General features: G+C 40.8%; 3 protein-coding genes across 6 annotated transcripts in view; 2 read left to right on the top strand and 1 right to left on the bottom strand.

Annotated features, from left to right (window-relative positions):
* Positions 1 to 2,987, top strand: part of LOC108708713 (cyclin-dependent kinase 8) — a 57,124-nt gene extending 54,137 nt beyond the window's left edge. For 2 of the 3 annotated variants that reach the window (XM_018247717.2, XM_041582661.1), the window contains one exon: positions 1,516 to 2,987. In XM_018247717.2, the coding sequence (XP_018103206.1) occupies positions 1,516 to 1,641 (126 nt within the window). In that variant the 3' untranslated portion in view covers positions 1,642 to 2,987. Of the gene's footprint in view, positions 733 to 1,515 lie in introns of those variants that run through there. The other variant, XM_018247718.2, reaches the window with a different exon arrangement.
* A 44,402-nt stretch (positions 2,988 to 47,389) lies between these two features.
* wasf3.L (WAS protein family member 3 L homeolog) lies at positions 47,390 to 95,666 on the top strand. The gene is made up of 9 exons (XM_018247716.2): positions 47,390 to 47,609; positions 75,336 to 75,478; positions 78,488 to 78,622; positions 83,584 to 83,737; positions 85,807 to 85,924; positions 89,017 to 89,192; positions 91,377 to 91,640; positions 93,056 to 93,408; positions 95,100 to 95,666. The coding sequence occupies exons 2-9, from the start codon at positions 75,346 to 75,348 to the stop codon at positions 95,255 to 95,257; spliced, it is 1,491 nt and encodes a 496-aa protein (XP_018103205.1). The 5' UTR covers positions 47,390 to 47,609; positions 75,336 to 75,345; the 3' UTR covers positions 95,258 to 95,666.
* A 35,187-nt stretch (positions 95,667 to 130,853) lies between these two features.
* Positions 130,854 to 133,002, bottom strand: gpr185a.L (G protein-coupled receptor 185 a L homeolog). 2 transcript variants are annotated; one of them, XM_018247715.2, is made up of 2 exons: positions 132,471 to 133,002; positions 130,854 to 132,120 (listed from the first exon to the last, which is right to left on the bottom strand). In XM_018247715.2, the coding sequence occupies exon 2, from the start codon at positions 132,109 to 132,111 to the stop codon at positions 131,131 to 131,133; it is 981 nt and encodes a 326-aa protein (XP_018103204.1). In that variant the 5' UTR covers positions 132,112 to 132,120; positions 132,471 to 133,002; the 3' UTR covers positions 130,854 to 131,130. The 2 variants fall into 2 exon arrangements, with proteins under 2 accessions (XP_018103204.1, XP_041438594.1); XM_041582660.1 differs by having other exon boundaries at positions 130,854 to 132,117.
* Positions 133,003 to 144,179: the final 11,177 nt, after the last annotated feature.

Below are 144,179 nucleotides of genomic sequence, written 5' to 3'. Positions count from 1 at the left end.
GAGACGGCAGCAAGATGACCTGTATAGAAAGAGAAGTAGTAATAAAACAAAAATGGTAGCCAAATTGTTTTTGGCTGCTGGGGTCAGAGACCCCCCCCCCCCCATTTGTAAGATGGAAAGAGGCAAAAGAGGAACAGCAGAAAATTCCAAAACTAGAAAAAAACAAAGAATAGATTTTTTTAACATACTAAATATTAGTGTAAAGGTGAACTACCCCTTTTACATGCGTTCAAGACACACTGGAGTAAAAGCACTCTTGGGAGGAAGGTAGTAGAAAAAAATATCCCCAGCTCACCTCCAAATAGGGATGCACTGAATCCACTATTTTAGGATTCGACCAAACCCCGAATCCTTTGAAAAAGATTTGTGCAAATACCCAACTGAATCCGAAACCTACTCTGCATATGGCCTAATTTGCATTTGGCACTTGAATTTGTCCGAATTACAAACTGAAAACTGGATTAGGTGTTTCTCTAACTCCAAATACTGAGCTAACTCCGGGGGCAGGGGTTACCATGTATTTGTGGGCAGAGCATGTGCAATGCAGCAGAATGGTCTGTGAATGCACCAGTTAATGCAGAGTGTGGGGTCTGAGGTCCAGTGCTAAATGCAGCCCCTCTTATCAGTGGCCAACACTTGAACCAAAGAACTTTACCCAAAAAAAAAAAGAACAGATTTATCATTCATATGGTTACACTGACTGTTGTCTGTGCTATGATTGGCATTTAAATACCCAAATCATTTTAGTGTCAGTTGTAGGAATGTAATGCTTACATGTAGAAGTGTATGCTGTATTATCATCCATTAATGGAGAACCAAACCCTAAAAATGAATAGGGCTAAAAATGCCATATTTTATATACTGAACTTATTGCACCAGCCTAAAGTTTCAGCTTGTCAATAGCAGCAATGATCCAGGACTTCAAACTTGTCACAGGGGGTCACCATCTTGGAAAGTGTCTGTGACACTCACATGCTCAGTGGGCTCTGAGCAGCTGTTGAGAAGCTAAGCTTAGGGCTCGTCACTAATTATCTAGAAGAAAATGAGGTTGGTCTGTAATAAAATCTGATGCTATTGGGCAGAATATTAAATTCTGATGCTAATTGCACTGTTTTCTGTGCTGCCATGTAGTAATTATCTGTATTAATTAGCCTTATATTGTGACATTTCTATTCTATGTGTACTGTATATTGTGAGTGGGTCCCTAAGCTCAGTAAGTGACAGCAGCACAGAGCATGTGCAGTGAATCAGCAGAAAAGAAGATGGGGAGCTACTGGGGCATCTTTGGAGACACAGATCTTTACTGCTAAAGGGCTGTGGTTGCCTTGGGCTGGTACAGAAGCCCAAAACATCATGTACAACATTTCTAGCTACTTCTTTAGTTTAATTTTCCTTGTCCATTAATGCTTATCAACCATATAGTGTCCCTTCCACAAAGAGGTTTGTTTATACTAAATCCTTTCCAAATGTTTGTATTAAATCCTTTTTTTCTGTCATCTTACTCTTCCCCTGAAGCGTTCCAATCCACATGCTGCTTATCAAAACCCTGGACCAAGCACATCACAACCTCAGAGCAGCATGGGGTATTCATCTACCTCCCAGCAGCCTCCACAGTACTCACATCAGACCCACCGGTACTGAGCTGTACCAGAGGGAAACAAACAAAAGTCAATGCACTGTTGCTTTGGCTGCAGGACTGAGCATGTAGCTGTCTGCCTGAAGCCTGGCTTTGGAATGTACTGTACAACCACACCTTCAAAATGTCCAGCAGCCAAGTTATACAACATTTCAGAGAATGTAGACCCCCCCCCCCCCCATGTGAAGGTTACGAGGAAACTTCGGGCGACTAAGGAAAACGAAGCGCCTCGAGTCCCACTGGCTATTTCTCATTATAGCCGGCGGGAAGGTAGAGGAAGGCAGATCGGGGAGATTGTCGCCCAGAAGAAGAGGCGATTAGTCGCCAGGCAACTAAATCTCCCCGAATCTCCCCATGTGCCCTTACCCTAAGAGCGCTAGCACAGTTGGCGTTGCGGATTTGCTACTTCCATAGTTTACTTGAAAATGGTTCAAACTGACCAATGCATAATCTTTTCAGTGATGGTAGCAGTTGAAGCTGTGAAGTATGTTAGGAGCAAACACTTCATTATTATTTTTTTTTTTCATGGTGACAACATGATCCAACCAATTAAAAAACAGTCTTCACTGGTATAGACATTACCAGAGCACAAAAGCTAAATCTTACTGCTATTCAGTTCAATACACATTTCTTTACGCATCATTTTCGGGTGATGAACGATTATCACCTCGATCAGTGTTTTTTTTTTTTTTTTCCAGCAAATCTTTTTCCTTCAACGCTTTACTCCCTCATCAAAAAGCAACAAAAACCATAGTTGTTTTCTGTATGATCCTCCCAAAGATTCTATTTCAGCGTAGGTTTTTAAAGACTCTACAACTTGACTAGTATTAAAGCTGCTATCTGATATTAAATATGTTTGTTTTGAAATTGATACAAACCTTTGTTTGCACAGTCAAACGAGTGCACCCTACCGTCAACAATATTTCTATTTTTTTTTCTTCAATTCCTGTTGGTGTTGCTGAATTGTGAGCATGCTATGGAGTTCCAACAAAATAAAAAGCAAAAAAAAAATAGTGAAAACCGAAAAAAAGGCAAAAAAATTGGGAATTCATTATCTGCCTCATGCGGGTGAGGCACCTGTTCAGATCCTTAAAGCTGGCTTGGTGTAGTGTATTTCAATTCAATTTTGATTTTCTCTTTCATTTCGTGTCCCTTCCCCCCCCCCACCCGTTTCATAGGGTCGCCTCTTTTACATTGGAGAATAAAAGGTAGAAAGGCCTTAGAATTTACAAAGAAACAAAACTGTAACATACAATGTACTGTATCAGACTATTTTACATTGACAAGTATTCGGATTAAAAAAAAAATTCAACATTGTTAACGCAAGGTGTTAAGTAATAAATTTATTTTTCATAAAAACTGTTTTTTGTATTTTTTTTTGTGCTTTGTTTTAATCACTGATGCCATGTAAATTTGAGGTGTTAAAATGGGAAAAAGGGATACTTATTCTTTTCTGGGTTAACAAACATTTTTTGAACCCTCTTTAAATAAGTCCTATATCCCCCCCCCCCCCCCCCCCCACATTGTGCCCAAGTGTCTTCTATCCCACAGATATTTAAGGATTCTCAAGAAAAGAGGACAGAATATAAAGTGTGATGGTGACAGGCTGAAACCCTAGAATGAAATATGATGGAACGTGGAATGGAATTTTGGCGAGAAGATCCAGTTCTAATTTTGGTGATCTACATGGAAGACGTCACGAAGGAGTAGAATGTCATGGTCACGGAGTAAAGGGATTGAAAGATAATCCAGGCAAGTTGAACCTTAATGATTGTGATAACAAGTGTTGGGAACTAGTTCTATAAGAGATAGTTACATAGTTTGAAAAAAAGACCAAAGTCCATAAAGTTCAACCCCTCTGAATGAAACCTAGTGGCCATATTTACACAAATCACACCTACCCCTCCATACCCTCACATAAACTATATATACCAATATCTATACTAATTATAGATTTTAATATCACTATAGCCTTGGATATTATGTCTGTCCAAGAAATCCTCCAAACCTCTTTAAAGCATTAACAGAATCGGCCATCGCAAGATCACTGTGAAGCACCACCTACACTGCTTAAATGAAAGTTCTTTTCCTCTAGTCTAATAGGGTGGCCTCTGGGGCGATGATCCCTTTTAATGAAAAAAATCTCCCGCGATCTGTCTATAATGCCCTCCAATGTACTTATAAAGATAGTGGGGCAGATTCACTAAAGGGAAATGTGGCCAACTGGGGACAATTTGCCAGAAATCTCATCCGCAGGGATATCACCGATTCACTAACAGGCGTAGAGGACTATTCACTAGCGAATGAGACTGTTGCTAGTGTTCATTTTGCACCCTATCGCCAGGCGACTTTTTGCTCTGGCGAACGTTTGTTACTCAAATTCACAAATTTTACTAAGTTTACTTTACCACCTCAGACCAGGCGAATCGATAAAACAAAGCTACATCCTCCTCAATCTTATGTCAGTGACATCATATCTGGTATGCCGGAAATGAATTAAAGCTGCAAAAAAAGTTGGCGTTTTTTCTTTTTCTAAATTGGGATTGCCTTCAATAATCCAAACTATTAAAGATTTATGTCTGAGGAATTTTTTAAAACTAATTAATTAGTGGCATGCCACATCTGTTTAAAGGAGAGGGAAAGTCCTCTTCCACTTCCACTCCTTTAAGGGAGGCTCATGTCTAGGGCTCTGTCTTTATTATGGCTTATTGGACATGTGTTTGAAAAAGTGGGCACTTTTGCACCAACATTACTATTAAAGCCGTCCATACGACTTTTAGGTACCCACCCAATTAAAATTGACCTAAGTGCAAGCTTCGCTAGGAAATTAACGCTAGCGAAAATTCTATAGGAAATGCTCGCCCAGCCGAAGTAACGCTAGCGAAAATTCGCCAGTGTTCGACTGCTGAGATGCAACTTTGCATATAAGTGAATTAGTGTAGTGGTAACGAATTTGCGCCCAGCGAAGTGGCGCGGAGTGTGGCAAAGCTGTCGCTGCCAAAAATTCACCCTTTAGTGAATTTGCCCCACTGTATTTTAGAGATCATTTAGATAAAATTGTGTCATGATCTATTCAGTGCCTAGAAAAATAATAAGCAGAAAGGAGCAATGACTCCACAATAATCCCAAGGCAAGTGCACAGAATAGGGGTGTCATGGATAGGTGCCAAACTTGCATTACAATTTTTTTGACTCATTCATTAAGGCAATGTAAAGAAAATAGATGTAAAGTTTATAGACCCCTGAAACCCTATGTAAATGTAGTCAAGTTTGCATGTTTTGACTGATAATCCATTGAGGGCTGGATGAAGAACGGGTTGAGAGCCACTGATCTATAGTGGTGTATTCACTCGGTTGTTTTGCTGTAGAGCTAATTCTAGAGGCTTGGGGTATCGTTTCTTTGATGAAAGTTGAAATATTTATACTTTCAAAAGATATCTGGATTCCAAAAATAAGATTTCTTACCCCAGTTAAGATTGTGTCTGCAATCAAATCTCTGTCAAATACACATGCATTTCTTCCTGCTAAATATTCACACGCACAGATCTAGACATACTTGTGATCTCCGATGTTACAGGGTGTGCAGCTGCTGCACAAGTGTAAATGAGCCCCTGGTGTTCATATTTTGGCACTAGTTTAGAACTTGTCACAGCATTCTGACACATGGAGGTTCTTTTATGGTGTCCTCTGGTATTGTACAAAATAACTTAATGTGTCTGCAAAGATTGCAATCTCTGCAGGGAAAGTATTTCGCTTGCCATCACTCTTTACTATACCTGCTATCCCACAGTCACAGTCCCTTCCCAGAGACTATTATCCACTGTTACTATAGGCACCATCTCTCCCTACTATACCTGCTATCCCACAGTCACACTCCCTTCCCAGAGACTATTATCCCACTGTTACTATAGACACCATCTCTCCCTACTATACCTGCTATCCCACAGTCACACTCCCTTCCCAGAGACTATTATCCCACTGTTACTATAGACACCATCTCTCCCTACTATACCTGCTATCCCACAGTCACACTCCCTTCCCAGAGACTATTATCCCACTGTTACTATAGACACCATCTCTCCCTACTATACCTGCTATCCCACAGCCTCACTCCCTTCCCAGAGACTATTATCCACTGTTACTATAGGCACCATCTCTCCCTACTATACCTGCTATCCCACAGTCACACTCCCTTCCCAGAGACTATTATCCCACTGTTACTATAGACACCATCTCTCCCTAATATACCTGCTATCCCACAGCCTCACTCCCTTCCCAGAGACTATTATCCACTGTTACTATAGGCACCATCTCTCCCTACTATACCTGCTATCCCACAGTCACACTCCCTTCCCAGAGACTATTATCCCACTGTTACTATAGACACCATCTCTCCCTACTATACCTGCTATCCCACAGCCTCACTCCCTTCCCAGAGACTATTATCCCACTGTTACTATAGACACCATCTCTCCCTACTATACCTGCTATCCCACAGTCACACTCCCTTCCCAGAGACTATTATCCACTGTTACTATAGGCACCATCTCTCCCTACTATACCTGCTATCCCACAGTCACAGTCCCTTCCCAGAGACTATTATCCCACTGTTACTATAGACACCATCTCTCCCTACTATACCTGCTATCCCACAGCCTCACTCCCTTCCCAGAGACTATTATCCACTGTTACTATAGGCACCATCTCTCCCTACTATACCTGCTATCCCACAGTCACACTCCCTTCCCAGAGACTATTATCCCACTGTTACTATAGACACCATCTCTCCCTAATATACCTGCTATCCCACAGCCTCACTCCCTTCCCAGAGACTATTATCCACTGTTACTATAGGCACCATCTCTCCCTACTATACCTGCTATCCCACAGTCACACTCCCTTCCCAGAGACTATTATCCCACTGTTACTATAGACACCATCTCTCCCTACTATACCTGCTATCCCACAGCCTCACTCCCTTCCCAGAGACTATTATCCCACTGTTACTATAGACACCATCTCTCCCTACTATACCTGCTATCCCACAGTCACACTCCCTTCCCAGAGACTATTATCCACTGTTACTATAGGCACCATCTCTCCCTACTATACCTGCTATCCCACAGTCACAGTCCCTTCCCAGAGACTATTATCCCACTGTTACTATAGACACCATCTCTCCCTACTATACCTGCTATTCCACAGTCCCTTCACAGAGACTATTATCCCACTGTTACTATAGGCACCATCTCTCCCTACTATACCTGTTATCCCACAGTCACACTCCCTTCCCAGAGACTATTATCCCACTGTTACTATAGGCACCATCTCTCCCTACTATACCTGTTATCCCACAGTCACACTCCCTTCCCAGAGACTATTATCCCACTGTTACTATAGGCACCATCTCTCCCTACTATACCTGTTATCCCACAGTCACACTCCCTTCCCAGAGACTATTATCCCACTGTTACTATAGACACCATCTCTCCCTACTATACCTGCTATCCCATAGTCACACTCCCTTCCCAGAGACTATTATCCCACAGTTACTATAGGCACCATCTCTCCCTACTATACCTGCTATCCCATAGTCACACTCCCTTCCCAGAGACTATTAACCCACTGTTACTATAGGCACCATCTCTCCCTACTATACCTGTTATCCCACAGTCACACTCCCTTCCCAGAGACTATTATCCCACTGTTACTATAGGCACCATCTCTCCCTACTATACCTGCTATCCCACAGTCACACTCCCTTCCCAGAGACTATTATCCACTGTTACTATAGACACCATCTCTCCCTACTATACCTGCTATCCCACAGTCACACTCCCTCCCCAGAGACTATTATCCCACTGTTACTATAGGCACCATCTCTCCCTACTATACCTGCTATCCCACAGTCACACTCCCTTCCCAGAGACTATTATCCACTGTTACTATAGGCACCATCTCTCCCTACTATACCTGCTATCCCACAGTCACACTCCCTCCCCAGAGACTATTATCCCCACTGTTACTATAGGCACCATCTCTCCCTACTATACCTGCTATCCCATAGTCACACTCCCTTCCCAGAGACTATTATCCCACTGTTACTATAGGCACCATCTCTCCCTACTATACCTGCTATCCCATAGTCACACTCCCTTCCCAGAGACTATTATCCCACTGTTACTATAGGCACCATCTTTCCCTACTATACCTGTTATCCCACAGCCACACTACCTTCCCAGAGACTATTATCCCACTGTTACTATAGGCACCATCTCTCCCTACTATACCTGCTATCCCACAGTCACACTCCCTTCCCAGAGGCTATTTTCCCACAATATTACTGTGCTTCTGTGCTCATTACTATAAGCACAGAAATAAACACAAAATTTATAAAATACCAAGATTATTAAAAGGAAAGTGTGATCATAATAACTCTTAAACTAAATATAAACTAAATGGGGAATGAACAGGACACATAGACTGAATTAGAAGTTGTTAAAGACATTGGCAATAATGTTAGATAATGAGATTTGCTAATTGCAGATGAACATTATAATTCTTGTCTTTCTGCTTCTTTCCCATGAGTCTTGAGTTATCAAATACTTTGGATTTGCTCCCATTTCCTGTTTAGTGATTGTATCTAGACCAGTGACTTGGGCCAAAGAATTTGCTTTTTGTTTAATTGCACAGAGCGCTGTTATTTTTGTGCATAGGATAACTCCTGATTATTAGGGCCGTAGGAAAAGAAATATGCATTTTACACTTGACTGTATACAGTGGTGTGAAAAACTATTTGCCCCCTTCCTGATTTCTTATTCTTTTGCATGTTTGTCACACAAAATGTTTCTGATCATCAAACACATTTAACTATTAGTCAAAGATAACACAAGTAAACACAAAATGCAGTTTTTAAATGAGGGTTTTTATTTAGGGAGAAAAGAAATCCAAACCTGTGTGAAAAAGTTATTGCCCCCTGAACCTAATAACTGGTTGGGCCACCCTTAGTAGCAATAACTGCAATCAAGCGTTTGCAATAACTTGCAACGAGTCTTTTACAGCGCTCTGGAGGAATTTTGGCCCACTCATCTTTGCAGAATTGTTGTAATTCAGCTTTATTTGAGGGTTTTCTAGCATGAACCGCCTTTTTAAGGTCATGCCACAACATCTCAATAGGATTCAGGTCAGGACTTTGACTAGGCCACTCCAAAGTCTTCATTTTGTTTTTCTTCAGCCATTCAGAGGTGGATTTGCTGGTGTGTTTTGGGTCATTGTCCTGCTGCAGCACCCAAGATCGCTTCAGCTTGAGTTGACGAACAGATGGCCGGACATTCTCCTTCAGGATTTTTTGGTAGAGAGTAGAATTCATGGTTCCGTCTATCACAGCAAGTCTTCCAGGTCCTGAAGCAGCAAAACAACCCAGACCATCACACTACCACCACCATATTTTACTGTTGGTATGATGTTCTTTTTCTGAAATGCTGTGTTACTTTTACGCCAGATGTAACGGGACACGCACCTTCCAAAAAGTTCAACTTTTGTCTCGTCGGTCCACAAGGTATTTTCCCAAAAGTCTTGGCAATCATTGAGATGTTTTTTAGCAAAATTGAGACGAGCCTTAATGTTCTTTTTGCTTAAAAGTGGTTTGCGCCTTGGAAATCTGCCATGCAGGCTGTTTTTGCCCAGTCTCTTTCTTATGGTGGAGTCGTGAACACTGACCTTAATTGAGGCAAGTGAGGCCTGCAGTTCTTTAGATGTTGTCCTGGGGTCTTTTGTGGCCTCTCGGATGAGTTGTCTCTGCGCTCTTGGGGTAATTTTGGTCGGCCGGCCACTCCTGGGAAGGTTCACCACTGTTCCATGTTTTTGCCATTTGTGGATAATGGCTCTCACTGTGGTTCGCTGGAGTCCCAAAGCTTTAGAAATGGCTTTATAACCTTTGAAATTGAACTCAGGTGTGATAAACCACAGTTAAGTTATTTTTTAACAAGGGGGGCAATCACTTTTTCACACAGGCCCATGTAGATTTGGAGTTTTTTTTCTCCCTTAATAACGTAAACCTTCATTTAAAAACTGCATTTTGTGTTCAATTATGTTATCTTTGACTAATAGTTAACGGTTTTTGATGAGCAGAAACATTTAAGTGTGACAAACATGCAAAAGAATAAGAAATCAGGAAGGGGGCAAATAGTTTTTCACACCACTGTATGTAGGAGAAATAATAAATGAAGATGAAGCTGGCTTTTTATTTTTAAGGCCAAGGCCACAATGACAACTAATTTGATAAACATGGATTTTGTAGCAGCCAACAACACGGTCAGACTTCACACACTGATCAGACCTGATACACGTGAAATCATTATAATGAGCCGGATGACTTTGAGAATTTCCTGTTCTTGTTCGAGAGTGGAAAATAACACAATCACAATCAATATCCTTTTACTAGCATTAAACACTGCGCCTCTTGTAAAAAGATATTATTTAATAGGCCCCTTAGCTCTTATATTCTGCAGCTGCGAACTCTATAAAGCAGTTAATCTGTCTAAATGAAGCTAAAGATAAATCACGGATACTTCTGGATGTTGCTGGGCAGCCCCTCTGGGAGTTCCTAACACAGACAGGTAAGATTTCTGTTATGTGCCCTGCTCAGAGAGACCTTCCAAATACTCTCATTACAATTAAATACCTTTCCACAGGACAGCCTTCCTATTGAAAGTGAGTTCCAACAAGCAAACTGGACTACTGGAATAGATTGCCTGTTCCTTCCGGAACACTATAGCTTCCGGGCCAGACAGCAAAATTCTTTAAGCAGAGAAACCATGCTCTGTTGAGTAACGTCTCCCTTGCAGCGTTCATCTCCTATTGGGGAGAAATTAAAGGCAAACTCGCCTTTTTACACATTTCTTTGATCATTCTACTACAAACCCCAAATGACTACAGCCCCCATTATGCTTTATTCCTTGATAACGTGGTAGAATATGCTGTCCATTATATGTAAATACAAATGGCATCTTCAATCAGAAGTAAACCCTACAAATGAATATGGCTAAAAATGCCTTATTTTATGAACTTCTAGCACCAGCCTAATGTTTCAGCTTGTCAATAGCAGCAATGATCCAGGACTTCAAAATTGTCATTGGGGGTCACCATCTTGTAAAGTGTCTGTGACACTCACATGCTCAGTGGGTTCTGAGCAGCTGTTGAGAAGCTAAGCTTAGGGGTCGTCACTAATTATCCAGCAGAAAATTAGGTTTGTCTGTAATATAAACTACAGGGCTAATTATTAAATGCTCGTGCTGCGTGTTTTATATCCCCCCCAAATCTGGTTACTTTTTCATCCCACCAGGTAGAAAAAAATTCCTGAATGAGAAGATTGTCCATGTAAAATAACAGGGCAATTTGTATTTTATCTTTTTCCTAGTGGCCTCAATGCAGGTTAATTTACATTTGAATGCAGCTCAAGGGTGAAAAAGGGAACCCCCCCTCCCCAGGAACTAACTTCCCTCTAGCTAATCTAACCGATCCATGGCCTACACACGCCTAAGCCTGGCTGCTCATAGCCACACTCAGGAGTGCCCCAGCACCTATCACATTCACCTGTGGGCACCAGGGAGACCCTATTCCCTATGTCCCTATCCTTCCCAGTGGTCTCTCCACACACCTAAGCCTGGCTGCCCTCAGCCACACTCAGGAGTTCCCCAGCACCTATCACATCACCTGTGAGTACTGGGCAGACCCCCTACCTAGCGCCTCTGCCCACCTCCCATATGTTTTTGGAATGTGGGAGGAAACCGAAGTACTCGGAGGAAACCCACACAGACACGGGGAGAACATACAAACTCCTTACAGAAAGGGCCCAGGTTGGAATTGAACCCAGGACTCCCAGCTGCAAGACACAGTGCTACCCACTGAGCCGCCGTGCTGCCCGACCTGTATATACTGCTACTCATATATATCCTTTCCACTTTCCTATGACATCATCATGATAAGGTCACATGACTCCTTCAGTGCTGCTTTACTGTTGCCTCAACAGCTCAAACAGCTTTACTGTTGCATGAACAGCTCTGGGCTGAGACAATCCCAAAATGTGTCTTGAAGGAGACATGGGGAGACCTATTTATCACAATTGTGAATTTTATAGAGACACGGGGCAGGACTAAATTAGACTGGGAGCAGAGACACAGTGTGGGATTGAATTAGACTGGCTGATTTTAGTAACCAACCCTGAGTTGTTTTTTTTTGTTTTTTATAAATAAACTTGAAATTGCACCCAACTTCATTATATACTGTGTAATACAGTATATAAAATTTAGTAATTTAGAATTATTAATAGTTTGAATCCAAAAAACACAATTGAATAAAATCCATGGGAAAAAAACTCAAATAGCAGAGAGACATGGAGGCAGGTGTAAATTAGGCTGGGCCAGAGAGATGTGGGGAAGGGTCTTAATTAGGGTGGGGCAGAGAGATGTGAGGGAGGGTCTTAATTAGGGTGGGGCAGAGAGGTGTGGGGGAGGGGCTTGGGCTGCTATTTCATAGCTCTGCTTGTCTCACGCTGACATCACCATGTTATGCTACTGAGGAAGTAAAGTTGCCAATACTGAAGCTGCTCACAGACTGCAGATAAAGCCTAAAGCTGGCAACTTTCACCTGCAACTTACTAGCTGCTTTCAAAGTAAAAGTTGTGCTCACCACTAATTTTTAAAACCATTAGGCGGGGGTGCAATGAGGCTGTGACCACAAAATACACATAGACAAATACAAGAGTCCTCTGCACTCAACCCATTATCAATATATTTAAGACAGAGACATTTTGTGCATACTGCTACTGAAAAATGCCTTACCCTTTAAACAAAACAGGGATTGTTTGTCCATATATTGCAATATATTTAAGCTGGCCAACTACGTCAAAGTCATCCCATATCTGGCCAGTCCTACGCTCAATTTTATCTGGTTCATTAAGAAATCTTGCTCCATTATACATTTTCCCCAAGAGACCCATTTATCTTAAATTGTTATTAAAGTATCCAAGTGCACCTGGTGACTGTTCTGAGAAAGTCTAAATAGGGACTGTCCCGCTCAAAACGGGACAGTAGGGAGGTATGTATATATATATATATATATATATATATATATATATATATATATATAATATCAAAACAGGGGGGTTGTGGGAGCACTCTAAAGGCTTTAAAGTATATATAAGTATAATAAATGCTATTGCATATGTACCCAAAACAGGGGTTATTTTGTTACAAAGTTATGATCATAAAATTGATAAGCCACCATACCACGTCAAGGTAAACCCCGAATGGCGGTCCCTAACTTGTTTTATATTTTATGTGCATTTTAGCATTACCTGTAATCAATGTCCGTTGAACGCTGTTTTTTCACTAAGGGACATTGATTACAGGTAATGCTAAAATGCACATAAAATATAAAACAAGTTAGGGACCGCCATTCGGGGTTTACCTTGACGTGGTATGGTGGCTTATCAATTTTATGATCATAACTTTGTAACAAAATAACCCCTGTTTTGGGTACATATGCAATAGCATTTATTATACTTATATATACTTTAAAGCCTTTAGAGTGCTCCCACAACCCCCCTGTTTTGATATTGTATATTTAGCCAGGAGCTGTGGCATAGCTTCAGTGGTTGTAGCACCCCATACCCCCCTTTAAACTAGTGGTGATCCTATGCTTTTAAAATTGGGCGTTTGTTTTGGGAATATCTCTCCTTTAAAAGCCTGATTGCTGGCTGGGGAGGATTTAGCCCTTAGTGAAAAAACAGCGTTCAACGGACATTGATTACAGGTAATGCTAAAATGCACATAAAATATAAAACAAGTTAGGGACCGCCATTCGGGGTTTACCTTGACGTGGTATGGTGGCTTATCAATTTTATGATCATAACTTTGTAACAAAATAACCCCTGTTTTGGGTACATATGCAATAGCATTTATTATACTTATATATACTTTAAAGCCTTTAGAGTGCTCCCACAACCCCCCTGTTTTGATATTGTATATTTAGCCAGGAGCTGTGGCATAGCTTCAGTGGTTGTAGCACCCCATACCCCCCCTTTAAACTAGTGGTGATCCTATGCTTTTAAAATTGGGCGTTTGTTTTGGGAATATCTCTCCTTTAAAAGCCTGATTGCTGGCTGGGGAGGATTTAGCCCTTAGTGAAAAAACAGCGTTCAACGGACATTGATTACAGGTAATGCTAAAATGCACATAAAATATAAAACAAGTTAGGGACCGCCATTCGGGGTTTACCTTGACGTGGTATGGTGGCTTATCAATTTTATGATCATAACTTTGTAACAAAATAACCCCTGTTTTGGGTACATATGCAATAGCATTTATTATACTTATATATACTTTAAAGCCTTTAGAGTGCTCCCACAACCCCCCTGTTTTGATATTGTATATTTAGCCAGGAGCTGTGGCATAGCTTCAGTGGTTGTAGCACCCCATACCCCCCTTTAAACTAGTGGTGATCCTATGCTTTTAAAATTGGGCGTTTGTTTTGGGAATATCTCTCCTTTAAAAGCCTGATTGCTGGCTGGGGAGGATTTAGCCCTTAGTGAAAAAACAGCGTTCAACGGACATTGATTACAGGTAATGCTAAAATGCACATAAAATATAAAACAAGTTAGGGACCGCCATTCGGGGTTTACCTTGACGTGGTATGGTGGCTTATCAATTTTATGATCATAACTTTGTAACAAAATAACCCCTGTTTTGGGTACATATGCAATAGCATTTATTATACTTATATATACTTTAAAGCCTTTAGAGTGCTCCCACAACCCCCCTGTTTTGATATTATATATATATATATATATATATATATATATATATATATATATATGTATATGTGTGTGTGTGTATATGTGGTTATGCTCTGTGCTGCTGTCACTTACGGAGCTTAGCGACTGACTCACAATATACAGAACACATAGAATAGAAATGTCACAATATAAGGCTGATTAGGAATTAATACAGATAATTACTACATGGCAGCACAGAAACCAGTGCAATTAGCATCAGAATTTAATAATCAGCCCTGTTGCATCAGTTTATATTACAGACCAACCTCATTTTCTGCTGGATAATTAGTGACGAGCCCTAAGCTTAGCTTCTCAACAGCTGCTCAGAGCCCACTGAGCATGTGAGTGTCACAGACACTTTCCAAGATGGTGACCCCCTGTGACAAGTTTGAAGTCCTGGATCATTGCTGCTATTGACAAGCTGAAACTTTAGGCTGGTGCAATAAGATCAGTATATAAAATAAGGCATTTTTAGCCATATTCATTGTTAGGGTTTAGTTCTCCTTTAACAGGGGATGGGGTCTACTTCTCAGCATTTACTAGGAGAACCAAACCTGTAGCTAGGAATAGAGATGGGAGCCGAGCCAAGTGGCACAATCAATATGAGCAGAATTGTGCTGCACTGCTGGGCAGAATTTAATTAAAATAGTGTAGAGCAAGTAAACTAGGCCTGCTTCATCTCTTCTTGCTTTTAAAGCATCAGCAAGTGTCACTCTGGAACACATGATGTGCTTCAACCTTTGCCTGTTTATACTGCACCGCAAAGACACAGGGACGTTTTTCCTTCAACAAAACCTTTTGTATGATGGTTTTTCGTGCCCCGTGGAAGCCATATGTAATCAGAGAACTCTCGCCGCCATCATGGTCTGAATGTGCCAGGAATCTAAGCCGCCTGTTTGAATCTGGGTGATATGCGGTTGAAAGAGAGGGAAATTCCATTAAAGGCAGGCTCTGCAGATGAAGCTTTTGTTGCTATTATCTGTAATAACAAACTGATACTTCCAGCTATGAAAAAAACAGCACACCCATTTCCTTTGATGCCAGAGCTGTGATGGAAGAAAATGAAAGGCTCTATTTAAGCGAAAAACAAAACTTTATTGTATCTCGCTGAGCAGCAAAGAAACGCAGTCCAGCAAAGCTCTTGTCTTTTAACCCATTTAAGGGCCACATTCCCGTTCCTGACTTGGTTCAGCCACAGGATTCTGAAATCCAAGGAATTTATACTGTATTGCCATGGTGTGAAACGGCTCAATTCTGTGGCATAAGGATACTTTTATAGTTCGTTTATAAAGGGCTGGATTTTTTTTCTCTTTAATAATTGCAGTTGGATCTTTACGTGGTGGAAAAGCAAGAAAGGCTTACTGTGTAGTGACAACATTTCTACTTTAATAAGATTAGGCTTAAATATGAAGTTAATGGTCCCGTTTTGCATGAGGTTAAGAAGATAAAGGGAAACATGCAGTTGGAAAAGCCCTACAAGGGCCACATACAGAGGTACGCTACATGGCTAGTATGTGGTCACCAACTTTTTATTATTAGCCTTGGCCATCCATGCTGCCCCAGGTGCCATTATATCATGTATATATTATATCCTACAATGACACCCATTCCTGTTTCATGCACAAAGTAAAGTCCATACAGAATGGGTTTGCTGAGATCTGGGTAGAAGAACTTGACTGGACTGCACCCAGCCCTGACCTCAACCCAACCGAAAACATGTAGGATAACTTGGAACTGCAACATCCATTTCCAGCCTCACTTATGGCTGAATGGAAGCAAATAATACCGATAATGTTCCAACACCTGGTGGAAACCTTCCCAGAAAAGTAAATATCAGCAAAGGGAGGCCCAAATTCATAATCATTCCCTTTGTTTGGGATGTTGATGATGCAAGTATCCAAAGTTGGTTTGTTGAACTGGCCCAACATGTTACCAGCCCACTGCTAGCCCACTACCTGACTGTAGTCCTTTCATCCCACCATGCAGATAGAATGTTAGTGATGGAGGGGCAAAGTGGTGAACCCCAAGTATCCTTGTTAAACACTTCACATGTCCATATGCATGCTTTCAGCCATGTTGTGTGCTTCCACAGGAGGTGCATCATTTAGCCACTGGATGGAGGAATGGCGAAAGGCAATGGGGTGAGTATAGCACAGTGAAGAGAAAATCCAGATGATCTACTTAGTCATTCCCATTTATTTTAGTCATAGTTTGAATATGACCGTGTTAACCAACTTCTTGTTTTGTGACCATTATTTATATCCCTGGGGATATGACGTGGATCAGATCCGATTGAGGTGACCATGCATATTTAATAGTCTGTGAAACCCTTGGAGATATCCAGGGTATCCAAAACCATTTTTAGTGTTATCTCAGGCCTGTGGAACGTTAGCCGGACAGTTAGGCAAGATGATATCCTTGTTTTTCAGTGTCTGGGGATAACTCGTTTAGTTGCAGTTAGGTCAAACTCGTTTCTCAGTTAAGGCCCCTCTGTATGGGAGTACAGTGCAGCTAGGTCTTGACCCTGGGGCTCCACATTTTTAAGTAGTCCACTCCAGGTACTAGAATGTTTTATGGATGAGAGTGGGACAGCAGGGCCATATTAACTAAATGGTTTAATGTGGCCTGCAAGTGATGGGGGGGGGCCGCCTGAGGTGGCTGCCCCCCCCCCCCCCCTCGCTGGCTTACCTTTCGGGAGGGGAGGCAGGAACACTAATGCGGAGAGCACAATTGCGTTCTCTCGCATTCGTAAAGCTGAATTTCCGGTTTAGAAACCGGAAATCCGGCTCTTAAGGTACCAGGAGCGGCTTTTTGCTGCCCCTGGAAACCTCTCCGGCGTTGCTCGCCTCATTGGTGTTGCGCCACTGCATTTAGGGCAAGGCCAGATGTTGCACTTTAAAAAAAAAAAAGCTTAGTCGGGTGAAAATATACCACTGAAACGACACGCGATCATGAACATGCGTTTTTCAGCACATAGGTTTCTTTTCGCAACATGCACTTCTCATTGTTCTCGTTCTCCATAATTCCACTGGCTAGAAATAGAAAAGCTATTTACATGCAAAATGGAGCAGGAATGATCGTCAATATTGAACGTAATTACGTCACCAGCCTAATATGCCATAAAAACGTATATGCGTCATTTATCTGGACACCATATTTAAAATACGCTGCGTATTTACGTAAAGTGTGGTTGCAAGCGTGCAGATCCCATAGAGTCTAATGATTTTGTAGTTTCTTGACGTATTTCTGCTGAAAAACACCAATACTGGCGTCCCGTGGCGGATTTTGGCTTGCAAGCGCTCTGTGAGAATTGCCATAGTGCATTTTCCATTAGTTTCAGTGGTAGTGCAGTTTGTGTATTTACTCCCGACTGAGCTTTTTTTAAAAATGCAACGTTAAAACGTCACGTCTGGCCTTGCCCTAAAAGGGGTTGTTCACCTTCCAAATATATCAACTATTGTATCAATTCTAACAGCTGCCTGTAATGAAACCCAGAGATTCTGCTCAGCAGGGACAAAGATAAGAAATGTATCAACTACATGTATCAATTTAGAGCCAGGCGACAAAATCTCCCCGAATCTCCTCGTGTGAACTAACCCCTGTGAGTCGGCGACCCCCCTGTGAGTCGGCGACCCCCCCTCCGCCGAGCAGCTTTAGAAAGGTGAAAATAAGACTTGCACTTCAATATAAGAAAAACGTTCACACATAGAAAAAAGTAATTGGAAATTGTCTGTTTCTGGTGAACTATCTGAAACCAACTAAACTGAAAAAAAGTGTTGGAAGATGACCGGCCCCTTTAAGCAACTACGCTCATGATTTATACAAGTGCTGCATAAAGAAATGCATATTAAACTTTACAACAAATGTAGCTCATTATACAGTATAATTAAATCTCTTCCATATTTTCACTTTTTTTTTTTTTAAATCTGCTACATCTTTTCCTTATAAACCTCCAAAATATTCCCTCTGCTGAACGAACTGATTATTTTTTCTTCTAATCGGTATCTTGGCACGAGTTAGCGGTTATCTGCTCTATCACAAAATATTCAGCCTCTTATCATAGCTCTAATAATCAGATTGCCTGCGCTTAGTTAAGCCTTCTGCAATTAGGCTCTCGCTGTTCCGCACGCTCTTTATTTGCTTGCTTTCTTTTTCCTAAAGAATAAATGAGCCTGGCAGCATTGATAACGATCAGGAGGATAAGAATTCCGCAGAGAAGCCAAGAGCAGACTGAAAGAGAATTGTGCAACTCGCTTTGTAAACCGGTTTGAAAGCTCGTTCTTATTTTGATAAACTCAGACATTTTTATTCCCCAGCTTCATTTGTGAAATGGAAAAAACAAAGGATGGAGATATTAGAACTGCCTTTGCAAGGGGTGCAGTGTGATCTGAGGTTAATCCTTTACATATCACAAACAGGCACGTCCGACATTGGTCCCCGGGACCTGAAACAGAGTATTCTAGGAGTTGTACATATACTACAGCTAAGGGTAAGGCCACACAGGGAGATTTTGTCGCCTGGCGACTAATCGCCTCGTCTTTTGAGCGACTATCTCCCCGAACTGCCTCTGCGTTTTTCCCCATAGGTTACAATGGAAAGTTGCCTGCGCTAATGCACATGCGGCGATGCGTTTTCTATAGTCGCCGGGCAGGCAACTTTGGGCGACTATTGAAAATGCATCGGCGCGTGTGCATTAGTGCAGGCGACTTTGCATCTCCTCGTGTGGACTAGCCCTAAAGAGGCACATGTTGTAAATACCTGATATAGAAGTTTCCTTTCCTTGGGACATATACACTCATATACTCAGGGCTATGATGTTAACTAGACTTAAGGTGGCCATACATGGAGAGATCCGCTCGTTTGGCGACCCTCCGATATGCCCACCTTGAGGTGGGCAATATCGGGCTGATCCGATCGTGGGCCCTAGGGCCCAACGATCGGATCCTAACGATGCCTAATGGGCGGTTGGATCGCGGGACCGCATCAACGAATAGATGCGGCCGCGATCCAACGCGATTTATTGTCCCATCCGATCGAGATCTGGCCGACTTTCGGCCAGATCTCGATCGGTGAAGCCCGTCGGGGGGGCCCCATACACGGGCCAATAAGCTGTTAAACTGTGTCAGATGCATCTCCCCTTGGTGACCACAATAATGCTGGAATTCTGGGGGAAAATACTGCATTGTAAGGTAAAAAAAAAACACAGCAATTGTACTCTATTGTATATAAACATATCCATTGAAAAATGAGAATCTGAATGTATTATTAATTAGCATTTTATTATGACTTTTATATCTTATACAGCATACAGTGTATTGTGAGTTGTTCCTAAGCTGTTATCTTATGGAATCTATACTATATTGCTCTCCAGCCAGAGGTGAAAAGACTCTGACGTAGTCCAGTCCTATGCAGGTAGGAGAAGACACAATAGGGACTTGTATATGATTAAGAATGATCTGCAAGTTGATCACTAATTCCCAAGCATACAGGGCTGTTAAAAGAGTGTAAGTGGTGATACATTTATAGAGTGATGTTCCTCATTTGGAAACTTCCTTGCATGCTCATGATGCTGCTGCTCTGTTACCTCTCAACATGACAGGCTCTTTCCTTGCTGGGAATAAACAGATCTATTGGCAAGTTTTGGCACAGTAGAAGCAGAGAGCTGGATGTCTGCCGCCATTGATCTGGTCTGCTGCCATCACGTTTCCCCTGGCTGGTTCTTGTATAAACTTTATGTAAGCGCTTCACCTATCTCTTTATTTTAAATGATATGAAACCCTCAAAACCAATGTAATATTGCTCCAAGCACTCTTTCAAGCAATGTTACCCTTTATATTCATTTTTATTCTAGTTTGCAAGATATTAGCAGTCTTTTAGTAAATAATTTGAAACAACAGTGCCATCTGCTGTTCATTTGGCTTTTCAGTCTGCTGAAAATCAATTTCATAAGAATAAGGAATCCTGTATTTACAGTGAGTGCAATTGCTTTGCTGCCGGCTCACCAAAAACAAACAAAAATCCATTGTGTCCAAAGCCACACTTTCCACTCCTATATAGTTGCATTCGGCACTGCTGCCTTCATTCTGTCTGCTGAGATGAGAACATGTAAGTGGAGCTACCACCAACCCCAAAGGTAGGGTATCTCCAGGGTTCCCGCAGTGGCCTGCATAAACTGATACAGGGATTTGGGACAGAAGCACTTGCACTGAGCACAGCAATAAGGAAGTCCAAAGATCATCATTGGGTGCATAAACCTTTAATTTAATCACCAGTCTAAATACTCTCACTCTTGGGAGTAATTGAAGAAAATACTTCTTGTTTATTCTGCTGAAACCATCGGTGATATATAATACATACAATACCATACATACATAACTGCAGTAGATAACATGGTGGAGCAGATTGATTAAGGGTCGAATGTACAAGTTAATGGCAGAGGCCCGTTGAGCCATATGGAGGGGTTAACAGCCTTCCTGACATTCAAAAAGAGAAAAACTCGATTCATGGGAATTATACACAAATCGAATGTGATTCTAATTTTCAGGTCAGACCCATTCGATCAAATATTAGACATTTGAATTTTTTTCTTAACCTTCCAGTCAAATTGTGAGTGCAGGTATGGGATCCGTTATCTGGAAACTCATTATCCAGAATGCTCCGACTTACAGAAAGGCCATCTCCTATAGACTCCATTATAATAAAATAATCCAAATTTTAAAAAAAATAAAATTTCCTTTTTCTCTGTAATAATAAAACAGTACCTTGTACTTGATCCCAACTAAGATATAATTAATCCTTATTGGAAGCAAAACCAGCCTATTGGGATTATTTAATGTTTAAAGGATTTTCTAGTAGACTTAAGGTATGAAGATCCAAATTATGGAAAGATCCGTTATCCGGAAGATCCCAGGGATAACAGGTCTCATACCTGTAAATTCGAATTAAAAAAAATCGACCTTTAATAAATGGGCCTCCCCATGTCATATGCTGATTGTATCAAGCTTACTGGATCAATTAAGCCTGCTCCATCTGTCTTTATATACTGCAAAAACAGCACATAAAAAATATAGAGATGGAGCTTGGGGTGTTGCAGAGTAAAGGTGGCCATAGACGCACAGATAATATTGTACAAAACAAATTTTCATACAATATTTGGTGTGTGTACGGTGGGAAAAGAGCCAACCAATATCGGCAGAAGACTTGAATATCTGTTGGCTTGCTTGGTTGGACGGAAAATTTGGATCGGGTGCCTTTGAAGTTACCCAAAAATCAGCCATTGTTAGTGCTGAATCATCAGATACAGGTAGAATTTTTTGTTTCTACCTGTATATCTAACGATTCAGCTCTACACGTGTGTATTTAAACGAACGATCTTTCTTGGAAAGATCTTTTCCAAGAAATATCCTAATTGTTACATCTATGGGCGCCTTAAGAAAGCATAATGTTCCCTTCACTGAAGTGAAATATTTAGCAATATACTGTAACACCATTGCAGGTGCAGTGTTTGTGCTCCATGAATAGATGTAACATCTTCCAAACATAAAAGAAAACTGAGACCTACTCCTACAGTCTGCAAAGCTCTGGGTATTGAGGCATCTTCTGGTATCGGCATTAAGTTCCTTTGCAATCGGATTCCTTCGCTATTTGATTTTGCCGCATTATCCGAGTTGTGCAGGGAGGGTGCCGGCTTCTCTCACACTATTCATTAATGCTTCAAGGAAAACCATCTTCAAAGTTAAGTCTTTCTAGTTAGTAATGGCCGGGAAATGTAGGTCACAGATCCCCCAGAGCTGATCCACAGTCGCTGCAGTTCTTTGAAATCTCACTGAGCCAAGTCCCACACGTACAACTAAGCAATGTCTGGCAAGAGAAGGTCAGCGTGGCCGGTCACTTCAAACACTGAATACATTCTAAAACTGGTTTACAAAGAAAATATAGAATTGTTTAAAAAGAATAATAATGTGCTGTGACCGCTAGTTTTAATACAGTAAATTAGTGATTAAGGGGCATTACTGTAAAGAAAACCTTTAATCTGTCATACTTAGTACAGTAAGACTAGAAAGCAATTTATTGTGAAAGTTACTGTCATGGTCGGCACCCAACACCAGAACAAATGCCAAGCACCCTGGTCTCGGCTCGTGCTTCTCCTGTAGTGTGACCGCCGTTGGCCTCGGGAGGAGCCCTAAGCTACTTGGATGCCACCAGAACTTAAACGAGAGGTGCAAGGCGAGAGGTTCTGGATAAGCAGAGGGGGCACGACTGTTAGCAAAGTCTTTGGGCAGAAGGTCGTGGTACAAGGTGTTAAACGGGATCGTAGTCGGAACTGGCCGGGTCGAGGCAGGCAGAAAGTGAGCATAAACAAATCAGGCCGGGTCTGGGCAGGCAGAGTTCAAAGCGAGTTTAGGCAGGCAAGGGTCAAAACCGAGAGATCAATTAGAGGGATACGGCAGAAGAGGTAGTCGAAATTCAGGCAATGGATCAGGATACAGAGGTCAGAATCGTCAGGAACAGGCAGGGGTCACAACAGGTAGTCAGAATCAGAATAGCAAACAGCTAAAGGCACCAGGAACAAACCTATAACAGGCAATGAGAAACTGCAGAATGGCCCTTTAAATATTTGAATTTTTTTTTTTTTACATCAGTGCGCGCGCCCTTAGTAGACCGGCGCCTAGGAAGGAAAAAGACGCGGCGGGCGTCCCTGCCGTCCCCCCGCTAGACCACCAGGGTAAGCTCTTACAGTTACATTGTCGCTTTATCACTTGTATAGGGAAGTATAATTAAAGGGGATCTGTCACCCCGAAAAAATTGTTCCAAATCCTATTTTATCATGTTAGTCAAGCAAAATAAACTTTAATAACTTTAATAACTATATAAATTATTTGAATCTTGTTTCCTTCAGTCTGGGAATTCATAATTATAACAAGCAGGCAGGAGCCATTTTGTGGACACTGTTATTAAGACAAGCCTTGTATCATCTCAGAATCTTGTTTGTGCACCAGAATGGGGGACCTGATGTCCATCCCCGTGTCCTGGTTACACAATTAAATGGTGAAGGTAATGTGGGGAGAGCAGTGACATCTAGGAAGTGCTGAATGGAAAGTGAAAGTAATATTTGATTGACAGCTGAGACTTTTAAATGCATTTACAACAGCTATGAATGCTTTTAATGGTGAATAATGTCATCACTACTGACCTGTCTATTATACTCACTTAGCACTCAGCGTGTAGAAGAAAATATATCTTTTGCAGCACAGTAGCAATGATAGGAGATATATTCATATTACACAACACACCAAGCAAATGCCAAAACAGTTGGGATAAAGCCGACCACAGTTCTCCCAAATGAAGGGGAGGACATATTCAAAGGATTAAAGGAGTGGTTCACCTTTAAGTTAACTTTTAGTATTTTATAGAATGGCTTATTCTAAGCAGGTTTTCAATTGGTCTTTATTATTTTTTTAAAAAATGATTTGCCTTCTACTTCTGACTTTCTCCAGCTTTCAAATGGGGGTCACTAACCCCATCTAAAAAAAAACAAATTCTCTATAAGACTTCAAATGTATTGTTATTGTTAGGTTTCATTACATCTTTCAATTCAGGCCTTCTCTTATTCATATTCCAGTCTCTTGTTCAAATCAATGCTTGGTCTCTAGGGTAATCTGTAACCTAGCAACTGGATTGCTGAAATTGCAAACTGGAGAGCTGCTGAATAAAAAGCTAAATAACTCCAAAAAAAAACAAATAATAAAAAACAATTGAAGATTGTCTGAATATCACTCTTTACATCATACTGAAAGTTAAGTCAAAGGTGAACAATCCCTTTAATGTCTCTTATATGTAGGCAAACCCTTTAAATAGTACCATTAGTAATTTAATTTCTAGGGACTTGCCTTAAAACCTCAACTGTATTGAACTTTTGATCGCTGGGGTGAAAACAAACTCCTTTTTGGTTTTTTTAAAGGAAAGATTATTCACAAGAAATTAAATCCGTTTTTATATCTGCCACTAGATGGCAGAATATCACTTTAATAGTATGCATGCATCCAGGGCTTGCATTAAATAGTGGGGAAGAATGCAATAAAAAATCTTTTATTATGGGTGTAAACTCTTTCTTTATGGGTTTTAACTCTTTCGCAGTGAAACTTAATAGAATGTGGGATATTCCTGACCCAATGCACCATGTGCACTCATCCATGAAATCTCCGCTACCAGGGCCCAATCTCTAATGATGGAACCCGTATGACTTGGTGGAATCAAATAGAGATTTTTATTATAAGCATTAACATAATGTTTAATATGACCACAGTTCGGTAGGTGCTTATTGGCCCATGGATGAGGGCCTTTCCTAACAGCCTTCTGACTGATTTCTGGCTGCAAAATCCACCAGATATCAAATGGGCAAGTATTAAAATTCAGTTGACAGGTCTCCTATCATTTGACCATTGGGCAACAACTGGGTCAGCCCAATGTGGCCCAAGGCATGGGTAGTCAAGCTGGGCTGAGATCTGCTTCTTTTTCCCCCACTATAAATTATTCCAAGTAATAGGCGTACCACAGAACTCCATGCCCAATAAAACTTTTAAAAGACAAAAAAAAAAAAGAAAAACAGAACTCCATGTGCCTCCTGTCTCCCACCTTCCTCACGTAAAACACACGTATGGGGGAATGTAATAAAAGTCGGTAACAGAAAAATATTCACAATGCGAAAAATTGTGCCTTTGCGCGAATTTAATATAGTTTTTGCGAACCCGAAAACTGTTTAGCGACCATTTCCAACAGGGGAAGAAGGTTTGTGAATTTTATATTTTGTGCCAATACGCAGTCAATGTAATAAAACTTCTTGATGAAAAGGTTGTTATGTTCGCTCCAAAAGATTAAGAGACCTTCAAGCACTTTTTAATAGTGCGCAATTAAAATTTGCAAAGTAATAACAGTTTAAGGAAGAGTATTACATTATACATTGCGAAATGCAAATTTCCATTCTTATTTGTGCACAGGGTTGGACTGGCCTGGCGGGACACCGGGAAAATACCCGGTGGGCCTTGGCCCTCACATGGGCTCTCGCCGGGCCAGACCCCCTCTCCCGATTTCCTAGCCCTACAAAAAAAAAAAAAACAATTTGCAGCGCTGCGCAGACCAGGGGATCCGGAGGGGGGCCCTGGACAGTAGTCCAGGTGGGCCCTGAATCCAACCCTGTTTGTGCAAATTGTTTTGCTCTTTGCAACTTTTATTACATCCCCCCAGTAGTGACTTAGGGCAACTTTTTGGTTGGGTAAAGATGCAATAAATTTTATGCCCATTCCTTGTACTTTATAACTTTAACTGTTTCAGCCCTATAGCTATTTGGGGTCTTAAAAAGGAAGCACCGATCACTTATTGACAACTGCTGCAACACTGCACTTTAATTCTCAATCTGTGCTCTTGGCTTGTAGGCGCCCTGCCTTTTACATCCTGTTGCCTAGCAACTCCAAATTCAGCCCTTGGTGGGAATATAATGTCACACGGATTAAAAAGAGGGCACATTTGAGATAAAATTGTGGTAATATTCAGATCGAACATTAAGCAATTCTATCGGATGTCAGTATTTGGAGAAAGGATGTCTGGCAATGCAGCATATTCATGTGAAGCCTTAGGGTTAGGGTTTACAAGTAACCCAGCAGCTATTGACCCACAACTCCCAGCATTCCCATGGGTTTGACAGCCTTGTCTATTAGTAACATTGATACAGAGCTATATTTATATTTGTAATAATAATGGGCTAAGAGCAAAGGTCCAATGCTGGAGATGTACTCGTTGCTCAATTTATTGTGGGGTTAAACAAAGCAACATTATTATGAAAGTGGTGCCACTGAATGGCACTGTTTTATTATAGAGACATCATTTTACCTAGCGAGCAGAATACAGCAGTAGAGATGTCGCAAACTGTTCGCCGGCGAACTTGTTTGCGCGAACATCGGGTGTTCGCGCTCGCCGGAAGTTCGCGAACGTCGCGCGACGTTCGCCATTTTGGGTTCGCCATTGTTGGCGCTTTTTTTTGCCCTCTCACCCCAGACCAGCAGGTACATGGCAGCCAATCAGGAAGCTCTCCCCTGGACCACTCCCCTTCCCTATAAAAACCGAAGCCCTGCAGCGTTTTTTCACTCTGCCTGTGTGTGCTGAAGAGATAGTGTAGGGAGAGAGCTGCTGCCTGTTAGTGATTTCAGGGACAGTTGAAAGTTTGCTGGCTAGTAATCGTTTTGATACTGCTCTGTTATTGGAGGGACAGAAGTCTGCAGGGGTTTGAGGGACATTTAAGCTTAGGTAGCTTTGCTGGCTAGTAATCTACCTTCTACTGCAGTGCTCTGTATGTAGCTGCAGTGGGCAGCTGTCCTGCTTCTGATCTCATCTGCTGACTGCTGCAATAACAGTAGTCCTTGTAAGGACTGCTTTTATTTATTTTTTTGTTGTTTTACTACTACTACTACTACTACTACTATAAGAGCCCAGTGCTATTAGTCTAGCAGTGTTGGGGAGTGGGACTGGTGTGCTAATCTGCTGCTCCTAGTAGTTCAGCAGCACCAACTTTAATTTTTTTTTTTAATATTCATTTTTTTTTTATTTTACTTTTTTTTATTTTACTACCGCTGTAGTAGTGTATAAGTTGACCTTTTAGGCATTATTTGCCCTGTAGGCATTATTTGCACACTGTTTTCTTCAACCCGCCATCGAGCTGTGTGACCTTGTTCACATTCTGTCTAAATATCCATAATATTACCGTCTCCAGAAAAAACACCGGAGTGACTTTTTTCAAGCAGCCATAATATATTTTACGTAATCCGTATCCACCGCTGTAGTAGTGTATACGTTGACCTTGTAGGCATTGTTTGCCCAGTTTTTTTGGCCGCAGCCACTGAAGCACAGAGGCCAGAAAAAATATGCCATATAAATGCTGAAAATAGTAATTTTTGCCATACGTTGACTCAACGTATATGGCAAAAAATGACTATTTTCAGCATTTATATGGCATATTTTTTCTGGCAACTGTGCTTCAGTGGCTGCGACCAAAAAACTGGGCAAACAATGCCTACAAGGTCAACGTATGGCAAAAAATGACTATTTTCAGCATTTATATGGCATATTTTTTCTGGCAACTGTGCTTCAGTGGCTGCAACCAAAAAAACTGGGCAAACAATGTCTACAAGGTCAACGTATGGCGAAAAATGACTATTTTCAGCATTTATATGGCATATTTTTCTGGCAACTGTGCTTCAGTGGCTGCGTCCAAAAAAACTGGGCAAACAATGCCTACAAGGTCAACGTATGGCAGTTGTTTAAAGAGAACAGTAGATTACTAGCCAGCAAAGCTACCTAAGCTAAAATGTCCCTCAAATCCCTGCAGACTTCTGTCCCTCCAATACAGAGCAGTATCAAGCAGATTACTAGCCAGCAAACTTACTATCATCTGTCCCTGAAATCACTAACAGCTCTCCCCCTACACTATCTCTTCCAAGCACACACAGGCAGATTTTTCAGATACATTTTTGCCCTTGATCCCCCTCTGGCATGCCACTGTCCAGGTCGTTGCACCCTTTAAACAACTTTAAAATCATTTTTCTGGCCAGAAATGTCTTTTCTAGATGTTAAAGTTCGCCTTCCCATTGAAGTCTATGGGGTTCGCGAACCGTTCGCGAACCGCTCGCGTTTTTGCGCAAGTTCGCGAATATGTTCGCGAACTTTTTTTCCGACGTTCGCTACATCCCTATACAGCAGCTCCCCTTTCAGATTAATACAAAATAATGACTAATAAAGAATTACCATTTAAAAAAAAAAATATAGTGAATATTAAATGCACTTATTCTATAAATCCTCATATAATAATGGGGTAACTAGATTTTACTGGGCCCCACAGCAAATTCATTTTAGTGACCCCAACACATCCAGAGGTTGTCCTTTTTTACCAATATATTCTGAAATTTCTCATTAATTAGGGCCTCATGGGGCCCCTATACCTCCTGGGCACCCTGCAGCCGCAGGGTCTGCTTCCTCTGTAGTTACGTCCCTGTTTGTGTGATCCCAGAAAAAGCTGTCGCTGGAGGGGCCAATTATAGAAGCAGGGCCAAAATGTAGATCTCGCCAGAGCAACTGGAGCCCTAATTCCCTCCAGCAGGACCCTTGCAATGTGATACAAGAATAAACCAATGGAGCCGCTCAAGAAATAGTTCTAGTCTTATATGAACATCAATATGCATGAGATATAACTCTGCCTTGAGTTAGATTTTAATGCGCCCAGTTCTGTTCCATTGTTTGCACCCTGCCCTTCAGCCCCTGGCTATATTTGTCTATCATGCTTCTTGCACTTGTTTCTTTAGTGTTGCTCAACTAGTGGTTTCCTGATAAACTTTGATTTTCTCAACTTCCTTTTTCCAATGTAGTTGAAAAGTTCCCTTTCCCTACATATGTACCTTTAGATTCTGCAATGTCTAGTGATTATTCTGCAGCGTGATGAGGACTTTACCCAGCATGCTCTGTGCAGTGGGCCCCTGAATCAGTGAGAGAGTGGGATAGCAGCTTATTGGGCAGGGCGGCTGTCCATCTGGCCCCCTTGAGGTCAATGTTCTACTTATACATGGGCGTTTTCCCTTTATTCTACTTATCAACCCTTTGAGATCTCTCTGCAGCCTTTGATACAGTCCACTCCTGCTACAAATGTTGTACTCATTAGCATTTGTCACAATACTATCTTCTAATTAAAATTTACTTTTACTATTTACATTTACTAAAGTGTGTATTTTCTCTTCACCATAGTTCGCTTTACTTCGTAAGTAATTTGACAACACATCTCCATATTTACTAAAAATTAAATTTTCACCAGAGGATTTTTGCCATGGAGAAAAGTAGCATGGAAAGTGCTTCTGATTCTGATTTAAAAATGGCTGCTCTGTCTTTATAATGGGAGTTTGCCAGCCTGAACCTGGTGAAGTACACTTTGGCGAAAAGGAGACTGTTTGGACTCCGGATTTTCAATAGAGAATTCTCGCTGGAGAAGTGTCGCAAAAGAAAAAAATTGTCCTCTTCACCTTTTAGTAAATTTGCTGGGAATTGTCATTTTGGCAAATTTTTGCCAAAACCCACAATTCGCCCTTTAGTAGATGTGCCCCAAAGTCTTTCATCCTTCTTATAAAATTGCATTTTCTTGTTCTACCGTCTATTTACTCCCATTCAGTGCTGGTGTTCCTCAAGGTTCCCTCTTGAGACAAACTGATATTTCTGCAACTTTCTCCCTTCTGCAAATGTGGATTTAAGTCAACTGCTCAAAGACTTGTCTAGAACTGTAACTATAATTCGAAGGATTTTAATCCATCGATCTAACGATTTCCCTTCGATCGATTTGTTAGAAAGCCTATGGGGACCTTCCCTAACATTGATGTTCGGTAGGTTTTAGTTGGCGAAGTAGGGGTTTTTTTTTAAAGAGACAGTACTTTGGCTATCGAATGGTCGAATAGTCGAATGATTTTTAGTTCAATCAGAAGTCCAAGTCGTAGGTCGAAGTAGCCAAAAAAAACTTATTTTTTCTTCTATTCCTTCACTCAAGCTAAGTAAATGTGCCCCTAAGTATCTCATCCTTTTTATAAAATTGCATTTACTTGTTCTACCCTCTCCTTACTCTCATTTTCTGCGGCCATTCCTCAAGGCTCCATCTTTGTACCCTGCTTCTCTCATTGTACAACACCAGGAATATTCATTTAGTCTTATTGGTTCCAGTACCATCTTCATGGAGACAACACCCAGATCTACCGAATCAATCCTAATTACTCTCCTGTAGTATCCCGAGTCACATCTTGCTCTGCTATCAGTGGCCTGGCCATTCTGTTTCGTTAATGTAACCATCTTGTTTTCTCTCTCTCTTCACCATCAATAGCCATGAGAAATAAACATCAAGTAAGCTCACATAAATTAAAGGTTTGATGTGACTGAGGATATCTGGGTACTTGTCAGGTGTTTGATTTAGCTGGCTCTCTTGCTTATTTAGTTGTTCATCACTGAGCAGTCATGACAATTATGATAGCATCAGAGCATCTGAGGTTATGGGCAACACCAAAGAGAGCTGAATGCTAAAGAGCAATTAGGAAATAACATGAAGAAGGAAATTAGATGATCAGCCTCCAGTCTCCAGGAAGCAGGGGGATATCGGTTTTGCAGCAAATGTGGTTGAAGCTGTGCTTGTTGGGTTATCTCTAATTTCTCAAGTTCCTTTTTCTCTACACCTTCTAAATGTATTTGCACTAAATAAACTTATACAGATAGATATTCTTATTAACTAAGATGTTATGTCTATAGATAGCCTTCACCATCTTATTTCCAACAAATGTGCACTGGCCTATTTGACTGATGTTCACTGTGTGAAGCTAGCCATACACGGGCAGATTAAGAGCAGAGACACACGAGAAGATTCGGGGAGATTAAGTCGCCGGTGGGATGGCACTCAGAGCGCTTTGTTTTCCGAATTCGCCTGAAGTTTCCTCGTTAAAGGCACGAGGAGGAGTTCTTTGCCGTGTAGGCTGCAAGATCTCACATACTTTAACCAATGTCTGTATGTCCCTTTGTTTACTTTTACAAAAGGAATGTGCAGTGAACGATTGCTTAACGGTGATTATCTGACATCCACTGACCGATTTCGTCATCTCACGATGAAAATTTTTAAAGCTATTAACTGTTGGCACTGCTGTGGGAGTAACTTTTCCCAGTATGTAGTAAAGCTTAGTTGTGCTCTTTTTCTTCAAGTAAATGTTCTGCTGTGGATAAGGACAACTGAGTAGTCTCTTGTATGAGCACACATATATTTGGGATTCTTCAGAACCCTGAATCCAAACCCTAATTTAAATATTTGTGTCATTTTTGTGTCAAAAATTTACTTTAGAGGGATTACTTTATTTACTAAACTCGAATTTACCTGGTCTGACTTTTTGTGTTATAAATTTTTTTTGTGGAAAAATAAAACTCAATGTTTTGTGAGATTTATTATACCCTGATGCTGCAAAAATCCTGAATCCGAAAATCCGCCCCTATCCCCATTTCAATATATCGTGGTTTCGCTGGGTTTTGCCCGATATTCTGATAAATTTAGGGTTTTTAAGCGAATCAGGATAAAGTCCAAAAAAAAAGCACAATTCGAGGTTTCGCTCGATTTTATCAGTTTTTTCCCCAGATTATTTTATTAATAAATAAGGCAAAATCAGGCATGGGAGTTTGGTCGAGCTTTTTTTATTTTAATCATGAGATTTGGATTTTAGTAAATAACCCCCTAGGTGTGCAGTGTGTGCCAAAATTTCCTTTTCTTAAGGTGGCCATAGATGTAGAGAACTACTCATTTGGCAATGTCGCCAAACGAGTGGATCTCTCCCCGATATGCCCACATTGAAGTGGGCGATATCGGGCTGATCTGATCATGGGCCCTACGGCCCAACGATCGGATCATAATGCATCCAATATGGGAGGTCGGATCGAGGGATTTTTTAACCTGCCTGATCGAGATCTGCCCGACTTTCAGCCAGATATCGATCGGAGAAGCCCGTCGGATGGCCCCACACATGGGCCAATAAGCTACCGTCTCGACAGCTTTTATCGGCCCATGTATAGGGGCCTTTAGGGTTTGGATTGGCCAGGAACTTGGACTTGGATCAATCCTCTGGAAAAATCCTAGACCAAATCCTGGATTCAAATCTTGGATTCAGTCCATCCCCACAGTATACATATAATTCTCTATCCTTACATTTAAAGGTCAAAAGTCTAATTGAAGTCAGGGTAAAAGGAAGTGCTGGAGCACCAAGGGGCATAAAACTGCTCAATACAAAACTCTCTAGAGCCTGCACCTAAGCCTTGCACATTGGGAAGTGCACAAACTGGTTATAGAGGTGTGTTTAGCTGGTAATAAATCCATTATTTCAAAATGCCATTAGTGATGATTCCTCTATGCTCAGCATTATGGATTCTAAATCCTCCAAATGCCTGCAAATGTAACTTTTAATCTTTAATGGTTCCTCTTGGACATCTCACATGATTTATTTAGCAGTAACGACTTCTAGTCAATCAGCCTGAAGAGAGAAGATTGACTGCTGTGATAGGGAAACCGTTAGAACATCAAATCACTACAGGAAATGGCCCACACAATGTGCCGTGAGTTCATCAAACTTTAATCGCACAATTGTGCTTGGAGAAACAGCTGTACAAAGTTTAATTCCACCGGCAGCAACACAAGACCCTCAGATTAGGTCCCTGCTTCCAAAAAACCCAACAAGCGAGAAATGATTGGATTTCTTCCTCTCCAATCAAGTTCATATTGTCTGGCATCTCTCAAGCCTCTCCTAGAAGTCTTGTAGCACTTCCAAAATGGAATCAAAACTCCAGATATTATACTTCTTTATAGTCACATTATACACTGTTTCTTGGCATAAGGAATTGGGGCAGATTTTACGATTTCTTAGTTTTGTCAGAAGTAAACTTTCCATACATTAAACCTTGATATTTGGTTCATTGAGTTCTGTCTTGTGATGGAAAATGTTCCCCTTTCGCTTCACTTAAAACCTAATTAGAGGCTTCAGATAATCGTGTTAAAAATATTTCCATTGGGTTAAATCACAGGTATCAGCCTCACGGAGACCCTGGATTCTAGAGAACCTTTTTATGGCATGTTTTATTTTTCATTGAGAAAGCATTTGATATAGACATACAAATCTGTACATTATACATTATCTACTGTTTTTTTTCCAACAAACATAAGTAATGAAGATCCAATTAGAGAACAAGGAGAAACATGGAACAAGGAAAGATGGTTTGTAAACTAGAGTCATTTCAGAAGGAACATTTGCTCTGTAGCTATGGGGGCCCATTGGGGCTGAAATGGAGAAAAGACACAGGTTACACAGCAGGTAAATTCTGTAGCATACAATGGCTTAAAGGGATACTGTGATGGGAATTTTTTTTTTATCAAAATGAATCAGTTAATAGTGCTCCTCCAGCAGAATTCTGCACTGAAATCCATTTCTCAAAAGAGCAAACAGATTTTTTATATTCAATTTTGAAATCTGACATGGGGCTAGACATTTTGTCAATTTCCCAGCTGCCCCAAGTCATGTGACTTGTGCTCTGATAAACTTCAATCACTCTTTACTGCTATACTGCAAGTTGGAGTGATATCACCCCCCCCCCTTTCCCTCCCAGCAGCCAAACAAAAGAACAATGGGAAGGTAAACAGATAGCAGGTCCCTAACAAAAAATAACAGCTGCCTGGTAGATCTAAGAACAACACTCAATAGTAAAATCCCATGTCCCACTGAGACACATTCAGTTACATTGAGAAGGAAAAACAGCAGCCTGCCAGAAAGCATTTTTCTCCTAAAGTGCAGGCACAAGTCACATGACATGGGGCAGCTGGGAAATTGACAAAATGTCTAGCCCCTTGTCAGATTTCAAAATTGAATATAAAAAAATCTGTTTGCTCTTTTGAGAAATGGATTTCAGTGCAGAATTCTGCTGGAGTAACACTATTAACTGATGCGTTTTGAAAAAAACATGTTTTCCGATGACAGGATCCCTTTAAATTCTGACACAGGAAGATACCAAGTTTCAAATGCCATTCATAGCTCTCTACAGGACTACAGACTAAAATCATCTATCATACAAAATAGAACATTTGTTGCCAAGAGATACTTTATTTGTAGGTTCTGGTTTAACAGATTTATTTATATTTTTAAAAAGAAAACAAAACACTTTTTGACATTATTGGTTCTTTAAATAGCATTGTTGAGCTCTTATCTTAAATCTGCTGGGGACCGATTTCAAATGTAATGGATAAACTATCAAAAAGGTGTCTTCTTTGCTATGTGGGCCCAGGCCAAACATATTCCATCCACTCACATTTTTAAAGGGCACCAGTCACCTTAATAGAGGCTGTCCTCCGTTTGGAGGATACAACAGTCTTTTTTCAAAAAAATTGCCCCCCTTGAGGCCATTTTGGGGCCACAACTAGCCAGCCTGTGGCAGCTTTGAACACTACCAGTTACAAGAGATGCATGGTGTATTATAGGGGTCAGATTCACTAACCATTGAAAAGTCGACATCGATGGCTTTGCACCCATCGCTACACTACGCCAGGCGAAAATTCGGTCAGACTATGGCAATTTACTAAAATGCGGAGTTTCCTTGTGGGCGCAAATGCTGGTGACTTTTAACTAGCGTTACTTCGGCAATGCGAGCAATTCAAAGCGAAGATATGCTAGCGTTCATTTCTGCCTATCGCATATTTGCTAGAGGTCTTGCGTTCAGGTTAATTTCAAAATTCAAAGTTGAATCCTTTATGTTCTATGTTGCAGCAAATACATTACATTTCCACTGTTAATTACACAAGTCCAGGGAACCTTAATAAAGATATTAGAGTTATTATAATGCCCTACACATGAGCCCACTGTATAATTAATGTTCCATATGTTAGAAAATATATGGGAGAAACCGGTTACCCAAAAAAAATTTGAAGGACTTTTGCAGCCTATCACTCTGGAAAAGACATCAGCGTTTTTTGAACTTGCTTTTCCCACTAAAGAATATGATGTAAGTAACAGAAGATTGAGGAAGATTGAGGAATATCTATTGCACTTCGCCTGGTCTGAGCTGGGGAAGGCAAGTCTGGTGAAAGAGGAAACGTTCAGTAAAATCCGCATCTTAGTGAATGTGCGGAGTAACGTTCATTTGCCAGAGCGAATTGTGGCCTGGCGATAGAGTACAAATGAGCGATAGCGCCTATCTCTTTCGCTAGCGAATTGGCGCCTGCGCCTGTCAGTAAATCGGCGATGTCCCTGCGGGCAGTAACACTGGTGAATTGTCTCCAGCGTTTGCCGCTTCCCCTTTTAGTAAATCTGCCCCCCTGAGTGTAACTTGATGGTCCCAGGACCCCCTATGAATTGTACAGGATCTCTTGAACCCAGGCATACACTTGGGGGAATGACCAGAGAACCATGGTGCCTAACAAGCTGGACCATGTTCTACAGACCTTTGTCTATCACTTTTCTCTCTGACCTGCAAGTTATTTAAGTTAAACAAAATAAATCAATAAATATCCTGACCGCAGGGAGCTTGAACATTGATTTCTCTTGCAGCTTCTCATTGAATGCCCACGGGATGTCATGACTGTAGCTATCCTAAAGCTCTATGTGCGCTACAAGGACAAATAACCTTCAGATCTCCGGGCTGAAATTCTCAGTTTGCCAATCTCAGCAAAAAAAAAACACAATAGCATTGCCTCGTATCACATATCCCACAAAAGTGATAAAAATAATTATTCCTTGTGGCTCGGAGTCTTTGAAATTGTGCAATTCCGTTTTGCTTGGGATTTATAATAACTTCAAATCAGGCTGAACTCAAGTATATGTATCCTTAGACATGATTTAATATAGATTATTGGACTTGCAGCCTTTATTATCTGTAACTTATGGGCCCCATGGGACTGTAGTTACTATCTGCACGGAACGGCACTGACTGTACAACGGAAGTGAAATTGTTTGCTATTGCCACTGTGTTAATAGTAGCCACCCAGCCTTGGCCCCTGTTCTGGGTTTTGGCAGACTGTGCGTCACAAAATCTTTAACTAAAATTGTGTTTTTGTTCTCAAATTTGCTTCTTTATAGACTAGTATGGTAATTGCTCTGACTCTGCTGACCCACAAATGCAGATGGTTCAACAGAAGTGGAAATTAAACTCAAACACTGCATATAAAATGTAATCCAAAAATGGTGGAGACTTATGAGAAAAGCTAACAACTAGCGTTCAATCCCTGTTGAAGCAGGTAAATAACAATTTTCCTAATGACAAGTTGTCATACCATTGTCCTTCATCATTGAATTATTAAAATAACTACTAAGATATTGGATAAAAACCTGACAATTCAGCTATCTTTTTACTGGTTTTACATCTAAAGGACATGTTACACTCACTTGGCAACCCCCCTGGTGCCAAGGATGTACATTCTTACCATATACAGGTCCTGAGTCCTGGGAATTACCTCTTATGGCAGTGCCTCCACCTAATGGGATCTGGGAATACACCTGCGGGTGGCCCCATTAGGAAACATTCAAACACCAACAATGCTTTATAACAAATATAACTTTATATAATGTTTAAAGGCAAAGTAATACATTGCAGTTAAATATATGCATTCACATAACAATTACCCACTACCCTGGGGAAACTGTTGAGTCGCATCCTGGCACCTCCCTGCTAGGCAAGTCCTGCACTCCTCCTTTGGTGTATAAAGAGTCTCAGTCCTTTTCCCCAAAGAGCATTATTGTCCCTAGGTAGCGCTACCTGCCCAGGCTGGGCAGAGGTAATTTGCTCCCACGTGGCAGGGACAGCAACAAAACCTGTTCACAAACAGGTGACACACTGGATCCTTCTCGGTCTACCCTCCCACAAGCTGACTCAACGGGGGTTCACACAGAGCTGGAACAGGCTCCCACGTGATGAAATCCTCAGATACTCCAAGCTCTCCTAGCCGTGCACATAACTTGCTGGATCTTAAGGACATTGCTCTCAACACTATTCTCAGTGTGAGCACAGCAAAACATATCCGACTGGCATCCATCTCCAGGAATCTCTCTCTCATCCTGGGCAGCATCTCTCATGAATATCAGGGTCCAGTTATCCCTGAGCCCACACAGGCCATAGCAATCATGTGGTGTCTCTCTATAGTCTGGGGTCTGCCCTGCACAGAGTTGCCAGGTCTAAATTTTAAAACCAGCCAAAATCAACTACAAAACCAGCCCATAAATAGCCAAGAGAAACTTTTAAAAGTAGCCCAATATGTGCAGTAAAAAAATCTAAATAAATAAATGAATATATATGAAAATACACCTTTTTAAATTTTTTCCATGAAGAACCAGGGACGTAATTACAGAGGGGGGCCAGGAGGTATAGGGGCCCCATAAGGCCCTAATACATATACAATTTCATTAAATATTGGTAAAAGAGGTCAACCTCTAGACATTTTGGTGGCCAGCAGATTTTTGCCCCAAAATTGTCTGAAACTGAGGAAAGTCAGAATGCTAAATGTGACATGAGTGACAAGTCCCAATGCATGCTGGGTATTGTAGTCTTACATTAAACTTGGCAGTTAACAAAAACTACATTAACCAACATGCATTGGGGGACACAGGCTTGGCACATTAGGGCAAGAAAGAACTTTGGGTGGTGTACAAGTACAAAATACAAAGTACAAACCAGCTAAAGGCCCAAAAAGTAGCCCAAATCCGAACCTTGGCTAGTTTGTATTTTCAAAACCCACCTTGGCTTTAAACTAATAGCCCAATTTGGCTGGAAAATTGCCAACCTGGCAACCCTGGTCCTGCAGCACCTTAGCAGACAGTCACGCCATCCTGCATCAAAAGTAAAACTAGGACTGGCAATGTGAGCACATGGCTCTGTATATATCCAAAGGATGTGCAGCAGCGACACCTTGTGACACCCTCCAGTATCTGCCAGACACACTGCATAGGGACAAGGCTCCAGCCCCTCCAATACTCTAGGTTGAACCTGTAGCTGCATAGCAGGGGATTTCCACCGTGTGGTTTCAGACCATAGGGGAATTCAGATGTGAAAATTAGGGATGCACCGAATCTACTATTTTGGGATTTTGGTAAATCCCGAATCCTTTGAGAAATATTTGACAGAATACCAAACCGAATCCTAATTAGCAAATGCATATGCAAATTATGGGAAGTAAAGGCCAAAGATCTAAATCCATTTACTTATGAAAAGTGGCATGATTTTAAGGATTGGGACTTGGATTCAGATAAATCCTGCTAAAATCATGACAAATCCGGGCCAAATCTGGAATCCTGGATTCGGGGCATACCTAGTGAAAATGAAGACTAAACAGAGGTTTGACATATAATAGCAATACAAAATGCTTACCAGAGCCGGGCCCAGCCAGCCAGCCAGCCGCCCAAGGCAACCTGGCTGGCCGCAGCGACGACTTGGTGCGCGCATGCGCGAACTGACGTGTGCACGTGTGAACGGACCCAGGCGCACATGTGCAGGTCCGGACTGAGAATTAAAATAGGCCCTGGCATTTCAGGTACACAGAGGCCCAAATAGCCCCCACCAGCCCACTAAATAGTGACTTTCTATGGCACCTTATAGCAGCCCCCCTGGCATTTGCCAGAACCCACAGATTGCCAGTCCGGGCCTGCGCATGTGCAAATGGATGCTAGCCATGCGCCAACGGATGCTGGTGTGCATGCGCAAATGGAAGCGCAAGCCGACTCTGCTGAAGGGAGGGGACCGGATTAGGGGTAGGCAGGCAGCATGGAAGGTACGTGCCTGGCGCCCCTCCAGCTTTGCGCCCTAGGCACGTGCCTACTCTGCCTACCCATAGTTCCGGCCCTGATGCTTACATTAGGGCTAGGACACGCTGTTTGAATTTGTGGGATTTTCAGCTTGGTGGGTAAGCATCAATATGCTAAAATGTATTTTTCAGACTATTAATTTAAAGCGATACCGACACATTCCTATAAAAATCACGGAACGTGGCAGTATCAAGTATAGTTGCTGCACCAGAACAGTTCCCCTCAAAGCCGCCCCCCAGCCCCGCGAACCATTGTGCAGCCGACCCACTCACACTACTAACTGATAGCTTCAGTGACACTGGGCTGGGGGCAGAGTGATCCCTCCCTTGGATGAAGTCCTGTTTTCATTCTTAATTAGCATATGGAGTATCGCACCGCCCCTGCCCAGCGTCGTTGAAACTGCACAGAAGATCTGTTAGAAGTGTCGGAGGGTCTGGTTAACGCAGGTTTGCGGGGCTGGGGGCGGATTTGGGGGGGGGCTTTCAGGGGAACTATTCCGGGTGCAGCAACTACTTGATACTTACACGTTCCTATGTTTTTTAGAGGAACGTGTCAGTATCGCTTTAATCACTCTAACCCATGGATCAGGCAATTATCACTTGGAAATTTGTCAAGCTTTCTTGAGCAGGAATCCCTGACCCAGAGATGCAGTACTGCCTGGATATCCCAATGAACAATGTTGGTTCAATAATCAAGAAATGGAAGCTATACCAAACCATCCAAACACTGCCTTAAAGGAGAAGGAAAGGCATCTTCCACTTGGGGCTGCCAAATGTTAGGCACCCCCAAGTGAATGTATTGACTTACCTGAAACCCCGGACCGGTGCTCCTATCAGCAGAAAACTGCAACGGCCCAGGGTTATACCAGTGAGCACCACAGAGCGATCCCCTTCCGGCTTCTTCTTGCTTCAAATTTCGCGCGTCAGACGCATGTTTAGTTGAACGAAATAGCGGACTCTTTCGTTAAAGTTCTGCTTTTCGTTCTACTGTACATGCACAGCAGTGCAAAGAAAGAGGAAGACGGAAGAGGATCGCTCAGTGGTGCTCACTGGTATAACCCCAGTCCTGTGTAGTCCGATAGGAGCACCGGCCCGGGGTTTCAGGTAAGTCAATACAATCACTAAGGGGTACCTAACATTTGGCACCCCCAAGTGCACAAAGATTTTTCTTCTCCTTTAAAACTCTGTGTGCAAACAAAATGACTTGTAAGACAAACCAACAACCACTTTGAAGGAACTACAGAATTTAGTAGCTGAGATTGGAGTAGAAGTACACTTTGGGTTGCCAACTGTCCAGTGGTGAATGTGCTTCTCTGCTCCAAAACTGCCTGTCCAGGTTTCAGAAGTCTGATTGACAGGAAATATGTCCAGTATGATCCTGCCCCCTGATGTCACCAACCTGCCCTTTACCTCCATGACACCTGTCCTGCACCCTGTCCGGACCATCCCCCCATGAAAGGGGGCAATCCCAGTCATCCACATCAAAAGTTCTGAAAAACACTGGCCTGTATTGGAAGGTTGCACAAAAGACACCATGTGAAATGTCATCTGAAGTTTCCCGGAGAGCTTGAGTGTAACTGTGATATGCCAAAAAGATAAGAGGTAAAATTGTATCTTTTATGCCACTATTTTGGATGGTGCAAAACATGGGGAAATATTGTGAGTGTGTCTGTATTGAACAGGAAACAATATCAAGTTTAAAACATTATGTGCTTTGAAATGAAAATATGACAGCGAACAAAGTGTCAGTGCTGAAATTTTGATTCATAAAAAGGAGAGAACTGGTCCAGGGAGAGAATACTTTGTCTAGATACTCTAGATTTGGACCATAATTCTAAAAAGTAGAAGAAATGTTTACTAGTATAACCCATCAGTTACAGTCAGAGCCTGTTTATAAAGCTCTGAAACTATCTGTTCATGTCAAAGTAGGTGTCCATGAAGTAATGGAAAGTTACCCAGAGAAGCCAAGTTCCTTATCCCACCACAGGAAATAATGATACAGAATTACATCAGGTCTGAGCTGGCGAACAAAGTTCACTGATATTTTGGGTAGTGGGGAAGTTGAAGATCTTTCAATCAAGGCAAACCTTTTTAAACAAATATATGTTAAATGTCTATAGTAGTGATGGGCGAATAAATTCGCCAGATACTAATTTGCTGTGAATTTCCCCCAGATATGAATTTCGCTGTGAAGTGGCTTTGGTACATCCCTACGTATTATGCATCACTGCTAGAGATTTGGATATTTGTTTTTACAGGTCTTTTTTTTGACGAATATCTATTACCTAAAGTTCCATTGTAAACAATGACCTGAGACTGAAAAATAAGCACATACATTGTAATCAAATAATAATAGTAAAATACCTGCTTATTCACAAAATGAATTGTTAAAGGAAAACTATACCCCAAAATGAATACTAGAGCAACAGATCGTTTATATCAAATTAAGTGGCCTCAGATACATTCATGTCAATGGCTGTTTACCTGCATATGCAGTTTGCAGACAGAGACGGGACCCCACATACAGAAATGTAATTTCTATAGTTTATTTATAAAGCTGCAACTTATTCTGCTGCACTGTACTGAATATTGAACTTGGAGACACAAACAGTACAAAAACAGAAAGGCTCTTTCCAAATAATGGAGCAAGCAAGACATGAAATCATTGCTATAAGTGCACATTGATGCTTTCAAACCATTTTTTCCAATCACCACCTCTGAGTGTAATGTTGTGAAATGGCCATCGTCAGACTAGGGGGTCTTGGCCCACAGGGGGGGTCGCATCAGTGGCCCCTACATGTACCTCCCCCCAGGGGCCCCTGATGGCTGGATTTGTGGGAAGGCCACAAAGGCCCGGGCCAAGGTCGGCAGGATTTTAGGGGTGGGATGTCACCCAGCTGCACCCACAGGGACCTGATGATGTAAATTTGCACATTTTAAAGGAGAAGGAAAGCTACCAAGCAGTTTATTGCCAATAGATTAGCCATAATAGTGCAAGATAGAACGCTATATTTATTCTGCAGAATGCTTTACCATACCTGAGTAAACAGCTCTAGAAGCTCTGTTTGTTTAGGATAGCAGCTGTAGTATTTGCTTGGTGTGATATCACTTCCTGCTTAAGTCTCTCCCTGATCACTTATAGCTCTGGGCTCAGATTACAGCGGGAGGGGAGGAGGGAAAAGGGAAGGGGGAGAGGAGCAAACTGAGCATGCTCAAGCCCTGGCCCTGGAGGTTTAAGCTGAAAACAGGAAGTCTGATAGAGAAGCCCATGTGTACACAATAGAAGGAAAGAAATGTAGTGTTTTTTTGACAGAGGACTCAGAGCAGCATTACTTTGAGGGTTTACTGGTGTATTTATATAGACCTTTCTGATAAAGCTTACTTAATTTTAGCCTTTCCTTCTCCTTTAAGGGGAGGGGGGAAGGGCAACAAGCAGCGGGGGCCTAGGGGCACCCAACATGTAAATCTGGCCCTGCTGCAACCCCCATCCACCCTGTCAGCATGTACCTTTTATCTCTTTATTGGCCTGACCCTGCCTGCATAAAGAGATATGACATAGGATTGAATGAGGTCAGGGAGTAGCTCACCATCTCAGGCAGCCATGGAGGGGAACGTCTAGACTGGTGGGGCCCACCGTTTCCTGCCAGCCCACTCGGACCCTGTTATTAGCACTGTTAATAGCTTCTACATTTTTGTATCATAATGCAACTCTACTAACAAGGATTTGCTGATTCCAATTCTCTTCAATGCAAAGTTATTTTGGGGGTGTTTTGTGCCTACCTGAAATTTGTGTGGGCAGCAAAGTGCCCCATTTACTCATTTATTTAGAACATATTCACAGAGATTAGAATAAGATGCATGAACGATAGCAGAATGTGGTAAAGTAAATATGTACATATTTTTATACAAATACATACCATATTTTTCTTATTATGTTCACTAAAAGAAGCAAAGTTTATTCTGCACAAGGAGCTGTATTTATCTTTATATTCAGTGTTCTGGAGTAGCCATGGTTTCTTTACTGAAAAACTTTCATCCATTAACTCTAATGGAAAAATACCCTCTGGTGGTCAAATTATTATGAGAAATGGTAGAATACTTCCTTGCCTTGATAGAACTTAAAGGAGTTGCAAAGGAGTCCTGCAGTCAAAGATATTTATTGTTCAATTTAAAGCGATCACATTAGAGCACTGACATGCCAAAATGTTTAATGGCTTGAAACACTGACTCTCCATGAATAAATGATGCTCAGGCACATCAGCGCAATAATCATAAAGTTTCAGTGCTGCCGGAGAAGCTTTCTTATGTGCAGTGAATTATGCGAAGCTGTAGCTAGCTGCCCGCACCAAGCAATCCAATGGGGAGGTCGGAAAAACATTGGAGGTGTCCAGGGCCGCCATCAGGGGGGGACAGGGGGGACAAGCGTACCGGGCCCGGGCATGAAGGGGGGCCCGGCAGCGCTGCATTTTTTTGAAGATCCGGGCCCCCCTTACGAGCGCCCGAGCCGTACGTCTTGCCTCTTCAGTGCCGAATGCGGAAGTGCCGAAAAGCCGAAGCCGATGCGACTAAAAGACCCGAAGTCACGGAAAAAGCCGAAGTCCCGAAGTCACGAAGCGCCGAAAAGACCCGAAGTCACGAAAACAGCCGAAGCCGAAGTCCTGAAGCGGTGAAAAGACCCGAAGTCACGAAAGGAGGCGAAGTTGAAGTACTGAAGCCATGAGTTCAATTCTACTGAACACCAGTTTGTGTTTTTTTTTTTTTAATCCCCTGGCCACCAATGTATTATTTTAATATTCTATAGGCCCCTGCCACCAATCTTTTTTTTAAAACTTTTGTTTTTGGGGCCCCAATTTTTTTTTAACTCGTAAGGGGCCCCTTGCCACCATTGTTTTTTTTTGGGTTTTTTTTTTAAAAAAAAAATTAATTTTCTTTTTGGTGGCCCCAAATTTTTTTAACTTGTAAGGGGGCCCCTGCCACCAGTTTTTTTTTTTTTCAAAAAAAATTATTATTTTTTTAAATTTTTTTTGGGGCCCCAATTTGTTTTTAACTTGTAAGGGGGCCCCTGCCACCATTTTTTTTTTTTCAAAAAAATTTTTTTTTCTCCAAATTTTTTTTCAAAAAAAAATTAATTTTTTTTCAAATTTTTTTTTGGGGCCCCAATTTGTTTTTAACTTATAAGGGGGCCCCTGCCGCCAATGTTTTTTTTTTTTTTCAAAAAAAAATTAATTTTTTTTCAAATTTTTTTTTGGGGCCCCAATTTGTTTTTAACTTAGAAGGGGGCCCCTGCCACCAATGTTTGTTTATTTTTTAGTTTTTTTTACATTTTTTTTTGTTGGGGCCCCAAGTTTTTTTTAACAGGGGGCCCCTGCCACCAATGTTTTTAAAAAAAAAAAAAATGTAAATTTTTTTTTTTTTGGGGCCCCAATTTTTTTTATAAGGGGGCCCTGACCATCAATAGCTTTTTACAACTTGTGTGTGGGGGGGTTACTTTTTTAGCGCTGATGTCTGTGTGGTCTTTTAACTGCGATGTGGGCGGGATATGGGGCGGAGCTTGGTCGTCAGTGTGGGCGGGGCCCAGGGGGCCCCAAAAATTTTGTTGTACGGGGCCCCGTGATTTCTAATGGCGGCCCTGGAGGTGTCTGTGCTACTACAGAAGAGTAGATTTATGAACGTAGGTGCTATATTGTAACTATGCAGTTTACCCATAGCAACCAATCAGTGTGACCCCCAGACATCCGACTCCCTGCAGCTCATGTAGATTACCAAGATTAACTCCTGTATTTGCTTTATTGTTCCATACATTTCCACTCCCTTCATCAGGAGGTGGTGGGGTGTTGGTCTGCCCAACTAGACCACACAAGTCTTTAACCCATAGCAACCAGATATGCACTTCCATCATCCTAAAACCATGCTACCATTATAGCTATCGGTTGCTATGGGTTACAAGACCTGGGCAAATGTTGGTCTGATACTACATGTTACCATCCCTTGCTTGCAATAATGGACTATTCTGTTTATTGCTTCTTAAATATATTGCTAAATGGAATTCATTTTATATAAAGCTGCCTTACCATGGAAACCAGAGTAATATATTACGCTTTTAAATATTTCAAAGGAGAGCAGGTCAATGTGTATAAATCTTTTCAGGATCTCGCTGCTCAGTGAAGCTGATGTAGTGTGATCACTCCCTAGAGAGCTACATGCAGAGAGTGTCGGAGGTGTTAAGTTCTATTGGGAACGATCTCTGCATGATGGCACCTGACCTTGCTAAAGAGCACCATGCTGACTGTCACATTACAAATGTCATCACAGACCCTGTATTAATCACAACGTTTCTTTTTATAAACAAAACAACTAGGAAGAGCCTAGTAACATTACAATACTTATTAATAAATTATAATAATGATACTGGCCCTGTGTAAATAAGGAGCAGCTGACAGTAAAGGTCTGCCCTAAGCCTGGGTCTTTTGTGGCCTCACTGTAAATCTTGGTCTGGATATGGGTAGTTGCAACCGATCATCTTGCTGCCATCAGATCACAATCTATCAGTATACCCAGGTCTACCATCAGTCTTGAAGAGCTACATGCATGATAGACATGAGAAATAGGTGGGGAGGAACATTTTTAGGGTAAGAGACAGGGGAGTTAGGGCGATAATTATTATTATGTATTTATAAAGCTTCAACATAAGCTGCAGTGCTGTACAATAAATGGGCACATACACTGAACATACAGAATTACATACAAAGCAACCAATAACTGATACAAGCTGTAAAGAGAGCCCTTCCAAAGGAGCTTACAATTTAAAAGTTGAAGACACACACTCATTAGGATGGCAGCTGGGGCGTAACTACAGAGGAAGCAGACCCAACGGCTGCAGGGGGGCCCAGGAGGCCCTAAATAATGAGAAATTATGTATTGGTAAAAAAGGACAACCTCTGGATATGTTGGGGCCCTAAAATTAATTTGCTGTGGGGCCCTTTAACATCTACTTAGGCCACTGGATAGTAGGTATATCTCAGGCTTACAGAGAGTGGAGTCAGTAAAGTAAGTGTATTCCAGGGGTACAGGCTAGGGAGTTAGTGGGACAGATACATTTCTGGGACAGAGACACAAAAATTACAAGGGAAGGAACAGTTCAAGCACATGTGAGTGCTGGGAGGGAAGGCACATTATCAGGCACACAGAGAGTCGATTTAGGCCCTATGGATTACTATTTGGGCCATCTGGGCAAGGGACAGTATCAATGAGCTGATTGGGTCCTCAATGAGGTATTCCCACTGGAGGCAGAAAAGTTGCTGAATTGGTCTGAAAGGCTCAAATCGGATCCTTAAGATCACTTTAAGGGCAGGTATATTTAGGAGCAGACAAGGTTGTTAGGGATTAGTTAGCTAGAAAGTTGATTTTTTGTCTGGCCTGGGGCATAAATTTGTTCTTAGATAGAGAAATGGCTGATAGATTACAAAGAGGGATATTATAATTCAGGATTCGGCTGACTGATCAAACCGAATCCTTATTTACATATGCAAATTAGGTGCGGGGAGGGAAATTTGCGTGACTTTTTGTCACAAAACAAGAAAGTAAAAAATGCTTTCCCCTTCCTGTCCCTAATTTGCATTTGCAAAGGATTCAGGGTTTCGGCAGAATCCAAAATAGTGGATTCGGTTCATCCCTAATTATAAAACACAGTACAGTTTCATGACCATAAGGCAGATGTGACAGAAATGACATCACTAAGCTACGATTATAACCGATGACATCACTAAGCACTGTTTATATAGTGAATAAAGAACCCCCTCTTGTAAATTATAAGGATATTATAAGTCACGGAGGAGTTTCATGACCATACTGACATGGAACTCCGAGGTAAGTTCTAATAACCTAATATTTTACTACTGGGGGTACATTATTTATTATAATACACAAGTTTCAGTGAGTCATGTGACAGAAATGACATCAGAACTCACCGTTTATAACTGATGACATCAGAACTCACCGTTTATAAGGATATAATTTACAAGATATTCATGGCTCTTGTGTGTTACATCCTTATAAAGTGCAAAATTATGTCGTCAGCTATAACTGGTGCTTCATGATGTCATTTGACTCACTGAAACTTGTGAATTTACTAAAAAAAACCTGGTGCCCTTTGTTGTAAACCATGAGGATATTACACGAGAGACACAGGGCAGCTCTCACATCGGTCAATACCACAAAGAGTTTCTCTAAGACTCGAAGCTTATTTACTTTATCCTCTGTCTTGTCACTGCTGCTAACTAGCAGACTTTTTATTCCTCGTCCCAAACTCCCATGTGTGCGCACTCTATCGCACCCCACTGTGAATAAATGGACCCAAACCGCTAATCCGCCTATAAACACGTACACGCGCTCTCACACAGTACAACTAAGCGCTTCAGCGCCACATCGCGCTTCCAATTGGCCAATAACCTACATTTGCTTTTCTTTTATTGGCTACTTTAAACATCCATCGAGGGTAGTAGGCGGACTTGCGTTGTGGACACACTGGACATTCTGTTGGCGATGATTTCATTGGCCGATCGGGGAGTTACGTCACGGTATGCCTGCGACCCTCCCCCTCGTGTATTCTGCTGTGAGGGGCTAGTCAGCCCCGTGGCGGAGGGTGATGAAGACTGAGAGTGTTTGTTGTGAGGGGTGAACGGCGAAAAGCGGACCGGAGAGGGACAGTGAGGAGGAGCGAGTAGCGGCCGGAGCTGTGAGCGGAGTGTTTTGCTTTATCTACTTTACTGTGTAAGTAGCCACGGCGGGTCCCTTGCCATCTTTGCCCTGGCTGAGAGGTCGGCTCTCTATTAATCCCTATGGAAAGGCTGCTGCCTGGGGGATGTGCTGCTACTGGTCCATTCAGGCCTGAGCCCATCAGCCATTCTGTGTATTATCCCTCTGACCCTCTCACATCCCCCAACTCTCACACACTCGCCCCTGACATTCCCTCTTACTCCTCATTGTAGCCCCTTTTATTTATTTCTATTATTGGCTCCTCCCTCCATCCTTTGCATAATGACACAAAATATCACTCTGAGCAACTTTTCCATCTACAGCCATTAAAGGGGTTGTTCGCCTTTAAATTAACTGTTAGTATGACATAGAGCATATTCTGAAATGATTTGCAATTGGTTTTCATTTTTTATTATTTGTTGTTTTTGAGTTATTTAACTTTTTATTCAGCAGCTCTCCAGAGTATGGGACACACAGGGAGCATAGGGCAGTCAGAGTATGGCACACACAGGGAGCATAGGGCAGGGAGAGTATGGGATACACAGGGAGCATAGGCAGGCAGAGTATGACACACACACAGGGAGCATAGGGCAGGCAGAATATTGCACAAACAAGGAGCATAGGGCAGGCAGAGTATGGGACACACAAGGAGCATAGGGCAGGCAGAGTATGGGACACACAAGGAGCATAGGGCAGGCAGAGTATGGGACACACAAGGAGCATAGCGCAGGGAGAGTATGGCACAAACAAGGAGCATAGGGCAGGCAGAGTATGGCACACAAAGGGAGCATAGCGCAGGGAGAGTATGGCACACACAAGGAGCATAGGGCAGGCAGAGTATGGGACACACAAGGAGCATAGGGCAGGGAGAGTATGGCACACAAAGGAGCATAGGGCAGGCAGAGTATGGGACACACAGGGATCACAGGGCAGGCAGAATACAGCAGGAGACAGGGAAATCTATCAGGACCAAGAGGAACAGTTCATACTGTGCTACATACAGTGACACATTCAGCAGTTTGTATTAAGTGTGAACAATGTGGCCATTTTCAGTCTGGGTCTCAGGTGGAACAGTGCAGGGCTTTAGGGGTGTGAACAATAGAGGTGTCACAGGTGTGAACAATGCACAAGTTTACAGTCTGAATTTGAGGTTTAAACAATGCAGGGTCCAGTTAATCTCAGTAAAGATAACTTTTAAATTTACACATGGTAAGCAGGCAGACTTTCATGTGGGGGGCCACACGTGGCAAGGGGGTCGTCCAACCACAAACTGATCGAACGTTGGACATGCCCTGTACAGAATATTTTGGGGATGACTCTTCAGCCTACAATCCTTTCGTTGTTGATCTACATCTTCAGTCACAGCTGTCAGTGACATGCAGGGAGTTGTAGTTTAACAGCATGGAGCGGGCCACAGGCCGACGTGTCTGGTTTATCCTGTGCAGAGAGTTGCTTTGATATTAATATTTGCATTTATACATAAATGTTTTAGATGCAGTGCAGTTTAACTGATTATTGGTCATAGACCGTAATAACAACAGCGCCACCTAGTGCACATAGGTTTTAAAAGTCTTTGTGTTAGTCACAACTGTCGTGTTACTCGGCATCACACAATATTTACTGCTACTAGGCGACTTGTGTTTTACTTTATTGTGCCTTTTTATACAGTTTTGATTTGCCTTTTTTGGGATCCCTGCCTTTGTGCTGCAATTAATATTTCATAATGTTTAATATTTCATCACAGGAATAACTTGACTGTATTTGCTGTCGAGAGGTTCGTGCTGCTTATTTTATTCTGTTCTGCCCTTAGGGTCGGTATCATTAGACTGCCTGTCTGTCGGAGGCATGCCCATGCAAATCAGTTATTAAGCTATTACACTTTGCCACAGTCAGGGGTCGTTACATCTGCCCTAATTGTGAGATTAATATTCTTTTGATTAATGACTGAGCAGAGACGAAATGCTGACTCTGCTTTTCTCGTGTGATATTTCCTAACTCATTGGATGACATGCACCACGGCTCTCACAGCGCACCTTTAACTTCATTATTTGTATGGGTAGGAGTCTGCAGTACTTTGCAATTTGTCATCATTTTATATTTTTTGTGCTTTGTTATTTACTTTCTCCTCTACCCATTATGAAAGTGTAAATTAAATCTGATTGGTTAATAAGCAATGAGGCTCAGTTAGTATTTTGCCTAACTTTCTATTGAGGCGCTACAGTTTGTCATTTAAACACAAACAGATTGTTGTTAAGGACAGTGTCCTTAGCAACTAGATAGTTAATATTCCAAGGTAGAGAGCAGCATATCAAAAACAAAAATTAAATGAAAACCATACTAACTGCATAACCTCCTAGTATGCCATTGTTAGTGTTGTCCAGGGCAGTGGCTGGGGAGAACCTGGTCTGAAAGCTATATATACTGATATTTTGGAGAGTGCCTGTTTGCTAAATATTTTATTAAATGGATGGAAATAGGGGTGGAACTTGAGGTGGATGGATTGTGGTTGTAGTCAGTATGTCATTGGGCAGGACTGGGTCAGATTGGGTGTGGTCAAGTGTGGAATTTGGTTGCCAAGACTGGGGTCCCATTCTCCTAAATTAGCAGGGCCCTCTGGCTATGGGGCCTATGTAGGCATTGAGCTAATAACTGTTTGCTGTCCTAGGTATTCTTTAAACTGAAACATTTTTGTTTTTTGTTCCTTGCTGAGCAATTGATGGACCTCAAAGCAGAGGCTTGAACCCCCAAAAAAAGACCCAAATCACATCAAAGAGATTTTACTGAAAGCTGTAAGAGATACTTCCAATTTAACGACTGACTATAATTTATATACTCTCTTTATCTTTAAAGGTGGCCATAAAGGGGCAGATCGTCCTTTAGACCAGCGTCCCCCAACCTGTTTTGGCCCAGGGACCAGTATTTATGACAATTTTTTGCAGGGGGGGGTCTGGAGTGGTTGAGGGGGTCGGAGGGGGGGTCAGCGGTAACTGTGCGTCCAATTCAGGCATGCCAGCATTAGTTGTGGCCCAATGCAGCGATCCCTGCTTTAGACCGATTTGGCAGCTTTTTTGCCAGTGTATTGGGGCTTGCAAAGAGTCTCCCCGATCGATATCAGGCCAAAAATCGGCCTATCGATCGAGCAGGTTTGATTTTGCCTGCGATTGAGGACTGCATCAGCTATTTGATGCGGTCCTACGACTTGTCGACACCCATTCTCTTCGTTGTAATCCAATCATTCGGCCGTAGGGTGGGCATATCAGGGAAAGATCCGCTTGATTGGTGACCTCGCCAAACAGTGGATTTTATCGCGTATGGCCACTTTAAAGGGATACTGTCATTGGAAAACATCAGTTAATAGTGCTACTCCAGCAGAATTCTGCACTGAAATCCATTGCTCAAAAGCGCAAACAGATTTTTTTTAAATTAAATTTTGAAATGTGACATGGGGCTAGACATATTGTCAGTTTCCCAGCTGTCCCAGTCATGTGACTTGTGCCTGCACTTTAGGATGGAACTACTTTCTGGCAGGCTGTTATTTCTCCTACTAAATGTTACTGAATCAGTCTCAGTGGGACTTGGCTTTTACTATTGAGTGTTGTTTTTAGATCCACCAGGGAGCTGTTATCTTGTGTTAGGGAGCTGCTATCTGGTTACCTTCCCATTCTTTTGTTAGGCTGCTGGGGGGGGATATCACTCCAACTTGCAGTACAGCAGTAAAGAGTGTCTAAAGTTAATCAGAGTACAAGTCACATGACTGGGCAGCTGGGAAACTGACAATATGTCTAACCCTCATGTCAGATTTCAAAATTAAATTTAAAAAAATCTGTTTGCTCTTTTGAGAAATGGATTTCAGTGCAGAATTCTGCTGGAGCAGCACTATTAACTGATGCGTTTTGAAAAAAACATGTATCCCTTTAAGTTGTTTCCTTAGAGTAACTGTGATATGAGGAATTGTGTGCACATAGTCAGATGCAATGTCATTGTTTTGTACATATGGAACAGAGTTGCCATATTGCTTCTCTTGGCAGAATCATTCAGCATTGATGAGTATCACCGCCATATTAATATGTCTCTTTAGTGGAATAAATGTTACCAATCCATCCGCTTTCCTTTTGCTTCACTAGTTCTGTTTCCGTTAATAATATTGTTGGGTTTGTTCATCAACAGTCTGGTTAATTTGTTGGTGTTGGATTATGCGCGGCGCGGTGCTGAGCTCTCCATCTGTCCAGGATCACATTTCTATGACTGTGTGTGTTTCGGAATTTCATTATGGCTTTTCTTCTTGCTCGCTGTGAACTGGCGCAGCATTGACTGTAAGTAAGCAGTGGCCGTGCTGTCTTTTGGCTGACTGCTCTTGGACTTTGGCCACATGCTGGGGGGACCAGTGATCTGTGAGCTGCATGTAATGAGGTATCGATGGCTGTCACGAAAGCATCATGAGACTGATTTTCAAGTGTTAATATAGGAGTTTGTATCTTCCTTTCTTTTATAGTCTCAGTCATCCCAAGCACATGACAAGATGCATAAAAACCAGCTAGCCTTCCTTCAGTTCTCTGAGCATTTCACAACCGTATCCTGAATGCAGATCAAGTTTCTCACTCAATGCTCGTGGTCAGAGGACAAGCCCGGAGGCCCTTTCCCAGACTATGGGTTCTACTAAAGGTTCATAACTTAGAGGAATTGCGGTTTGCAGGTCCTAGAAGAAACCTCTTGGCTCTAAAGCCCCCCATACATGGAAAGATATAAGCTGCTGACAGATTGAAGTTGGCAGTTTATTGGGCAGTGTATGTGGCCCTCCGATGGGCTTCCCCAATCGATATCTGGCTGAAAGCCGGATCAAGGATAGCAATGGTTTGTTAATGCTGTCCTCGATCCAACCACCCGCATTCTTCTCGTTGTGACCTGATTGTTGGGGCCTAGGGCCCACAATCAAATCAGCCCGATATTGCCCCCCTCAAGGTGGACATATCGGGGAAAGATCCGGTTGTTTGGCAACGTAAAGGGGTTTAGTTAACTTTCGGTATGATGTATAGAGAGAGATATTCTGAGACAATCTACAATTGGTTATCCTTATTTTTTGTGGTTTTTCCGCTATTTAGATTTTTATTCAGCAGCTCTCCAGTTTTGCAAATTACCCTAGCAACCATGCATTAATCTGGATAAAAGACTGGAATATGAATAGGAGAGGGTCTTCTTAGAAAAAGCAGTAATCAGAAGTAGCAATAACTACATTTGTAGCCTTAAAGAGCATTTGCTTTTAGATGGGGTCTGTGACCCCCATTCAAAAGCTGGAAAGAATCAGAAGAAGATCGCAAATAATTCAAAAACTATACAAAATAAACAATGAATACCAATTGAAAAGTTGCTTAGGACATTCTATAACATATCAAAGTTAGTTCAAAGGTGAACCACCCCTATACGAGAAGATTTGGGACCACTGTCTGGATGCCAATCCAGGGGTAGCTCCCTAAGAATACATGGGAATTCACTTCACTCCCAATTACACTCATTTCCCATTAAGTTTTCCTCCCATTGACTACTGGTGTATGTCCTACTATATATTCCTGCTGTGTATAACTCCCTATTACCCAAGAAACATGTATTCTTATGTGTATGGTCATAGCAATGCAAGTTTAGTAATGTGCTGTTTTATTGAGAAAATCTTAGATAAAAAAAAAAGGGTGAACCAACTCTTTAGAGCTGGCTATACACCAGCCAAGCAGATCTTTGCCCTATTCAGGCCACCCATATGCTGGTCCAAATTAAGGGGATCTGTGTATTTCGCCCACATGGCCAGTGTTCAGATGATATTGTAGGTCAATGGAAACCTCCCTGCTTAGTTACATAATGTTTATTGGGAAAGGTGACCAGACTAATGCCTTCTTCTCATAGACTCATCTTCTACTTGGGACATATCTCCAAAACCAAACCCATTTTTAAAGGTAAAAGACCATCATTAAAGGGGCTGTTGCGAAATTGCTTGGCCAGGCGGAAGACCAATGCTTTGGCCAGGATACAATTTCCCAAAAAAATGCAAAATTCAAGCATGAAGGTGCCAGTCAGTTATACTTTATTCATTACATGTTCTGCATATCTTTTCAAAGATTATACACAATTCATTCCAGTCCCAGTGGAGCTTACTATCTAAGGGCTTTGTCACACTCCTACACAGTCAGGAGCCAGTTAACCTACAGGAATGTTTTTGGTATGTTGGAGGAAACCAGAGTACCTGGAGGAAACCCATGTAGACACTAGGGGGTCTATTTACTAAAACTCAATTTCCTTTTTTTTTTTTTCACGAATCATTTTTTTTTTTAATTTCTCGTGAGATTTATTATGTGTATAAACCATGAAAAACCCTAATATAAAACTTCACCAAGTGAAAGCAGTCGAGGTCCCATAGAAGTTAGTGAGAGCTGATCTGATCCTATTGGACATTTTTTTAACCATTCAGAGTTTGTGGTTTTTGGTAGTAATTATTCAGAAAAGCGAAACATTTTCGAGGCTTTTGAGATATTTGTGTTTTTTAGTGCACCATTCAGAGTTTTTTTTTAGTTTACACGTTTTATATTCAGATCTTTTAATAAATTTCATGGCATGCATGGTTTTGAGGAATAGAGTTTATTTGTGGTTTGAAAAAGCTCTAATACCGCTAAAATTCGACCTTTAATAAATGGGTCTCTAGGAGAACATAGAAAATCCTATAGAACAGTTGCTTGTACTTGATCCCAACTAAGATATAATTAATCCTTATTGGAGGCAAAACCAGCTTTGGTTTAATTTAATGTTTATATGATTTTCTAGTAGTCTTAAGATATGAAGATCCAAATTACAGAAAGATCCCTTATCAGAAAAGCCCCAGGTCCCAAGCATTCTGGATAACAGGTCCCATACCTGTACACATGGACCGATCTGCTAAATAAAGACTTGTAGCAGAAGAAAAGCGTTACATTGCTTTGCATGTTATTTAAAGGGGTGATGGTTCACCTTTAAGTGAACTTCTAGTATGTTATAGAATGGCCAATTCTAAGCAACTTTTCAATTGGTCTACATTTTTTCTTTTTTATAATTTATGAATTATTTGCCGCCTTCTTCTGACTAGCAACCAGATTGCTGAAAATGCAAACTGGAGAGCTGCTGAATAAAAAGCTAAATAAATCAAAAACAAGAAATAATAAAAAATTAAAACCAATTGCAAATTGTCTCAGAATATCAATCTTACATCATAAATATCTGTTTTGCTGTTACCATACAAAATATTGGAACCAGATTTACAAAAAGCCATTACTCGCACGCTACTGACATTCTCGCATGAATAGGTGTTTGTATTGACTGGGCAGTTGTGGAATATTGCATTGTAGCATTATTGTGATGGGTGGGTCGATAAGAAACCTTCCCAGCAAATGCCTTGGATCAGAAGTATGACTGTGCTCTGTAGCCTGTGTGTTCGGACTGGGAACAGTTGCATAAAATTCATGTTTTGTGTTCTATTTTTATCATCCTTCTAATAACTAAATCACTATACTTCCAAGACTTCGATCAGGGCTAATAAACTGGTGAATGGCAGACTGCTCGCTAAAACATATTTATTGCTCCCAATGTTCCCTTGTCTCTATAGACCTCTATAGAACTATGTGATATTGGTTTAAGTCTGGGCATTAAGGGGGTTATTTATCAAAGGTGGAATTCTAGAGCCTTGTGAGCTTTTTTAGACCTCGAACGAACTCACAACTCGAATGTTTTCTAATTTAAGAAAAAAACTGGAATGTAGTCGGAGTGAAAAACTCGAATTGATCGAGTTTTCAGCGGAAAAAAACTCTTAAAGTGGACCTGTCACCCAGACACACAAATCTGTATAATAAAAGTCCTTTTCAAATTAAACATGAAATCCAATTTCTATTTCTTATTAAAACATTCATAGCTGTTGTAAGCTCATTTAAAAATCTCAGCTGTCAATCAAATATTGTCTGCCCCTCCTCTATCCCTTAGGCATAGAGGCGGGGCAGACAATTACTTTCACTTTCCATTCAGCTTAATTAGTAGATGTCACTGCTCTCCCCACATTCCCCTGTTCTCTTCGCCATTTAATTGAGTAGCCAGGGCATGGGGATGGACATCAGGTCCCCCATTCTGGTGCACAAACAAGATTCTGAGATGATACAAGACTTGTCTTTATAACAGTGTCCACAAAATGGCTCCTGCCTGCTTGCTATCATTTTGAATTCCCAGACTGAGAGAAACAAGATTCAAATAATTTATGCAGTGTAATTAAAGTTCATTTTGCTTGACTAATTTCATAAAATAGGACTTTGAATAATTTGTTTGGATGATGGGCCCCCTTTAATCGTTCACCCAAACATCATAAAGGCTACAAATCATCAAATGGTTTAAGGGACCTCTGTCATTGACTACTACATGATCTTGACAGGTTTTAGATGGTCTATTTTCAGATTTGAGCTATTTCCAACTTCAGGGTATAATTCAAGTTTTTTTTTCTTTATAAAAACTAGACTAGGTCTGGATGAAGCAAGTTGGCATCTGTATTAGTCCTTGGATAGCCAGGAGGAGGTGAAATCTGTCAGTAACTCACAGCATGCGTGTTGGTTGCAGCTACAACCAGTAAAACTGGTCACCAAACAAGTGGATCTTTCCCTGATATACTCATTTTAAGGTGGGAGATATGGGCTTAATCTGGGCCATACTTTCAGATAACAACAAATGCAGTGCAGGCCGTAAGGTTAAGGACCACATACATCAACAGGCTGATGCGCTTCTCATCCAGATAGGATTCTTGAAACCTGCGAATACGATTTTTTTAAACCTACCAAGTCAGATATTTTTCGGACAAGTCCGTTAGAGGGCCCAATACATGGTCATATAAGCTGCCAATTTGGTCTGAAGGGGCCCAAATCAGAAGCTTAAATCTGCCCATGTATGGCCTCCTTAAGTTAGGCTGAAGAATAAATCAGTTGTTAAATTGTTATAAAGGTGGCCATACATGGGCAGATCCGCTCGTTTGAAGAGGTTGCTCAATTATTGGATCGGATCTTGCTCTGATAATATGGCCACTAGTGATGCGCGGGGTGGAAAAAATTCGACCCTCATCCGGCCTTAACCCTACCCCCGATGCCTGCACATGCCCCTAACCTGCCATGCACTCCTTTATAAATACCCGCACCCACCCTACCGTGATGTCTCAGAAGGGGACGGGGCACATAAGTGCGCGAGTATATAAAAAGGCGCATCCTTGGAAGTGGGGCACTAAGATGTTGCCCATCAGGTAAACTGTGTGGAAGTCGACCCAAACCCGTCAGACCTGCAGGTCCCCTGGGCTGGGTCAGCCCTCACATGACTAATGCCCACCTTGAGTGACCAGTATCAGGCTGATCCCATTGTGGGCCCAACGATCGGATCACAAGGCCAGGTATGCAGGTGGTGCCTAATTGACATCTCGCCTATTTTCGGCCAGATATAAATCTCTAAACCCTGTCAGAGGGCCCCATACACGGCTTTTCTTGTTTATGGCCACTTTGGCATAATATCTGATACGCTAAATCATTTCACTGTCCATGTTTTCATTCTCACATGATCCATTTATAAATGAGCTGGCAAGTGATATTAATGATTCATGTAAACCAATTAAGGGCTTCCTTTACCGTTCTGCAAGATATTTAGCAAATCCAGGCACTGAATAAGCAAAATGCAAATGTGCCTGTGAATTTCTGCTCAACAATTCATTCCGGAACATGCACCCCCTCCCCCCATCCTCCCTTCTTTTGTCATGAAATCATTTGGACAAGTAATTAAGGGAAACGTAATGGGACTTATCCTAACGTTCTTTTCAATTCTTCTCTTTGTGAATAGAGTTCAGGTCAGATCTAGCACAGGAGTAGCTCAGGTTATTTACAATGTACGGGAATGGAGGTAGGACAGGTGGCTTGGACTGGCCAATGGGGCCACAGGCAGCACAGAGGTAATTATATAGCACACGTGGGGAATCCTATCCGTATGGAAGGCATATTGGGAGCAGAGAGGGTAATACCCTTGGTCCACCTTAAGGGCAGAGAAACATGCTCAGATTTGGGGAGATTTAGTTGCCCGGCGACAAATCGCCTCTTCTTTGGGACGACTAATCTCCCCGAACTGCCTCCCGCCGGCTAGAATTGTAGTCGCTGGCGTGGTGGCAATCGGAGTGCTTTGTTTTCCTGAAGTTTCCCTTGTGAGGAAACTTCGGGCAACTTCGGAAAATGAAGCGATCCGAGTGCCGTCCCGCCGGCGATTTCTATTCGAGCTGGTGGGAAGCAGTTCGGGGAGATTAGTTGTCCCGAAGATTTGTCACTGGCAACTAAATCTCCCCGAATCTGAGCGTGTGTCTCTGCCCTTATGTTAACTTTTAGAATATTATAGAATGGCTAATTCTAAGCAACTTTTCAATTGGACGTCATTTTATCTTTTTTATTTATTTGCCTTTGTCTTCTGACTCTTACCAGTTTCATGTCACTGACCCCATCTAAAGACCAAATGCTCTGTAAGGCTACAAATGTATTGTTATTTCTACTTTTTATTACTCGTCTTTCTATTCAAGCCCTCTCCTATTCATATTTCAGTCTCTTATTCAAATCAATGCATGGTGACTAGGGTCATTTGGACCCTAGCAACCAGATTGCTGAAAATGCAAGGCTAAATTACTCAAAAAACACAAATCCTAAAAAAATGAAAACCAATTGTCTCAGAATATCACTCTCTACATCCTACATAAAGGTTACGCAAGGGTGAAAAAACCCTAGAAACTGAAAATTAAGAGAGGGAGTACACAATGTGGAATAGTGCCAGTTGTATATTGTGGCTTCCTAATGTAAGTGATAAATCCAAGTTGTAGAAAGGCAAGCTCTTGTTTTTATAAGCTCTTAGGGCTCTTACACACGGCCGTTCCGACCTGCGCTCCCCTGCGTTCCGTTTTTTGGCGTTCAGCCGCAGGGGAGCGCAGGAATAGACGCAAGTCATTATTTGAAATGGGGCTGTACTCACTTAGGCGCGTGTAGGCGCCGAACGCAGGAAAAATGCAGCATGTTGCGTCTGAACCTGCGTTCGGCGCCTACACGCGCCTGAGTGAGTACAGCCCCATTTCAAATAATGACTTGCGTCTATTCCTGCGCTGCCCTGCGGCTGAACGCCAAAAAACGGAACGCAGGGGAGCGCAGGTCGGAACGGCCGTGTGTAAGAGCCCTTAAAGTGGGACAGATAGACTTTGCAATGGCACAATGTCATTAGAAAGGGCAAATATAGCCTGGGGCAAATCAGATCTCTTCCAGAAGAATTAGCAGTTAACATATTTTTTTGGTGTTCATAACAACAAACTGGGGCATTCATCTTTAAAACGAATGAAAGGAACTCGACAAACAATAAAACCTAGCAATGTATTTTACAGTTGAGTAACTGCTGTAATCTTTCCATGAATGCTTTAATACATGAACACTTCTCTATGCATAATATGTCTCTGTAATAATATTTATGCTTTTAAAATAGGGCACTGGGTTGTTTGAGGGCAGCTGTGCTTTCATAACTGAAACATTAAAGAGTTGCATTCATATTATAACACCGGGCTGCCTTCAGTTTAGAGGGGCCCGAAGCATATTGGGCTTTCACCCCAGTAATTCCTATACAGTAGGATTGTCTACACAATGTACCATACAGATCTCTTTGGCTGTTAAAGGCTGTTGCTTTGACGCAAATTAAAGGACTGCGGGATATTAATGTTGCTATCCAACCAGGGATTATTACAAACAGGTTGGGTCCCTATTTTGTTTAAATGGCCTTTTATAATTAAAAATAATCCTACAATAGAAAATAGCTATTGAAATGAGGTTTGTTTGGGGTTCTTAAGAAAAAGTTAAACTCTTATCTAGCCCTACTATATTTGCTATCCACAAGCTGTAATCTAGACTGTACAGAGAGATGGTGCCCACAGTCACACTCCCTTCCCAGAGACTATTATCCCACTGTTACTATAGACACCATCTCTCCCTACTATACCTGCTATCCCACAGTCACACTCCCTTCCCAGAGACTATTATCCACTGTTACTATAGGCACCATCTCTCCCTACTATACCTGCTATCCCACAGTCACACTCCCTTCCCAGAGGCTATTATCCACTGTTACTATAGGCACCATCTCTCCCTACTATACCTGCTATCCCACAGTCACACTCCCTTCCCAGAGACTATTATGCCACTGTTACTATAGACACCATCTCTCCCTACTATAGCTGCTATCCCACAGCCACACTCCCTTCCCAGAGACTATTATCCCACTGTTACTATAGACACCATCTCTCCCTACTATACCTGCTATCCCACAGTCACACTCCCTTCCCAGAGACTATTATCCACTGTTACTATAGACACCATCTCTCCCTACTATACCTGCTATCCCACAGTCACACTCCCTTCCCAGAGACTATTATCCCACTGTTACTATAGACACCATCTCTCCCTACTATACCTGCTATCCCACAGTCACACTCCCCTCCCAGAGACTATTATCCACTGTTACTATAGGCACCATCTCTCCCTACTATACCTGCTATCCCACAGTCACACTCCCTTCCCAGAGACTATTATCTCTTTTGTTACTGTCAACACTATCTCTCTGGGCTATACCGGATGTCCCACAGCCTTTGTTCATAAGTATATCTTTATATAAAATTACAGTATAAACAGGACTATACCTTTTTACCATATAGAAATAATACAAGGGACAAAAATGTAATGAATAAAAATATTTATATAGTAAGATAGAGACAGTACTATATATCATATTCTTAAACTGCAGAATTTACTGGACATATTTTTGGTGTAAGATTTGCACCTTAATGTTCATGTTTGTGTGCCCCTTCCTCATACTAAATTTGATATCCAGTCTCTTTCTAGGCTTGATTATAATCTCTAAATGCCAGGTCTCTCATTCAGATTTATTTCTTACTTATTATCTTGCCACCTGCGTTATATTTTATGTGCCTGTGAACTCGGAGCAGAGAGCAGTGAATCTAACGTCCATTTCTTTGATTTATCACCTGCTGTAAAGAGATTTGAGCCGTTTCCTTGGATTCCAGGACTTGCCAATCACACACCAATTAAGTTGAATCGGCAGCAGTCGGCTCTGGGTTCTTTTTGCAGTACCATGTGTTTATGTCCGTGTCACTGGATTTCTTTCTAAAATTAGATGAAACCTTTACAGCTGGGTAAACAATAGCATCGCTAGATACAGCACTCCATTGGATTTCACATAGAAATGTGACTTTTCTTTATATATCATTCTTTAGTACATAACGGCGTATTGTAAATTAGCCAGTTTTGTGAAAATTTTAGTGATTGTATGCAGACATCCCTACAAATCTTCTCTAGATCTACATAAATGTTTTGAACTTGGGAAACCCAAACCCTTATTAATTATTCTTTATGCTTTAATTTTTAGTATATTATAGAATGGCCAATTCTAAGCAACTTTTCAATTCATCTTTATTTTAGTTTTTCAATTATATGCTTTCTTCTTCTAACTCTTTCCGGCCTTCAAATGGGGGTCACTGACCCCATCAAAAATCAAATGCTCTGTAAGGCTACACATTTACTGTTATTAGGGATGCACCGCATCCAGGGTTCAGTTCAGGATTCGGCCAGGATTTGGACTCGGCTGAATCCTTGTGCATGTCCGAACCGAATCCATATCCTAATTTACATATGTAAATGAGGTGTGGAAAGGGAAATCACATGACTTTTTGTCACAAAACAAGGAAGTAAAAATAATTCTTTCCGAATTTTTCCTTTTCCGCCTCTTATTTGCAAATGAAAATTAGGATTCAGTTTGGTATTCGGCCGAGTCTTTCATGAAAGATTTGGGATTCGGTCGCATCCATAATTGTTATTGCTACTTTTTATTACTTCTACTCAGGCCTCTCCTGTTCATATTCCAGTCTCTCTCAAAATCAATGCATGGTTGCTAGGGTAATTGGGAACCTAGCAACAGGATTGCTGAAACTGTAAACTGGAAAACTTCTCAGTAAAAAGCTAAATAATTAAAAGACCACAAATAATAAAAAATGAAAACCAATTACAAATTGTCCCATGTGCCCCTGCCCATATTGTTTTAGCAGAGGAAATTCTCAGTATTGTCTATGGCAGGGTATTTTTTTGGCATTTTGTAGTCACAGCAAGTAGCTGCTCCGGAACTACTAGTATCAGCTACTTGTTGTGGCTACAAAATACCCTGCCATACATATACAGGTATGGGATCCGTTATCCGGAAACTCGTTATCCAGAAAGCTCCGAATTACAGACAGGCCGTCTCCCATAGTGTCCATTATAATAAAAAAAATCCAAATATTTAAAAATGATTTCCTTTTTCTGTGTAATAATAAAACAGAAGCTTGTACTCGATCCAAACTAAGATATAATTAATCCTTATTGGAAGCAAAACCGGCCTATTGGGTTTATTTAATGTTTACATGATTTTCTAGTTGACTTCAGGTATGAAGATCCAAATTATGGGAAGATCCATTATCTGGAAAACCCCATGTCCCGAGCATTCTGGATAACAGGTCCCATACCTGTACTGAGAATTTCCTCTTGCAAAGCCAATTATAGGAGCCCTTCTGTCATTCCCAGGGGCGTAACTATAGAGGAAGCAGACCCTGCGGCTGCAGGGGGGCCCAGGAGGTATAGGGGCCCCATGGGCCCTAATGCATATAAAATTTCAATAAATTTTGGAGAAACAAGTCAACCCCAAAACATTTTGGGGGTCTGAAAAATAATTTGCTGTAGGGCCCAGTAATATCTAGTTACGCCACTGGTCATTCCTATAATTGGTGGCTCTCCTTTCTGCATTTGCCTTTACTGGATTTATATTGTGGCACATTCTACTATGGCAGGGACTGGTGGAGCTGGCCAGGATAGGAGAGTATTGCAGTGAGTAGACTGTTGCAAAAATATGACGACTATATGCTTTGCAAATCTGACAGATATGGATTCTGTTTTCTGGTTTTTATTGCTATTTTTTTTTATTTTTGGTCAATTATTTCAGTCATTTACATCTGTGCACATGGGAGTTCACAGTCTAATTCCCCTTATCACATACTCACACTCACATATACAAAAACACAGGTTGTTTTTGTCAGACCCAAATTAACCTGCCATCCTGTTTTTGGGAGGAAGCCAGAGTCTGCAGAGGGAACACGTACAAACACACAAAGGACAACTTCATAGTAGACAGTGGCCTCACTTCCTTCCCCGGATGCTTAAAGGACAAGGAAAGTTAAACTAAAGAAGTAGCTAGAAATGTTGTACATAATGTTTTGGGCTTCTGTACAAGCCCAAGGCAACAACAGCCCTTTAGCAGTAAAGATCTGTGTCTCCAAAGATGCCCCAGTAGCTCCCCATCTTCTTTTCTGCTGATTCACTGCACATGCTCTGTGCTGCTGTCTCTTACTGAGCTTAGGGACCCACTCACAATATACAGTACACATAGAATAGAAATGTCACAATATAAGGCTGATTAGTAATTAATACAGATAATTACTACATGGCAGCACAGAAACCAGTGCAATTAGCATCAGAATTTAATAATCAGCCCTGTAGCATCTGCTTATATTACAGACCAATCCTCATTGAGGATTGGTGAAGAGAAGGGGTAAGTTTCTACATTCTGGACGCTAGATTGGAGGCTTAAAGGGGAATTCAACCCGTAGTTTAAAAAACCTCTCCACCCCCTACCCTGGGTAGACCCCCTCCTCCACCTCAGCCCACCTGCCCCCCCCCTCCCCCGGGCAAATGCCCCTAATTTTTTACTCACCCCTCCGTGCAGATTCTGTCCTCGGAGTTCATGGCAGCCATCTTCTTTTGTCTGACTTTTTCGGAAGTTTCGACCCATGCACAGTTGGAGTAAATTTTCGGTACCGAAACTGTGCATGCACCGTAATGCATGCGCAGTTGTTTGGGACTGAAAATTTACTCCAACTGTGCATGCGTCGAAACTTCCGAAAAAGTCAGACGAAAGAAGATGGCTGCCATGAACTCCGAGGACAGAATCTGCACGGAGGGGTGAGTAAAAAATTAGGGGCATTTGCCCGGGGGGGGAGGTAGGCTGGGGGGGTCTACCCAGGGTAGGGGGGTGGGATTTTTTTCCCCATTACGGGTTGAATTCTCCTTTAAGGGGGCAGGCCAGGGGTTGAACTTAAGTGTATTACTAATTGTAATATCAGCCCCAGTCTTGGCAGGTATTTTATGACTCTTTTCACTGACAGCCCCTATTCCAATTGTTTGGCCCTAGGGCCATTCAATGGCATTAGACTGATATTGCCCTCACCTTTGGTGGTCATATCGAGGGAGAAAGACCCGTTGGTTTGGTGACCTTACCAAATGACTGGATCTTCTAATGTACTGCCACCTCTAGTTAGGCCTTGAAATATGACTGCTGCTGCTGCTGCTCATTTTCAATCAAGCTCCTCCCACATGTGTAGGAAATTTAGATCCGTGTTCAACTCGTTGAATTTGCAAGAGTTCTAGAGTTTGGAAATTGAGCAGATTAAGAAACAAGTTTAATCCGTGGTGACTTTAAGCAAATGGTGGGGTCTCGTAAGATTAAGGCCCTGTTATCACTGTTTTGGGCCAGACCATCAGTCTGATTACTAGAAATCTGTGAAGTGGAAGGATCCATTAACACTTTTTGATAAGAAATGAATCTGTGCTAAAGTGTCATAGGGAGTTTCCCCCTGCTGCAACCTTGTTTTGTCCTGATCATTCATACTGGTTATTGATCCGCTGCTAATCTCTCTAGAATTGTATTGCAACGCAGTTGATGTCTGAGAGATAAAACTGCTTCATGAAACGGACCAACAAAAATTACTGCTTTGTCCATTTTGTCTCCCCATTTAAAGCCTAGCTGTGACTTTTGCTTATATATTTTAAAATGTGTCGATCTGTCTCACGCATGCTTGAATTATTTTGCCCCACCACATGTGCCGGAAGGCCATTCCATGTATTATGGAGCCCTTAATTTTCTGCCAAATAACAGGCATGGGGCTTCATCTTGTCCTGTCTACCTAGGGTCCATAGCCATCACCCCCCTGCTCTGGATTCAGTTGCACTCTACTATATTTAGCTTATACTGTGAATGATACTGGATATTCTGTTAAAGGAGTTTAAATGACTCCCATGTTATATTTCTTGCATGTGAAATCTACCTTTATGTCAATATGTTTGCTATCAGCCTAGCTTCCCATGCAGGGTTCCAATTCCCTTTCTTTTCCTTCCCTCATTTAGCAACTCACAAGGTCATGATGGTTTTCATGTTTCTCTATTTTGGATGGAAGAAATATGAACACTTTTCAGCCAAAAATGTTAGGATAAGAACGCTCAAAAAGTGATCTAGTTATTGTCATGTACAAAAGAACTGCATTAAACCTGCCACTCTGGTTGTTAAAGGGTTAACAGTAAGGCTGCAGCATCCCCTTAATCACTTATTAATCCTTCTACTCCTCTAACCCACTCTGCCTCCTCCCTCAGGAATTTACTTTGGCTGTTGGCTAATGAGCATGTTCAGTTCTTCTCAGCTCAGATTAATAAACACACCCTCCAGTATAACAGCCAATGAAGAGATAGCATTACTGGTTCCCATAGAAACTCTAGCTGTCTGATCCTATTTATTTCTCCCAACCACCTCTCCTGAGCTCAGCTTAACCATTACAGTGCTCAACCCCAGCAGAACTTTTTATCAAAGTATGTTGTGCCTGTGTAAATCTGCATTCTGCATTGCATGAACTTTACAGCATACATGTCTCAATGTTACTGATTATGTGTCAGAGGGAAAATGGCCGCCAGGTGAAAGCTGCTATTTGTTTTAGGAAAATGTGATGACGCTGGCAAATGGAGGGGGTATTTGCAGTACAATGACGTGGCTTGGGTGGAGAACTTGTGCCCAACTTATATACATGGTAGGAAAATGTGGGCTTTACATGTCCTTTAAGTCTGCACTAGGGTTACATTGGAAAGGTAAGTAAATTGGCAGTTAGAAATCCTTCTACTCCTCTAACCCCCTCACCCCCCTCCCTCATGAATTTACTTTGGCTGTTGGCTCATGAGCATGCTCATTTCTTCTCAGCTCAGATTACTAAACACACCCTCCAGTCTAACAGCCAATGAAGAGATAGCATTGCTGGTTCCCATAGAAACTCTCTGCTCTAGCTGATCCTATTTTTTTCTACTAACCACCTCTCCTTAGCTCAGCTTAAAGGGGGGTAGGTTTTTTTTAGTTAACGGTTGAACTCTCCTTTAACTATTACAGTGCTCAACCACAGCAGTTGTGCCTGTATAAACCTGCATTCTGCATTGCACGAACTTTACAGCATATAATGTTGTCAATGTTACTGATGATGTGTCAGAGGGAAAATGGCGGCCGGGTAAAAGCTACAATTTGTTTTAGGAAAATGTGATGGCGCTGGCAAATCGAGCGGGTATATGCAGTGACGTGGCTTGGGTGGGGAAGATATGCCCAACTAATATACATGGAGGGAAAATGTAGGCTTTACATGTCTTTTAAAGGAGAAGTAAACACTCCTACAGCTAAAAGCCCCCATTCCCCACCCTTCATTGACCCCCTCCATGCTTTCTCCCCATATAGTGTTCTACTAGTGTAAGTGTCCCATCCAGCAACACTGACCTATATATGCAGAGTAGCACAGAGTATCTTCTGGATCCTCTTCTTTCTTTTCGGTAATTTATGGAGCTTTCTGGCTCCAACTGTCATGCACCAAAAGCTAAAGTGTGGGCGCTCACTTCAGGAAGAATCCAAAGCTACTGAACATGGCGCCCCAGAGCTCCTCTGCGCTACTCTGCTTATACGGACGGGACACCTGTACTAGTATAACACTATGCGGGGTGGAAGCATGGGGAGCCAGTGAAGCTTGGCAAATGGGGGCTTTTAGGTGTTGGGGGTTTAGTACATAAATTCTTGCTGAGTGCGAAAAAAATGCAAATATTTTTTTAAAGGAACAGTTCAGTGTAAAAATAAAAAATGGGTAAATAGATGGGCTGTGCAAAATAAAAAATGTTTGTAGTATAGTTAGTTAGGCAAACATGTAATGTATAAAGGCTGGAGTGACTGGATGTCCAACATAATAGCCAGAACACTACTTTTCAGCTCTCTAACTCTGAGTTAGTCAGCTACTTTAAGGAGGGCCACATGGGACATAACTGTTCAGTGAGTTTGCAATTGATCCTCGGCATTCAGCTCAGATTCAAAAGCAACAGTTATGACCCATGTGGCCCCCTCTCAAGTCACTGATTGGTTAGTGCCTGGTAACCAGTCAGTGGAAACCAAGAGAGCTGAAAAGCAGGAGTAGTGTTCTGGCTATTATGTTACACATCCAGTCACTCCATGCTTTATACATTACATTTTTGCCCAGGGTCAGACTGGGGGGGGCGGGGCCCACCAGGACTGCTGTCCAGCGCCCTCCCTGCCCCCCTACTGTGATGTGGCACTCATGCATTAAGATGGCGCAAATGGTGCCACGTACGTGCGTGAACAATATCGCTCTCTGCGCATGTGTAGATGACACCTGTGAATGTCGGGAGAGGGAGTCTGGCTTGGTGGGGGCCCATGAGGGTCGGGCCCACCGTTTTTTTCCCGGTGTCCAGCCAGGCCAGTCCATTGCTGTTTTTGCCTAACTAACTATATTAGAAACATTTTTTATTTTGCACAGCCTATTTACCCGCTTTTTATTTTTATACTGAACAATTCCTTTATATGCAGATAAATGCATTTTGTTCCAAACTCTCTATTGTATTGGCTTCTGAATGTGGGGCAAGCACAATAGAATGTAACATGCTGTGTCTAAACAAATGCAACGAAACGTGAAGAGAGTAAAATGCTGAGTACAACCAAGCAGAATATAATGAAATCCATTGACGAATGTGTTTAGGTGCGCTCAAAACTGTGGCTTAAACTCTTTAAAAAAAAAAAAAAAACACCCGTGAGCCCTAAGATAAGAAAGATAGACAGACAGACAATAGAGTTGATTTTTTGGTACGATCCAGGACCACATCAGCTAGTTGATGCGGTCCTGCAACCCTTCGGAGCCCATTCATAGTATTGTAATACGATCGTTCGGCCGAACGGTTGGATTCATCGGATATTGCCCAGCCGTTAGTGGACATATCGGGTTAAGATCCGCTTGTTTGGCGACCTTGCCAAACGAGCGGATCTTATAGTGTATGGCCATCTTAAGTCAGGCTGAAATTGGCCAAACTGCCCAACCACATCTGTTTAAGCAAGGTCATGATTAACCCTCTATTGTCTGTCTGTCTATCTTATCTTTCTTTCATTTTTTTGCTTAGTGATTGACACAAGCACCTCTATAGCTGTGATTTTTCTGCTTTCCTCGATACATCATCATCATCATCATCATCATTTATTTATATAGCGCTGTCAAGATACGCAGTGCTTTACTGCAGTTATAGCAAACAGGGAATAAATGGTGGCTAACAGACAAGGATTACAGAGTACAATGGGGTTTACAAACTAAAAGGTTAGGGTACAATTGAGACATTAGGATTATATAAACACTTTGTCATTTTTGATACAGCAATGATTAATTAAGGTACAACGAATAGGCCTCTATAAACAGATGGGTCTTTAAGGAGCGCTTGAAAGTTTGGAAGGAAGGAGAAAGTCTGACAGCTTGTGGCAGAGAGTTCCAGAGAAAAGCAGAAGCCCGAGAGAAGTCTTGTAGACGAGAATGGGCAGAAGTGACCAGAGGAGAAGTGAGGCGAAGATCAGAAGCAGAGCGTAGGTTTCGTGAAGGAGTGTATTTGGAGATTAGAGATGAAATATAGGGAGGGGTTTCATTATTAAGGGCCTTGAATGTGAGTGTAAGTAATTTGAATTTGATTCTAGAAGAGATTGGGAGCCAGTGAAGGGACATACAAATGGGAGCAGCTGATGTTGAGCGGCGAGCTAGATGAATGAGTCTAGCGGCCGCGTTTAGAACAGATTGGAGTTGTGAAAGGTGACTTGTTGGAATACCTGTGAGGAGTAAGTTGCAGTAATCAAGGCGGGAGATGATGAGAGACTGAATCAGTGTTTTAGTTGATTCTGAACTGAGATAGGGTCGTATTCGAGCAATGTTGCGCAGTTGAATACGGCAAGATTTTGCAAGTGTTTGAATGTGTGGTGAAAAAGACAGATGAGAGTCTAAGATAACTCCTAGGCAGCGTGCCTGTGTGGTGGAATGAAAGGTGGTGTTGTTTACGGTGAGTGATATCTGAGGGACAGGGGAAGATCTTGGAGGAAATATGATGAGTTCTGTTTTAGAAAGGTTCAGTTTCAGGTGGCGCTGTGACATCCAGGAGGAGACAGCAGAAAGACAGTCTGTGACTTGGGAAAGGACAGAATTAGAAAGATCAGGAGTAGACAAGTAGAGTTGGGTGTCATCAGCATAAAGGTGATACTGAAGTCCAAATGACTGAATGAGTTTTCCTAGTGAAGTTGTATAGAGCGAGAACAGCAGGGGGCCAAGAACAGAGCCTTGCGGAACTCCAACAGAGAGTGGGAAAGTAGTAGAAGTAGAGTTAGAGAAGGAAACTTTAAAGGAACGGTCAGACAGATAAGATGTAAACCATGAAAGAGCAGTGTCCCGAATGCCAGCTGAGTGTAGAATGTCAAGGAGGAGTGTGTGGTCAACTGTGTCAAAGGCTGCAGAGAGATCTAGTAGAATTAGAATGGAATAATGACCTTTAGACCTTTTAACAGGGAGGTGGCTGATTCCCTTGGCCCTATCTCTTTCACCTTTCTTGTACAGAGTGCGGTGTGAGCTTGTTTTACACTTGATCCCCATCACTCCTCCCAATGGCGCAGGAGGTATTTAGTCTAGAATTCCCTAATGATCCCATTCTACAGGGCTGAGCACAAACCAAAGTCCAGCACTTGTGGGAGCACTTACCGGACATTCACAGGCTTCAGCGTGCGACACATCCACCGCCATCTCATGCAGTGAGTTCATGTCATGAGTAGATGCAAAAAATGGTGCACCGAAGAAGCCCGTTAAAAACTGTAAAAAGGTCAAAAATGTATTTAATGAACATTAAAATCTCCAACATTACAGCAGCATATCACAGAACTTGGCTGCCCGTTTGACACCCCGCCACTTCATCAGAAGCTGTCGGCAGCCTACCTCCACCTCCCTTAAATGTGCACTACCCCCACCAACCGCATTCAACAATAGGGGGCCTATTTACTTAGCTCGAGTGAAGGAATAGAGGAAAAAAACTTCGGATTTCGAATGTTTTTTTTTGGCTACTTCGACCATCAAATGGGCTACTTCGATTCGAACGATTCGAACTAAAAATCGTTCGACTATTCAACCATTCGATAGTCGAAGTACTGTCTCTTTAAAAAATACTTTGACCCCCTAGCTCGCCACCTAAAACCTACTGAGGCCAATGTTAGCCTATGGGGAAGGTCCCCATAGGCTTCCTAACAATTTTCTGATTGAAGGATAATCCTTCGATCGATGGATTAAAATCCTTCGAATCGTTTGTTTCGAAGGTTTTAATCGTTTGATCGAACGATTATTCCTTCGATCGTTCAATCGTAGGAATAGCGCTAAATACTTCGATATTCGAAGTCGAAGGATTTCAATTTGGCAGTCGAATATCGAGGGTTAATTAACCCTCGATATTCGACCCTAGGAAAATTTGCCCCTAACCCTATGAAGTGGGTAAAATTATACAAATCATGTAGCAAATGCCTATATAATGAAGTGACTCCAGTGTCCTTTAAACTAGCAACATTGTCCCCAAATCTCAAGTGTACATTAAGCTAGCAACACTATCCCCATATTAAATCCTGCCAATAATACAATGTAACGCTAATATTTATAAAACACGGCAGTAGTGTAGATATCATAAATAGACACCAGGGAAACCGGATACAGTGGACATACAACACACATGCCCTAAATTGAGGGGGGAAAAAGGAAGAAGAAGGGGAGGGGGAAAAGAAAAAAGAAGAAAGGGGTGAAACGCTCACTTAAACCAGCACAAAGGCACATTCAATAAAAACATGACCCCTCCCATTCTCGGTTCATACCCCCAGTAGTTTTCAACTGATGAATCCAGTACGCTTCTTTCAACATAAATGTTCTATTAAAATCTCCTCTCCGTACATCAAACTTTGGTTCGTCTATAATTTGAAATTGTATATTGATCACTCCCTCATGTTTTTCCTGAATATGCTTAGCCACTGCGGATTTGAAATACTTCCTGCCCAAATCTTAGATATGTTCCAAAAAATACGTGTCCCTACTTTTCTCACGCTCTTTCCAACATACTGAGAGCCACACGAACATGTCACCAGATAGACCACTCCCTTCGATGTGTAGTTGAAATATTTATTAATCACATAGATTTTCTCAGTATGGGTAGCCTTAAATTCTTTAGATATCTTCAGAAATTGGCATGATTTACACCTTGATCTACCACATTTGTAATTATCTTTATATCTTAACCAGGGCTTGGCTGCCCCCAGATTCCTTGAACTATATTGACTCCTAGACACCCATGATGCCAAACATCTATTTTTCTTTAACACAAAAGTTGGTCGTGTGTCAAGAACCTTGGCCAACAGGGATCTTGGAGTAACACTCCCCAATATCTCCTTACACTGCGTTGGGTAGACCACTTCTCTTTGTCGTAAGTTGTACAAAACTGTACAGGGGAGTTGTAACATCCCACTACCATGGTTACTTCCTTACATTGGTTAAGGTGTCCATAGACATAACAATAACAATCTTTCTTGGAAAAGATCTTTCCAAGAAAGATCATTCGTTTCAATACACACGTGTAGAGCTGAATCGTCAGATATACAGGTAGAAACAATAGAATTCTACCTGTATCTGATGATTCAGCACTAACAATGGCTGATGTTTGGGTGTCTCCAAAGGCACCCGATCAAAATTTTCTGTCCAACCCGATCAACGAGCCGACCGATATTCAAGTCTTCTGCCGATATCGGTCGGCTCTTTTCCCACCATACACGCACTGAATATTGTACGAAAATTAGTTTTGTACAATATTATCTGTGCGTCTATGGCCACCTTTATTCTTAGTGGACAATAGAGTCCACAAAGGTCCCATAATTGCATAGCTTGTGAATGAAAATTATCTCGGGAAGAACAAATCCTCCTTAGCCGTATGAATTGTCCCACTGGGACACCTCTCAGGCGACTAGATGGATGTGCGCTCGCAGAGTGTAATCTAAACTATCCTACCTCTATGTGGATTAACTATCAAAAATGTGGAGCCACTCAAACCATCCCATAGCATAGGTGGGGGCAAACGAGGCCCCACACTTTCGTAGATAGTAGTGTCCATCAAACGTTAGTTCTGAGTAAAAACTCAATAATTTCTAGCTGAAACATAGATTGTGGCTCAGTAAAACATTTTCTGTGTTCAACCAAAACCTAACTGCTTTAATACCATTAATGTGATCAATGGATGAGGTGGAGGTAGGCTGCCGACAGCTTCTGATGAAGTGGCAGGGTGCCACGAAACGCGTCAAGCGGGCAGCCAACTTCTGTGATATGCTGCTGTCATGTTGGAGATTTTAATGTTCATAAAAAACATTTTTGACCTTTTTTTTTTTAAAAAAAAATATGTTGACCTTTTTACAATTCTAAACCGGCTTCTTCGGTGTTCCATTTTTTTGCATCTACTGAACACAAACCAAGTAGTACCCCTGCTTTTCTCTGAATCATCCTTGCCCACACAATATGGAATGGGATAGAGGTGGAGCTGTGCAGGCTACAGGTCATAATCCTGAATATGGAAGATCATACCCTTGCTAAATAAGTAAATGTTGTTTGGTGTAAGCAAACAACATAAAATTTTAATCAAATTCGATTCAAATTACAAAAACTCGAGTCAAATTAAAAAAAACTGGATTCCAGTTTTTTCTCTCCGAAAGTCTGCAAACATCACCAAATTGATCCCTAGACCTCTCCCATTGACTTATACAGTAATTCGGCAGGTTTACGGTGGTTTAAGTTCTTAAAGGGCCAGAGTATGATGTCTCGAAATTCAAATTAAAACTCAAACTCGAATTTTGAAAATTTATATCTTAAAATGAATAAATCTGCTTCTTTGTGTACAAATAAAAACATACCCTTGCTAAATAAGTAAATATTGTTTGGTGTAAGCAAACAACATAAAATTTTAATCGAATTCGATTCGAATTAGAAGAACTGGTTTCCAGTTTTTTTCTCCGAAAGGCTGCAAACATCACCAAATTGATCCCTAGACCTCTCCCATTGACTTATACAGTAATTCGGCTGGTTTACGGTGGTTTAAGTTCTTAAAGGGCCAGAGTATGATGTCTCGAAATTCAAATTAAAACTCAAACTCGAATTTTGAAAATGTATATCTTAAAATTAATAAATCTGCTTCTTTGTGTACAAATAAAAGCCAAATGGATCACTTTACAAGTCCTAGTTCCTTTTTTGTTCACCTTTCCATTTGAATTGTGTCTCGACACACACAACGTCTATTGATTTTTCCTCCTACAAACGCCAACAAGATTAAACTATTACAAAAAGAAGATGCTGGCTCTCTAATCCTCTTCTTAGAGAGAATGATGCTCATCGTACATGGAGTGCATTCCAGATGGCACCGTGTGAGATCTCTAGAAGACTGAAATAGTTTTGCTTTGCTTCTGGAACCGCTTTGTGCTTGGAAACTAGCCTTGAGCACTAATACTGCATTACTTGCGCTTGATACATGCCTCTTTGGCGTATTCCTTGTTTAACATAAGCACGGCTGTTACAGTGTACATGAATGAAGTGCTATGCACGTGCTGCTTTCAAAATACGCACTTACCCTTAATCGTAATCATTTCCACATATGATGTTGCGCCTTTTCATATATAAATTGAGTATCTTTACTGCAAGTATTATTACTTTCAAGGAGCGGACTGAAACTCTACATTTTATTTCTGCCTTATATAAAATATTGGGTAATCATTGTCCTTTTTAAAGGAGAAGTAAAGGATCAGTCCAAGGGGGGTGTCAAATGTTAGAGCAACCACAAGGATTGTAACGACTTACCTGATACCCTGCGTGGGTGCTTCGGCGTGCATTCGCTGTAGAGTTAAAGGGGTGGTTCACCGTTACGTAACCTTTTAGGATGTTCTAGAGTGGACAATTCTGAGAAACTCTTCAATTGGTCTTCATTGTTTATTTTCTATAGTTATTTGCCTTCTTCTACTGACTCTTTCTAGCTTTCAAATGGGGGTCACTGACCCCATCTTAAAACAAATGCTCTGTAAGGCTACAAATTTATTGTTATTGCTACTTTTTTTATTACTTATCTTTGTATTCAGACCCTTTCCTATTCATATTCCAGTCTCTTATTTAAATCAATGTATGGTTGCTAGGATAATTCGGACCCTAGCAGCCAGATTGCTGAAACTGCAAACTGGAGAGCTGCTGAATAAAAAACAAAATAAGTCAAAAACTTATCTTTGAATTGTTCAGTGTGTAAAAATAAAAACTGGGTAAATAGATAGGCTGTGCAAAATAAAAACTGTTTCTAATATAGTTAGTTAGGCAAAAATGTAATGTGACTGGGTGTGTAACATAATAGCCAGAACACTACTTCCTGCTTTTTAGCTCTCTTGGGTTACACTGACTGGTTACCAGGCAGTAACCAATCAGAGACTTGAGGGGGAGCCACATGGGTCATATCTGTTGCTTTTGAATCTGACCCCCCTTCGCTGACTAACTTAGAGAGAGTTAGAGAGCTGAAAAGCAGGAAGTAGTGTTCTGGCTATTATGTTACACACCCAGTCACATTACATTTTTGGCTAACTAACTATATTAGAAACATTTTTTATTTTGCACAGCCTATCTATTTACCCAGTTTTTATTTTCACACTGAACTGTTCCTTTAAAGGAGAACAATCCCCTTTAAGGACAGATTACTTACATTATTTCCACTGCACATGCTTCGGCCGCTGGATTTTGAGGGAAAGAAGAGCATTGCTCTCTAGTACACCAGGCTAGTGTGGTTTTCTGCTAACAGGAGCACCAGCCCTGGGTATCAGGTAAGTTATAACAATCCTTGGGTGGTGCCCTAACATTTGGCACCCCCTAGGATTTATGCTTTCCTTCTCCTTTAATATTGTTCGCTTATGTTCTGCAAGAAGGTGCTGTTAAGAGCTTATTGGAGTTTCAAAAGCATGCAGGATGACCATACAGGATGGATATATATATATATATATATATATATATATATATATATATATATATATATTTAATACATATAAAAATTATCAGCATATAATTTGTATTTGTCACAAGGAAACTTTCTGACACCGGAGCCAGTGCATGAAATATCTCCTAATGTTGCTCATAGTTAAAACTGATCATTATCTGCTAGAAGAGATGAACTTGACACCCACTTAGTTAGGCCTATTCTCTCTTTATTAATCATTTCTTACAATGCCCCTTTTTCCACCACTTAAATGGTAGAGTATGCACGCACTGTATGTCTTATTGTAACATTTGCTTTCTTTCCTGGAGAGTTGTACAAAATAAATTAGCTGTTGGGTGAGCCGTGTATAGTATAGAGTGTGTTATCATTGTTATATTACCCCATCTCCATTTAACTTGTGTTATTTTTTTTTATCTCATTTCAGTTACAAAGCCATGCCGTTGGTCAAGAGGAATATCGAACCCAGGCATCTTTGCCGTGGAACATTGCCGGATGGGATCACTAGTGAACTGGAATGTGTAACTAACAATACATTGGCTGCAATCATCCGACAGCTCAGTAGCCTAAGTAAATATACCCAGAGTACACTCTCATAATGCATGTCTCTGTCATTGTGGGCGGGAATGAAGTACAGGTATGGGATCCGTTATCCGGAAGCCCGTTATCCAGAAAGCTCAGAATTTACGGAATGGCCGTCTCCCATAGACTCAATTATAATGAAATACAATGTTTTAACAATGATTTCCTTTTTCTCTGTAATAATAAAACAGTAGCTTGTACTTGATCCCAACTAAGATATAATTAATCCTTATTGGAAGCAAAACCAGCCTATTGGCTTTATTTAAAGGGATACTGTTATGGGGAAAAAATTTTTTTCAAAATGAATCAGTTAATAGTGCTGCTCCAGCAGAATGCTGCACTGAAATCCATTTCTCAAAAGAGCAAACAGATTTTTTATATTCAATTTTGAAATCTGACATGGGGCTAGACATATTGTCAATTTCCAAGCTGCCCCAAGTCATGTGACTTGTTCTCTGATAAACTTCAATCACTCTTTCCTACTGTACTGCAAGTTAAGGTGGCCATAGACTCCAAGATCCGCTCGTTTGGCGACATCGCCAAACGAGCGGATCTTTCCCCGATATGCCACTAAACTGCATGGCTATATCGGGGGTAATTCGAAAGTTCGGTCGTATGGCCGAACGATCGAATTACGATGCGCCAAGCGGCTCCGACGGGTCGGTCGGGTAAAAATCCAACCTTCCCGATCGATATCGTGGCCAGATATCGATCGGGAAGACCCGTCGGAAGCCCCCATACACGGGCAGATAAGCTGTCAAATCGGTCCAAACGACCGATATCGGCAGCTTTATCTGCCCATGTATGGCCACCATTAGAGTGATATCACTCCCCTCCCTTTTCCCCCCACAGCAGCCAAAGAAAAGAACAATGGGAAGGTAACCAGATAACAGCTCCCTAACACAAGATAAAAGCTGCCTGGTAGATCTAAGAACAACACTCAATAGTTAAAACCCATGTCCCACTGAGACACATTCAGTTACATTGAGAAGGAAAAACAGCAGCCTGCCAGAAAGCATTTCTCTCCTAAAGTGCAGGCACACGTCACATGACTGGGGGCAGCTGGGAAATTGACAAAATGTCTAGCCCCATGTCAGATTTCAAAATTGAATATAAAAAAATCTGTTTGCTCTTTTGAGAAATAGATTGCAGTGCAGAATTCTGCTGGAGTAGCACTATTAACTGATGCGTTTTGAAAAAAACATGTTTTCCGATGACAGGATCCCTTTAATGTTTACATGATTTTCTAGTAGACTTAAGGTATGAAGATCCAAATCCAGAGGTCTGGATAACAAGTCCAATGCATGTACCTGAATAATACATAAGGTCTAGATGTCTGTGTTTATGTCTCTTTGAGTTGTTTGCTCAAAGAAAAAATATTTTGTGCTATGGTCAAGCGCTTGTCTAGATTTTCTTTTAACATCAAATCTTCCAGCCATTGTAACTAGTGCAGCTGTGCTTTGCTCTGAAAAGCCCCATTAATGTGTCCGCAAGTGGAAGAAACTCCAGCTATTGACAAATATTTAAATAGGATAGAACATTCACCTTCTTTCCCACTTATAAAAACATGAGATTTTGCACACATGCTTGACATTGCAAAATTGTGTTTTGTTGGAAAAAGGGTTATCCACCTTTGAATTAACTTTTTATATGATGCAGAGAGTGATATTATGAGAATATTTACAATTGGTTTTTATTTTAGTTTTTGAGTTATTTAGCTTTTTATTCAGCAGCTCTCCAGTTTGCGATTTTAGCAGCCTGGTTGCTAGGATCCAAATGACCCTAGCAACCATGAACTGATTTGAAAGAGAGACTGGAATATGAATAGGAGAGGGACTGAATAGAAAGAGGAGTAATAAAAAGTAGCAATAACAATACATTTGTAGCCTTACAGAACATTTATTTTTAGGTGGGGTCAGTGACCCCCAATTGAAAGCTGCAAAGAGTCAGAAGAAGAAGGCAAATAATTCAAAAAACTTGCCTTCTTCTTTTGACTGTTTCCAGCTGTCAAATGGGGGGGGGTCACTGACCCCCATATTTAAACAAATGTTTACATTGTCTCCAAAAAAGTGCATTACTGAGTTTACTCTAACCTCACAAATAATTGATCAGTTGGCCCACCAAATGCATGAATGATGCCAACGTATATCTTTTATGCACTTTTGGGGCTGTTGTGTCTGCGCTGCTTTCAACCCCATTCACTTTTGATGGCGGAGCTTCCTGTTTGAAGCAACTTCTGGCTTAAAGGGGTTGTCTACCTTTAAATTAACATTAAGTACGATGATGGACAATTTGTAATTGTTTTTTATTTGTGGTTTTTGAGTTATTTGGGTTTTATTCAGCAGCTCTTCAGTTTGCAATTTCAGCAATCCAATTGCTAGGGTCCAAATTACCCTAGCAACCATGTACTGATTTGAATAAGAGACTGGAATATGAATAGGAGAGGCCTAAAAAGACACATTAGTAATAAAAAGTAGCAATAACAATAAATCTGTAGTCTTACAGAACATTTGTTTTTAGATGGGGTTAGTGACCCTCATTTGAAAGCTGGAAAGAGTCAGAAGAAAAAGGCAAATCACTATTTTGGATTCGGCCGAACCCCCAAATCCTTAGCGAAAGATTCTGCTGAATACGAATCCTAATTTGCATATTCAAATTAGGGATGAGAAGGGTAAACATTTTACTTCCTTGTTTTGTGACAAAAAGTCACGCGATTTCCCTCCCCATCCCTAATTTACATATGCAAATTCAGTTCGGCTGGGCAGAAGGATTCATCAGAGTTCTGCTGAAAAAGGCCAAATCCCGAACCGAATCTGCATCCCTATATAAAAACAATAATAATGCATTAACAATGCATTGAAAAGTTGCTTAGAATTGACCATTCTATGAATCCTTTAAAATAATTATTTTTCTAATCTATTTTTGCAAACTCAAACCTTTCTTTTAAATGAGATGAGATAGAAATGCAGTGTTTTTTCCCCCCCTCTCCTCTGACAGGCAAGCACGCAGAAGACATATTTGGCGAGCTGTTTAATGAGGCGAACAATTTCTACATCAGAACAAATTCTCTTCAAGATCGAATTGATCGGCTCGCTGTTAAAGTCACCCAGCTGGATTCAACAGTGGAAGAGGGTGGGTAGCGGCACCAAATCACTGTGTTGGAAGTAACTCAGAGACAACGGCGGCTGTTAATTATTCAACAATTGCTGCCTCTTAGCAGGCGTTCACTGTTCCAGGAAACTGAGCAGGTGCCTGCTGTAGCATTCTTTAATTGGCCCACAACATACTGTCACTGACTTTCTCCCAATTAATTGGGGATTTTAAAAAAAACAAAAAAAACCTTTATTTTTGTTTTAAAACTCAAAAGTTATTTCCCTTCACAAGTCTGCAAATATATATATATTAGTGATGTGCAGGCTGATCCGATACCCGTGCCAACCTCGCACTGCTCCTCACGGGCGGTTGCGCTCTTCTCCTGCTCTCCTCGCCCGCCACCTTCAAATGCCGGCTTCCGACTTCCGGTTTTATAGTCTCATGTCTGTTTGACCTGCCCATTTTGTGACATCATTGTGACATCATCGGCGGGGCGGCGCGGGTCTATAAAAGGACCCTGGAAGCGCGGGCTGGAGCAGGGCAGGTTAGGGTCGGGTGCGGGTCAGGAAAACCCTGACCCGCACATCACTAATATATATATCAAGGGAAAGTTGTTTACCACTAATTTAGGCGGTGGGTGCAATGAGGCTGTGACCACAAAATACTAGGGATGTACCGAATCCACTATTTTGGATTCGGCTGAATCCTTTGCGAAAGATTTGGCCGAATACCAATCCGAATCCTAATTTGCATATGCAAACTAGGGATGGCAAGGGGGAAACTTTTTACTTCCTTGTTTTGTGACAAAAATTCACGTGGTTTCCCTCCATGCCCCTAATTTGCATATGCAAATTCGGATTTGTTCAGTCAGGCAGAAGGATTCGCCCGAATCCTGCTAAAAAAGGCAGAATCCCAAACCAAATCCTGGATTCGGTGCATCCCTAAGAGGTTCCCACTCAACCCATTAACAATATATTTAGGACATTGAGACATTTTGTGCCTTAAGCTACTTAAAAATGCCTTACCCTTTACACAAAACAGGGATTGTTTGTATATATAATGCAATATATTTAAGATGGTCAACTACGTCAAAGTCATCCCAGGTCTGGCCAGTCCTACACTCAACTTTCATCTGACTCACTAAAGCCTAACTAAAGAAGTAGCTAGAAATGTTGTACATTATGTACTGGGCTTCTGTACCAACCCAAGGCAACCAGTAAAGTAGTAAAGATCTGTGTCTCCAAAGATGCCCCAGTAGCTCCCCATCTTCTTTTCTGCTGATTCACTGCACATGCTCTGTGCTGCTGCCACTTACTGAGCTTAGGGACCCACTCACAATATACAGTACACATAGAATAGAAATGTCACAATATAAGGCTGATTAGTGATTAATACAGATAATTACTACATGGCAGCACAGAAACCAGTGCAATTAGCATCATAATTTAATAATCAGCCCTGTAGCATCAACTTATATTACAGACCAACCTTATTTTCTGCTTGATAATTAGTGACGACCCCTAAGCTTAGCTTCTCAACAGCTGCTCAGAGCCCACTGAGCATGTGAGTGTCACAGACACTTTCCAAGATGGTGACCCCCTGTGACAAGTCTGAAGTCCTGGATCATTGCTGCTATTGACAAGCTGAAACTTAAGGCTGGTGAAATTCAGTATATAAAATGTCATTTTTAACCATATTAATTTTTAGGATTTAGTTCTCCTTTAAGAATACTATTGTTTCGTTATACTTTTTACACAGGGACTAAGTTTTTACCTGCAAGTTTCTTGCTGCTTTCAAGGTTAAAACTCCCAAACTTGGCTGCCCTTTTATTAGACACCAGTGGGATCACCTGACTATAGCTGGGAAGGGTGGGAGCTACAACATGGAGCTGGTCACTGCTCCTGTATAAATTATAACAAACAAGGGGAAGTTATGCTCACCACTAATTTTTAAAACCATTAAGCGGGGATGCAATGAGGCTGTTTTGTTTAGGGCAGAGACACGCTCAGATTCAGGGAGATTTAGTTGCCCGGCAATAAATAGTCTCTTCTTTGGGGTGACTAATCTCCTCAAACTGCCTCCTGCGGCTAGAATCTAAATCCTTGGCGGGATGGCACTCGGCACGCTTTGTTTTCATAGTCGCCCGAAGTTTCCTTGTGAGTCAACTTCGGAAAGCGAATCGAACCGATCGCCATCCTGCTGGTGATTTACGTTCTAGCCGGCGGGAGGCAGTTCGGGGAGATTAGTCGCACCAAAGAAAAGGAGATTTGTCGCTGGGTGACTAATCTCCCTGAATCTGAGCGTGTGTCTCTGCCCTTAAGGCATTTTTTTAGTAGCTTAACTAAATGTCTCAATGTCCTAAATATATTGATAATGCTATATATATATATATATATATATATATATATATATATATATATATATATATATAATATCACGTTTAGGGCCATGCTGTATGTTTACTTGTGTGTTGATTTGTTTCGTTAGCACAATGAGAAAGAGAATCAGCAGTTCACAAGGAAGTGCTTAGGCTCACAGAAGCCTCCTTGTCTCCTATAATAATGAGAGCCTGCTTATTCTGCAAAGTGCTAAATCCCCGTGGGGACTGATTTTTGTGTGATACCTTTACAGGCGAACATGTATGAGCCAGTACAGTTTGGAAGGTGTATGTTGGGATGTATGTCAGTATTTTACAGTATAATTCACAATGTACCTTCCCCCACTGCAATGTGTGGCCAAGCCAAGAAAATAGTAGTTGGGCCCCTCCAGGGAGGAGGAAGGAATGTCTATTGGTAGTAGGTAGTGCTGTGTGCTGCAGAGGACTCCTACTGCTTCCCTCATTTAATGATGATTTAGGAAGACACTCAATAAGGGGTAACCAAAGAGCAGAGAAGATGGGGGAGGAATGGAAGATGCAATCCAAAAAGATAAAGAAAGTCTTACTGGTGTATTCTCTCATTTATTAGTGAATAGTTAAAGGGGAACTAAAACAAAAATATCAATTAAAATATTAATAAATATTCGCTTCATCACACTGAAATAAGAAGCTTTCTAAATATAATCAATTAAAAATTCTGTACTGTCTCTGAAATAATCAAGTTTATGTTCACTATTCCTCTCTCTTCATGCAGCAGTTGGGTGTCAGATAAATGATCCAATATATCTTATAGGGGGGGCTCCTTTTGTAGTAGATTTATTAGAGCTCACTAATATAACCAGCACCAGCACAAACAAAACGTAACAAAATAACTGACTTTGGCAGAAAGCCTGTATGTAGAGAAACAAGATTTCTGGCGATTCTTTCACAAAAAAAATAAAAAATAAAGTGATCTCTCAGAAATCTTATAGGCAAAATAAGCCACCAAAGGCTGTAGTAACTGTCATTCAAAATCAGACTCCCAACTCCTGCATGAAGACAGAATGAAGAAAAACAGATGCTGACAGGAGGAGGCACCTCTCTTATTATATACTGGCTGTGTACAGTACCCCTAATCGTATAGTAGTAACTAGGGATGCACCGAATGCAGGATTCGGTTTGAGATTTGGCCTTTCAGCAGGATTTGGATTCGGACGAATCCGTCTGCCCAGGCCGAACCAAATTCTAATTTGCATATGCAAATTAGGGGCGGGGAGGGAAATCGCAAGACTTCCACACAAAACAGGGAAGTAAAAATGTTTTCCCTTCTCGCCCCTGATTTGCATATGCAAATTAGGATTCCGTTTGGTATTCGGCTGAATCTTTTGCGAAGGATTCGGGGGTTCAGCCGAATCCGAAATAGTGGATTCGGTGCATCCCCAGTAGTAACGACAACCCGAGAGCAAAACCGCAGTGTTTATCCTCAAACACATATATTTAAATGTGGGAAATTGATTATTCTCTAATAATGTGACGCGTTCTTTCCGCTTCTGATTGTTTAGTGTTTGTATAAGGTCAGTTATAATTTTGACCGTTCACCTGCCTGGACCGGAAAATAACAATTATAATTGGGCTGTAATAGGGGATGAATTATTCATCACTTTGTTTAATGCTTGGGATTTGAAAGGAGCACCACGATCTATTAACCTCCTGGCTTGAAATGAGTCTACTGAGTTACTGTCTAAATCCCCGGCACACTATTACTCATTGAATATAAAACGTTTTATGACTCAACTCTGTGGTTAATGTTATTATGCAAAACTATATTTTACTGCTATACCATTACCATTGAGAAGTAGCCAGTGCACAGGCATGAGAGAGATATAAAATGATAGTACCATGTATGTGAGGACTGCAGAAGCCCAGCAGGGGTGATAGGCTTAAAGGATCACTAAACCCTAAAAATGACGTTTTATATACTGAACTTATTGCACCAGCCTAAAGTTTGAGCTTGTCAATAGCAGCAATGATCCAGGACTTCAAACTTGTCACAGGGGGTCACCATCTTGGAAAGTGTCTGTTCAGTGGGCTCTGAGCAGCTGTTGAGAAGCTAAGCTTAGGGGGCGTCACTAATTATCCAGCAGAAAATGAGGTTGGTCTGTAATATAAGCTGATGCTACAGGGCTGATTATTAAATTATGATGCTAATTGCACTGGTTTCTGTGCTGTCATGTAGTAATTATCTGTATTAATTACTAATCAGCCTTATATTGTGACATTTCTATTCTATGTGTACTGTATATTTTGAGTCGGTCCCTAAGCTCAGTAAGTGACAGCAGCACAGAGCATGTGCAGTGAATAAGCAGAAAAGAAGATGGGGAGCTACTGGGGCATCTTTGCAGACACAGATCTTTGCTGCTAAAGGGTTGTGGTTGCCTTGCATAATTGTATTGTGAGTCAGCTAAAATAGCATTAAAAAAATAACCAAGGGCAAATGATTTAATTCCAAAATTTGCCATATTTACTGAATGGATTAACCCATTATCTGATCTGCCATTTGTACATGAAAGCTGAGGTCGACAAAAACGTGTGAAATACTTTCATTACAGTCTGAACGCCACATGTTCTTTGCGTCTCATTATAGTGTCTCTGCAAGATATTAACATGCGGAAAGCGTTTAAGAGTTCAACCACGCAGGACCAGAAGGTCGTCTCGCAGAACAGCACCCCAAAGCCGGTCATTGATATATATAAGACGTGCGACAGACCTCCTCCTCTCCATATACTTTCACGATACAGGTTAGTGCTGTCCCAAATCATAAACAGACCTTTCATTTTAATCTTTTCTTGTTGTATTTAAACGCACACTAAGCTGACTGAGATCTATGATATCACTTTCTATAGGACTCTGAGAGCAGAATTAAAGGGACACTGATGCACTCCTATAAAACTCCATAGGAAAGTGTCCGTATTATTAAAGCGATACCAAAAAAATCACGTGTCCATATCTAGGAGCTGCTGCATGCCAAATATTTTTAACTGAAAGCCCCCCAGCCCCCCAAACCATCATTAACCTGACCCTCTGACACTGCTAAATGATCTCATTGCTTCAGTGACGCTGGGCAGGGGGCGGAGCAATCCTTCCATAGGTTGCAGTTTTCATTGGTAATTAGCCTATGGAAGGATTGCGCTGCCCCCAGCCCAGCGTCACTGAAATAACACAAAAGATCATTTAGCAGTGTCAGAGGGTCGGGTTAACGAAGGTTCGAGGCTGGGGGCGGCTTTGAGGGGGCTTTTAGATGAAAATATTAGGCATGCAGCAGTTCCTAGATATGGACACGATCTTCTGATTTTTATGGGAACGTGTCAGTATTGCTTTAAAAGAGAAGGAAAGGTTAAAACTAAGTAAGCCTTATCAGAAAGGTCTATATAAATATACCAGTAAACCCTCAAAGTAATGCTGCTCTGAGTCCTCTGTCAAAAGAAACACAGCATTTCTTTCCTTCTATTGTGTACTCATGGGCTTCTGTATCAGACTTCCTGTTTTCAGCTTAAACCTCCAGGGCTAGGGCTTGAGCATGCTCAGTTTGCTCCTCTTCCCCACTCTTTACTGCTGTAATCTGAGCCCAGAGCTATAAGTGAGCAGCCAGTGAAGTCACACCAAGCTAAAACTGCAGCTGCTATCCTAAAGACACAGAGTTTCTAGAGCCTTTTACTCTACAGAATAAATATAGCATTCTAGCTTGCACTATTGCAGCTAATCTATTGCCAATAAAATGCCTCCGTAGCTTTCCTTCTCCTTTAAAGAGTTTCAGCACAAAAATCAGTATAGGCAAAAGTCCCCTACAGCCACCCCCAACCCAGAGAACTGCTCTATTTTCCTGGGGGGCAGCGTGATCCTTCCATAGGCTAATGAAAAATAAAACCAGTACTCGGGCCTATGGAAGCATTTCACTGCCTCCAGCTCAGTGTGATTCATAGCAGGCATGTGCTTTTCCTTATTTACCAAATAAACTCCACTCAAAGCTTTTTTTTTTTTTTAGGAATTTTAGAGTTTGAGTTTTTTTTTTACTCTTATAAACTTGAATGTACTCACAACTCGAGTGGGAGCTTATTTATGAAAAACTTGAATGTCTATAATGTACTCAAAGGCTATTAACATCTTCAAATGGTTCAAAGGACCTCTGCCATTGACTTCTACATGACCTCGGCAGGTTTTAGATGGCGAAGTATCGAATTAGAGCTATTTCTAGGGCCGAGGTCTGATAATTCCTGGATTCTAATTCGAGTTTGGATTTTTTTCAACTCGAAAATGTGAGTTTTGACCAAGAAACAAACTCGAGAATTCGAACCCTAATAAATCTGCCCCTTTATGGCACCGAGCTTGTATAATATATATATATATATATATATATATATATATATATATCCTTTATGGTATCTGACCAATTGGAATTATCCCATACACAATACAGGTATAGGACCTGTTATCCAGAATGCTCGGGACCTGGGGTTTTCTGGCTTAATTGAACTTTTCATAATTCGGACTGTCACGACTTAAGTTTACTAGAAAATCATATAAACATGAAATAAACACAATAGGTTGGTTTTGCCTTCAATAAGGATTAATTCTATCTTAGTTTGGATCAAGTACAACACACTATTTTGGAAAAGGAAAAAAGGAAATCATATTTAAAAATTTGGATTATTTGGATAAAATTGAGTCTACGGGAGGCAGCCTTTCCTTAATTCTGAGTTTAATGGATTAGGGGTTTCCGGATAACAGATCCTATACCTGTGTATATACTATATATAAATGTATATATCTGTTTGTGTGTATCTCAGCGTGTTCACCTGCATCTTTTCAGAGACGACAAAAAGGACAGCTTGAAGTTCTACACTGATCCATCTTACTTCTTTGACCTCTGGAAGGAAAAGATGCTGCAGGACACAGAGGATAAAAGGAAAGAGAAAAGAAGACAGAAGGTAATAGTTACTGTAACCGTTATAAAAAGCAGAAAATAAAAAAAAAAATCACCTACTAAATTTCCAACATATGTCGCAGTAGCACGAAAAACCAGACCTACTGTGTAACCGAATGGTACGCTTCTGCCCAGTTCTACACCCGCTATTAATGTAGTATTAGTTGCCTAGCGACGTCCAGTTAGATTTTTAGACATTTTTGGCTGCCGTCTTTGTTTTTAGTTCACTGGCCGTGCATGCTGTGTATGTAACTTGGCATGAACTGATATTATTTCATGTGGAGGGATGCATTATAACCTAAACAGCTACCCTGCTCTCTCTTAGGTCTGCCGGCTAGGTTTCATTAGAACTCTAGTTATTACATTCAATGCTTCGCTCTATTCATATACAGGTGTGGGACCTGTTACCCAGAATGCTCGGGACCTGGGGTTTTCTGGTTAACGGATCTTTCCTTATACCTTAATTCTACTAGAAAACCGTTAAAACATTAAATAAACCCAATAGGCTGGTTTTGCTTCCAATAAGGATGAATTATATCTTAGTGTCGGGGGCCTATAGGCTCCCAGCGGGAGTAGTCCGGACCAAGGAGAAAGCTTAGTGTTAAAGTCCAAGTTCGTGATACAAAATAGGGATTAAACATAGTCAATATCCAGCCAGAGTTCAATAGGCAGGCAGAATAGTAGCAAGGTCAAGGATTCAGGCAGGGTCAGAAGTCCAAGAATCAATATTACATGAATTATAAAGCACCCAGGAATGCACAAAACAAATCCTATAATCGGGCATTGAACCCGTGACCTGGAAGAGCTTTTATCTTTAAATTTCATGCCAGCCGCGTGACGTCATTACGCCGGTGTCGACACACGCGGGTCACGGGCGCCGCCATTTTGGATCCGACGCCGCCAGAGACAGGATCGCCATGGGGCTCTCCTGACACTTGGTTAGGATCAAGTACAAGCTACTGTTTTATTATTACAGAGCAAAAGGAAATCATTTAAAAAAATTGGATTATTTAGATAAAATTAAGTGTATGGGAGATGGCCTTTCCATAATTCGGAGCTTCCTGGATAACAGGTTTCTGGATTACAATCCCATACCAGTATTTAGTATAGTATAATACATCAGGACAATGAAAAGAAGCAACCTGCATAAACAGAATATTCAGCCTATGGCTCTGCCACGGTTGCTAAGCTTCAGCTGCGATGTGATGTGACATTTTAGTTCAGCAACAGCTGGAGAGTCACAGTGTGAAGAATTGGGATTTCTGGTGAAATGACTCAGTTTAGGAGAGGGGCACCTAGAATTGAATTGCTGTTTTTAATTCCAGGTACCAGTCTAACCAACCATCCTGCAGTTTGGCAGCCACACACACAGTCACACTATTTAAATATACTGATATGCCAATACCTGGCCCCTGTGTAGCCATTATTATTGAATATAAGTCTTATAGTGTAAATTTGTAGTAAGAATTATGATTACCATATAAATATTATTGAATACAACTGCAGGTTTTTTGCTCCTATAAATGAAAGTAGAAGCAACGTTTTTTTGTGATTTGTGCCGTTTTAACACTATACTATACTATTTACAATTAGTTACGTGGTTAAATCGGGCTGAAAAAAGACCAAAGTCCATCAAGTTCAACCCCTTCAAATGAAACCCAGAGCACATACATAGACACACTCACACTGACCCCTCCATACACTCACATAAACTATATCTACTCATATATTAACTATAGAGTTTAGTATCACAATAGCCTTTGATATTATGTCTGTCCAAGAAATCATCCAAGCCATTCTTATAGTCATTAACTGAATCAGTATCCCAACATCACCCGGCAGTGCATTCCACAACCTTTAAGTGTGCCTCAAGGGATGTATCATTTGTTGTGATTTTATTCATTGTGAACAAATTATTTCTTCATATAATACATCTATAAACTACCAACGTTTACTTTTTTTATGGTTGGGACTTGGTTTTGTGTATGTACAGGGATATCATCATCAGCTCTTGCAGAATTATAGCTCCCGGCACCCACCCACTTCTGCAGCCTTTCAGTGACTGCTTGGAGTTGTAGTTGTTTGACACTGATTGTGAAGTGTGTTGCTTTAAAACGTACCTTGAATGTTTGTTTCCTGACATTTGTGTTACGCTAGATAATTGTAATGACTAATATAACTGCCTGTGATTTGTGCAAGGTGCAGGTATGGGATCCATTACCTGGAAACCCGTTATCCAGAAAGCTCTGAATTAAGGAAAGGCTGCCTCCCATAGACTCCATTATAACCAAATAATCTATAATATCAATAGTTCTAAAGAGGATTGTTGTCTTTAATAATAAAACAGTACCTTGTACTTGATCCGAACTAACCTATCATTAATCCTTATTGGAAGTAAAACCAACCTATTGGGTTTATTTAATGTTTACATGATTTTCTAGTAGACTTAAAGGAGAAGGAAAGGCTAAAATTAAGTAAGCCTTATCAAAAAGGTCTATATAAGTACACCAGTAAACCCTCAAAGTAATGCTGCTCTGAGTCCTCTGTCACAATAAACACAGAATTTCTTTCCTTCTATTGTGTACACATGGGCTTCTGTATCAGACTTCCTGTTTTCAGCTTAAACCTCCAGGAATAGGGCTTGAGCATGCTCAGTTTGCTCCTCCTCCCCTCCCTGCTGTAATCTGAGCCCAGAGCTATAAGTGAGCAGGGAGAGACTCAGGCAGGAAGTGATGTCACACCAAGCTAATATGGCAGCTGCTATCCTAAACAAACAGAGAGCTTCTAGAGCTGTTTACTCAGGTATGGTAAAGCATTCTGCAGAATAAATATAGTCTGATAGCTTGCACTATTGTGGCTAATCTTTTGGCAATAAACTGCTTCTGTAGCTTTCCTTCTCCTTTAAGGTATGATTAAAATACGGAAATATCACTTATCCGGAAAACCCCAGGTCCTGAGCATTCTGTATAACAGGTCCCATACCTGTACTTGGCATTTCTGTCAGTTTATACTTTAGGCCTTTGCTTCCCACTCCCTAATGAACAATGTCTTTCTCTCTGCCTGTTGCATGACTCTGTTCTTCTCTTTGCACATCAGGAACAGAAGCGAGTAGACGGCACGACCCGGGAAGTGAAAAAGGTTCGGAAAGCCAGAAACAGGCGTCAAGAGTGGAACATAATGGCGTACGACAAAGAGCTTCGACCCGACAACAGGTCGTCTCCAAATGTGTTCCAAGTAGCATCTTCCGAGGGATCTCTGTCCCCTGATACTAGGTCTGTGCAATGTCCCACTGTCTCTTCTTTGCAACACAACTACTGTATTACACTCTGTAGCTTTAGTTGTGTTACACTCTGTAGCTGTGTTACACTCTGTAGCTGTTTTATACTCTGTAGCTGTGTTACACTCTGTAGCTTTAGTCATGTTACACTCTGTAGCTGTGTTACACTCTGTAGCTGTGTTACACTCTGTAGCTGTGTTACACTCTGTAGCTGTGTTACACTCTGTAGCTGTGTTACACTCTGTAGCTGTGTTACACTCTGTAGCTGTGTTACACTCTGTAGCTGTGTTACACTCTGTAGCTGTTTTATACTCTGTAGCTGTGTTACACTCTGTAGCTTTAGTCATGTTACACTCTGTAGCTGTGTTACACTCTGTAGCTGTGTTACACTCTGTAGCTGTGTTACACTCTGTAGCTGTGTTACACTCTGTAGCTGTGTTACACTCTGTAGCTGTGTTACACTCTGTAGCTGTGTTACACTCTGTAGCTTTAGTCATGTTACACTCTGTAGCTGTGTTACACTCTGTAGCTGTGTTACACTCTGTAGCTGTGTTACACTCTGTAGCTGTGTTACACTCTGTAGCTGTGTTACACTCTGTAGCTGTGTTACACTCTGTAGCTGTGTTACACTCTGTGAAGTGCAGGTGATGCCCATCTCATGCTCAGTTACTTAGGTCTACCACATTCTTGAAATATATCGCTTTTCATAAATATGGTAGAGTTTGGTTTGTAGATGAGCATCATTTTATATCTTAACACTTCAATATTCTCTGACGAAATGTAACACTTATGTCAGCCTGGACGTTGGCAGTGTAATGTCTATTAAAGAGGAAGCTTCATATCATTAAAGGGGAATTATTGCGAAAATGAAAATTTAATATAAGCTTCAGCATACTGAAATACAATCAATTATAAATCCACTACTGTATCTGATATAATCAAGCTTATAATTACTAGTCCTCTCTCAGCATCTGTTTCTCTTCATTGTCTCTTCATTCAAGAGTTGGGTGTCAAATGAATGATCCAATCTTATAGGGGGGCTCCTTTTGCCTAGAATACACACATATACACACACACCCACACCCAACGTTGAGCTGTACACACACACACCCCCCCCCAATGTAGAGCCGGCACTCTCAAATAAATTGTTCATTTGCTTGGGTGCATGATCAAGTCATCTCCATCCATCCAAAAAAAGATCAGCACTCACAGGACTTAAAATTATGAAAAAAGTTTTATTGATAAAACAGCTTAGGACTAACGCTTCGGCCTACTCCAAAGTGTGTGTATGTATGTGTGTGTATATATTTATATATAAGCTCAGTAAGTGACAGCAGCACAGAGCATGTGCAGTGAATCAGCAGAAAAGAAGATGGGGAGCTACTGGGGCATCTTTGGAGACACAGATCTTTACTGCTAAAGGGCTGTGGTTGCCTTGGGCTGGTACAGAAGCACAAAACATCATGTACAACATTTCTAGCTACTTCTTTAGTTAGATAATAGAAAAGTTGTTGGTACTCAGCGATGCTCATCAGGATTTGTCACATTTCCCCATTATAAGCACTGTATGGTTCCAGAATAAGTTATATGCTTTAACTGTTACAACTAAAACCTGTTTGGGAATTCTTGCCTTTAAGGCCTAGATTTTGGCATTGCATGTATTAAAGGGGTGGTTCATTATATTTTTCATTATAGCCGGCGAAAAAGGTAGGGGAAGGCCAGTTCGGGGAGATTGTCGCCGGGCGCAGATTCTTTCAGTGAAGTTCCACACATCCATCTTCCGGCTCCTCTGTAAACTGACTGAGACATCAGCAATTTCCGTGTAATTCCGCGCATGCGCAGTTGTCGCAAACCGGCAAACTGCTCCAACTGCGCATGTGCAGAAATACCGATCTCTGTCAGCTTACAGAGGAGCCGGAAGATGGATGCATGGAACTTCACTGGAAGAATCTGCGCCTAGGGTTAAGTATGGGGCATCTCCCCAGGGGGGGTAGTTAGCCTGGGGGGGTGCAGGGAGGGCTACCAGGGGTGGGGGTACAGGGTTTTTTCCCCACAGGTTGATTTCTCCTTTAAACAATGTCTGTGGGAATAAAGTAATGAATGTGTGTGATTCAGCAGATCTGATCTGGTCACTATATGCCAAACAATAAGCATTCTTTTTTTTTTTCTGTCCTCAAAGGTCTCATATATCGGATGTTACGGAATACTCCTATCCAGCAACTCCTAACCACTCCATCCATCATCACCCCATGACTCCGACCTATGCGGGATCAGTAGAGCCTCAGCATCACATTGGCACTGGCCAAACCAGTGATCATGACTATAGATCTGCCTCTGGCACTCTGAGACATGGCACTTTAAACAGACCCCAGCAGCCTCCTCCACCCCCACCAGCAGCTGTAGATGGGACCAGCCCAATCCCTATTGTATCGGCTGATGGCAGGTAAGTTGCACGCTGCAACCGTACATAGTTATTGTTTTCTAGGGATGCACTGAATCCAGGATTCGGGCTTTTTCAGCAGGATTTGGATTCGGCCAAATCCTTCGGCCCCGCCGAACCGAATCCTAATTTGCATGTGCAAATTAGAGGCGGGGAGGGAAATCGCGTGACTTTTTGTCACAAAACAAGGAAGTAAAAAAAGTGTTCACTTCCCACCCCTTATTTGCATATGCAAATTAGGATTCGGTTCAGTATTCCACCGAATTTTTCACGAAGTATTCGGGGGTTCAGCCGAATCCAAAATAGTGGATTTGGTGCATCCCTATTGTTTTCCAAACTGCAGCTTTACAGTTTACTACAGGTATGGGACCTGCTATCCAGAATGCTTTGGATTTGGGGGTTATCCAAATAAAAAAATCTTTCTGTAATTTAGATCTTCATACATTAAAGTGGACCAGTCACACAAAAAAATTACTCCAAATCCTATTTTATCACATTAGTCAAGCAAAATTAATTTTAATTACACTATATCAATTATTTGAATCTTGTTTCCTTCCGTCTGGGAATTCATAATTATAACAAGCAGGCAGGAGCCATTTTGTGGACACTGTTATTAAGGCAAGTCTTGTATCATCTCTGAATCTTGTTTGTGCACCAGAATGGGGGACCTGATGTCCATCCCCATGCCCTGGCTACACAATTAAATGGTTAAGAGAATTGGGGAATATGGGGAGAGCAGTGACATCTAGGAAGTGCTGAATAGAAAGTGAAAGTAATTGCCTAAGGCATAGAGGATGGGCAGGCAATATTTGATTGACAGCTGAGATTTTTAAATGAGCTTACAACAGCTATGAATGCTTTAATAAAAAAAATATTTGGATATCATGTTTAATTTGAAAAGTACTTTTATTATACAGATTTTTATGTCTAGGTGACAGGTCCACTTTGAGTCTACTAGAAAATCATGTAAACATGAAATAAACCCAATAGGCTGCTTTTGCTTCCAATAAGGATTAATTATATCTTAGTTGGGATCAAGTACAAGCTACTGTTTTATTATTACAGAGAAAAAGGAAATCATTTTTAAAAAATTGGATTTGTTTATAATGGAGTCTATAGGAGCCAGCATTCCGGTAATTCAGAGATTTCTGGATAACGGGTTTCCGGATAACGGATCCCAGACCTGTACAACAAACATGACACCCAAATGGCAACATAAGTTGAAAAAAGCAAAGCAGATACTTAATTAATGAGGAGAAGCCTCTCTCAAACAAACTGCCGGCTGATTAATTAAGGAAGGATGTTTATGAAATATTCCTAATTAGAGGCTTGGAGTTGTTTGTCAGTTTGTTGTTGTGGGTTTGATAAATGACCAAATAACAATTCACTTAGATATTCATTATGATCTTATTCCTTAGGCGGGTGCTCCCTCCTCAGATGATGGAGTATTATCCCACTGGATCACCTCCACCACTAATTCCTTCTGCTCAGACGGCTTTCATTAGTCCTCTGCAACACTCGCTGCCTTCATCCCCGGGGGCTCAGATATGTGGATCTACATACGCTCCACCTCCACTGCCTGGTGCCATCATCACTTCCGCTTCTCCTGCTCCTCCTCCTCCACCTCCCGGCCCTCCAGCATTTGCCCAGTCTCTCACATCATCTCCAATGCATTTTGTCAGAGTTTTAGAAGCTAAAAGACTTGACGGGGCGCAGTTACTTGGACTGACCAGCGACGCTCGCAGTGATCTTCTTTCTGCTATTCGGATGGGTAAGATTCACCTAGAACTTTCATTGGTCACTGAACGTTTAGGGACATTGTGGTGTAGGTTTGTTTTAGTATCACTTATTAGTAATCATTGTGTTCCATAGCCAAACAAAAATCCATTACTAGACCTAAAATATACAAAGGCCCATTCCGCCGGCCACTCAAAGGGGTGGTTCACTTTTAAGGAAACATTTATTATGTTACAGAACGGGCAATTCTAATTCAATTGGTTTTCATTGTTTCTTTTTTTATAGATTTATAGTTATTTGCCTTTTTCTTCTTCTGACTATTTGCAGCTTTCAAATAGGCGTCGCTGACCCCTTCTAAAAAATGAATGCTCTGTAAGGCTACAAATGTATTGTTATTGCTACTTTTTATAACTGATCCTTCTATTCAGGCGTCTCCTATTCATATTCCAGTCTCTTATTCAAATCAATGCATGGTTGCTAGGGTAATTTGGACCCTAGTTACCAGATTGCTTACGATGCAAATTGAAGAGGTGCTGAATAAAAAGCTAAATAACTCAAAAACCTTCAATAATAAAAAATTAAACCCAATTGCAAATTGTCTCAGAATATCACTCTCTACATCCTACTAAAAGTTATCTCAAAGGTGAACAACCCCTTTAACTGTCATATTAAAGGGGCGGTTCACCTTTAAGTTATATTTTAGTATGTTATGGAAAGGCTAATTTTAAGAACTTTTCCATAATAGTTTTTGAATGATTTGCCTTCTTCTGATGCTTTCAATGGGGGTCACTGATTCATTAGAATTACTGAGCTGCCAGACTCAAAACACCAGAGACACGAACATTCAACTTTAAACTTCGATTTTGGAAAAAAACGGTAAAATATAAAAAATGGAAAGTAATTCTTTATTTCTGGTGAACAATCTGAAAACATTTGAGCTGAAAAAAAGTGTTCGGAACATGAACAACCCCTTTAAACAAGTCATGCTGAAAACAATTGCATGGATGTTCTTCTCTCTCCTCCCTAAGGGCAGGGGCACATGGGCAGATTCGGGGAGATTTAGTCACCTGGCGACTAACCTCTTCTGTGGGGCAACAATCTCCATGAACTGCCTTCCGTCTGCAATTATGAGAAACTCCAGCGCAACGGCACTTGCGACGCTTCCATTTCCGAAGTTGCCTCACGAGGGAACTTCGGGCGACTTCGGAAATCGATGGGCCGCGAGTGCATTGGCGCAGGTGATTTTTCATTTTAGCAGGGGGAAGGCAGTCAATCTCCCCGAAGAAGAGGCGATTAGTCACCAGGCGACTAAATCTCCCCGAATTTGCCCGTGTGCCCCTGCCCTTATAGGATTTGCAAAGTTATTATTTAAAAATAATCAACATTTGCTTTTTTTAAGCAAACAATATGGTAAGGGCTGCATTGTGCACTTCTTTGCTTTCATCTCTCTACCTCTTACATGGCTAGTAGTGATGTCTTTTGGGGAGGCAGTCAGAGAGGGTTTTAACATTAAACTGCCAACTTGGGCTGAATTGACATCTTAAATCTGCCTGTTTGTGACCAGCTTTATCCAGAGGGGGAGGAGCAGTGCAGGATCTCCAAGCCCCACTCCTCTAAAAAAAAAAAAAAAAAAAAAAAAAAAATCAATTCCTGATGTAAAGTAAATCTGAAAATCTCCAGAAAATGTTCTAAAGCCTAATAGCAGCCATCACTCTTCATTTACAGGCATTCAGCTGAAGAAAGTGCAAGAGCAGCGTGAGCAAGAAGCCAAGCGGGAGCCCGTTGCAAATGACGTTGCCACCATCCTATCCAGACGCATAGCGGTGGAGTACAGCGATTCTGAGGATGAATCGGAATTTGATGAAAACGACTGGTCCGACTGAGAATCAGAAAGCATTTCATTACAGAGGGGGTCGTCTCTGCATAATCTCTATGGGATAAGTCTGGAACGTTTCAGCTCTCTGTCCTACGTTTCCTGAAGTGCAGCACAATAGGATCTCAGGGATGCAGATACGGACATCATATTTCCACTAGATGAATCTCTGCTATAGCCCATGGAAATTGTACTTTAATGTAAGAGTTGTTATTTTATCTCCCCAAAATTGGACCATGTCATTTCTAAAGCCTAAAACAGTACAGCAGGTACAAAACATGAAATTCTCTGTGGGTGTATGTATATATATATATATGTATATAGTGAATAAAGTACCTCCTACTGTAAAATATAAGGATATTATAAGTCACCAAGGAGTTCGGCCTCATGTTTTTATACAGGTCATGGAACTCTGAGGTAACTTCTAATATCCTCATATTTTCCAACAAGAGGTACTTTATTTATTATAATACACAAGTTTCAGTGAGTCATGTGACAGAAATGACATCACTACTCACCCTTTATAACCAATGATGTCAGAACTCACCGTTTATAAGGATATAATTTACAAGATATTCATGGCTTTTGTGTACTATTTATATATATATATATATATATATATATATATATATATATATATATATATATCTATCTCACATTACAACAGAAGTATTAAGAGTACTTATATGTGGGGGGGGGAACAATGTCCTCCTAATATAAAAAAAAATGACTTTGTATCAACGAGATGGGCAGCAAGATTGCTCTTGACACGCTTGATATAAATCTACATGCGTGATCAGCCTGACATAAGCACACTAGACTTAGCAACTATAATGGTTGTTCAGGTAAAGGTACCTTATACCGTGGTCACCCAAGAGAAGTACAGGTATGGGAGCTGTTATCCAGAATGCTTGGGACCTGGGGCTTTCCAGATAACAGATCTTTCTGTAATTAGGATCTTTGTACCCCTAAGTCTACTAGAAAATCATGTAAAAATTAAATAAACCCAATAGGCTGGTTTTGCTTCCAATAAAGATTAAAGGAGAACTAAAGAAGTTGGTAGAAATGTTGTACATTATGTTTTGTGCTTCTGTACCAGCCCAAGGCAACCACAGCCCTTTAGCAGTAAAGATCTGTGTCTCTAAAGATGCCCCAGTAGCTCCTCATCTTCTTTTCTGCTGATTTACTGCACATGCTCTGTGCTGCTGTCACTTACTGAGCTTAGGGACCCACTCACAATATACAGTACACATAGAATAGAAATGTCACAATATAAGGCTGATTAGTGATTAATACTGATAATTACTACATGGCAGCACAGAAACCAGTGCAATTAGCATCAGAATTTAATAATCAGCCCTGTAGCATCAGCTTATATTACAGACCAACCTCATTTTCTGCTGGATAATTAGTGACGACCCCTAAGCTTAGCTTCTCAACAGCTGCTCAGAGCCCACTGAGCATGTGAGTGTCACAGACACTTTCCAAGATGGTGACCCCCTGTGACAAGTTTGAAGTCCTGGATCATTGCTGCTATTGACAAGCTGACACTTTAGGCTGGTGCAATAAGTTCAGTATATAAAATATGGCATTTTCAACCATATTCATTTTTAGGGTTTATTTCACCTTTAATAATATCTTAGTTTTGATCAAGTACAAGCTACTGTTTTATTATTACAGAGAAAGAGGAAATTATTTTTAGAAATTTGGATAAAATGGAGTCTATGAGAGACTTCCTTACCATTAGTCTGAGCTTTCTGGATAATGGTTTTCCGGATAACGGATCCCATTCCCATCATAAGGCAGTGTGCTAAATATACAGGCATCACAAAGATATAGTTGTGTGTCTGTTGCCGGCTAACTGTCTGTGCTGGAGTTGGACTGGTATCACGGAGGGGAGAAGGAATATTATAGGAAAAGCAGCCAATAGGGTCTCTTTAAATTAACTCTTTATTTTATCATTTATGAAACACACAAACTAATCCCTGAGGTAGATACTGTATTGAATGACATGTATAAAAAAGAGAATTTTAGCAATTGAGGAGAAGGGGAATATTTATTAAACCTCAAGGTCAGAGATTTGTGTTTATTGAAGGCTAAAGCAAGCAACTGTCACTTCGGATAGTTTAAAGCTTAGCCAATTCGATTTGAGTTTTCTCAAGATTTGATACCACAAACTCAGAATGATCAGAAGTTTCCTCTCCTCGGCTCTGATCTGCCGAGATATCGTAGAAATGGATACTTTTCGAATGTGACACGGGAAGGCCCATTTACAAAGGTCAATTTTAGTGGAATTAGAGCTTTTAGTAAACTCTCTATAAAATCCTGAATGCCATGAAAGGTATTAAAAGATCTGAATAGAAAAAGTACGAACAATCGCTGTTTGAAAAATGAGTTAACCCTTGACTTTTTTTTGTACATAAACGAAACACTGGTGCAACAATGAACATTTTGAGATCTGAAAACCTCTAAATCCACCAACGAAAAGCCGATCTGTGCCAGAAAAGAACGGGAACTTCCATTGACTTCTACGTGACCTCCACCGCTTTTACTTGCCGTACTTTTATATTCGTAGATTTTACGTTTTTTACGATTGAGTAACTATATAAAAAATGTGTTTGTTTGCGCTAAAACATTCTACAAACTTTCATAAATCTGCCCCTCCGATGTTTCCTAATTTCTCAAATGGCTTGAAAATGCATCAAATCGCGCAATTGAAAATGTGTCGTTTCCTTGATGGAACGTGATCCCGTTTAACACTTTCTTGAATAAGGTCAGATCGGCGGAATCTCAAGATCCGTATAGTCTTTGTTGCAGTGGATCCGATTTTGCCCGATAAACGAACGTAACGTTTAATAAATGTGCCCTGAAGCGTTACCAATAATTTTATTATTTCCGTATGCCTCATATTGTATAGGAACTGGTGTCAAGTTAAAGTCCAGTTTATAACCAGTTGGATTGATGGTCTTTGTTTCATATAAGATCCATATTTCACATGTATTTTCCTGCTGGTCTGTTGCCGTTGGTCCTGTTATCTTGAATTTTGGTACACTCTAGCTGAACCCCGGGCTGGTGTAACCCTGGGAATATATAGATAGCTAGTGGGTGGATATAGCGCTCATTGCATACACTGAAACATGGGATCACAATAGTTTGTTTACAAACCCTGGGGGATAAGCCAGTTGCACAATTTTATTGGAAACATTTTTAGTCGTGCTTCGGGTCTGTTTAATTACAATACTGGAAGGAGTCAGCTCCACCGGTCTGTAGTTCAATGACTAATTTAGTAAGGTGTGACTGATGGTTTAGACTAGGGATGCACCAAATATACTATATTAGGCTTCGGCCGAAACCTTTGTGAAAGATTTGGCCGACTACCGAAATTAATCCGAACCCTAATTTGCATATGTAAATTTGGGAAACAAAATGGAGCATGTGTGGCTAAAAAAACTTTGGCTTCCTTGTCTCTGTGACAAACAGTCACGTGATTTTTTTGGATTTGGTTTGGCCAGGCACTTGGATTCAGACGAATCCTGGATTTGCTGCATCCCTAGTCCAGGCTTATCTTAAAGGGGAACTAACGTGAAAATGTAATATAAACTTCATCTTACTGAAATAAGAAACTTTCTAAATATAACCAATTAAAAATTCTGAATTGTTTCTGAAATAATCAAGTTTGTGTTCACTATTCCTCTCGCAGCATCTGTTTCTCCTCATTCTGTCTTCATTCAGGAGTTGGGTGTCAGATGAATGATCCAATATAGCTAATAGGGGGCTTCCGTTCCTAGAAGATGTACTAGAGCTCACTCAAATAACTGATTCCAGTACAAACAAAATCTAACAAAATAACTGCCTTTTGCACAAATCCTGCATGTAGAGAGACATGATATCTGGTGATTTAATAGAGTGAGCTCTAATACATCTTCTAGTCAAAAGGAGCCTCCCCTATAAGATATATTATATATTGGATCTAACTGCATAAAGACAGAATGAAGAGAAACAGATGCTGAGAGAGGGATAGTGAAGATAAACTTGATTATTTCAGAGACAGTACAGAATTTCTAGTTGATTGTATTTAGAAAACTTCTTATTTCAGTATAATGAAGCTAATATTAATTTTTGCTATAGCTCCAAACTCAAAAGCACTGCTCAACCTTCTGCACCCAGGATTAAAGCTGCTTCTACCAATCATAGCATCTGTACTTGTAGTGGAGTTTTTTTTAGAAGAAGGATTTTTCTTTTTCACAGTAAAGTCCGTTATCCTGTTTATACTTCTATATTTTTATCAATAACAGTAGTCCTTCGTTAGTCCTTATTGAAATTGCATAAGGATCATTGTGTACAGAAAGTAAAAAAAAAAATACATAGCTATTAGTATGTTACAGAATGGCTAATTGTAAGCCACATTTCAATTGGCCTTCATTTTTTATAGTTTTTTAAAAATTATTTGCCATCTTCTGACTCTTTCCAGCTTTCAGATGTGGGTCACTGACCCCCATCTGAAAACAAATGCTCTGTAAGGCTACACAATTATTGTTATTGCTACTTTTTATTAATCATCTTTATATTCAGTCCCTTTCCAATTCATATTCCAGTCTCTTATTTAAATCAATGCATGGTTGCTAGAGTAATTTGGACCCTAGTTACCAGATTGCTGAGACTGCAACCTGGAGAGCTGCTGAATAAAAAGCTAAATAACTCAAAAAAAACCCTCCAATAATAAAAATTAAAAACCAATTACAAATTGTCTCAGAATATCACTCTCTACATCATACTAAAAGTTAACTCAAAGGTGAATAATCCCTTTAAGGTAGCACCTTTGTTTTGCTTACCTTTCAATATATATATAATATACATATAGGGGCAGATTTACTAAAGGGCGAAGTAGCAAATTGCAATAATTCAACCGGTGTTACCGCCCACAGGGACATTGCCGATTTACTAACAGGCACAGGCACCAATTCGCTAGTGAAAGAGATAGACGCTAGCGCTCATTCGCTCTCTATCGCCAGGCGACTTTTCTCTGTGGCCAATGGACGTTACTCCACAAATTCACTAAAATGCGGATTTTACTGAACGTTAGCTCTTTTGCCAAACTTGCCTTCACAGGTCAGACCAGGGAAAGTGCAATAGAGTGCATAGATCTTCTGTTACTTGCATCATATTCTTTAGTGGAAAAAGATTCTAAGTCCAAAAACCGCTGGCCTGCAAAAGTCCTAAATTTTTTTTTCGGGTAACCGGTTTCCCCCATACATTTTCTAACATATGGAACATTAAGGGGCAGATTTATCAAAGGTCAAGATGAATTTTCGAATTCAAAAAATTCTAATTTCTAGTTATTTTTTGTGTACATTGACTAGGGAATAGTCCAAAAAATGTGAATATTGTAATTTATCATGTACTGCCTCTTTAAAAATTCAACTTCAACCATTCGCCATCTAAAACCTGCCGAATTGCTGTTTTAGCCTATGGGGGACCTCCTAAAACCTATTGGTGGACAATGAAAAATCTAAATTTTTTTCGGGAAAAACTTAAATTCTAATTCGATCGAAGGCGCTATCACTTCGATTCGTACGATTCGAATTCGGCCGAATACGGACCTATTCGATCAAAAATGGACCTACTGGGCAAAAAAATAAAAATTACTTCATTTCGGTTGGTTTTTTTGAATTCGAATTTAGAGGTTTTACAAATTCGAAATTCGACCATTGATAAATATGCCTCTTAACAGTGTAAATGTAATGTATTTGCTGCAACATAGAACATAAAGACGTCCATTCAACTTTAAATTTCCCGCCGTATGCAAATTAACCTGAGCGCAAGACCTCTAGCGAATTTGCACTAGACAGAAAGGAACGGTAGCGCATCTTCGCTTTGAATTGCTCGCATTGCTGTATGAACGCTAGAGAAAAGTCGCCAGTGTTCAGCGCCCACAACGAAACTGCACTTTAGTGAATTAGCGTTGTCTGAGCGAATTTTCGCCTGGCGAAGTGTAGCGATGGGTGCGAATCGGTCGCTGGCGACTTTTCGCCGGTTAGTGAATCTGCCCCACAGGCTAAGGTGGCCATATATAGGCTGATCCTGTATGGTATCTGACCAATTGGAATGATTCCATACACAATACAGGTATATGATCTGTATGCTGGGGTTTTCTGAATAAGGGAAATTTTGGATCTCAATACCTTAAATCTACTAAAAAAAAATCATGTAAATATTAAATAAACACAATAGGCTGGTTTTGCCTCCAATAAGGAATACTTATTCCACTATTTTGGATTCGGCTGAACCCCCAAATCCTTTACGAAAGATTAGGCCAAATACCGAATCCGAATTCTAATTGGCATATGCAAATTAAGGGTGGGAAGGGGGAAACATTTTTTACTTCCTTGTTTTGTGACAAAAAGTCATGGGATTTCCCATGACTTTTGCATATGCAAATTCGGGTTCGGCTGCATCCTGCTGAAAAAGGCAGAATCCTGGATTCGGTGCATCCCTACAAGGTACTGTTTTATTATTACAGAGAAAAAGGAAATCATTTTTAAAAATTTGTATAAAATGGAGTCTATGAGAGACGGCCTTTCCATAATTCAAAGCTTTCTGGATAACAGGTTTCCAGATATACATTTGGATTTAATGAACAACAGTTCAGCTATAAGAGAGGTCGGCGGCTCTGTACTATGTGTGGAACTATAATCCTCATGTAAATAATAATAACTATAATCGTGAATAATGCGAGAAATGTCCCAGTAGAAATCGTTTTATTCACAGTGTTACGTCTGTAAGTGAAAGTGCCGGGAGATTCTGCTGCTGAACATTCATTACAAGGAAAGGCTGCCGACGTCCAATCAGCAAAAAATATGATTTTATTTTTTTTCTTTAATTCTCAATTTGTAGGTTTTTTTTTTAATAAACTGTGACTTGTGGCTGCTCCCGTCTCATAAGGGGCAGTTTGTACATTTGGGGCTTTTTTAGGCTCTGCACTAGTATTTCCCAATGTAAACGAAACTTGAATTTTGTTCCTACTAATTTTTTATGGGATCATTTTTCACTGTTTGTATATTTAGTCGGACCGTGTACAATTAACTATTAAATACATTTTAAGGCTTTTTTTGTGGGTTTTTTTCTTATAGGAAACTATGAATTGCGTCCACTGGATTTTGTGTCATTGAGTTTAGTGTGGTGCCTGTCATTTATACTTAAAGGGATAATGTGATGGTTTTTTTTTAAATGCATCAGCTAAAAGTGCTGCACCAAAATCCCTTTTTCAAAAGAGCAAACACATTTTTTTACATTTAATTTTGAAATCTAACATGGGGCTAGACATACTGTCAGTTTCCCAGCTGCACCCAGTCATGTGACTTGTGCTCTTTAGTCACTCTTTACTGCTGTTCTGTGATACCCTCCCCCCCCCATCAGCCTAACAACAGAACAATGGGAAGGTAATCAGATAGCAGCTCCCTAAAGCTGGCCATAGACTCAAAGATCCGTTTGTTTGGCGATGGGTAATTCAAACGTTCGGCCGTATGGTCTAACGATCGAATTACGATACGCCAAGGGGTAAAAATCAAATCTTCCTGATCGATATCGTGGCCAGATATCGATCGGGAAGACCCGTCGGAAGCCCCCATACATGGCCAGATAAGCTGTCAAATTGGTCTAAATGACCGATAGGCAGCTTTATCTGCCTGTGTATGGCCACCTTAAGGGTCAGGGCATACGCTCAGATTTGGGGAGATTAGTAACCCAGCGACAAATCTCCCCTTTTTCAGGGCGACTAATCTCCCAAAATGCCTCCCGCTGGCTAGAATGTAAATCACCAGCGGGATGGCACTCTGATCGCTTCGTTTTCCGAAGTCGCCCGAAGTTTCCTCGTGAGGCAACTCCCCATCTTCCTATAACCAAAAGAATTATTTTATAAACAGATAATGTCTCTGCATATACAAACCTCTCCTTTCCCCCTGCAGCCTGTGTCTCTGCTAATGTCCTTCCCAAACCAATAATATTAATATAAAGTTGGGGCTCCCTTTGCTGCTATAATATCTACTCCTCTGAGAAGGTTCCCACTAGGTATTGGAACATTGTTGGTGGGATTTACTTCCATTCAACCACAAGAGCATTAGTGAGGTTGGACAATGATGTTGGGGATCAGGCCTGGCTCACATTTGGGGTTCTATTTCACCCACAGGTGTTAAATTGGGTTGAGGTGAGGGCTCTGTGCCAGCCAATCAAGTTCTCCCATCTCCGCAAAACCATTCTGTATGGACCTGGATCTATGAAAGAGGTCTGTAACGCTTTTCTGGCCTATTCTGCCAATTAGGAGTTAAGGGTGACCAGCTAGGTAGTGAGCATGGGTTACATTGCGAATCTTTACCCAGGGCAGAGCCTTCGCCAAATGGAAGCTTCCCCTTTAAACTGTAGTTGAACTACAACTCACAGGCATATAAGTGCAAATAGAATAATGGACGCCAGGAGGTTCTTTTAGAAGGTTAAACAGGAGCAGATTTATTATGCCAAAGGCAAATGACCACAGGTTTACTTACAACAGTTCTGAGGACACAGCAGATTGAATCACTTTGGACAGTAAAGGTTCACAGTCAAACAGATGCGACTCCCAAAGGATATTGCAGATAGGTGTATATCAAATCCCAGTTCAACCGACGTTGCACAGTGAGGGGATCGGGATCTATCAGGTAGGGTTCAGGTAGTCCTTTGCTCACCTACTGCCCTATCAACTGAGTTCCCTGCTCTAAAGGCAAACAGGCCTTGTGGGAAGCTACTCCCTACTACAATCCTCGTTGGAGCGACAACTGCTCTTTCTGCTACACCTCTCTGTCTTTCTCTCCTAGAGAGAACTATAACAGTATCTTACTATTTTAGCTGGTCCTCGTTCACGGGGTTTACCTGGTCCCCGACTTAGCACTAAAGGTGTCAGGTCCCTTTAGGGTAAAAGCTTACTGGGGCCTATGGTGATCCCAGGCTCAATGGAGATTCACCTAGCAGCAGCACCAGGAGCCAAAGAGGAAGAGGACACTCCCTGCACACACTATATAGCAGTGTGGCAGGGGAGTGTCATTACACTCTTTGTCCAATAGGTGTGGGTGTTACACTTTACCAGTTACAAGGGCTTGGCCCAATAACAAGGGGAAAGAGAACTACATACAAAAGGTAGGGGATTAACTCTATAGGGATAGGATATCCTATAGGTCCCTACATACACCCGGGGGAAAAATCCATTTCGTCCCGACAATGGTGAAATGATATAGACACAATAGTAACAAAGTGAATATATAAGTGCAAACCAACAATACCATTGAACATCACTCTTCTGGTATCCTCTCCTGAGGAATACCTGGTAACAATGGGTACTGTGGAGAAAAGAACAGTAAAGAGCAAAAGTGCAATACTGTATTGGATAAGTTTCAGTGCAAATAACTTCAGTTGCATAACTTTATTACATTCATGAGGTCCTTATAGGAACACTCAGGCACTTAACTTACGATACTTGAACCATCCATAGCGTATCAGGAGGTCCAGGCACAGGCTTGGCTGAAAAGAAAAATTAGCATAGATTTCTTTTCACACATGAACACTCATTTTTATTGCAGTTGAGTTACATGACCCCACCATAACCAAAAGCTTTATTCATATCACACCCCCCCCTACCCAAGTGTACAAAGTCACTGAGAGCCACTTGGGGAGTAGTAAGGGAAAGAATAAAGGTGCTACTCAGCGAGTAGTTAGAGGTAGAAGAGTTTTTGGTGGGGGCTCAGCAGTCTTTGTCTCATGAACCCAACTATTTACAAGTTCCAGACAATGTTCAGAAGTCCAGAAATGGAAAAAAGATTGGCGCCAGCAAACTCTCGCGCTCGCGAGACTTGAGCTATGGCGCAGGCTCGTGTATCGGGAAATAGAACCTCCAAGCCCGAACCCACGGCCCTGAGATACTAGGGGAAAAATACCTAGCAAATTTAGTAGAAAAAGACGTGCAGGCAGCCTTTTGCCAATCAGGTCCGCCGCCTGTCACGAAAATTTAAAGCGACAGTGCACAAAAACACTAAATCACAAAAATACAAAAATAGCCTGGATTTAGGGGCGGGGCCCCACGTTGGGCGCCAAAATGTAACGCTTTTCTGGCCTATTCTGCCAATTAGGAGTTAAGGGTGACCAGCTAGGTAGTGAGCATGGGTTACATTGCGAATCTTTACCCAGGGCAGAGCCTTCGCCAAATGGAAGCTTCCCCTTTAAACTGTAGTTGAACTACAACTCACAGGCATATAAGTGCAAATAGAATAATGGACGCCAGGAGGTTCTTTTAGAAGGTTAAACAGGAGCAGATTTATTATGCCAAAGGCAAATGACCACAGGTTTACTTACAACAGTTCTGAGGACACAGCAGATTGAATCACTTTGGACAGTAAAGGTTCACAGTCAAACAGATGCGACTCCCAAAGGATATTGCAGATAGGTGTATATCAAATCCCAGTTCAACCGACGTTGCACAGTGAGGGGATCGGGATCTATCAGGTAGGGTTCAGGTAGTCCTTTGCTCACCTACTGCCCTATCAACTGAGTTCCCTGCTCTAAAGGCAAACAGGCCTTGTGGGAAGCTACTCCCTACTACAATCCTCGTTGGAGCGACAACTGCTCTTTCTGCTACACCTCTCTGTCTTTCTCTCCTAGAGAGAACTATAACAGTATCTTACTATTTTAGCTGGTCCTCGTTCACGGGGTTTACCTGGTCCCCGACTTAGCACTAAAGGTGTCAGGTCCCTTTAGGGTAAAAGCTTACTGGGGCCTATGGTGATCCCAGGCTCAATGGAGATTCACCTAGCAGCAGCACCAGGAGCCAAAGAGGAAGAGGACACTCCCTGCACACACTATATAGCAGTGTGGCAGGGGAGTGTCATTACACTCTTTGTCCAATAGGTGTGGGTGTTACACTTTACCAGTTACAAGGGCTTGGCCCAATAACAAGGGGAAAGAGAACTACATACAAAAGGTAGGGGATTAACTCTATAGGGATAGGATATCCTATAGGTCCCTACAGGTCTTTCCAAAATTGTTGCCACAAAGTAGGAAGGGCGCAATTGTCTAGAATGTCATTGTAGCCTTAGGATGGATTTCACTGGGCCCAGCGCTTTATTGCAATTCTACCAACTTTAACATTCTGCATTCAGACCATAGAGTTCTCCTGGCATCTCCCAACCCCAGACTTTCCCATCAGACTGTCACATGATATTTCTCTCTCTACTGCAGTGATCCACAACCAGTAGCTCGGGAGCATGTTACTCACCAACCCCTTGGATGTTGCTCCCAGTGGCCTCAATGCAGGTGATTATTTTTGAATTCCAGGCTTGGAGGCAAGTTTTGGTTGTATAAAAACCAGATGTACTGCCAAACAAAGTCTCTTATAGTCTGCCAGTCCACACAGGGGCCAACAAATAGCCAAGTACAGCCCTTATTTGGCACCCCATTAAGTTTTTACATGCCTGTGTTGCTCCCCAATTCTTTTATTTTATTTTTGACTGTGGCTCACGAGTAAAAAAGGTTGGGGACCCTTGTCTAGTGGATGAATTTCCAGAGAGCAGTGATCCTACCACTACAGCCCACGCTTGCCATTACACCTGGTGTTACAGGTATGGGATCTGTTATCTTAAAACCTGTTATCCAGAAAGCTCCAAATTACAGAAAGGCTGTCTCCCATAAACTCCATTTTATCCAATTGTTTAAAAATGATTTCCCTTTTCTCTGTAATAATAAAACAGTAGCTTGTACTTGATCCCAACTAAGATATAATTAATCCTTATTGGAGGCAAAACCAGCCTATTTGGTTTATTTCATGTTTACATGATTTTCTAGACGACTTACGGTATGAAGATCTAAATTACAGAAAGATTCATTATCTGGAAAACCCCAGGTCCCGAGGATTCTGGATAACAGGTCCCATACCTGCATTAGGTTTATTTGTCTCTCATCATGCATTACTGAAATTCCTTCTGTAGACTACTCAGTTGTTACTCAGCAGTGCTCAGCATCAGGGGGTACAAGTGTACCAGGCCTAAAGGGGGGCCCCGGCTGTGCTGCAGTTTTTGAACTAGCCCCCCTTGGCAGTCCTGAAAAGCCAAAGTCCTGAAGCCGCAAAAAGACCCAAAGTCCCAAAAGAACTTGAAGTCCTGAAGGCACAAGTTCAGTTCTACTAAACACCAATGTGTGTTTTTTTTATTTTTTTAAAGCCCAAGCCACCAATGTATCATTTTAATACTCAACATTTTTTTTTAAAAAAAAAATATTCTCTGGGGCCTCAATGTTTTTTTTAACTTGTAAGGGGGGCCCTGGCGCCAACGTTTTGTTTTTTTTACTTATGGGGGGCCCTGACCACCAATGATTTTTAAAAAACTTATATGGAGGTCCCTGGCGCCATAGTTTTTTTTTAATTTATAGGGGGGGGCCCTGACCATCAATGGCTATTTATAACTTATGTGTGTGGGGGAGGGGTTACAGTTTTTAGCGCTGATGTCTGTGTGTTCTTTTAACAGTGGGTTGGGGTGGGCAGGATCTGGGGTGGGGCCCCAAAATTAAATTGTATGGGCCCTGCTAGGGTCACTTCCTTACGAAAAATAAAGATGTGCCCCTAGTCTTCCTATTACTCCTTTCCCCGTATGTCTCCCTGTTTCATGCCTATACCTCTCCACTTGTGGTAGGTTTTCCATTTCAGGTATTTGTAAATCTGACATATAAATATGTGTATTTCTATTTTTTTCTTGAATACCTCATGTTCCCAAATACTGATGCAAATTTTTAGCCGTTGGATTTGGAGTTCCGCTGGAGACGTATGCCATCTAGTGGCCACAGATCAGTTCTTTTTCTAAACCTGGAAAAAAAAGCCAATTAGTTAATATCCGTTATTTACAATGTGCAGCTCTCCAGGTACTGGGCAGTTAATTCTGACAGCTTGCTGGGAGTTGTTCCCCCTTTAACTGGAAGTATATTTGTAGCCAATCACAAGCTAGCTTCCAGCTTCAGGCTGAGACTTATCGAGGTCCTGCAAAAAGATGCCCCGCACAAGGGCAAGTTCTCTGTGATTAAACCATACCTCCCAACTGTCCCTTTTTCAGAGGGACAGTCCCTCTTTTGACAGCTCAACCCGCAGTCCCTCATTTGTACTAAAAAGTCCCTCTTTTCTCTGCACTGAACAGCCAGAAAAAGAAACAAAGTTTCTCACTTAATTGACTTTTAGCAGAGAGCCCAGAACAGCTAACAGGTGCAAATAAGATACTTTGTAACAATTTTGAGACACAAAAACACAGTTTAGATAAGGAGAAATATTTTCAAACTTTTATAACCTGCCAAATTTTGTAAAACAAACATGGTAATTAGGGTGTGTGGCCAAATAAAGGGGTGTGGTCAAAAAAATTGCTGCGCTACGTGCGGGAAAAAAAAATTTGTCCCTCTTTTTACTTCCAAAATGTTGGGAGGTATGATTAAACAAGTCCAAGGCCTCTTTCCCAGCAGCTGGCACCCAGAATTCAAACGTACATGGAATTGTTTGCTTGTTGGTACTGAATATACTGGGACTACATATATATATATATATATATATATATATATATATATATATATATATATATATATATATATATGAAGTCTGTGACCTACTTAGTTTTATGGAGAAGTTACAGTTGTGTGTAACTGCTCAATGACATCTCTTTCTCATACATATGGTCACACACAGGGAGACACAGCTATAGGTGGGTCCTAGTTCAGTAACAGGCAGCACCCATGTTGATTTAGTACTATGCTTGTTCTAATGCCACATTCTGTATTGGCGCACAGGTTGGAAATCAAATTGGGTGCTTATTCCACGTATAATTACTCTCTCTCTCTATATATATATACATAAGTCTTTCACGGATAAGTAAACCTTTAAAATAAGTGTGTAAAATTGACGAGGTTGCTATTCTAAGAACTTTTGCAATGTTCATTCATTATTTTTTTATTTTAAAGGAAAAGTAACACATTGTTTTCACTTTAAATATATGCATTCTAAATACTTTTAAATGACATTAGTATCATTAAAAAAATTGCAATATTATGAATGGTTTTTGAATAAATTACATTACCACTCATTTACTGGGCAAATTTAAAAAGGCAATGTGGCGGCTGCCTGGCTTCCGGTTTAGTCCGGAATTTAATTTGCTGCATTCTTCAGCATCTTCGGAGTCTTGCTTCTGTGTGATTTATGGACTTTTTATCAATAGTGAAGGGAGAGGGATGGGGGATGGAGCTTTTCTCCTTTCCAGTAAAGTCTGCATGCCTGTAGGAACGAGCGATGTGTGAGCCTGCATAGGGAGCGGGAGGAGATGGGAGCTACCCGGAAGAATGCTGCGAGACTTGGGTGAGATCTGCATCCTGAGCTTACTCATCAGTAAGGTTACATTTCTTAAAAAATACTTACACTATTGAATGTTTTCTAATAAAAGTATTTAGAAGTGATATTTTGAATGTAAAAAAAATGGTGTTACAGTTCCTTTAACTCCAAGATATTAAAGGGCATGTAAAGGCAAAAAAAATCCCATTTTTACTTTCTTTAATGAAAAAGAAACCTATCTCCAATATACTTTTGGACGGTCCCTAACTGCTGAGCAGGGAAACAATCATACTTATGAACAGCAGGGGGAGCCCCCACCTTACTTCCCAGCCATGCAGAACTCAAGCAGCTTTGTTTATGACGATCCCTAAGCAGCCCAGACCACACTGAGCATGTGCACAGTCTTAAGGTGGCCATACACAGAGAGATCCGCTCATTTGGCTATGTCGCCAAATCAGCAGATCTCTCTCCGATATGCCCACCTTGAGGTGGGCAATGTCGGGACTGATCCGATCGTGGGTCCTAGGGCCCAACGATCGTATCCTAACTAACGGGCGGTCGGATCGCGGGACCGCATCAACAAACAGATGTGGCCACGATCCGACGGGATTTTTTGTCCCATCCGATCGAGATCTGGCCGAGATCTGGCCGACTTTCGGCCAGATCTCAATCGGGGAAGCCCGTTGGGGCCCCATACACGGGCCAATAAGCTGCCGACTTGGTCTGTCGGCAGCTTTTATTGGACCGTGTTTGGCCACCTTTAATCTTGCAAAGATGTATAACAAAGTTACAAGATGGTGACCCCCTGTAGCCAACTTTGAAAGCATAAATTATTTGTTTGATTAGGCTTGTGATGCAGTAAGTTCATGTTTATGTTTAGTATACAAAATACAGCATTTCTAGCCTTATTCTATTTTAGACTTTACATGCCCTTTAAGGGATACATGTGCTGCTAACATGAATGAATTTTGTTACAGCAGCACCACCTGCTGGTCATTTCCCCACCAGTCTGACCACCAAGTAGTCAAGGAAGTTGTCAGGAGAAAGAAAGAAGTTGCTCTGATGTTCTGCTTAGGAAAACAATATAAACCTTTCTCACATCTTTCCTAAGCAGAAGAAATCAGAGCAGCCTCTTTCTTTCTCCTGACAACTTCCTTGACTACTTGGTGGTCAGACTGGTGGGGAAATGACCAGCAGGTGGTGCTGCTGTAACAAAATTAATTCATATAAACAGCACATGTATCCCTTAATAACTTGGAATTAAAAAATAATGAATGTTCATTGCAAAAGTTGTTAGAATAGCAACCTCATCAATTTTACACTCACTTATTTTAAAGGTTTACTTATCCTTCCAGCAGATAGAGCCCAGCTGTTATAGGAGGACATAAGTAAGTGGGACCAAGACTGAGCTATGCCTGTGCAGTGCTACTACCATAGAAAGAGCATATAAGATGATTTACAGATGCTATTGCCCTACCCAGCATCTCTCCTTTATATATGGTGGACTTGGTAATGGCCCTGAGATTTTGGAAGAGGGGGGCAGAGGGGCAATTGAAAGTTTTTCACTGCAGGGCAAGAGCCAATCCCACCTCATTCCTCTTGGATGTGACAAATAACGGAGTTTTGAAACCTGCCTGATAGATATCTGAATAATATGCCACATTCCTCTGCCAACTTAGGCCTGGAGCTGCAGAGACACCCACTTTTATTGCCCCCCATACGGCCACCTTAAGAAACGAGACACCAGTCCAACAGTTCAAAGACAACTCTTTGAACTGTATTCATCCCAGGGTAATTAGCGAGCTTAGCTCTGTGATTGCCAAACCTCTTTACTTAATTTTTCAGGATTCATTGAGATCTGGCATAGTGTCGAGAGACTGGCAAATTGCTAATGTGGTGCCTCTATTCAAAAAAGGATCCCGTTCTCAGCCTCAAAACTATAGGCCAGTTAGTCTGACGTCAGTGGTAGGAAAGCTTTTCGAAAGGTTAATAAAGGATAAGATACTGGACTTCATAGCAAATTATAATACTATGAGTTTGTGCCAGCATGTTTTTATGCGTAATAGATCTTGCCAGACTAACTTCATTTCTTTTTATGAGAAGGTAAGTAGAGACCTCGATTCTGGGATGGCAGTGGATGTGATTTACTTAGACTTTGCGAAAGCATTTGATACAGTGCCACACAAAAGGTTACTGGTTAAATTAAGGAATGTTGGCCTGGAACATAGTATTTGTATCTGGATAGAGAACTGGCTAAAAGATAGACTACAAAGAGTGGTGGTAAATAGAACATTTTCTAATTGGACCAGTGTTGTTAGTGGAGTACCGCAGGGCTCTGTACTAGGTCCCTTGCTTTTCCACTTGTTTATTAATGACCTGGAGGTGGGCATTGAAAGTACTGTTTTTATTTTTGCAGATGATACTAAATTGTGCAGAACTATAGGTTCCATGCAGGATGTTGCCACTTTGCAGAGTGATTTGTCTAAACTGGAAAACTGGGCAGCAAACTGGAAAATGAGGTTCAATGTTGATAAATGCAGGTTATGCACTTTGGCAAAAATAATATAAATGCAAGTTATACACTAAATGGCAGTGTGTTGGGAGTTTCCTTAAATGAGAAGGATATAGGGGTTTTTGTAGATAACACGTTGTCTAATTCTGGGCAGTGTCATTCTGTGGCTACTAAAGCAAATAAAGTTCTGTCTTGCATAAAAAAGGGCATTAACTCAAGGGATGAAAACATAATTCTGCCTCTTTATAGGTCCCTGGTAAGGCCTCATCTGGAGTATGCAGTTCAGTTTTGGACTCCAGTCCTTAAGAGGGATATAAATGAGCTGGAGAGAGTGCAGAGACTAAGTGCAACTAAACTGGTTAGAGGGATGGAAGACAAATTATGATGGGAGACTGTCAAGGTTGGGGTTGTTTTCTCTGGAAAAAAGGCGCTTGCGAGGGGGACGTGATTACACTTTACAAGTACATTAGAGGACACTATAGACAAATAGCAGGGGACCTTTTTACCCATAAAGAGGATCACCGTACCAGAGGCCTCCCCTTTAGACTAGAGGAAAAGAACTTTCATTTGAAGCAACGTAGGGGGTTCTTCACAGTCAGGACAGTGAGGTTGTGGAATGCACTGCCGGGTGATGTTGTGATGCTGATTCAGTTAATGCCTTTAAGAATGGCTTGGATGATTTTTTGGACAGACATAATATCAAAGGCTATTGTGATACTAAACTCTATAGTTAGTATAGGTATGGGTATATATAATCTAATTAAAAGTATGGAGGGGTGTGTGTATGGATGCTGGGTTTTCATTTGGAGGGGTTGAACTTGATGGACTTTGTCTTTTTTCAACCCAATTTAACTATTTAACTATGTAACTCAATGCTGAAATCTTTCCCTCTGCTCAGTGATTAGACCCGAGTGTCTAATGACCCCCCAGCATCAAGCTCAGACTTTAATCTAGAGCAAAGGACTCCTTTCAGCCTCCACCCTGGTCCTGTTGCTATTTTATAGCTGTCACAGTGATTTATGGGGTGCAAGACTCCTATAAAAGCAGAAACAGGTGATTTCAATGAAATAAGAACGCTCCTCTGCTTTTACTGCGGAAGGAACTAGTTTTAAAGGGCAAATATGCCCTACTTATAATCTGAAAGGAAATTCATACTAAATTGCTGCTTGTGAGTAACTATTGTTACAATCTAAATCTAATATGTTCTTAGTGCCTTTATGACATTATTACATAAGGCACAGATTCCTGCTCTGGATGCGCAGCACTGAGTATGAGTGGGCTATGACTGATAGTAGCCTGCCTTCTGCAGGACTTGAGCTGCCATACAGGTTTGCCCATTTGGAGACTCTAAATCCATCCTACCTCATAAAGAGTCCTACACATCTGTCCCCAGGGTCCGATCACATTACTCAGACCAGTTAAACAACAGTATCAAGGGCCTCGCGTGCTCCAGGGCAACAATTTCTGTAAATATTTATCCGAGGTGGCAACTGGGGGTTGCGCCAGATTTTACAATTCCCAATATCCCAGCAGAGAAGACTGGCAGATCGTTCTGGCAGTTATAGTTGATCTCATATAAATAAGAACAGGAAACAGGATTCTTGCAGCAGGAATGAAGCTGAATAAGCAGCAGGTGGCCAAAGGCACAGTTACAAGGTTATAGTAATCTAAGTGAGACAGGATGAGGGTCATTGTAAGATACATACATTCCATCGTTTTTGGATTCAGCTGAATATCAAATCCTCCAGGAAAGGGCTGAATACCAAACCTTATTTCAACCTCTAATTTTCATATTAACATTTCTAGAATTTTGTATGATAAAAATTCCAATTTTTTTTTTTTAAATCAAAAAGTCCAGTCAGCTGCTATAGTTGGCCACAATTGTAGCGGTTACTTCTCAAAAGGCAAAAGAGCCCAAATGTAGGCCTAAAGGGAAAGAGCCTGGGAAATTAGACTGGGAGTAAGAAGATCATCTCATCGTGCTGCTTGAAGGGGATAAAAAGTCTACTGAAAAATGCTAAAAATACTAATATTGTTCCCCTGATACAATACAAGCCCCACATACAAGCCGTTTCCTTGCTGAATTTAGAGGGTATATAAACCCTCCTAACAGGTGAATGTAAAATTACTTGTGCTCTTATGAGCACTTTTGCTATTTACATTAATTTTTATTTTCTAGTTCTCAAGATATTAGCCATTTGAAAAATTACTTTGAAACAGCACCCACTATCATCTGCATCATGCACCATCTATCATGAATTTTTGCTGACAGTCTGCAGAAAATAAATTTAATGAGAAGAGGAAAGTCCTGACAGCCATCGAAAAATTACTTTACTGAGCTGGGAAACTTCTATCTTTAATAACTTTTTAGCTCAGTAACAACTTTCTGGACAGTGAACAGGCTGTAGTGAATAGCAGGATCTGCTGTCAGGGTTGCCACATTTTGGCAAGTATAATAGCAGCCAGAGTGGGACATGACTTAAGGGGCAAAGTGGTGATGCATAGAGGGTGGAGTCAATACATTATCAACAGAACTGGGTGGAGCTGGGACAGGGGGTTGGATGTTTGCTGGGAGCAGATCGGAGGTGAAGGACTAGTTAATACAAATTTACCAGCAAGTACATTGCCGGTGATATTTATAATACCGTATGCTGGTATGTAACCTGCTAGGCAGGCACAGTACCGGCCGGGTGGCAACCCTAACTGCTGTTTCAGATTCATTATATTAGCGTGTAAAAACTGCAGCTATCTCAAAAACTAGGGAAAAAATCATGTAAATAGCAAACCAGCTGAGAAGCAATTTTGCATTAATTTCTCCACCAGAGTAGATACACCATTAGCCGAAGAACCACCAAGGAAAGCTTGTTACTATGGATATAAAGTAGGGATGTACCGAATCCAGGATTCGGTTTGGGATTCGGCCATTTTCAGCAGGATTCGGATTGGGCCAAATCATTCTGCCCGGCCGAACCGAATCCGAATTTGCAAATGTAAATTAGGGGCAGGGAGGGAAATTGCGTGACTTTTTGTCACAAAACAAGAAAGTAAAAATGTTTTCCCCTTCCCACCCCTAATTTGCATATGCAAATTCGGATTGGTATTTGGCCGAATCTTTCGCGAAGGAATCGGGGGTTTGGCCGAATCCAAAATAGTGGATTCGGTGCATCCCTAATATAAAGGTTATCAGAGGTCCATAATAACATCATCAGGCACCCTTCAATGAAAGAACAGCGAAAGAGGAGAAATATATCATGAAACTGCAGTGCCACCATAGAACAAGACCATTCTGCAAACAAATAGGCGGGGTCTACTAGAAAGTGGGTGTTACCAGGGTGGTCCAAGATGTGGCTTTGTGGATCAGGGGAGTGGTTATAATGGCCTAATTGTGAATCTGGGAATGATTAGAAGAATGCTGTAATAGGCGAGTACCCTTCAATATTCACTACGCCCCTGCCCCGCCTTAAACTGCGGCAGTATATCATTGGCCCTTCTATTTTCTATTTGAACAAATGATTAAGAAAACACCGGAGCATAAAGAATGAGACACCAAGGCTTAAAGAAAAATGTATTTTTAATACATATCTACATTTTTACTGTGCAAATTTCCTTACACGTTTATTGGGTACATGACTTGACATAAAATAAATTCCATAAATAATCATGAGTCACACATCCACGAGTTCATCGCACAATGATTTAACGAGAAAATTCACCTTCAAAAACATCAGTAACGATTAGAAAAACTAGAATATTTGTTGTGCCTGTCTAGTAAAATAAAGTGCATTTTTTATCTGAGCAACATAACAGAGGAGCCACGGGATGAGCATGTCAGGTCTGTTGTGGGAATGTCCAATGGGAGAGGAGATTAGGTTTACATCACAATTAGCCTACCAATTACATTCATTAGGAAGAGATGGTTCAGCAATGCAATGAAATGAACCTCATAGCTTTGTGGATGTCACTGACAGACATGTGGTTAAATCTGTCGCCCTACGGCTTTTATCTAAGTAAAACTTCCAGCACCCAATGGCGGCCAGACCAAAGCATTAGAGAACAGAAGAAAACCGAGGGGTATCGAATGAGCACACTCACAACAACCCATTTGACATCAATAGATTTTCTCTTATGCCTAATTATTGCCAATCCCTATCCGACTCATGGTAACCTTCTCCCACTTTTCCATAAGCCCCTTCAGTTGTTGGGCCTGCAATTTGGATAGTGATGAATGAAAAGGCTAAAGTGGGTCATGTACATGCCGCCAGGGCCCAGTAACATTTCTCAAGCTAATTTAAAGACAGAATCATGGAACTTGTGTACTCTTTGCTTTATCTGCCTCAAAGGTGGAACCTGGGAGTCCTACCAAATGTGTCTACAAATCCCAGAAGAGAAGGCAGCCTGGAGGTTCTGGCAATCATGGTGCAGCAGGACTTAAATTGCCATTCTTGTTTTACTATTGGGTAAAGTCTTGGGCCTTGGTGTGGCAACTCTCTCATGGGCACCCAATGTCTTCAAAAATGGAAGTGGCCTCCAGCTGCTGAAAGCTAATGATTCAGCTCCACCAAAGCAGGGATCTAATCCTAAAAAGGAATGTCCCCACCTAGTGTAGTGTTGCCCTCTGCACATGGCAGCCAAATCATAAATGCCCTAGGAACTCACAATTTTTCAGTTTTAGACTTGTCTCCTTGAAAGTGACCTGGTCCCTAGCTGTGGTTCTGCAAGCCATATCAGAAGCCCATGAAGAGGGACATCAGGTTGCTGATTACTACTGGGTTCTATTTAGGTTGGCTAGCCTGTATGCATGCTCAGTTGGGAGCAGCCACTGACCTAAATCTGGGTACAAGGAAGGTTTGTAATCAGTAAATATGCACAAATGAATACCAATTCTTAGGCATGCCAATGTATATGCCCAACAAACAATCTTAAAGAATACTACATCCAGTGGCAATGCTCCCTCTAATATTTAGCAAACATTTTATTTTTCCTAGTGCAACATGGCACGTTGGCCCTAGCAAGTCATTTTGTGAATATATACACTGTATATATATATATATATATATATATATATATATATATATATATATATATATATATATATATATATATATATATACACACACACACACAGTATATACGTTTTCTGTGCGCTCGTAACTTAGAGGGAACATTGCCTGGTGGGTTATAGCTTACTTCCACTATAAAAAATATTTATTAGTATGACAGCTTGAAAATAAACTCCCACTTGCCCGTAATCAGATGCTGGATTCTAGAAGAGCTTTAGAACAGCCAATAATAATAATAATAAAAAACAGTAGAACAATATGGCAACGGTGTTGCCCAACCTGTAGCCCGTCCTGTAGCCCGTCCTTTGTACTTATTATGGTTTTTCAAATGTAAAAAAAACTCAAGCATTGGAATTTTGATAAATCTGCCCTAATTGAGATTTTCATTGCCTCCCAAGGACTGCACTCATGGTCTTCTTTTTCTTGTACAGACTGCTCCATCACCCTTATGGCACCAAGGTCAGTATTATTTACTGAAATCAATGTAAAACATAGGGGGAGTTCAGCTTGCGGGTTATGGTTTGTGGTTTAGGGTCAGGTTAAGGTTTTGCGGGTTAGGGGTCAGGTTATGGTTTTGCGAGTTAGTGTTGGGTGAAGATTGATTTTTTCCTGACCTGCACATCACTAATGACCAACAATAGCAAACACAAAACCAGAGTATTCCGTAACATCTTTTATGCGCCCGAGAATGCCACGCACACTTTTCACAAGCCCTTATTGTATACTTGGAATTCTTGGAAGTAAAATACTAAAAAATTATATCTTTTTTCACGAATGCTCCAAAGCGACAATTGCCTAGATTAGTGGCTTTGTAATTCTTTAATATCTACAGCATCAAAAGGTTGACGATCTATGATCTAGCTCCATTATATTGTAGGCTTACTAGTTAAAGTTTCATGATCTTGAAGATGCTTAGATACACATCCCTTCACATACCTGTGTCTAGACAGGGGCTTAGAAGAAAGCTAAGCCAATAAAGTCCTTGAGGTGACCTCCCAAACCTTTCCAAAGTTCCCCACAACTTGACCACTGCAAACATAATTATATTATTGGATTTTTGCCTGTCTCTATTGCTGCCATACATCCAGCAGTTTTGAAGAAATGGAAGACTGACCCAAGGGTACAAGACACTAGTAGCGGTGGGTAATGCCATAGTTTGTAGGCCTGCTTTCTCTGTGCAAATCTACCCACCTAGACTTGTATATTCAATTCATATCACACTGATATGTCTAGGTTTTAGCAGAGGGATAAAACATAGCCACTCTGACTTCCTTACTCATTATATTGTCATAAACATACTGCAAGAACAGTTAAAAGATTTCAAACTGGAATGTATAGAGTTACTGCACCAGCAGATTATCCCACGGCATATTTTAGAATAGATTTTTGGTAACTCTCTTTACAGTCTACAAGAACCAAGAATTCCTAAAGAAAACACTACCAAATCTGGTCAGAACATTTAAGCTGCCGGGTCAAACACTTTTTGGCCTCTTGCGACTGGATTATAACAAAACAGGAGGTCTGGTAGGTGATAAGAAGCTAGTAGCCATCCTGCCTGGCAGATAATAGAAACAAACAAAAAAATATAATTAGTAAGTTATTATTAATATTTCTATTCTAAAACTCAAAGGGAAATTAAGCAAAAAGGTCTTGATAGTGCCCTTTGAATTGGTTTCATTAAAGAGGACAAGTAGTTATGTTTTTCCACTGATGTACTATACAGGCGGCCCTAAACAAACCTATACCTTACTTACATCTGTTATTTGAAGGCCTATAATAATCTCAGAACCATAAAACATTACGTATACTACAAGCAATTTTAGCTTTACATGGAAGACTTTCTAGCCCTATACCCATAGCCTTGACACCTTGAAAGAACATTGTTGCATTTATAATCTACAAAAAATGTTATATCGATAGGTTTTATTGAAATTAATCAAATTATCCCATAAATTCCCCATAGCTGTGATTTAGCTACTCAAGCATCAACATCAACCAAGATCAACGTACAAATATCTGTGCAATTCAAAGTTGCTTAGCTGTGCTTTTCCCTAAATAGATGGTTGGGAAAGGAAAAACACAGATAACCCTTTTTTTACAGGTAGTTAAACATGGCCTCTTATCTCACATTCCTTACAGTCAATGCACAATGTAATGTTAGTATCCAAATATCACCTTTTGTAGGATACATACAGATTGTTGGGCTTGGCAACCAAATTCTTTGGTCTCTTTAAATTTTCTTATTAAACAAATAAAATGACAGAAAACCTATGGGTTGTGTAACTCTGATCTTCCAACCTGCATTTGTAAAATAAAACATGCTCAAAATGACTTAAGAAAAAACACCATTGTGATGTCAACGTTTCAGAGACCTGAAAAAATTGGAAGGGGGAAAACAATCCTTGATAAACAGAAATAACACTAATACTAATTATTACAAGTTTGTTTTTTGGAATAGTCAGTGGTATTAGACATTTGCTTAAACATCTTGAGTACTTAATCTACCCCGTGCATTTGTTTATTCTGCTGACTATTAAAGGTCAACGAAATTCACACATTCACAACAACAGATCCCAGGAAGAACATCACCGCTAATGATCACCGTAATGTTCTATTCAGTTCCAGGTACAACAGTGTCAGCAGATATGTTGGCTCTAACCTGATTAAAATCAACTCAGCCTATGAGAGTTTGCGTTTTGGAAGAGCGGAACGATAAGCACACATTAAGTTAAAAAAAATTCAAATTAAAAGACTAAAAAAATTGCAGGCACGCTCAACTGAATTATAAGGATGATTCACGTTATTAGTGGCAAAAACAGCAAATCCTATTTTGAGTTTCAAGAACTTGAATTTAAGCGTTATTAAGTGCAGAAAAGTTGAAAACTCGAATGAGGAAATTCTGCGGGTTCATATAACAGTCAATGGGAGTTGTAAATTTAAAAAAAATTTAAAAAATTCATGCTTTCAATTTGAGTTTTTGAGATTAATTTTAATTTTGTTTTACTGAAAATGAAGGGTACAATGTAATTTCACTGCATTTGAGTCACATTTTTTTAAGCAGTCAAGTTTTTGATTATTTTTTTTTTTTTTTAATAAGCGCACATTCAATATTTTGTTGTTTTTTTTAAAATTTGATTCTCCTAAATGTTTCCATTGCTCTCTCTCATTAGCAAAGAGAGAGAAAGTTACAGTATTTAGAAGGTCAAATGTTGCAAACTGTCTTTTTATTTATTGAAACAGCAGTAAATAAAACCACATTTTTTCTGGTGTTTTAACACAACAAAATAAGTTTTCACCCAATTTTCAACTATTTCCATGTGAAAACAGGGTAAAGGAATCGCCCCATCAAGACTTTGCCATATATGGCCATTATCTGAAGTGTAAAAGACTGAGACTTCAAGATTTTAATTGAATACTATAAAATTTGGTAAAAACTTGTAGATTTTAAAGGTTTCATTATTTAATGTAAAAACTCATGCACTTTAAAAAAAAAAAAAAGTCACTGGAAAACCATGAAAAAATGTCATCTTGAATTTGACTTTTTATAAAATTGAAAAAAGTGAAAACTTTTGGAAAACAACATTTTAACTCCAATTAGTAAATCTGGGGCCTTATGACTAAGCATTTTGCACTTTAACGTAGATATAATTTCTCAGTAAAAAGGAATGATTTTTTTTAAAGAAAAACAGTTGATTTTGCTATGATTAAAATCAGAAAAATTTAGTTAGTTCAAAATGGAACAAAACACTAAGGGCCATTTGATTACACACAAATACAATATACAAAGTGCAATTTCAGACTCAAATAGACTCTTTTTTTTTTTTTTAGCCACAATGCAGGATTTTTTCCCCCACAATTAATTGTGGCCAATCAAAGCTTTGTGTTTGCAATAATTGCACTCGATATGCAAGAACTAATGCAATTACACAAGTGTTTGTTAATCTAATGCACATTGCAGCTAAAATTTTGATAGCGAGGAAGAGTCACTTCCCCACCCAATTTTTTGGGGTCTGTTGCACCTCTTGATGAAGACTGCTATGGGAACCTTGCAATATCTGCCATGTTCAAGTTGGCTGAAGCGCATCCACGGTTCCCTAAAGCAGGGGTCCCTAACCACTGGGTCGCGGACAGTCTTGAACTGGGCCGCCAAGCCTAGCGACCAATCAACGTGGCATGCTGAATTGGCCACCGGCGCGCCAGAATTAGACACCCCCTCCCCGGTCCTTGCAAAAAAATTTTGGCTCTATACTGGTCCCAGGGCCAAAAAGGTTGGGGGCCGCTGCCCTAAAGCAACAATAAAAAATGCCTGTGAATATTAGGGGCTTTCCATCAGAATGGAGTCTATATTACTTCTTAGACACTTTTCATATGTTGCCAACAAGATACTAGATGTAACTCTCTGTAATATACAGAAAAGACAGCTGTGTGTTATGAGACTCTTTGCATTAACAAAGTTTAAATAAAATATATATGTAGCCTCAGACTTTAGGAAGAATATTATTGCTCTTATTACATGTACTGCTGTCACAATGGATGCTAGAATGGCTTTATTGCTTGATACTTTTATTTTTAGAAGTCCAGTGAACTAGTTCATGATTCTCCCAGTGCGTGACTTTATAATTTATTGTTCCTGTGGGAAGTTGTGTGCTAGCATCCTACATATCAAATGGTTGTGCTAGTACGAGGGCTGCTCTAGCCTGTCCTAGATCTCTATGATGGAAATGAGAGGTATAATTACATGATTGTGCCCAGTTCAGTCACCATTAATATAGCAGATACGGACTGGGAGGACTGAGACTGGCTCTTACGTCCCATTTCACAGTGGCTTCAACAAAATAAACTGGAATGAATCCAATACTCAGTGGAATGCCGGATACTATCATTTGGTACCAATACTGATCAAATGAAGATAACTCATTGATAGAGAACCTTTAGAAGATTAATCAAGGTTACAGATAGGAAGGAACTACATGCTAGACAAAGAAAGATCAGCATTTATACTACTTTTACACTACTTCTTTAGTATCTTAGGAAATGAGCGATAGAGATTTTTAGAATTATTAAATTCTTAGAGGTTCAACATTTGGTTAGGTCTCCCCTTACCAAAACGTATCCCAATATCTAATTATCCCACTATAATTGCATTAATAACCATACACGTAAAGATCGGCTTGTTTACCGAGGTCAGCAAACGAGCGTATCTTCCCCGACGTGCCCACACTGAGTTGGGAAATATCGGGTTGATCCAGTCAATTGGCCCTTCGGATTACAACGATTGGAATGCAAGATGTTATGGCAAAGACCACATCAATGAGCTGATGAGGTCCTCACCCTGACAAGACTTTTAAACCTGCCCAATCAATATCTGCAGTGGCGAAACTATCATTCTCTGGGCCCACCCACAAAAAAAATCTTTATGGGACACATGTTGTCACTGTGTGCACATGCAACCCACACAGCATGCCCCCTTCCCCCTTGGTTACACGTGGCATTGGCAAACTTCACTTGGGAGGAGGTCTACATTTCAGTAGACCCCACAGCCCAAGCCCCCCATTGGTACCCCTGAATATCTGACCCATTTTTGCCCATGTTAGCAGCTTTTATCAGCCCGTGTATGACCTTATGACCGCAAATAAGCTGGAATCTGACCCATCGCCTTTTGGCTTTCTAGAGGGACCAAACCCAAATTCAGGGGCCTTAGCAACATTCTGAAATAGATACTTGAATGGCAATTTCATTTCCAATCAGGGCAGGGACTCTTTCCAATCCTACTAAAACTCCTAGCACATATGTATTCATCCGTATTTTATATTAACGGTACCCCTGTCCATGTTTATCATTTAGTAAATCACTGCACCCGCTTGCGGTGCAACATAAATAGATACAATTGAACATGACAATTCCAGACTACAATAGAGTTCTCAAAACTGAAACCACAAGACTTTCTTTCTAAACAAATTGAATTGGGCCCAGTGTCTCCAAAGAGCATTTACTTATCATCTGCTGAAAAAGAACACACAATGTCTGGAACATCCCATATAAATAACGATGATTCTGTTTATTTATAGATCTGCTGTCCTTACTGTTCATAATGGATCCGAGTTTGTTGTTTCGAACTAGCCAAATATATCTTGTCCATGAACAACCTATACGATTTTATTCCTCTCGCTATTGACAATTGTTTTTAGATATCCCAGAGGGTGAACGAATATGGCTGCTCTGTGTTACCATGGAAACCAGTCTCCCGACAAGAGTAAGAATATCATCAGATCTAATTATGGTTTGGGAAGTTTGACAACAACATTAATATCCATGAATATAGCAAGTGTCATATTGAGCCTGGGCATAAAGCCATTCATATTCCAATCTAATTGTAATTTTGCTTCAGAGCGCTCTTGTTTGAGGGATACATCTGTCTTTCACCTGGGTGTTTTTATCATCAATACCCTGTGCTTTGCAAAACTCCATTATGTTTATGTGTTGGGGAAATTACAGATGTTGGGATTCTGACAGTTGTCAAGGGATGGTAGGAGATATATTTCAGCAGAGCATCCCTTCACTAAAGCATGTGAGTGCCTGTTATGTGACATTATAACCCATTTTTTGGGGTATAACCAACAATACAGGTATAGGATCCATTATCTGGAAACCTGTTATCCAGAAAGCTCTGAATTACAGAAAGGCCATCTCCCATAGACTCCGTTATAATGAAATAATGCAAATTTAAAAAAAAAAAAATATTTTTTCTCTGTAATAATAAAACAGTACTTTGTACTTGATCCAAACTAAGATATAATTAATCCTTATTGGAGGCAAAACAATACTATTGGGTTTATTTAATGTTTAAAAAATGTTTTAGTAGGGGTGATCCAAATTACGTAAAGATCCAGAAAACCCTAGGCCCCGAGCATTCTGGATAACAGGTCCCATACCTGTAGCTGTTCAGCAAACTTGGAATTCTATAGGATACAATATGGCGCCACATTATATAAATCAAACAAAACAAAAGGATAATGGCCAAAAGGGAGATCTGTCGCAAAAATACTTCTCCACTGGCAATAATTGAAGTCGCCATTGCAATGTTCCCTCTAATTCCTTGTTGGCTTTAAGCACAAATAATTATTTTGTGCACACATTTTAAACTTTTTGCGGATAGTATTTTTAAAAAGGTGTGCTCGGGTAAGAATTATTACAAAAGTTGCTGTTTTCACCAAATTTCTTTGTGTGCTCCACAATTTCTTGTTGTACGCTGTCTTCAAAACACCTTACAGGGAACATTGTTCCAGTGGTAAAAACCTACGCTTCATTCTTCCAAAGTCACCCAAAGTTGCCCCATGAGGAAACTTCAGGCCACTTTGCAACGGGTAGGACTTACCATCATCAATTTTACTGCCAGTGGAGAAGTATTTTCAGAAGATTTGTAGACGCAGGGCTACAAATCTCCCCATCGGGAAAGTGAATTCCAGGCCTTTGGTCTATTTCCGCAGCAGTGATGACATCTCAGTGGTCTGAACTGCCTCTGAATAGAAATCTAGAAACATTTCAATCAGTTAAACCCATTATTAAACTACTAACTCACAGAGATGCTTCTCTTGTACACCACCATTTGAACTGAGACCCAGCAATACAGATATTACCGTCTGAAAGACCTCAGATGGGATCAATTTGCATTGACATATCAGACAGGAACCGGCTTATAAAGAGAATTTTCTTGAATTGGAGATACCAGCTCACAGACACTGACAATCAGAAAGAGCTACAGGGATAACAATCGAGAATATACTCCCATATAGACAAAAATGCAACCAGGTACCTACTGTAATAGCTTACAATCAAAAACTTAAAGGGTGTGTCACCTTTCGATTAACTTTCAGTATGTTATAGAATGGCTAATTCCAAGAAACGTTTCAATTTCCCTTTGTTTTTTATTGTTTTTGAATTATTTTGCCTTGCTATTAAATATGCATTACAGAGATGTTTCTTTGCTTTCCAAACCCTGCCATTTGTATTAACATGAAAAAACATTTTCTTTCAACTTTCAACATTTTAATGCACATTTCCACCAACTCTAAATAACCCCATATGGGGCAATTGTTTCAGGAAGCACAACTGCAGCCATTTGGCTTTTATTACACCAGCCCATAGACTGACAAGCTCTCTTCTGCTTTTTTCTTTTTAATAAGAAGGTTAAACATACGTCTCGGGCCAGTAATCAAACGAGTATATATTTGTATTTTTTTCAGGAAGACATGTTTACATTTCTGACATTATACTGCCATTTATTATCTGCGGGGCCTGTGGTGTGTTGCTTTTAAATGCAATAAAGGCTCTTCTCACAGCTAAAAGCTTACGCCTGCTGCTACTATAATCTCATGCCATTGCAGACCTTGGCAATGCAAATGTGACAGCTGCACTAAAAATATACATCCCATTTGTGTGTCAGTTAGCTTTTACTTACCGGGAACCACTTCAAGCAACGCACATGAATATTTAACCAGTTGAACGGAGGAGGAAATATCGGCTCACGAGACAGGAGCGGTTTCTCTATTAGAATTTTCAGTTATATGGAAACGTGACTATGGAACTGCTCTAAATCAGAGGCAGGGGCGTAGCTACAAAGGAAGCAGACCCTGCGGCTGCATGGGGCCCCAGGAGGTACAGGGGGCCCCATTAGTCCCTGATTTAAATATTTTTTGATAAAACAAGACAACCACTGGACAGTTGGGGGGGCTAAAATTAAATTGTTGTGGGACCCAAAAACCTCTAGTTATGCCACAATCATAGGTAACCTTTTGTAGTGGGGAAATAAATCAGGATTTAATTACCACCTGCATAATATAAGAATGCTGTAAATTGTAAATATAATGCCAACTTCAAACAGAAATTAGATATATTCCTTTCTCAAGTGAAGGCCATTATTCTATTGCATGTGGACTTTCACACTGTGAGTTTTAGGGTCCAACGGGGCCCCACTTGGCGTTGGAAGGCAAGCTATGGGCTAGCCAAGGGATCACTCACCCAAAGCCTTCCCTCAGGAATACTGCCCAGAATACAGACATTCCATTCTAGAGCACAGAGACATGCGCCTAGGACACTAACCTCCATGGAGGCACTAAGTTTGTCCAGGAGCAGTCACCCATAGCAACCAAATCACGGGTGTCTGCAGAAGATTTTCCAGGGGGGGGAATAAGATATCACATAGGGTAGCATCCCATTGAAGATGAACCTATTCATGACAATGTAGAAGATAATCTAATTAAGGTTGAGAATTACATTAAGATACAATTTCTTGGAACTAGCTGGAGAAGTCAAGGTGGTGCAACTGCCCCCTCTTGCCCCTTTTGAGGACACCCATGAATAAGATGTTTGCTTTTAAACAGGTGACCAGTAAATTCTACCTGCTGATTGGTTGCTATGGGTTACTACCCCTGCCCTTTTATTACATACTATAGTAACATAGCAGGTTAGGTTGTAAAAAGACATACATTCATCAAGTTCATCCTTTTAACCTGCCTAACTGCTAATTAATTAACATAACCTCACTTAGTGAGTAGGGTGTGAAGTACATTTCAGTTTGCTCTCTTCCCCACATTTACTAAATGAGGCCAAGTATACATTATAAATAGACCATTATAAAAGGCCTTTTGAAACACATCACCGTGAAACTTCTTATCAGTAAGGCTAATGGCACAAGGGTCATTCTCTACACTGCAAAAATACGTCAATGGAGAAAACCGAATCTGCTGCATAACGCCCTTTGTACGAGTGTGTGCACAAATACAGCTGATTTCAGGGGTCAAAATTTAGCGATATCCAATAGTGATGACAAACTGATCACATGTATGCCAATGCACACACATACAACTGGAGGTAGGCAGCAGTTTTTCAGGTTGTCCTCGCTGGTGTATTTACGCCAGGATAGAAAACAACCCCTGTACCATTAGTCTAAGGCTGTTAAGGACCCAGCTGTATGTGGGTAACATGACATGACATGGTAACATGAAGGGGTGCCCTATTTTTCAAGACATGACAAACTTCCTGAGGGTGTTGCGACAAAATCATTGCATCATTATTCATAATGGGAGAAACCAAAATTCCAGTGCTACGTCAAGTCAAATGGTACCCATGCCAGTATTCCCAGCATGAGGGTGTCAGTAATGAAACAAGAGAGAGAGCCAATTCATCCCCCCTAACATCAAACTGACCAATACTCAAGCTGAGCCTCCACTAACTCAAGAACGTGGTGTACGGAGATCGATGTCACTAAAGATATTTTCTTACATATTCTATATGAAACATTGCCATATTAAAAATACAGGGGCTTGAAATGCCTGAATCAAATGCCAACTTCTTCTGTATTAAAGGTGTGGTTCACATTTAAGTTAACTTTTAGTATGTTATAGTAAGGCTAATTCTTATCAGCTTTTCAATTGGTCTTCATTTTTTATTTTGTATAGTTTTTGAACTATTTGCCACCTTCTTCTGACTTTCAAATGGGGGTTACTGACCCCTCTAAAAACGAATGCTCTGTAAGTCTACACATTTATTGTTATTGCTAATTTTTATTAATTGTTTTTCTATTCAGGCTTCTCCTATTTATATTCTGGACTTTTATTCAAATGAATGCATGGTTTCTAGGGTAATTTGGACCATTGCAACCAGATTGATGAAATTGCAAACTGGATAGCTGCTGAATACAACGCTAAATAACTAAAAAAACACAAATAATTAGTGATGGGCAAATCTCCGATACTGCAAAAAATGGGAGTCAAAATAATTTTTTGAGCGACAATTTTTAGACGTTCGACTATTTTGTCCAAATGAATTAAAGGCAATGGGTGTCCAAATAATTTTGACACACAACAATTTTGATGCACAACAATTTTTTTTTTTGTTGCTGCGAATTTTCGCTTCAGTTTTGTGAAAACATTTGTGGGCAGTGAAACTTTGCAGGGAATCCATGCCTGGCAAATAAATTCGCCCATCACTACAAATAGAATAAAAAAGGAAAACCAAACACAAATTGTCTGAGAATATCAGTCTCTACATCATACTAAAACTTAACTCAAAGGTGAACAACCCCTTTAAAGGCTGGGAAACACCCTGCCTATGGCAGACATCACAATGACAGACTGACATTGCTAAGAAAGCTTTGCTTCTGTATTTCCCAGTGATTAGCCTGTCTCCCTCCAAAAGTCACCTTCCCTGCAATTCTATTTAGTGATGTCTCCCAAGGACACTATTTACTGCCGAGGCCGAATCATTTCATTTTCATTAAATAATAAATAAAAAGGTTGCAACCCAAAAGAGCAGAGCCAGCTCCAATTTCACCATGCTTTACTGTGTCTTGTTGAAAGCTCACTCAGCTTTAGTCACAGGCCTGATTTTGGGAAAAGAAAGAATCGATGATAACTGCTTAACCCTCTGAGTGCCACGGAAGCTGCTACTCAAAGCCCTAAAAATTATTGTTGGCCCGGGATGCTGGAAACTGCAGTTCAACAACCGACAAAGGGCAACAGTACAGACATCTCTTAATACATATATGTACTTTTATCTAAGATTTTATCCAAAGAGTCCCCTTTTATGTCGGGGACCAATTATCAGTGGAGTGGATATTGTTTTTTGGGTCTGGTGCCTAATGTTTACCTGATGTCCCAGGCATAGGACTGGGCCAAGATTATTATCATTATGCATGTAAGTCTGATGGAGCTAGTCTGTGAGTGTGACTGCAACGTGAGCCTGTTGCACTGTGCGAGGATGTAAATGTAGATGCATTCTGCTTCTCTGCAGATTCTTGTTGCATCATTTTAGAGAGCAAGCTTTCTCATATCAGCAATACATTTTCCTACTTGATTAAGAAGATTTCTTTAGGTGATAATCTTTCTTTTCATTACAGCTCTTCATAAAATAAACGGGTGATGTTTAGTTTACAGCTTTGGGCCCTTCTTTGCCTTCTACTAGGGCCATGGTCATACTCTGCCCCTTTAAGGACCTTGGCCATCACTGTAGAAAAAAAACCTTTCTAAAAGAGCCCTAAGAGCATTATTACCCCCAGCATCTCATTAACTCCAGAGCAAATAACAGGTTTTGGGCCACAATGCTGCCTGGGACCCGTGTGCAAGAAAGCTTTAAATCCGAATCAGCTGAGGATTGAACCCTCCCAGCAGCGGTTACAATAACACACACCTTACTGTGCCAGGGAGCTTCTATTTTCATTCCACAGGTCCAATTACCACCTCGGAAATGAGGCACGTCGCACAGGTGTAGCTTAATTCCTCGCGGGCCTAACAAAGACATGAATTATATAGCCGTGTGGCTGCTCCTTTTTTCTGTCTTCATTAGCCACTTAATGCCATGCTTTCCTTTCAATCAAACACATCCCGGATACAGACAAAACCTCATTTTCAAGTTCATGTGATTTTTTTGTTGTTTCTTTTTGGGGGGTGCCAGAATGTTCCATTTTAAGAGAAGGATTATAAATAATATATATATATATATATATATATATATATATATATATATATATATATATATATATATATATATATATATATATACATGTTGCTCCTCAGTCTGACAGCGCTAGAAGCGGTTCTACATGGCATCCTGGGTACTGGCTAAGAACATGGAAGATCAGCAGATAGTATTTTATACTCGTCTCCAGCAGGGGCAGAGATTCTATGCTACACAATACTGCTCCTTGCTCTAACAAGTGACATCCGTATTTAAAGGAACACTCCCGTTAAAAAAAAAAAAAAAAAAGTATCTAAAAGGCACATTCTACTCAGCAATTTACAAATATTTCTTCTTGAGTCTGAATTAATCCTTAAATGTCAGAATTTTAAAATCCATCCAAAAAGCATGGCAACGTTTTTCTGAACAGTTTAAAAATGATGAATGATGATTTTATTTAGTCGGTACAGTTTCCCAGTTTGTGCTATTTCTAGTGTTTTAAGAAAAAAATACAAACAGACAGAGCAGGTTTGATTGATGCATCTGGCACACACAGCTATGCCTATTACACCAAGTAGGAGCAACAGATACATCAGTAAAGCTGCTCCATCTGATTTTAGGGTGGAGTTGGTTGAATATATTCAAATTACCCAATTTCCCCCCTCAGATTGTGGCTCCTGAAAATGTGAATGTTTCCCAAATTTCTCTCTTAAAGCACCCCAGGAAATCGGTTGCATTTGCATGACACTCTGATCTGGTCTTAATTCCATGTACATAGGCAATCACTGAATTCTATCGGAAAACAGCGAGACGTACGCCACGTGCAACGCAACCATAAGCCCCCTAAATGGGATGAGAACCTTTAAACCAATCTCTGATATTTTCCAGCAAGCATTATTTAAAAAAAAATATTTAATAACCAAAAATTGCAGGATCAAACCGATTTAGGAATTATCAAGACCTGAGTAAATTACATCATAAAACCGTATTGACCACGTTAGCTCTTTTTTGAATGATAACTATAGCGCGACACAGGAGTAAAACTAGGGATGCACCGAATCCACTATTTTGGATTCGGCTGAACCCCCGAATCCTTTGAGAAAGATTCCGCCGAATACCAAACTGAATCCTAATTTGCACATGCAAATTAGGGGTGGGAAGGGTTAAACATTTTTTGCTTCCTTGTTTGTGACAAAAAGTCACGCAACCTTCCTCCCCGCCCCTAATTTGGATATGCAAATTAGGATTCAGATTCAGTTCGGCCGGATAGAAAAAGGCTGAATCCCGAACTGAATCCTGGATTCGGAGCATCCCTAAGTAAAATGGACTTCCATTTATGAAATGGGTGTATCTCGGCACCATTATGTCCAGTCCAAGTGTGTTTACATCTGACGGAAGGATTATTTTTCCTTTTTTTCTTCTTTTTTTTGCAAAATAAATATTGCAGGTGATAAAACCCCAAACCTCGATCCTTCTTATGAAGGCATTGATTACACGTCACTAGGGGACCGCACTCTCTGTGCCACACTAGAAGGGACACAACCACAGCAGATAAGCCACAGTGCTTTTTGGATCTCCTGGTTTCTAAACGCGTATATGACGGGGTTGATGATGGAGTTGTACGTCGCTGGCAGGAGGGTGGCGTAGGTGTAAATGGAAGGGTATGTGTAATCTGCTATTAAGGAGTAAAGGGTAAAAGGCATCCAACAGGCGGCAAAGGTCCCCAAAATAATGGCCAAGGTGGATACTCCTTTTCGGGTGGTGACGTAGTGGGACGTGGCCAGAAAGTGGTGCTGCAAGGCGATCTGGTGGGCATGCCTCATGACGATCTTACAGATCTGGATGTAGAGCTGCAACATTAGAGCAAACATGAGCAGGAAGGATACGGAGAGGGCGGCAGCGTTATTCTTAGTCAGGGGTCTAATAACGCTGCACGTGGATTCATCTTCAAGGCAGTTCCAGCCCATTATGGGCAGCAGTCCAACGCACATCGAGCCTCCCCAAAGAAACACCAGCATGACGTAGGTGAAAGTGACTGTCCTTTCCGAATTATAGGTCAGGGCATAGTAGAGAGAGAGGTAACGGTCAACTGTAATAGCCAGCAAGCTACAGATGGAGGCACAGAAAGAAGCAACGATCAGTCCAACGGTGACAAGTTTGGAAGCTTCCGACTGCAGGAGATAAGCAAAGATAAAATTGACGATCAATCCAACGCCCGCCAAGAGGTCTGCCAGGGCCAGGCTGCCAATGAGCAGGAACATGGGCGCCCGCAGGCTGGGGTTATGGAAGATAATAAGCACCACAATGGCATTTTCACAGGAGATGAGGGTTCCAGATGTACAGAGAACTATATCCCAGGGGTTGACCACCAGCTCGGGTTCCGAATCTCGCACAGGACTCAGCGGGGAGAGGGCGGCGGTGACGTTCTCTGGAGGCGGCCGGCTGCTATTAACCTGCAGATCTTCATTCATTGTAACCTTCTTTAACAGAAAGACACGGCTTTAATGACTGGGGCACACGCATGCAAGGCTCGCACACGCTACACGCAAAGGACATGCCACGAGCAAAGACGTACAATAACGGCATGCAAATGTCCCTTGAAGAAAAACAAATGTGAATTTGGTATAAAATAAAAAATAAACAATTAAAAGGAGACAGGGTGGGGGGCAGTGAATGTGCAGCTATTGTGGCTCCTCACTGAGAGGATTTATTGTGGGGATGAAGGAAATGACACTCGTCCCTGTAAATAAAGCTCATTCTCACTCGGAGAATACAGAGACAATGGCCGACAGGTACAATGGACAGGAGACAAAATGTAAAATGTGTTCACCTTGAGATCTCATCTGCCGGATCACTGGTTGCGCCTCTGAGCGGCGGCTGCGACAGAACAGGTTGTCTTTTCCCTCTGCGACATCTCCTCAGCTTGGAAGACCTGGGAGGACCCAGTCGGGGCTGAAGATGTTGGAATTGGAAGCACAATGGGAGCCGGGCTGTGGGCAGGGGCCGGTGCCAGGGCGCTCATAGCCGGGTTGCAGCACTTACACCGGGTGCCGCTGGCTGCCGACAGGAGGCAAAGAGAGCGAAGAGCCGCCCACCCTGAACTCAGGCGCGGTCACGATGCGCGGCCATGATGCGCGCCTTTGTTACAGCTGTGGGAGTGGGGATATGATGGAAGATGAGGGGGATGAGGGGAGATGTGGCACAGGGCAGCTTAGGGAACTCACCAAATGGCCTTTTCGTTTTTTGTGGTGACGCGGGTTATTCAGAAATTGTACACTGTCATTACTTCCTGGTTATAGATATAAATAAATAAATATATATATATATAAGGTGCTTTCAACTTTATAAATATACTGTATGAATAAAACTATATGTACATACACATACATTCTATGGCCCCAGATTTTAAATTTTTCCAGAACTGACTCCATTTTGTAGTGATTCCCATTCAGACAAGCTGCCTTTTTTTTCTTTCCTAAAGTCACCATTTTCCCTGAATTTATATTAGTTAACAGTAAGTTAGGTTGGGAATAGACACAAGTCCATCAAGTATAACACTTTAAAGGTGGCCATACTCGGAGAGATCCGCAATGTCTCCAAACGAGCGGATCTCTCCCCGATATGAACACCTTGAGGTGGCAATATCGGGCTGATCCGTTCGTGGGTCCTAACGATGGATAACGGGCGGTCAGATCGCAAGACCGCATCAACGAACAGATGCGGCCCCATACACAGGCCAATAAGCTGCCAACTCGGTCTGTCGGCAGCTTTTATCGACCCTTAAAGGGCATGTAAAGGCAAAAAAAAAAAATCCCATTTTTACTTTCTTTAATGAAAAAAAACCTATCTCCAATATACTTTAATCAAGAAACCTGACTGTATGCAGTGAAATTCTGCCTTCATTTACTGCTGTGGATAGGAATTGTCAGACGGTCCCTAACTGCTGAGCAGGGAAACAATCATACTTATGAACAGCAGGGGGAGTCCCCACCTTACTTCCCAGCCATGCAGAACTCAAGCAGCTTTGTTTATGACGATCCCTAAGCAGCCCAGACCACACTGAGCATGTGCACAGTCTTAGTCTTGCAAAGATGTTTAACAAAGTTACAAGATGGTGACCCCCTGTAGCCAACTTTGAAAGCATAAATTATTTGTTTGATTAGGCTTGTGGTGCAGTAAGTTTATGTTTATATTTAGTATACAAAATACAGCATTTCTAGCCTTATTCTATTTTAGATTTTACATGCCCTTTAAATTTCACAGCTCTTTACAATAATTTACAGCAAAATAGGGCCCTTACAATAATATAACAGACAAATGATACAGAATAAAAATTTTATATCATTGCAGAATTACACATATAAAGCAGGGTCAAATTTTATATAGGACATACTGTATCTTAGGAGTAGGCCCTCAGGTGCTTATATATTTGAATACTTTTTGCAAAATGAAATAAAGAAATGCCACCAGCCGCTGGGGAGACTTACGGAATAAATCCAGGGGGTGAGAGGTACACGGCCCATTGTGGTGAGCAATGGTTGTGACATTTTTGCGGAAATTACATAATTTCATCTGTTAGGGGAGGCGCTGTAAAGTTTGGTGCCTAGGGTGGTACGGTACCTAAATACAGCCCTGGGATAAAGTAAAATGATCATTATACAGGTATGGGATCTGTTAACTGGAAACCCATTATCCAGAAAGCTCAGAATTACGGGAAGTTTGTCCATTATATTCAAATAGGTAAAAAATGTAACTGTATTTTTCTTTGTAATAATAAAACAGTACCTTGTTCTTGACCCCATCTAAGATTTAATTAATCCTTATTGGAGGCAAAACAATCCTAGTGGGTTTATTTAATGGTTAAAATTATTTTAAGTAGACAGTGTATGGAGATCCAAATTACAGAAAGATCCCTTATCCAGAAAACCCCAGGTTTCTAGCATTCTGGATAACAGGTCCCATACTTGTATATACAGCTTTCACTCTGTCCTTTAATATAATCTGCATCTGTGCTTTGCATTTCGAATATGTTTTGCAACCTGTGAAAATAAAAATGTGCTGAGCCAACTCTTAGTAGAGTAGAACTTTAATTATCACTGAATTCTAAATAAAGAGGTGCCATTCCTCCCCCATCCCATCATTTATAAAGGCTCTGGGTTGCTAGGGAGATTTGCTGTGTTTGTTCCTCTCCAGCATGGCAAGGGTTGTCGGCAGAAAACACACCTCTTAGAAATCTGAAAATGTGAAACCAAAACCCTGAGAGATACACTTATTATTGGCAAATTGTATTGTCCTTCATATTAATATGGGGCGCACTGACTTAACATCTGCTTCATCTTTAATTCTAAGTGCAAATAAAGAGTGATACCCTGTCTGGCTGGCACCTTGGGAGGCTTCAAGCAGAGGCACAGGGGCTCAGACTGAAGGTCTGTTAGGGTGAGATTTGGGGGAGATTGTTTATTTACTCTCCTCAGTTTGGGCAATATTTGGGAGGAAAACATATACAGCATCCTATATATTCTTGGAACTGTGGCCAAATGACTGATATAGGTATGGGACCTGTTTTGCTTCCAATAAGGATACATCTTCCTTTGGATCAAGGAAAAGGCATTGTTTTATTATTACAGAGAAAAAAAGAAATAGTTTTTAAAAATGTGGATTATTTGACTATAATGAAGTTTTTGACATGCCGGATTTTTTCGCCCGCGAATTATCGACGCAGTTTTCGCAAATTAATTCGCTTGTGGCGAAACGCGGAAATTCGCCGCAAATTTGTGTCTGGTGAATTTATTCACTAATGAGAATCTAAGAGTGGCATGTATTACTTGTTACCATGGACTCCCCATACATAATGCATGGTGCACATTAAACAATAATTGATATGCTGAGTATAGTCAGGTTACTTATTAGTTGTAGGGGGCAGATTGGCTTATACCTGGCTCAGGGACAAGAACACATATTTATGTTAGTAAATAGATTCTGTTGCCAAGAGGCGCCTCTATTCAAACTTGGTTTTTACATATATGACTTCTTTAACACCTCTTTTGAACCAGTCGTTCTCCCGGTCTAGAATCTGGACTTCCAGAAAGTCATTCTGAATTGAGAAAGCCAGTTAGATGACTGGTGAAATGTCTTTAAGAAATACACAGCAAGTCCAGTTGATTTGACTTATTTCTACAGATATACCATGACCTGTATGAGAATCTTCACAAACACAATTATGGAGCCATTAGATTTGCCTGGAAATTGTGGGTGATGATCATATAGTGCATGGTATCAACAGCAAATAGTATTGTTGTTAATGTTACCGCCAACCAACATTTTAAGGAGAACTAACCCCCCCAAAAGAGAAAGCACCCATCTACTACCCTCCATTGTACCTTTATCCTCAAAAGTGTCCCTGGATGTAATGCTAACGTATTCATGCAAAGTAGCCCAACATAGATAATGGGTGCCATTTTTGGTATCTTTGGATTCCTTTGCAAAGGGACCACAGACACTGAGCTTTTTTTTGCATCCACAGATGGAGCAACTCTGGTAATTGCCCCTACTGCTCCGTGAATTGCAGGGAAAAGGGAAGAAGAGGTTCTGAATATGGCACTCATGAGCTACGCTGCACTATTTTGCATGGATAAGTCAGTGTGATAGTCAGGGACATTTTTTTTAGATAATGGACTATGTGAGGAGGAAGCAGGGAGGGGGTGAATGGAAGGTAGTGGATGGGGACTTTCTTTTTAGTTCTCCTATAACCATATTGCCCCCTCTTCTCTTTCTGGGGCAAATTCACTAACCACTGGAAATTTGCCAGCGACGGCTTCACTCACATCGCCACACTTCGCCAGATGAAAATTCGCCAGGACAACGCTAATTCATTAAAATGCAAAGTCGTGTTCATTCTGAACGATGGCGAAGTTTTAATTTATTATTATTATTATTATTATTATTATTATTAACATGTATATATATAGCGTCAATTCGGCAAGCAAAGCGTAGTTGCGCTAGCGTTGGCTAATTTGAATACAGCGGGAAGTTAAATTTCAATGGATGTATATGTTGCAGCAAATACATTACACTACACAAGCCCAGGGAACCTTAATAGAATAAAATGGAGTTGTTATATCACCCTACACATGAGCCCAGTGTATAGTTTATGTGCCATATGTTAGGAAATGTAGGGGGTAAGCCAGAGCCAGTTACCCTAAAAAAAATTACAACCTTTTGCAGCCTATCACCCTGAAAAACTGAAAAGTTTTGGGCCTTAGAAAAATTTTCAACAATTTTTTGAGGAAGTCCTATCTACTCTATTGCACATCATCTAGTCTGAGGTGGCGAAGTGAATTTGCAAAGTAACGCTCTTTCGCCAGAGCTTAACTTCGCCTGGCGTAAGAGTGCGAAGTATCGCTAGAGTCTATCTCCTTTGCTAGCGAAGTTATTCCAGTGACTGTAAGTAAATCGGCAAAGTACCGAAATTTCATCACGCTGGCGAATTTTCGCCAGCATTAGTCACTTCACCCTTTAGTAAATTTGTGCTTTTAATGATTTAATCAAACCAGATACTCAGCCCCAATAGCTACAGTATTTCACCAGGGAAAAATGTCAGTATGCAGAGTATTTCACTTGGGGTTTTTTGGTCTTCAGTTACTGTGTACGGAATACCGCCTTAAATCCTCATTGCCATACCTTAGTGAAGGGCAGTTGTTTTTTATGTAGTGACCTGATTATTTGACATATCACATGTTAAAGGGCCAGATTATCCCAAATTGATGATGTTATATAAATAATCTACGAGCCCTTGAGCTATCTGGGGGTCATAGAAATATCATCTGAACAAATGAACTTTTTCTATTTGTGAAATATTTCCAAATTTACTCTCTGAGAATAATGAGCCTTCTTGGTATCTAACAATTCATTCTTTGTCTTCCCTAGTTACCCTTCTACTTCTCACAATGAATGAAAAATTACTGTCTGTAACATTCTTGTTAAGGTTGAAAATGGGCAAAAAAAAAAACTCTATCAAGTTCAAGTCTTTGCCACTGTGGATACCAAGGATGGTATAACAGTGAGCAGGGCCGCCATTAGAAATCACGGGGCCCCGTACAACAAAATTTTTGGGGCCCCCTGGGCCCCGCCCACACTGACGACCAAGCTCCGCCCCATATCCCGCCCACATCGCAGTTAAAAGACCACACAGACATCAGCGCTAAAAAAGTAACCCCCCCCCCACACAAGTTGTAAAAAGCTATTGATGGTCAGGGCCCCCTTATAAAAAAATTGGGGCCCCAAAAAAAAAAAATTAAAATTTTTTTTTTTTTAAAAACATTGGTGGCAGGGGCCCCCTGTTAAAAAAAACTTGGGGCCCCAACAAAAAAAAATGTAAAAAAAACTAAAAAATAAACAAACATTGGTGGCAGGGGCCCCCTTCTAAGTTAAAAACAAATTGGGGCCCCAAAAAAAAATTTGAAAAAAAATTAATTTTTTTTTGAAAAAAAAAAAAAACATTGGCGGCAGGGGCCCCCTTATAAGTTAAAAACAAATTGGGGCCCCAAAAAAAATTTGAAAAAAAATTAATTTTTTTTTGAAAAAAAAAAAAACATTGGCGGCAGGGGCCCCCTTATAAGTTAAAAACAAATTGGGGCCCCAAAAAAAAAATTTGGAGAAAAAAAATTTTTTTTGAAAAAAAAAAAAAATGGTGGCAGGGGCCCCCTTACAAGTTAAAAACAAATTGGGGCCCCAAAAAAAATTTAAAAAAAAAATAATTTTTTTTTGAAAAAAAAAAAAACTGGTGGCAGGGGCCCCCTTACAAGTTAAAAAAATTTGGGGCCACCAAAAAGAAAATTAATTTTTTTTTTTAAAAAAAAAACCCAAAAAAAAACAATGGTGGCAAGGGGCCCCTTACGGGTTAAAAAAAAAATTGGGGCCCCAAAAACAAAAGTTTTAAAAAAAGATTGGTGGCAGGGGCCTATAGAATATTAAAATAATACATTGGTGGCCAGGGGATTAAAAAAAAAAAAAAACACAAACTGGTGTTCAGTAGAATTGAACTCATGGCTTCAGTACTTCAACTTCGCCTCCTTTCGTGACTTCGGGTCTTTTCACCGCTTCAGGACTTCGGCTTCGGCTGTTTTCGTGACTTCGGGTCTTTGCGCTGCTTCAGGACTCCGGCTTCGGCTGTTTTCGTGACTTCGGGTCTTTTCGGCGCTTCGTGACTTCGGGACTTCGGCTTTTTCCGTGACTTCGGGTCTTTTCGTCGCATCGGCTTCGGCTTTTCGGCACTTCCGCATTCGGCACTGAAGAGGCAAGACGTACGGCTCGGGCGCTCGTAAGGGGGGCCCGGATCTTCAAAAAAATGCAGCGCTGCCGGGCCCCCCTTCATGCCTGGGCCCGGTACGCTTGTCCCCCCTGTCCCCCCCTGATGGCGGCCCTGACAGTGAGAAGGAAGCTCTTACCAGTTGAACAGAAGTTCAGAAGTGTGAGTATTTATTCTCTAGATCAACCTTGACTTTACCCACATGGGGCTCTAGATTTAGTGAAGTTATCATATCAGGGTCTAATACTACAAGTGTTTTGTAATAGTCAGTGAGATGGTCCTTGACCAGACAAGACTGAAGACTGGTAGCTTTGGATGAAAAGACAATCAACGAGAGGCAAGATATTGGAAGATAAACTGAAAACACTGACAAGTTTCACACTCTATAGTGTATTTGAGAAATTAATTGTATAATTGAATGAAATCCAAGTGCTTCCAAAAATGTGGGCCTACTGGTTTCCTGGTAGGGGGTGACCCACTTAATGTTCAGGCTTGATGTTTTATTCCTACGGGTTGGGGACAATGATTTTTTACTCTTTATTTGAACTCTTTGTTCTGTTACCTGTGATAAAGTTCTAAGCTTATGGTTAAAGTATTTGTACATGAATATTTATTCTTGCCTTGAAAGTTGAGGCTAAATTGGGGAGCCTTCTAGCAGCTTTTTAGCAGATAACTAATAATAGTTGTTTGACAAAGCTTCACAAAATGTATATAATAAGTAGAAAAGATTTAGAAAACATTTTATAGAAAAGGTTCCATTAGTCCTTAGCGGATGAGCAGTAGTCCTTCCTCAATGTATTCTTCTCACCCACTGATCTCTAGTCTGTAGGCCCTTCAAGTGAATATTTAATCAATGCATAACAACAATACTCACAAATAACAGGCTTTTAAAGCTGTTCTGGCAACTCAGGATGATTTGCACTCAACACTTGTTTATTTTTCATTTCATTTAGCATTGTTTTATTTAGGAGCCGTAACAGACCATTATAAAGCAATGGTTTCGAAATACATCTTCGCTATCAAGTACAGTGACATTAGGCGGCTGAATGGAAAGGAAATGGCAGCATATTTATTTAGCAAACGGAATCTCTTAAAAGCATTTTGGATGCAGTCAGTTTCATGGGTTTACAATCAGTGGTTTTTTTTTTTTTTTTTTTATAAATGGGCTCTTTATATCTTTTCCATTTAGGCTTTATCTCTGCTTTTTGTGTTTGCGCACAGGTCCACTCATTTTGTTAATGGAGATTTTCCTGTGTCGACCACTGATAAATAACAAGGATATGTCTTTTTTTCATATGCCCCAACAAGCCCTTGGGGGACTGTAATAGTAAAGGGCAAATTGTATGAGCTTACTCTGTAAATCTTCATTTGAGTCAAAGGACATATGAGAAGGAAGCTGATGGATTTCATACAATATGCCCACAAATCCAGGCTTGCGGCTTTATTTGTTAAACCAATAGATACAGGCTCCACTCACACATCTTCATCACTTCGTCCACTACATTATTGGTCTGGGAATGGACTGAACAGAGCGCTGCATTCCATAAATGCAACATGTAGAAACCTATAGAAGAAATCAAATGATTTGCATGTATAGCCACCATAAAATAGACTACAAATATTGATTTCAGAACCCAAGAAAATCAGGGAACTTGAATCATCCCCTTATTTCTTTAATGGCTGTTCTCCATGGACACCCCCTCCCCTGGTGATTGGTCACAGAGCTGGTCTTCCATCTTGCACCTTCCTGTGGTTTGATGATCTATGTGCAGATTATTTATATACAGTTAATTTACATGCCATGTCTCAAACCTTAAGATAGACTAGACATTTGTTTTACTTGTGCAGAGAGCCTAGCATTAATCTGGGATTCAGGCAAACCCCAACATTTTTTAGCAAGACTCAAATATAGTCGAACTCCCAGTGGACAGCTTAACCAGAACCTGAACTTTTGATGTCATATGACTCAAATGCTCTTGATACTCCGAGCTAATTTTTTGCACATGGGATGCACTTTTGTCAATTTGGAAAAGGACATTGGGGATTGGATTCATTAGGGTATTTGGCTGGAGGATATGATAATCGTCTAAATACAAAAATGATGTCTATGGTGCATTGGAGTACATAGGCTGCTCTGTTACTTATATCAATATATTATTATTAGATTTATTTGTGTTAACACTTGTTCTATCACTACAAATAAAGGCAACATTAAATAAATATTGTTTGGGTCTCCTCGATATTGGTTTATCATAGGTGCAACGCTGTACAGTTCCAGGTCAAGGGAAGCTACCAGCATTCTAGTCCTATTTCCATTTGTCTTTTTGAAGCTGCCTGTAAAAAACCACAATAGTTAGAATAGTTTTCCCATGACTCTTATTTAGTCTTAGTGGACAACTAACTTTTCCAACCAAATCTGCCAGGAAGGGAACATTCCATGGCTTAGGTTCAACAGAAGATTCTTTGCACCCACTGAACATCTTCAGCCTTCTTTCAATACTTCAGGGGTTGCCTTCATATTCGGCTTATTGAGCTTAGGGTCATCATCCACCATATAAAGATGTGTTTCAATATAACTCATCCCATTAATATTGGCCTCATAGGATCACAGTTATCAGAGATTAAAAATAAACATAGAGTCCATCAAATTCAGCCTCGGCCAGAGCTCATATAATTTTATCTGGAGGAAAGCAATAAAGCTTCCTGTAAATGGCTGAGTCCTCTGCCCCAGGCAATAAACGCAGATAAAAGTAATAAAGCTCAGAATGAACCCATCGGAATATGTTGTGGGGGGGGGATCGTCTTTCTGCTACGTTATTATACTTAAAATATGTTTAAATATGTTATTTCATTATACTTCAACGGTAACCCTATGGTATAAAGCAGGGGTAATGTTAATTTTTTTGTCATGTCCATAATAATGTTCTCATTTTGTGGTTTGGGTATCAGTACTCATGAGTAAAAAGGTTATAAGCCTAGGGTAAGACAGATATTGAAATAAACACCTTTAACTCGTACAAAAACCGTGGCAATTAAAGAAATTGGTGCTTATAATTTACATTAAAGGGTACATTTTCCTATATATAAATTCTGTATTTTGATTTCAGAATGTTAAACATTACTAGTTTAGTAATGTTTTGTATTTATGCTGATCTCCTGAGGACTGACTATATGTGCCCTGAGCTTTCTATTCCCCTTGAAACCTGGCAACTATACTTTGATATTTAACAGCAGCCCAGGTAGCTCTGAGCATGTGCAGTGCCACTGACACTCAATAGATGGCCTAATCAGGGCCAGATTTAAAATCTTCATGTTTCTAATTCAGGCCACTCCTCACTGCCCACCAGCACAACCCAACTGTAATCCACTGCCACCTCCATCAACTACCACAACCATCTTAGAAGCAGTAGCTCATCTTCTTAAAGAACCCACCCCTGATTGTGGATTCTTAGCAAAATAGCCATTGGGCCTTTGTGCCATTACCACAAATCCAGGTATGGGCCTATTTTAAGCCATATTATCTTTTTTATAACAAACAAGGGAAAGTTGTGCTCACCACTAATTTTTAAAACAGTAAGGGGCACATTTACTATTGGTCGAATATCGAGGGTTAATTAAGCCTCAATATTCGACCCTAGAAGTTAAATCCTTCGAAGGATTTAGCGTAATTCGTTCGATCAAACGATCGAAGGAATAATCGTTCGAGCGATTTTCCTTCGATCCCAAATTGCCTAGAAAGCCTATGGGGACCTTCCCCATAGGCTAACATTGGTGCTCGGTAGGTTTTAGGTGGCGAAGTAGGTGGTCAAAGTTTTTTTTTAAATAGACAGTACTTCGACTATCGAATGGTCGAATAGTCAAACGATTTTTAGTTTGAATCATAGTCGAAGGTCGAAGTAGCCAATTCGATGGTCGAAGTAGCCAAAAAAATACTTCGAAATTCGAAGTATTTTTTATTCTAATCCTTCACTCAAGCTTAGTAAATGTGCTCCCAAGTGGGGGTGCAATGAGGTTTTAAAAAAATTAGTGGTGAGCACAAGTTTCTTTTGTTTGTTATAGTTATACAGGAGCAGTGACCAGCTCCATGTTGTAGCTCCCACCCTTCCCAGCTATAGTCAGGTGATCCCACCGATGGCCAATAAAAAGGCAGCCAAGTTTGGGAGTTTAACTTTGAAAGCAGCAAATAAGTTGTGGGTAAAACTTAGTCCCCTATAATGAAGCAATAGAATTCTTAATGAATCAGATGAAAATTGAGTGTAGGACTGGCCAGATATGGGATGGTTCTGACGTAGTTGGCCAGCTTAAATATATTGCAATATATGGACCAACAATTTACTGTTGTGTGCAGTTCTACTTGTGAGGCAAAAATCCCGAATTCCATATACAATTTTGTCTCAAAAAGTGAAGTAGGCCAAAAAATCATACAGAGTAGTCACATCCCTTAAGGGCCCCCAGTCCATGGGCCATATGATTTGGTAAAGTCAAACAAAAGCAAAAGTTGGGAAAGACTTAGGGGCAGATTCACTAAGCTCGAGTGAAGGATTCGAATGAAAAATACTTCGAATTTCGAAGTATTTTTTTGGTACTTCGACCATCGAATTGGTTAAATTCGTTCGAATTTGAACGAAATCGAACGAATCGAACGAAAAATCGTTCGACTATTCGACCATTCGATAGTCGAAGTACTTGCCCTTTAAAAAAAACTTCGACCCCCTACTTCGGCAGGTAAAACCTACCGAAGTCAATGTTAGCCTATGGGGAAGGTCCCCATAGGCTTGCTAACCTTTTTTTGATCGAAGGATTTTCGTTCGATCGTTGGATTCAAATCCTTCGAATCGTTCGATTCGAAGGATTTAATCGTTCGATCGAACGAAAAATCCTTCGATCGATCGAACGAAGGATTAGCGCTAAATCCTTCGACTTCGATATTCGAAGTCGAAGGATTTCAATTCGAGGGTCGAATTTCGAAGTATTTTTAACTTCGAAATTCGACCCTTAGTGAATCTGCCCCTTACTGTTATTTGAAACAGAGGAGTCCAAATGATGTATAAAAAGTAGTAAATCTTTATTTAGGACATACTTACGCCTGAAGCATTTCGTGCCAAGGGTGGGCACTTACTCATAGGCTGGACCAACAATCCCTGTTTTGTGTAAAGGGGAGGGTATTTTTGGTAGCTTAAACACAAAGGGGCAGATTCACTAACTTCGAGTGAAGGATTCGAATGAAAAAAA

Source organism: Xenopus laevis, chromosome 2L (genome assembly GCF_017654675.1).
Source record: "Xenopus laevis strain J_2021 chromosome 2L, Xenopus_laevis_v10.1, whole genome shotgun sequence".
In the NCBI taxonomy this organism is placed as follows: Eukaryota; Metazoa; Chordata; class Amphibia; order Anura; family Pipidae; genus Xenopus; species Xenopus laevis.
The sequence above is the reverse complement of the archived record's forward strand: the minus strand, read 5'-3'. Positions and strand labels throughout refer to the sequence as shown.

What these genes read in the sequence shown, in the direction of transcription:
- wasf3.L (XM_018247716.2), top strand. Translation starts at nt 75,346, where the DNA reads ATGCCGTTGGTCAAGAGGAATATCGAACCCAGGCATCTTTGCCGTGGA. An exon ending in GGATTCAACAGTGGAAGAGG is followed by an intron (nt 78,623 to 83,583) that starts GTGGGTAGCGGC and finishes GTCTCATTATAG; the next exon opens with TGTCTCTGCAAGATATTAAC. An exon ending in AAGAGAAAAGAAGACAGAAG is followed by an intron (nt 85,925 to 89,016) that starts GTAATAGTTACT and finishes TTTGCACATCAG; the next exon opens with GAACAGAAGCGAGTAGACGG.
- gpr185a.L (XM_018247715.2), bottom strand. Translation starts at nt 132,111, where the DNA reads ATGAATGAAGATCTGCAGGTTAATAGCAGCCGGCCGCCTCCAGAGAAC.